This window comes from Abrus precatorius, unplaced genomic scaffold (assembly GCF_003935025.1).
Source record: "Abrus precatorius isolate BTA unplaced genomic scaffold, Abrus_2018 Scaffold11, whole genome shotgun sequence".
NCBI classification, from domain to species: Eukaryota; Viridiplantae; Streptophyta; class Magnoliopsida; order Fabales; family Fabaceae; genus Abrus; species Abrus precatorius.
The window spans coordinates 10058793-10202971 of record NW_020874303.1 but is presented as its reverse complement, the minus strand read 5'-3'; the positions used below and the strand labels follow the sequence as shown (position 1 = coordinate 10202971).

General features: G+C 29.6%; 6 protein-coding genes, 1 non-coding gene and 1 pseudogene across 7 annotated transcripts in view; 3 read left to right on the top strand and 5 right to left on the bottom strand.

Moving 5' to 3' along the window:
• Window positions 1-2252, bottom strand: part of LOC113853813 (vicianin hydrolase-like) — a 4136-nt gene extending 1884 nt beyond the window's left edge. Inside the window, exons 1-8 of the mRNA XM_027484460.1 lie at window positions 2082-2252; window positions 1874-1943; window positions 1732-1790; window positions 1556-1631; window positions 1397-1468; window positions 602-689; window positions 272-524; window positions 79-194 (exon numbers count right to left, since the gene is read on the bottom strand). Of these exons, the coding sequence (XP_027340261.1) occupies window positions 79-194; window positions 272-524; window positions 602-689; window positions 1397-1468; window positions 1556-1631; window positions 1732-1790; window positions 1874-1943; window positions 2082-2252 (905 nt within the window). The remainder of the gene's footprint in view (window positions 1-78; window positions 195-271; window positions 525-601; window positions 690-1396; window positions 1469-1555; window positions 1632-1731; window positions 1791-1873; window positions 1944-2081) is intronic.
• An 11456-nt stretch (window positions 2253-13708) lies between these two features.
• LOC113855611 lies at window positions 13709-15185 on the bottom strand. The gene is made up of 3 exons (XM_027487241.1): window positions 15006-15185; window positions 14292-14653; window positions 13709-14183 (listed from the first exon to the last, which is right to left on the bottom strand). The coding sequence occupies exons 1-3, from the start codon at window positions 15183-15185 to the stop codon at window positions 13709-13711; spliced, it is 1017 nt and encodes a 338-aa protein (XP_027343042.1).
• A 211-nt stretch (window positions 15186-15396) lies between these two features.
• On the top strand, window positions 15397-15502 carry LOC113856778. Its single transcript, XR_003503011.1, has one exon. It is a non-coding gene; the product is annotated as a small nucleolar RNA R71 (small nucleolar RNA).
• A 19675-nt stretch (window positions 15503-35177) lies between these two features.
• On the bottom strand, window positions 35178-40312 carry LOC113856541 (vicianin hydrolase-like). Its single transcript, XM_027488395.1, has 13 exons — window positions 40142-40312; window positions 39966-40035; window positions 39115-39173; window positions 38767-38842; window positions 38603-38674; window positions 38431-38518; window positions 38045-38297; window positions 37138-37253; window positions 36807-37021; window positions 36669-36700; window positions 35999-36101; window positions 35623-35731; window positions 35178-35501 (listed from the first exon to the last, which is right to left on the bottom strand). The coding sequence occupies exons 1-13, from the start codon at window positions 40310-40312 to the stop codon at window positions 35333-35335; spliced, it is 1533 nt and encodes a 510-aa protein (XP_027344196.1). The 3' UTR covers window positions 35178-35332.
• A 2390-nt stretch (window positions 40313-42702) lies between these two features.
• Window positions 42703-44236, top strand: LOC113856492 (annotated as a pseudogene).
• Window positions 44237-56015: 11779 nt separating this feature from the next.
• LOC113855610 (beta-glucosidase 13-like) lies at window positions 56016-62631 on the bottom strand. Its single transcript, XM_027487240.1, has 13 exons — window positions 62515-62631; window positions 62259-62328; window positions 59675-59733; window positions 59355-59430; window positions 59208-59285; window positions 58562-58649; window positions 58035-58290; window positions 57523-57638; window positions 57184-57398; window positions 57036-57067; window positions 56625-56727; window positions 56453-56549; window positions 56016-56199 (listed from the first exon to the last, which is right to left on the bottom strand). Exons 4-13 carry the CDS (start codon window positions 59413-59415, stop codon window positions 56016-56018), a joined length of 1230 nt encoding a protein of 409 aa, XP_027343041.1. The 5' UTR covers window positions 59416-59430; window positions 59675-59733; window positions 62259-62328; window positions 62515-62631.
• A 961-nt stretch (window positions 62632-63592) lies between these two features.
• Window positions 63593-84837, top strand: LOC113855608. The gene is made up of 7 exons (XM_027487239.1): window positions 63593-63681; window positions 82097-82134; window positions 83497-83651; window positions 83745-83875; window positions 83959-84310; window positions 84559-84613; window positions 84743-84837. The coding sequence occupies exons 1-7, from the start codon at window positions 63593-63595 to the stop codon at window positions 84835-84837; spliced, it is 915 nt and encodes a 304-aa protein (XP_027343040.1).
• A 10457-nt stretch (window positions 84838-95294) lies between these two features.
• LOC113856493 (beta-glucosidase 12-like) lies at window positions 95295-109709 on the bottom strand. The gene is made up of 13 exons (XM_027488324.1): window positions 109608-109709; window positions 109089-109158; window positions 108402-108460; window positions 108194-108269; window positions 107926-108003; window positions 107729-107816; window positions 107370-107625; window positions 107136-107251; window positions 106782-106996; window positions 106642-106673; window positions 95760-95862; window positions 95550-95646; window positions 95295-95463 (listed from the first exon to the last, which is right to left on the bottom strand). Exons 1-13 carry the CDS (start codon window positions 109686-109688, stop codon window positions 95295-95297), a joined length of 1440 nt encoding a protein of 479 aa, XP_027344125.1. The 5' UTR covers window positions 109689-109709.
• Between the last annotated feature and the right edge of the window lie 34470 nt (window positions 109710-144179).

Sequence of the window (144179 nt, the reverse complement as noted above, 5' to 3'; positions counted from 1 at the left end):
TCTCAAATATATTATACTGAGTTTTTAAAATAAAATTTATACTTTGAAAACTTAGCAAATATGATGAGAAATACTTACCATCCGAAAAAAAAGTCTAAAGCTCGACTTGCAGCCTCGCGATCAGCAACATTATTAGATTTTGGTTCGAAGAAGTGAGTCACTAAGGTGATTCCAAGTTGTCCTTTTTGATGAGCCTAACGGAAAACAATAAATTTCCTCAAATTTCGATCCAAAATACTATTCATTTGGTGATTATGTTTTTGAAGCCAACCTGGTATTTCTTCTTGTACAACGTTGCTGCTGCTCCATGAGCAAGTATTAAGTGGTGGGCAACAATGTAAGGTTCAGTGGCTGAGTCACCGGCAGTGCAATTTCCAACGTAGTTAGAACATCGACCTGGTGCAAATGTGCCACTATGGTAGCCATTGATGCTAAAGGAATAGGGTTCATTTAGAGTGACCCAATGCTTCACTCGGTCACCGAAGGTCTTGAAGCAGAACTCAGCATAGTCACCAAAATCCCCTCTATTTATCCATCAAAATATAAATCAATATTTTTTCTTAGGAAATAATTTATGTTTAATTTGGCAATTGAGTGTTACACTATTTTAGGACTAAGAAATCCTCCATATTCATCTTCAAGAGCTTGTGGGAGGTCCCAGTGAAAGAGGGTGGCAAAAGGTATCAAACCTGTCCCAAAATTAGCCAAAGTGTTAAATGTATATAAATTTATCTGATTCATATATTATTATTAAAATAAATATTTTTTTCTTTAAAAGTATAAAATAAAGTGTTTGTAAAAAAGGATATAAGAATTGATTTTAATTATATTTATAAAACAAAAAAGGCCAAAATATTATGGATATCAATGGGAGAAAATAAAGATGTAAAAAATGTCTATACATAAATATAATTTTCTATATGTTAACCTATAGTGATATTACATAATATTATATCATATGATATTTTAGTTTTTATTTTTAAAATTCTTAAATATATATAGATATCCATGATTCGTTACATACTCCATAATTTTAATAGATAGTATATGAGTAATATATTATTAGTTTGGTTCCGTTGACATATCCCAAGGAGAGGAGATCATTTTTGCTCTACCAAATCTGGCTGTCCATTCTTATCCATTAATTCACTCTTATCTTTTTGCTGTACAATCTCATTATTTTAAAAATAAATCATATATTAAGTATATTTTTAAACAATAAATACATAAAAATTATCATAAAATCAAGAAAACAAAAAAAGACTAAAAAAACTAGATCATAATATTAATACAAATATGTAAACTTAATTTTATAGTTTAATCGTAATTAGGATAACATGGTTTCATGATACACAATTACTTGTGAATATAATTTTATAAAGTCAGGAGATTTCACCATTTGATAGGATCTCATTAATGAGATTGTTGTAGAATTGAACACCTAAGGTATTGACTTCTCCCTTGCCCTCTGCAGCAAATTATTGAATATTTAGAAACGATTTGCCCCATAAGGTAACGTGCTTAAGACTTGTACATCAACATAGGATCATCTTACTAGGGAATATCCTTGACCATGAGATGGAGAATCTGAATGAATCTAGCCCAATTTCTTTCACCACCTTTATGTCACTCTGCAAAATTGTATTATTGGGAGTTTAATTTACTTATTCAATATATATTATTTATTTTCCATAAAGAACTAAGATTAAAATTGGTAAAATTTGTAACCACCTTGTAGCGATGATAAAAATCAGCTGCTACATTACCATTGCTATGATCCCAAATCTTGTCTGCTCAGTCCACAAAGTACAATGACATATTATTCTACATTCTTTTCCAATGAAAAGTGAAAGAGTGACACTCAGAGAGTTACCAGGACGTTGTTTAGTGAAAGTGTCCCATATGCTTGGTCCCCTGCCATCTACATTTGCTGCTCCTTCGGCCTGTGTAATTAACAAAACAACGGAAATAGGAGATGCATATCAATGTGCTTACTATGTGCCAAGCATAAAATTGAAAGTAAAAATTGTTCCCAAGTCCATAATTTGTATAGTATGATTGTGGAGGATGATTATTAGAACCTGGTAAGCAGAAGAGCCTATTCCAAACACAAAACCAGAAGGAAAAAGACTCCTATTGAATGGTGTAGCGTAGTGGCTTGGCTGCACGCTTCCCGATGCACTTTCAATGCCACCGGCCAAAAGGGTTAGCAGAGATAAGAGGCAAAGGAGGGAGGATCTTGAAACTCTCATCCCTGCTTCGATGTCCATAACTATGGGGAATGCTCCCTATTTAAACACCAAATTACACTATAATTTATTGTTTATCTATCCATCCTCCAAACATTTTTAAATTGAAAATCACAAATTTTTATTTAACATTAAAATTATGAAAGAAGGTTTAATTATTAAGTGCTTATTACGGTTCTTTTTTTAGATTGAAATTTATAATTTTTTAATATTTTAAAAATTAAAAGATATATATTTTTTAAAATAGATCACTTACTCTTATTATTAATTTTATGTATAATTAATATAAAAATTATCAGTGATTATAATTGTTCCACATAATGTCTTTTTAATTTATTAGATAATGTAGAAATTACTTAATTATTATGTTTTGTTAACATTGCCTTTTTTTTTGTTTTTATTTTAAATTTTTATATTTTTGTGAAATTTGACTGTTATAAATTTGATTGTTTGATTTTAATTTCTAATTTTTTAAAATTCAACACTTTTTGTTTCTGATGACGATCTAACTAGCTAAAAATTATGTGTCAAATTTTTGTTGATTCACCTTCTCAATAGTGACTAATATTGAAGAATTTAAAGACGAAAATAAAACAAAAATAAATTACACCGACTAAAATCAAAATCTTACAAAAAAAATATAAAGATAAAAATAAATTTAAACTTTCTTATACATAAAAAATGCATCTTAGTCTACAGTTAAAATCTACTATTTTTTTTATCTTATTATAATTAAAAACCCATTAATATTGTTTTTTAATTATAAGAAATAAAAATTTAATTTTAAATATATTAATTATTAACTTATTTTGATACTTTTGCTTATTTTAGTTTGATTGCATTTTGTTGTGCTCCATTTCCTCTTCCTTTTCTGAGGCCAACTCTGATTTCCCCATTAGTCTAAGACCAATTTGCTTTTTAAGAAAACAAATAGTTTTCATTCCCTTTATTTTATAAAACAAGACCCTTCCATTAGTAAAACTAATTGAGATAAAATTGACTACTTAATTATATTTTTAGTTCATATAAAAATAACATCTTTTAAAATTAGTTTTTAAAAAAGTTTTATTAAAAATTTATTTTAATTTTTAAAATATTTAAAATTAATTTTTACTTTCAATTATCTTCTGTTGAGTGATGAGCTACAGTCCAACTCATCATTATTTTTAAATTAGAAAATAAAAAAATTAACTATTAAAATTTTAAAATAATATTTTAATTTTTTTATAAATATTAATTTTTAAATGATAAAATATTTTTAAAAAATAACAAAATAACAGTAATGGGTCAATAATGATTTATTTACTCATCTGTAAATAAAAATTTCGCTCAAATTTTCACAAATAACTTAACATAATGACAATTTGAGGATTAGATTTAATAATTTTCTTTCGCTATACATTAATAAGAAATTATAACACTAATATAAATTTGAGAAAATAGGTAAACGTATTGCTTTTTGTTAATTAATGTTTATAAATAAGATTTATAAAATGAAAAAATATAATACGTATAAATAAGATTCATAAATTAAATTTTAATATCATAAATAATTAAATATTAAATTAATATTAAGTGAATAAAATTTACTATTTTAAATAAATTATGATAATTTTTTGTAAATATATATTAATTTAAATATATTATATTGATAAATTATACGTAAGAAATAATAAAAATAATATTATATATTTAGAAATCCATGCATTGCACACGACATAGAATCTAATTTTTTATTAAATTAAATTGAAAAAAATCTGAGTTGTTCGTATATAATGAATGCCCTGCACTTTGCCCATGCGATGTAGCAGTTAATACCTGCCATGAGTGGACGATGCCTTAACCACATAAAAGTGACGATAACTTCTCAGGTTGACTTCCAACTCCTTCCATTTAAGCTGCAAAACATTTTCCTTCTTTATCTGATTTTGTGGGATTTTCTATACAAAATTTAAGTATTTTTAAGAGATATTCGTCATTGTTAAAAACAATGTAATAAATTTCACAGTTGTCTTAATTATATTTTTAAATGTTTTAAAGTATCTTAAATTATTTTATAGGATTGTTTTTTTTATTTTTTTATTTTTTTATCTTTGATCATTTTAGGCTATATTAGGGTCTACTTGTTTCAGAAACATTTCATTTTTTATTTTTTGAAAATAGTTTTTATTTTTAAAATTTTGAGATTTAAAATCTATATTTGATTTTACTATTTTTGATAATAGATTTATTTATTTATTTTTATATAAAATTTAAAATTAACCATTAATATTTTATTAATAAATAATTTTCATAATAAAAATAAAATATAAATATAACTATAATTTAGACTCAATGTAATACACATGCTTTTTTTTTTAATATTAATGTATTAATTTTATATATATTCATCAATTTTAATATAAATAAGTTTAAAGAAAATTAAAAGTATATACTTTTCTCAATTTTATTATTTAACTATGACTATTCTAATAATATGTATGCTCCTATATTATAAAAATTATTTTTAAAATATAAAAATATACATTTTTTAATAGCAACTACAAGTATAATAATAATAACAAAAAAGTATAAATATGAATTTTTCAAATTTATTTATTAATTTATATATGTTGTAACTAGGTGGTCGGGATGGTACGGCAAATACATGTTTAAGAAAAACACTTTTTAAGAATAAAAATATTTTTCTGAAAAATAAATGAGTTGCTACCAAAGTTTATTTTAAGAAAATCTTGAAAAAATATATAAAATAATATAATTTTTTAAACAAAAAATGAAGTCTAGAGTCATAACGGTTACCTTAAATTAATTGTGCAAATTTATTTTAATTTTAAAAAATATTTATTTAACTCCTAAACATTAATTATTTATATTTTAGAAGAAAAAATTATTTATTGAAATGTTAACTCGGTATCTTAAAAGAAAGAAAGAAAATTATTTTAAAAATTATTTTGACTTGACGGTATGATTTGTGCTCCTACGTATCCTTAGGTACAATGAGAAACTCAAAGCCATGTAGTTTTGTCTTACAAATTTTGAAGTTGGTTTATAATAATTAAGTTTAGTAAAAGAAAGTTTATTTTGAGATTTAAAATAATTTTTCATAATATTATAATATTTAAGATACAAGATAATGCAGTTATACATGTATCCTACAATAAACAATATAGAAGACCAAGAGAGATCATACAACTACATTGCAAATCGTTAAAATAGAATAAAAATATTTACAAATAAATAAATAAAAGTCTGAATTTATTTAAATTTGACGATTCATATTAAAAGAGAATTTAAGATAAGATAAGCTATACATAAATCTTATGATTTATTGGATAATCGAAAACAATGTAAATTACACATCAATATTAAAAAAATTTATAATAAAATTACGTAATAAAATATTTTGTTATTTAATTTATCAAAATTAGAAATATGACTTAAGAAAATTAAAAATAAAATAAAATTATTTTTATTTAATGAAAGGAATAAATATATTTAATTGATTAAAAAGATTAAAACTTCGTTTAATAAATTTATATTGCATAAGACCTAAGGTAATATTGATACATATAAGTCTTAACGATTTAAAGCGTATAAAGGTAGAGACGCTATACAATAACACTTTAAATTATTACATTAATATGATGAAAATATTATAAATGATAGATTTTAATTAAATAAAACAATAAAATTGATTAGTTTTAGAAATCAGATAAAATTGTTTTAATATATTGATGGTGTATAAAACCTAAGGTAACATTGATACACTTAAGTTTTGACAATTTATAATGCATAAAGGTAGAATCGCTACACATTAGCATTATAAATCGTTGTATTAATAAAAATAACTTCAACTTAAATTTATCAATTAGTATATTATTAAAAAAAGAGAAAAATGCTTCTTACTTGGTTATTAAGATAATTACCCAATTAATTAAGCATAACATATTATAAATTTATGGCTTAATTATGTTTTTGGTTACTATAAATATAGGTCTTTTTATGATTAGTTCCTACAAATATTTTTGTTAGGAAGTGATCCTTTTAAATTTGGTAATTTAGAAATTGGTCCTTACCGTTAACCCTTTCTTTGTTAAGTGTTGAGCTGGCTAACAGCACTCCATGTGACACCACATTATGTGACACCACGTTATATGCCATGTCATTTAAATTTTTTTATTGATTAAAATAAATATTTACAAAAAGAATCCTTAAACATGTTTTATATATTTACAAAAAATGTTTCTTCTTCCTCACCAAACTTTTCTCCCTCAATACCGGCAACCCACTTCCAATCCACCCCAACCTCTACTCTCATCCCTTCCTCCAACTCCTCCCCTATCTCCACTCCAAACCTCTACCTTCCTTACCCCAACTCTAACTTCCATTCTCACTCCTTTCTCTAATTCCTCCTCAACCCCAACCTCCCCCTTTCCCCATTTCTAGCATCCCTTCTTAAATGACAAAAAGAGTAGAAATGAGGAAAAGAACATTTGAATATTTGTAAACAATGGTTATGATTGCAGCTACAAGTACGATATTTAACGGTTGTTATAATATATATATATATATATATATATATATATATATATATATATATTAATAAAATATGTTTCAGATTAAAAATGTTTAATAAGTTAAAATCATTAGTTTTATTTAACTTTAACTTGTATGAGTAATAAACTTGTGTTTGGTTTTTACTTTATGTTTGCATGTTTTTCAATGCATCTAATAGGAGAAGCACACATATGTTTTATGGAAAAGAGGTACCTTTAGATGGTTTGAGACAAAAACTAACACACTAAATTTTTGCCAAAGTCTTTAAATAAACGTTTGTTTTTGTAACTATAAGGCACTTGATTTAGTTGCCAGGGTATTTAGTAGTGTTCCACCATAATTTCACTTAAACCACGGAAGAAGTAGGAATGAGAACAAGAGAAAGGGTGTCGGAAAGGGGATGTGGGTGGGGTGGGAGAGGGGGGGAAGTGGGGGTGGAGGAGGAGTTGGAAGAAGGGGTGAGAATGGAGGTTGGAGTTGGGGTGAGGAAGGTGGAGGTTTGGAGTGGAGGTGGGGGAGGAGTTGGAGGAAGGGATGAGAGTTAAGGTTGGGGTGAATTAGAAGTGGAGTTGCCGATATTGAGGGAGAAAAGTTTGGAGAGGAAGAAGAAGTCTGTTTTGCAAATATATAAAACATGTTTAAGGATATTTTTTTAAATATTTATTTTAATCAATAAAAAATAAATTTAAATGACATGGCATATAACATGGTGTCACATGGACCACTTCCTAAATTACCAACTTTAAAAGGATCACTTTCTAACAAAAATATTTGTAAAGACTAATCACAAAAAGACCTATATTTATAGGGACAAAAACATAATTAAGCCTAAATTTATATTACACAAAACATTGATAAAATAGGTATTAACAATTATAACACGTTATAGTAGAGGGATTATATACAAATGAATATAAACAAAATTGTACTAACATTGAAAATTGATAATACAATAAAAGAAAATAACCCTAAAATAAACAAATTAAATATAAACGACATGGAAATTATTGTATGATTTTTTTTTTATATTTATACTACTTATCTCATATTATTCTTGATAAAAAGAAATAACTTTTGCAAATAAAAATACAAATAAAATATAATATAATTAAATGAAAGAAAATTAACACTATATTTCAATTAATTCAAAACCTTTTATTATTATTGAAAGAGCTAAAAATAAAAAAATAAAAAAATGAGTATAGGATTTTCACTAAAAGTAGGTAAAAAAAAATAAAATAAGCACTGTAAAAAAATAAAAAAAGAAGAAAAAGATTATTTTTTATTATTTTTTATCAAATATTTTTGAATAAGGCTAGGATAAATCATTCTTATGTTGGGTAGATTTGAATTGTATAACTCAAATATTTCATTAAAAAAAATCGTGAACCAATGCACCGAGCCTTGAGCCACATTTTATCAAATCAAATTGTCATTGTATATTACTTTCAATTGAATGAGCTTGAAGGGTTTTTTTATCCCACATCACATCATCCTTATTATATATACATATATAAGATACTAATATAATATAACTGGCACCTAAGTGTCACCTTTTAAAGGACTTTGATAGAAAAGTGAAAGGTAACTAGTCAAATTATGGACTTTGATAGAAAAGTGAAAGGTGTCAGTTAGGTTTTGGCCTTTGACAGAAAAGTGAAAGTATCACGACCCCTTTTATAAGGAACCGAGAACATTGTTTCTACATCACAAACTTATTTAAAATAAATAAAGTATAGAGAATATAAGTATGAAATTCTTTTCTCATTCAAAATAAAACAGAGTTTCTTACAACAAATATTCAATAAAATAACACAATATTACATTTAGTTCATAATATTCAAAATACCCAAAATTATACTACGTAGCACCCTCTACATGAGGTCTCAAAATATAAGGAAAAGGACTTTGATGCACTATTACTCGACCCCAACTTCAATCATTTCTTCACTGGCCCCTCAGCCTGTGAAGTGGATGCAACACCTGCTACATCTGCTTACGTACCACCGTACGATCATCGCAGTACACACGCACACAACGACATAGAAAGAAATGCAAGGGTGAGCTTACTAAACTTAAAATAAAATCATATATATAGAGCAAAATATTTCTCACAGCAATAATCCCATGCATTTCCAGCCCATCTAATGCTCAGCATGAAAACGGTTTCCAACTGGTGTCACAGCCTAAGTAATCCAGAAGGAACCGAGCCGGTTCGGGAGCGACCCATTCCGGTATCTGGATCCAGACAGCACAGCACAGTAGCTCAGCATGAACTTACCGTTACATGTCTACCCACCTAAACATGTAACTCGGCTCTATAAAGATGCAAAATATATATCTCAGCATGATGCATACCGCCAAAGTTATTTTAACAGCTCAACTAAAGCAATTTTATAATAGATCAGCCAAAATCTCAGCATTTTAAATCAATTAACAGCAGTTACAGCTTAGAAAATAGCTTTTATTCAAAATATCTAACAAAATCATATCAAAACATCTTGAAATAGCATATTAAACCGTTCAAAACGTAGTTCATAGGTTAAAGTAAACTCCCCTTACCTCAGAAAGATGATTCACACTAGATCTACCGAATATTACTTGTTTTAATGCAAGATTCACCGAAGATTCGGCTTTAGAACGAAGTTTCTCCTAAGAACACCATGAACTTCTATGAGAAAGAGAAGGAGAAGAGAAACGAATGGTAAATCTAACTTCAAACTTAAAGAAACTTACTTCAAATCCTTCAGAATAAACGTAGGATCTCAGATCTGGCGAGAAATCTAAGTTTAGGAAGGTTTAGTATGAGAGAAATGGTAGTTTTTGGCCTTAGAACCTTTGAGAACCTTGGATAGGGGTGAAGAAATGAAAATTTCGTGTGAAGCCCCCTTTTTATAGAAAATTTTTGAAATTTACTGTTCACTGCCGGAAACACTGTTCACCGCCTTACTGTTCACGCCGGAAACACTGTTCAGGGCACTATTCATGCCGGAAAATACTGTGCACGCGTACTGTACACGCACTGTACGCGTATGTGACGTCAGCCATGACGTCATGATGATGTCACTGATGACGTCAGCAGTCACTGTACATACGCGGTTTTCACTGTTCATACGCGGTTTGCACTGTTCATACACGGTTTGTACTGTTCATAGGCGGTTTTACTGTTCATCCGACACTATTCATACGGTACTGTTCAGTTTTTTTTTTTTTTAAATATATAAATAATTTCAAACTCCATCTAAATCTATTCCAATACCAAATAATCCTTCAATTAACATTGAACAAGTATAAAATATTATAGATTACTCAATAATAAGTCTCTAGCCTGACAGAAAGGTGACAGTCAGGTTCTGGACTTTGACAAAAAAGTGAAATGTACTAGTCAGATTCTGGGCTTTGACCGAAAGGTAAAGAGATTTTCACAAAAAAGATAAAGAAAACCAATCAGGTTTTGAGTCTAACAGAAAAAATAAAAAAGGTCAGTTAGCCTCTAGACACCTTAACAGTAAGAGTGAGACAGGAAAGTAAAGAGATCAACTGGTTTCTAAATTTTGATGAAAGGTAAAATACTCAGTCAAATCTTAGACATGGACTAAAAATAAAGGTTGTAAGGCAAATAATGAATTTAAATTAAACTTCAAAAGGTGACAATAGATAAAAACACATACATGCTAATGTAATGATATGATTGCACAAATTGGATGAATGTTAACACTTGGAATGAAGTTATTGCATGATGAAGTCAAATGCTATGATGAGACATTAAATCAAAACAAACCTTTTTTTTTTCGAGGATTCTACTTTTCAACCTTATTATAACATGCTTCTCAAGGTTCATGAACGAGTAGGCTTTTTGATCAGGATCAATTCTTTTATGAAGTTTGAGTTGAGTGAAGCATTAATCAAATTGGATTGCCATTTATTTTTGAATTGTCATGAGGAGTTAACCTCTTCTATCACGCTAAACTTATTAGGAAATTCATCAACTCATTGTATGAATTTTTAGAGCCTATTATTGTAATTGTATTTTTTTGTTACTCTTTTAACAATTTATATGCTTCCTTTAGTATATAATTACTGGAATGACAATAAAATCATTGATTAATGCTATTAAAGAGTTTAAGTAAACAAATTAAGAAAGTGGTGTAAAAATTGAACGAGAGGTGACAAAAGCCAGGACAAATTTTTTCAAAAAACAGGATCTCTATAATAAAGAAACGGTGATCTTACAAAGAAGGCTTATGACATGAGTAACGAAATAAATAAATAAATAAATACATCAAATAAAGGATTAGAATGACCATAAAAATAGTGAAGTATTATGCCGATTAAGTGACGTCTTCTAGATGAACAGTGCTAGTCTCTCATGTAAATCAATCATCCATTAGTAAAACTGGCAAATAAAATTGCCCCAGTATGATATTTTGAATTCATCTCACATTTGATTCAACTTGAACCTCTCAAAATTGCCCTAGTTTTAGTGTTCTAGTTCATCATATTTAATTTGAAGCGCTTTCTTGCAACTGAAATCTAATGTACCTTTTGAACCGCACTTTTAGGTTTTCAGTTCAGTAAAATTTATTTAACCTTAATTTTTGTTTGAGACGCTCTTTTGAGTTTTCAACTCACTAATCGCTCTAATTTTTGCCTAGGTCATTTTTTTGGGTTTTCAACCTAGCAAGTTGTTTTCTTTTTCTTTTTTAAATTACTTTTAAGCATAGTATTTTTTGACAGCATTAGAATTGATGGGGTTTGGATGATTTTGTCCATCCATGTTTATGAGGATTAAAGCTCCTCCTAAGAAAGCCTTTTTCACCACGTAGGGTCCTTCATAATTTGGAGACCACTTGCCACGATAATCTTTATGTGTTGGCAAAATCTTTTTGAGCACTATATCTCTCTCACTAAATTCTCTTGTATGAACCTTTTTATCAAAAGCCTTTTTCATCCTTCTTTGGTATAGTTGACCGTGACATAACCCATTCAACCGTTTTCCTTCAATGAGATTCAATTGATCAAAACGAGATTGAACTCATTCTACCTCCTCCAATTTGGTCTCCATCATTACTCTTAAAGAGGGAATTTCAACCTTAATAGGAAGTACTGCTTCCATTCCATATACCAAAGAGTTTGGAATTGCCCTAGTTAAGGTATGAATCAAAGCTTGATATCCATGTAAGGCAAATGGCAGCATTTTATGCCAATCCTTGTATGTCATCACCATTTTTTGAATGATCTTCTTAATATTTTTATTGGCTGCTTCGTCCGCTCCATTCATCTTTGGGCGATAAGGGAAGGAATTATGATGTTGAATCTTTGAATTATCACATAATTCTTTCATCATTTTATTATTCAAATTAGTGTCATTGTCTGTTATTAACTTGCTTAGGAGGCCATATCGACCTATCGAATCCTTTTTGATGAATCTCACCACCACATTTTGAGTCACACTAGCATATGAGGCAGCCTCAACCCATTTTATTAAATAGTCAATAGCAGCTAGAATGAAGCGATGACCATTAGAGAGGCCTTAGGTTCAATGGGTCCAATAACGTCAATTCCCCACATTGAGAAAGGTCAGGGCGATTATAAGACATTTAGAGTTGTTGAGGGAATATTAATATTGTCAGCATATGTTTGACATTTATGACATGTCTTCGCATAATGAAAGCAATTCGCCTCCATTGTCAACCAATAATATCTAACCCTTAGAATCTTCTTTGCCATGGCATGTCCATTGGCATGAGTCCTAAATGAACCTTCATGAATCTCTTTTATGATTTTTCGCACTTTTAAAGCATCCACACATCTGAACAAAACCATATCATTATTCCTTTTATAGAGTACATCTCTATTTATGAAGAAACTCATTGTTAATCTCCTCAGTGTTCTTTTGTCATTATCAGCAACATTTAATAGGTATTCTTGGTGTTTTAGGTAACTCTTAATGTCATGATACTAAGGTTTATCATCTGATTCTTCTTCAATTATTTGACAATAGGCAGGATGACCAAGTTGTTACATCTTTATAAGTGGCATGTCTTCTTTCTAACTTACTACAAACATTGATGACAAAGTGGATAAAGCATCAACCAATTGATTCTCTTCATGAGGAATGTACTGGAAAGTAATTTCATCAAAATACTCCACCAATTCTTTGATATAGGCTTGATAAGGGATCAATTTTGCATCTCAAGTCTCACATTCACCTTTCAGCTGGTGGACGACCAAAGCTGAGTCATCATACACCTCGAGGATTTTAATCTTTGACTCTATAACTGGTTGAATTCCCATAGCACATGCTTTATATTTAGCTACATTATTCGTACAATCAAATGGTAATCTAGCTGTGATTGTGATATATTGCTTCTCTGGAGAAATCAGTATAACACAAATTATGTATCCAAGTGCATTAGAAGCACCATCAACATCATGGTCCATTTATCTTTTGTTGAAGATTCTTTCTCATTAAACAACGCCTTTATATTTTCATCAAGAAATTCGTACTGTATTGACTGATAATTATTCATCAGTTGATAAGCTTGAAAATCTGTGAGAGCGCTACCCTGATTGCTTTTAGAGTAACATACACTATCATATTCTGACAATAGGACCTACTAACGAGCAATCCTTCCAATAAGGGCTGATTTCTCAAAGATGAATTTAATTGGATTCATTTTTGACACTAACTAAGTCATGTGACTCAACATGTATTGTCTTAACCTGCAAGTACACCTAAAATTAAGATCCAAGTATCGTCTCCACAGGGAAGGGAATCTAATTGCAGAATGCAGTATTTCACTTCCTGCAGCAAAATGTGTTTTCCAAAACTGCACTTTCATCAAATTTCTCCAAGGAATCTGGTATCACAGCATCTATTACATCAATCTTCATGCAGATCATATCATCACTTGGATGTTTGATGGCTTCAAATACATTAAAAATGACTTTCTCCTCTTGTACTGCTCATCTTTCAAAGCTCTCCCTGTGGCTAAGAATGGCCTTCCTAATATGAGAGGGATATCCGCATCTACCTCCATATCAAGTATAACAAAATATGCAGGGAATATAAACTTGTCTACCTTGACTAAAATGTCTTCCACTACTCTATAGGGATATGTATAAGATCTGTCTGCAAGTTGAAGTGTTATCCCTGTTGGGTTTACCTCTTCAATTCCCAGCTTCTTCATAATGGCTAAAGGCATTAAATTTATGCTTGCTCCCAAGTCACAAAGAGCTTTTCCTATTGTGCAGTTTCCAATAGAGCACGGTATGCTAAATGACCCTGGATCCTTCAACTTTTGAGGCAGTTTTCTCTGCAAAATGGCACTGCACTCTTCAGTGAGTGGTACCAATTTTTCCATGTCCAGCTTCCTCTTTTTAGACAATAGCTCTTTCATAAACTTTGCATATGAAGGCATTTGTTCTAATGCCTCTGCAAATGGTATATTAATTTGAAGCTTCTTGAACACATCAATGAACCTTTCAAACTGCTTTTCTTGTCTAGGATCTTGTACTCTTTTTGGAAAAGATAATCTCTTATACTGCTCTTCATTAATAGGTTTGCAGGCCTGCTTAAATCTCTGCTTCTTGCCCCTTTTTTCTTGCTTGTTTTTGCAATTTTCTTCATCTTCTCCTCTCTTTAACATAGTATATTTCCCACTTTCAAAATCTTCTTGTTTCAGCTCACTTTCTTCCTTCGAATTGGTGGCTTCATCTTTCTTTCTTGGGCTGGAAACTACTGCTCCACTTCTAGTGGTTATAGCTTGGCATTGCTCCTTTGGATTCACTATTATGCTACTAGGGAACCTTCCTTCATCTCTATTTGCAAGTTTCTCATCCAACTGCCCAATTTGTGTTTCAAGCTTCTTTATAGAACTTTCTTAATTTTTGAAATTAGTTTCTGTCACCTTCATAAACTGCAGCAGTGTCTCTTCAATTCCATTCACTTTTTCACTCAAGGGTCTTGAATTTAAATACCCTTGGTTTTTCTGAAATTATGCAGAAGAACTTCCTTGAAAATATTGTTGCTGAACTTGAGGAGCTACACTTTGGAAAGGTACAGTAGCTGTATTTCCTCTTGCAGTAGAATTTTGTGGATTCCACTTAGAAAATTGTTGTCCTTTATTGTTATTTAACTGGAAACTAGGTGGATATGGTTGTTGTGGTCTTTTCATAATTGCCCATATAGTTGACTTGATCAGGTTTTTCTATAACTGTGGGATCACAAGCTCCATTCACATGGTTGCCACCACAGAAATCACAACTCAGTTGTGAATTTTGAACCACACCAGTCTGCATGTTACTTATTTGTTGAGTCAAGGCAGCAAGCTGTTCAGAAAATTGTTGATTCTGAAGTTGATTTTGAGCAAACATGGCTTTTATGGATTTTACATCATATCCTCCTCTCCTTGAAACTTGTCTTTCATTCATATTTTGATACATCGAAGATGCCATCATTTATATGATTTGCTGAGCTTCTTCCAAAGTCTTTGAACTCAATGAACCACCAGCTGCTGTATGTATCATTGTTTTTGTTGTTGCAGTCATTCCATTGTAAAATGTTTTACGCTGCATCCATTCAGGTATGCAGTGATGGGGACACTTCCTCAATAACTCCTTGTATCTTTCCATGCCTCAGACAAAGGCTCTCCATCTTGCTGAACAAAAAATGTAATCTCCCCTCTGATTTTTGCAACTTTTGAAGGAGAAAAATACTTGATTAAGAACTTGTTCACCAAATCAGTCCATGTTGATATACTCCCTTGTGGCTAGGCTTGAAGCCAGCACTTGGCTTTACCCCTCAATGAGAATGGGAATAATCTAATTCTGATTGCATCCTCACTTCCCCCATTGATTCTGATTGAGTCAAAAAGTTGCAAGAAATTAGAGATTTGCAGTTTGGATCTTCTGAATGGTGTCCAGCAAATTGGTCTTGTTGTACCATATTTAGAAGTGCAGGTTTTATCTCAAAGTGGTTGGCCTGAATTGTAGGTCTTAGAATAGAAGAACTGAATCCCTGGATATTAGAAACTGCATAATCCCCTAGTGTTGGAATCTGACTAGGTTGAGGTGGAGGTGTAGAACTTTTGTGTTCCTCTCTTTGAATTTGCTTAAATCTTGCTTCACTTCTTAACCTCCTTAGAGTTTGGTTTATGTCTAGATCAAATACCAAAGTGGCTTTATTTTTGTTTTTCCCTCGCATATACAAATCAAAATTAACAAGTTAAACTAAAATTCAATAGTAAGATATACACTCACAAAGATTATGCAGAAAAATATCAGCAAAAGCATACAAAATTCAAGTCTAGCAACTGTAGAATTATGCAGAAATTATCTACTGTATCCTACACTTATTTTTAAAAATCAGAATAGAGTACTTGAATGTAATACTAACTACAGAGAAAAATTAAGAAAACAAAAACTCAATCTAGTAATTTTTCTGTTACTAATGATATTGAAACTCAACTTCCCCGACAACGGCGCCAAAAAAACTTGTTGTTGGAATTCTCTAAACACTAGCAAGTGCACTAGGAATTGTAGCAAGTAATGAGTAAAATTATGATCTAAGTATCGTATCCACAGGAAATTAGGAATTCAATTACCACTTCACAGAGCAATAACTATTTGAGCCATACGAATTTGGACAGTATGTAACATAGGAAAACAATGAACTAGAACAATACAAAGAATTAAACTTGCAGTAAAAATAGAATATGAAAGATGTGATGAAATGAGATAGGAATGAAAAATAGTTAGGAATTTACTTCACAAGAATGTCAATATTAATTCAATTATACTTCTGAATATTCAAGCAATTGGTTAATTGACAATCAGTTTCACATATAACTAGTTAAAGGTTAATCCCTTAACTCATTGACCCTAACAATCCACTAATCCCTTAGGTGAAGTTCAATTTCATGTTGCATTAAGACTTAGAACCGTAGGATTGCAGAATTAAGTGTACTTATCCCTAAGAACCCCTAATTTTGGTTGTTAATTCAGATTAGAGAATCAAATCCAATTCCCATTGGCAAATGTTCCTCTTTGATTAATCAAATGAATTCCCAAGATCACATAAAGTGCAGAATTAACAACTCAATTAATCCAAAAACTCAAAATTTAGAAGCAAGAATTAAATCAATACATCAATTCGAGTTCCATAAACTCCTAACTATGGAGAATTACACAGACATTGTGATAGAGAAAGAAAAAGAAGGAGAAGAAGAGAAAAAACTTAGAAAAGTCATAGCCACGAGCTCCAATCCAATCCCTCTTCTTGAAGCTTCGAGGTTCGACCTCACTCCTCTCTCTCACTCTCTCCCAACGGGAATCTAACAGAAAAAATAGAAAATGAACAAAAGACCCCGAATTCTGAGCTTACAATATGTATTTATAGAAATCCCGATTCTGTGTGTTGTCACTCTTGCTGATAAGAGTGGCCACGCATACGTTCATGTGGTTTCTGAAAACTGAAACTGAAACTATCACTTTCACTGCTAAGAGTAGCAACGCAGGAGGTTGAGATGTTGTGCGTAAATCACTTTTATGAGTAAAAGTGGTCACGCACAGCTTGTCAAGTTGAGGGCTCTCTGGAACATCCACTTTCAATGATAAAAGTGGTTACGCAGAATACTCTAAAATTTTGCCTTCTCTGGAATGCTCACTTTCGCTGACAAGAGTGACCATGCAGAGCTCGCTGAGTCTAAGGCTTCTCTGGAACACTCACTTTTGCTAGTAAAAGTGGTTACGCCCAGACTTCATTTCTTCTTTGAGCTCTGGAGTGATCACTTTCATTGACAATAGTGATCACGCCCAGCCTGCATTTCATTATTCTTGTGTTTTGAAGTCCAAAACTGCCATTCTTCCTCTTCCTTTCCATTGATATTCCATTTCCATGAACCTTGCTCAGATTATTCCTACCAAAACAAGCATAAATTTCACAAATGTTAAGTTAACTACATAATAAAAGAAAACCTTCAATCATTCTATTTTTCTAGTTTTTCTGCTGTTTCTTACATGTTTTCCTTATCAAATGGGTTAGAATTACACTAAAATATGAGTCAAAATATGGATTCATCACTAGCCAAGCTAAGGCATAACAGGTTCGGTCCAACAAAGAGTATCTAGCTTCATAATTAGTGAATTTCTTGCTCAAATAATAAATGAAGTGCTCTTTCTGACTCGATTGATCATGCTGACCTAAAACACATTCGATGGATCCTTCTAACACTATCAAATACATAATGAGCGGTCTCTCTAACACTGGCGGCACTAGTATCGGAGAATTTTGTAAATACTACTTTATCTTCTCAAAAACATCTTGACAATCCTTATTCCATTCCATTGGCTTACAATCCTCTTAATCTTCTCAGGTATAGTCATTGTTCATAGACTCATATTCATATAGATATTTCTTGAGCCTTTTCAAAATGAGATAGATAGAATAGAAATTGAATGATAAAAAAAAAAAGGAGTCATGGATATTTGATGAGTTTTCATTTTTCTTTTTATATTATTATTACTTTCAAATGAAAAGAATAGAAAAATAGGATGCAATGTTGATTGACTTGTGCAGAAGCATTTATGAAATGCAATACATTTTACACTACCTACTTGATAAAGTTTTATCTTTTCTGTGGCATTATTTTATGCCTTTAAACATTTGACGGTATTTAATGGCATCTGATGGGATTTATAGGGGGCGAGAGGATGGTAGCTTATAATGCGATTGAATTATAATTTTTTTTCTTTTCATTTTTTTATTGTTATTATTTTTATTTTTATTTTTATTTTTTATCTTGTTGTGTAACCAGATGCAATGAGACTCTGAAAGAGAAAAATTTAAACTGAGATTAGTGTTGATTTAGTTTGGAACTTTTCTTATCTTTATTTTATTTATTTTCATAGTTATTATTACTATTTTAAAAAATCAGGTTTAACCAACTAAATTTAAAAAATAGGTAAATAAATAAATAATTTATGTCAAAATAAATAATATGAAAACAAAAATTCACATAATAATTATTGTGTTATTGTTTATATTCAGCATATTTATGTATGTGTGAGTTATTTGTCTTTGGTATTATCCTTTACTTTATTGTATTAATTTTTAGAAGGATTGATGTAATTAAATTTTATATTCATGTTTTGATCTTTTATTTCATGATTAACAAATTATATTTTTAAACAAATAAAGAGTGTAACATTTGCATCAATTTATAATACTAACGTATAGCTTCTCTATCGTCATGTATTATAAATTGATAAAATTTATATGTATCAATGTTACCTTAGGTTTTATATACAATCAATACATATATAAATTAAATATAATTTCTAAAATTAATTGATTATTATTATTTTTACTATTATTAAATCTATCATCTAGAATATTTTCATTATATTATTGCAGCATTTTATAGTATTATTGTGTAGCCTCTCTACCTTTATACAATTTAGATTGATATAACCTTTGTGTACTAACGTTACCTTAGGTTCTATGTAATAAATCTATCCAAAGAAGTTTAATCCTTTTATTAAATAATAATAAATTTTATTAAAATATATTTATTCTTTTCATTAAATTCATTAATTTCATATTTTAATTTTTCACAAGTCATATTTCAAATTTTAATAAATTGAATAACCAATTATTTATTCATTTTATTGTATTATACAAATTTTTGCAACATCGATGTGTGATTTACATTGTCTTCGATTGTCCAAAAATTATAAGAGATTTATGTATAGCTTACGTCATCTTAAATTCTCTTTTAACATTAATTATAAGTTAAATATAAATTCAAACATTTTATTTACAAATAAAAATATTTTTTAAAATTAATAAATCATTTTAAACAATTTGTAGTATGGTTATGTGATCTCCTTTTACCTCCTACATTGTTTATCCTACGATGCATGTATAACTGCGTTATCTTCTATCCTAAACATTATAATTTTATGAAAATAATTTTAATTTTAAAGTAAATTTTCTTTGACTAAACTTAATCAACCAACTTTGTAATTTTTAGATAGAACTACGTGACTTTAAGTTACTTATTACACGTAGGGATATGTAGGAGCAGAGACCGTACCTATCAAGTCACAATAATTTTTTTTTTCTTTTAAGATACTGAGTTAACATTTCAATAAATAATTTTTTTTCCTTGTTCTAATATGAAAATAATTAATATTTAGGGGTTAAATAAATATTTTTCAAAATTAAAATGAATTTGTACAATTCATTTAAGGTAATTGTTTTTAAACGGACGTCGTAGAGTGCTAATACCTCCTCTACACTGAACTCATTTTTGGTTTCAAAGATTAGATTATTTTAAAAAGTTTTTCTTGAAGTTTTCTTAAAATAAAATTTGATGGCGATTTCTCTAATTTTTAGAAAAATATTTTTATTCTTGAAAGAAGTTTTTCTTAAACACGTTTTTAGCGTACCGTTGTAACTACCCAATTGTGACATTGGAAAAGATGTTTCCCTCATTATTCAATATGAAGGAGGAACTTATTTAGTGTGAAATCTGCCAATTGTCTAAACATACACGCAGCCATTATTCCCTCTAACCCTATCAACCATCGAAACCTTTCTCACTAATTCATAGTGATGTATAGGGATCATCACGAGTTTAGAACATTACTGGCTCGAGATGGTTTGTCACCTTTATTGATGATCACACACGCATCACTTAGGTGTTCCTAATGAAGGAAAAATCTGAAGTGGGAGGATATTTGAAACCTTCGACAACATGATACACACAATTCCAAAGCAGGATTCAGTTACTTAGAACTGCTCTTAATTCATATCTTTAAAAGGTTGAAATTGTTCACCAAAGTTCTTGTGTGGACACTCTCAACAGAATGGAGTGGCGGAATGAAAGAATAGACACCTTCTGGAAGTCACTAGATCAATTATGTTAGCCTCAAATGTTCCAAAATAGTTTTGGGGAGAAGCTGTCTTTTTAGCAACTTACCTCATAAATAGAATGCCTTCACGAATCCTTGACTTCAGACCCTATTCTCTACACTTCAAACCTTCTTCCCAACCAGCAAAATTTTCTCTTCTATTCCGTTCAAAGTCTTTGGATGTTCAGCTTTTGTTCATAACCTCAACCTTCACCGTAGCAAATTGGATCCAAAATCTATCAAATGCATCTTTCTCAGTTACTCTACTCACCAAAAAGGGTACATGTGTTACTCTCCTCATACTAAAAAGTTTTATCACACCATGGATGTAACCTTTCTTGAAAGTCAACCCTATTACCCAAAAGTTGGCATTCAGGGAGAGCAATCATATCCAACTCAAAATTCAGAATACCAATTTGTGATTCTTGTGCTAATCATACCTGCACAAATCCTACCAGACTAAACCTCTAACACCCAACTAGCAGATGAAACTATACCATACACTCAACTAGCAGTAGATGAAACCGTACCATACACTTAACCAGCATTTGAAAGTATACAGACTAGAATCGTGACTCAGAAACAGCTAAACCTTTACCTAAATCAGCTAAAAGGATAGCAGAAGGTGTTACAGAAATTGGAACAAAAATTAAACAAGGAGCAGGTAACTAGAAAGTTTATAAGAGAACAAGGAGCAAGGATGTAGACTCAAGCACAACTCCAATGCAAAACCATGAATCCAACTAGGCTTCAGGAAATAAAGTTCCCACAGGTAATTCTCTTCCTAATCTTGAACTTGTGGATAAGCACATCAGATACTTTTATTCCCATTGCTAAGAGTAAAAAGGTGAGAACTAAACACCTTATCGAGAGATTTGTTTCCTATGAGAAATTGTCACAAAATTATAGGCCCTTTGTAGTAGCCAGTGACAGTGTAAAAACTGCAAGAAATATTCAAGAAGCTCCATAAATCCCTGAATGGGCAGTAGTTGTAATAGAAGAAATTCAAGCACTTGTAAAAAAATGACACATAGGAAATAACCACTATTCCAGAAGGGAAAAGGGCATCGGGATGCAAGTGGATTTTCTCAATCAAATACAATGCTGATGATAGTATAAACAGGTACAAGGATTTTCTAGGGATGAAAATTGATCGAGCAAAGAATGGTATTTCAGTTTCTCAATAGAAGTACACTTTGGATTTACTTCAAGAAACAAGGATGCTTGGATGCAAAGTAGCCAACACTCCTATAAAATCGACCAAAAGGAGTGAAAAAGAGAGTGTACCAGCTGACAAAGATAGATATCAAAGTCTAGTTGGAAAGCTAATCTATCTAAGTCATACCAGGCTAGACATTGGCTTTGCTGTGAGCATGACTAGTCACTATATGACAAACCCAATAAAATCTGACATAAGAAATGTAAATAGAATCCTTCAATACCTTAAAGGTACACCAGGCCAAGGGCTCTATTTCTAAAAGAACTCAAATGGAGGTATTGAACTCTATACTAACTCAGATTGGGTAGAAGATAGAAAATCAATTTCATGATATTGCACATTTATATAGGGTAACATGGTAACTTGGAGAAGCAAGAAATAGTCTGTTATGGCTAGGAGTAGTGCTGAAGCCAGATTCAAAGCTATGGCACTAGGTATTTGTGAAGGAATATGGCTTAAGCGAATATTGGATGAAATTAAAATTCCTACCAACTACACCATGATGATATTATGTGATAACAAAATTGCCATAAGCATTGCGAAGAATCCAATTTATCATAAAAGAACAAAGCATGTAGAGATTGATAGACATTTTATTAAGGAAAAAATTGATCATGAAGTTATAAGTGTCAATCATGTTCCATCATGTCAGTAGACAACAAACATCCTAACAAAAGCCCTGCCAAGGTATATATACGAGAATATAAGATTCAATCTGAGTATGATAAACATCTACCACCTAGATTGAGGGGGAGTGTTGAAGATCGGTACAGAATCAACAAATTCTTCGCATATTCTGCCTTGTACAGCTTATTAAGGATTTTGTGTAATAACTGTTAGCCGTAATTTTTGTATTTGCCTTATTTAGAATTAGCTTGTATAGAGAGATCAATTTCCTTGATTTATAGGCTAGATTAATGTTCCTAATTTTGTCATGATTGTTCTGTATATATCTCCTAATGTATCATTCTTAAATTCAAGAAAGAGAAGAAAAACCAGTTTTCTGTAATTCACTATCCCAAATCTTCTAAATCACTTGAATCAGTGCTACTTTAACTTGTTGAGCTATTTGTGGATTCATATTCAAGCATATTACTCTGCTTAAATAAATCATAAAATTAACTATTGTCAATCATATAAAGCATTCAAGTACAAACATTAATGTCTAACCAAATACAGAAAAAAAAAAAAAAAAAAACATAATAGCTATACTATATTAGAAAATTAACAAGTCAACACAAGGTAATTAGTTGGCATAAACACCTAACAAAGTCACAAAGTAGCAAACTATTCATTAAATACTCTAATGCTTTGTTGAAAATTTGAAAGGTGATATCTTCCATAGAGTCCAACAAATCTATGCATGCCTTTGTAGAGTAAGATTAGTTACTGGACTAAAAGTTTGATTAACTTGTGCTTTATATTTTTAATCCCTTGCTTTTAATGCTTCCATTTTTGCTTTAGTTGTCTCTGCCTTTACAATCATTACTTTATTCCATTGCTTAAAGTTACTTCTAATTTATCTACTTTAGAAATTTGTCCCTCTTTACATCAACGCTCACTTGAAGACCTTATAGCGTTCTTTTTTTTTGCCAAGTTCTTGCAAATAATCTCTATCAATGTCAATAATTTTACAATCAATATGAACACCTTTTGAAAGAAAGTCTTGTATTTTCTTCTCCTCATTAGATGTTGGTGGCTCATACATAGAAGCTTGACACAATCTTTTAGTTTCTATACAAGAATTGAATATCTCACCAAGTGTATTATAGTCATGCTTAAATCTATATTTCTTAAATTCTTTGTAGAACTTTCCTTTCTTGCAAATAATAAATGAACAATTTTAATATTAAGTATATTCATACATTAAAATAATATTATAATAATATTGATTATTTTAAAATAATAAAGTTAAACTTACTATATATAAATCTTTTCATACTTTTTCAAGAACATCCACTTTATTACCTTCAAAATCTCATGTAACTCTTAGGCAAGATAACAAAGTTGAAAATTTACGATGTTGAAGGCTTACATGATTAAACTTTCCCTTCAATTGTCTACACCATAATTTACTCCAGTTTTGTTGAACAACTCATTGTCTATATCTTTATAAATTGTTATGTTGAATGTAGAGCTTAATAATTTTTTTTACTCATTCATTAATTACAGAAATGAAATCTTTTGTATTTTGGGTTGTTCAATCCATGACCTTTCCCTTCTCACTTTTTCCTCCTATCTTGTACTAATAATTTTATATCAAGCAAGCATATACAAATAAGAATTATCATTAATTGATTATGAAACAAATATGCTAAATAAATTAAAAAAATCTATAAGGAAAGTGATAATTTATAATTATGACAACATGTTCCAATTTTTGTTTGAATAGAGTCTTGCCACTATTAAAAGTAATTTCCTTCAATTTTTATCAACCAACACATTTTATATATAGACTAATTAACACAATTACTATTTCTACAAGACTAATTTGTAGATGACATCCATATTATACGTAAACAGAACATGGTTCAAGGGAGAGAATGACATGAAAACTATATAAAAATTGAAAAAAACCATATGAATAGATATGAAAAATAAAAATATCCATCAAAATTTCAATGACAGAAACTATACAAAAATTGAAAAAAAAAATAGAGACAACAAACACATACTTAACATTGTAAGAATGGTGAAAGTAAGAAACTTGGTCATTGTATTACAAAACAAAATGAAAAAAATTTATGGAAAAAAAGGAAGAAGGAAGAGGAGGAGGAACAAATGTGAAGAAGAAATAAAAGAAAGAAGAAATAGAGAATTATATACAACAAGCAGCACATGAGCCAGAAAAAGAAAGAGGACATAATAGAGAGAGAAAGGCAAAGCACGAAGTGAAATGTGAGTTAGTAAATATAAGATGGTCTAATTAAAATTAGATGATATTTACAATGATTCTACCACATTTTCATTCTTCTCGTCTTCAAGTATTTCCATTTCAAAGAAAAGGTTGGAAACAAGTTTTTTTCATTTTCAACTTTGGGCTGAAATTTGAAAATATTTTCAAAATATTTTTTAAAACCCAAGTAAAAATATTTTCTCTTTAATATTATGCTTTTGTTGAAAATGAAAACAAAAAATGAGCAAACGAAACAAAGTTTAATTTATACTTTACTTTTTTGTATCATTTTGTTTTGTAACAATTTAGTCCTCAAAGTTTCTTTTTCAAAACAAATTATTCATTTTACTTAATTGTATCTTTTAACTTTATAATTTTTTTGAAGATAACAATATTTTGGTTAAATATTTTTCCTTATTTTCTATTTTATGTGCAATTCATATCAAATCATTATTAGAAATTGCCAAATTATGATACCTATTTACCATACTCTATTGTAAAACTATTAAAATTGTAACTAGGCAACATCACCAAAGAATCTAATACTTATAGCATTATCGTAACTGAGGTCATAGTGAGATGACAACAAAACATGTTAAGAAAAACATCTTTTACCTCTAAAGTTTATTGAAGAAAAACTTTGGAAAATCCTTTTAGAACGTTATGATCTTTGAAACAAAAATTAAGTTCAAGAGTTGTTTACATGTAAAAAAAGTATTAATACCCTACAACGTCTATTAAAATAATAATTATCTTAAATTAATTATGCAAATTTATTTAATTTTGAAAAGTATTTATTTAACCCTTAAACAATAAGTGTTGCTATTTTTATATTTAAAGGAAGAAAATGTATTTATTAAAATATTAATTATTATCTTAGGAAAGAGAAAAATTGTTTTGACTTGACGGATTCAATATTTGTTCCTACGTATCGTCAAGTGTAATGGAGAACTCAAAGTCACTTAGTTTTATCATAAAAATTCTGAAATTGATTGATTAAAATTGAATTTAGTAAAAAAAAATTATTTTGAGATTAAAATTATTTTTATAAAATTATAATGTTTATGACATAAGATAACGATGAAATAAAAATGTAAAACATGAATATAAAATCAAATTGCACAAATATTGTGAAATTATACAACATAATAAGGGATAATATGCGAAAAGAAAACAACAAGTAACATAAATTAATTAGGATGCCAACAAAATAATTATTATTATTATGCAATCAACAATTGTATTGCTAAGAATGAGGATGATGACATATAATATAGTGTCTTAAAGAAAGATAGGAGATAGTTCAAGTTTGAGATTTACTTTGACTAGCATAAGGCCTTATAGGCATTTCTTCAACAACTTGGACTTTAGCATAATCACGTAATTAATTAATTTACCTCCATTGCACAAGATTTTGATTCAAACAGCCATGTATCATTTATAACATTTTCAATCATTTGCATTCTAGCTCCTACATTATTGATTTTATTACTCAATTACAAACATATAGAAAAATTAAACCCATTCATATAAAACTACTTGATAGAAGTGAAGTTTTTATATCTAGAACTATTTTCTTTTCCAAACATTTCTACTTGACAAATGTCCTTTTTATTCCCAATTTCAAATTCAATTTGGTTTCAGTGTCTAAGATAACTAAAGTTTTATCATGCAAATTAATTTTTCTGATTCTATTTTTCAAATTCAAGAAATTCACAATTTGAAGATGATTGGTGCAACTAACCTGCAAAATGCCCTATATACAATGAATCCTTCAAAATAACTCAAATTTTTTTTTTTTGAGAAATGTGTAAACAAGTTTTACAATTACAATAATGATGTGTGTCATTTGAAATTAGGTCATCTCTCTCGTGAGAAACTCAAATGTGTACAAACTATGTACCTTTTGTGAAATGTAGTAAAGATAAAGTTTCTTCTAAAGTGTGTCATTTAGCTAAACAAAGAGAACCTTTTTTTTTATTTTTTATAAAAAGGACTTTCTTTTGTTGATAGTAATAATAATTATATGATATTTTTTATTTGATACATGTAGATATCTAGGGTTCTTTATCTGTTCCCTTAATTTTTGCTTACAAATATTTTTTAACTATGGTTGATAATAATACTGGACATACTTGGATTTACTTTATGAAACAAAAGAATGAAACAACTTCTTTGATCTAAACTTTTTTTGCTCAAGTTGAAACTTAATTCAGTAAAAAATTCAAAATCATTAGAACTAATAACAACAAGCACTTTAACATGCTGACTGGTTTAAAAATAAAGGAATTTTACACCTAACTTATTGCGCTGAGGCACCTCAACAAAATGGTATTCATACTACTAGAGCTCTCATATTTCAATCTAACATATCTAAATTTTTTAGAATAATGTTGTTAATCATGTTTGTTTTTCTTATAAATATGTTACCTACTAGATTTTTAAAAGAAAAATCACCCTATCAAATTCTACACAATAAACTTCCTAGTATTACTTATTTGAAAATTGTCAGTTGTTTTAGTTTTGCCTATACCATTCATTCTAACTAAACCAAATTTAATCAAAGAGCTAAGAAATGTATATTCCTAAGATATAAAAGTAGTATAAAAGGTCATGTTCTTTATAATCTTTAAGACTAAAGAGACTTTTATCTTTACAGATGTTCTATTTATGAACAAATTTTTCCTATGATAGATAAGAACAATATTCAACAATCTAAAGATAATAACAATGTTCCTTTAATAAAACAAAATTTTCTTGTGGATGATCCTTTTTATTGATAATTAAAATGTTTTTCTAAATAATGAAATTGTTTCCCATACATTGAAGATTTAAATAATTCTTCATTTTCAAATACTAATATTGAAAATCAAGAAATAATTTATTTGGATACTAATAATAACCAAGCACAACAAGTTGATAACAATCATTACAATGCCATGAATATTCTTAGAGATAGAGAAGACCTCTATCCTATTTAAAGGATTATCATTACACATTGGCCATAATAAGCACATCAAACCATCCAACTATCAAATATCCCATTTCTTGTTATATTTTTTTATAATACTTTGTCTTCTTCGTATAAACACTACACTTTTATTATTTCTTATGTATATGAAACAAAGTCTTATAAGGAGGTTGTTCAACATAGTTGTTGGAGAAATGCTATAAGTTATATGAACTATAGGCTCTGGATAAAAATTAAACTTGAATTCTAACCTTTATTCCTCTTGGAAAAAACCTCATTAAATACAAGTAGATTTTTAAAATAATGCATCATGTAGGAGTCAATTTAGAAGCATAAGGCCGATTAGGTGCTAAGGGCTTCACACAGACTGAAGGAATCTATTTCACAGAGACCTTTAGTCTTGTGGTGAAGATGACAACTATTAGACTTCGACTTTCAATCATATCTACTTCTAATTGGAACTTACATTAATTGGATGTAAATATTGCTTTCTTACATAGCCATCTTAATGAGGAAGTATACATAGAGCATTCATCAAATCTTGAATTATGTAACACTCTCATTTTTATTCCCTTGTTTTTGGGAAAAATAGGAATTTTGGTGCAAGATTTCTCGCTCAAGCGAGACAAATATTTTCTAAACTAGGCTTTTTAGAGCATTTTTACTCAAGTGAGAGAGGATAATATTACTCCAACTGTCTTCTTTCCCATGTGAGAAAGGGCCTCGCTCAGGCGAGATGAAGCTTACCCAGCTGAGGAGTCGCAGGAAAAATAGGGAACTCTTTGGATCCATTCTTGCTTAAGTGATAATACCTCTCACCCAGGCGAGAATATTAAAAAAATTACTATTTTGTGTTCTTGCTCAAGCGAGAATCCACGGTTTGAAGGGTATTTAAAGGATTTCGTAATGAGAAATTTCATTTCTCACCAAAACCACCTCTCCCTCTTTGCTCTTTCCCTCTCTCTTCTTAGAGAAAGCCTCCAATAACTCTGGATCTCTCTCATATTTAAGCTCAAACGTTTATTTCACTCAAATCTAAGTAAGTTTTCAAAGCCTAGTCTTCGAATATTGTTCCTATTTCTCTGTTCTTTCTTCATAGTAATATACCTTGTGATGTTAGGAAGAGCTCTAGTCCTTGAGTAGTGTTTCTGATCAAGACGTGAAGTTTCTCGTTAGAGCTCACGAACAACTTAGTTGTAGAGATCCATTTTCAAGTAAAGAGAGTTATTCTTGAACCTTAGATTCTACCTAAATATGCCTATTAATCTTAAAAGAATGTGATTACCTTATTCAGCAAATTCATAAAGTTTTCTTGAACTGCATGAAAGAAATAGATTTTTGGTATAAAAAAAGTTTTTGATCTATTTAAAAACATTTGAGACAAAGTTCACCATAAAAGGTCACGAGTAAGAATGAGTTTAAGTAGTTTTACGAACAAGTTATCATCTTTTAAATAATATGTGTGTTGAGTGATGAAAAAGTTGAAGATGATAAACTTTAGGCTAAAAAAGCTTATTAAGACTGAGAGAGTATGATCTCTAGCAATATATTCTTGGATTGTACAATTTGAGCTGAGTCTGAGGATGTCTAACCCTCGACATATTGTGTTGTTTTGCATGATAATATATTGTTTTATGATTATGTATTTAGATGAAGAACTTGATTTTGTATGAGATTAACAAAAATCATTTAACTATTTGAATGAAGAAGCATGTTTCATTAAAAATATGTGAACTAAACTAAGTCTGGATATATGAAATATTATATATGTTTTACTTAATAAAATGATGAGAAAGAGATGATGGAAGAAGTGATAGTGAGTAGAATGTATGAAGTTGGTGTGAATATATGAAAGTTACTAATGAATGAAATTAGCAAAATTATGTGAGAATATTGAGAAAATGTAAGTAAAAAAGGAGTAACTAATATATGTGTCACAAAACACCAATTTATGCGATTATGATATATGTGTTGTAATACATCGACCAGTGAGATTATAACACATATTTTGTAGTTTATTAATTAGTGTAATTGTAACATATGTATTATAACAGTATGATTTGATGTACCACTGTATGGATAGTTCGGGGATATACTAGGGTATAGGGTATGGAGTTAATTATGAAAATATTGGAGAAATGAAAGTAGTAAATGCGGTTCACTAATGTATACACGATGTAAAAGTGTGATGCATTTACAGGTCTCACATTCATTTCCTAACCGAACTCCTAACTATACCTTTGCTATGAAGGCTATGCACGTACGTCTTGTATCTGTGTGTGGTTTAGCTTACCATTGACTATCCATGCTACTTAAGTCCTTCGTAACTAGGGAGAGTGCGTTGGCAACGATTCAGGGGTCCGAGAGTACCTAGAGTATTGTTAATTGATGAGATGTTCAGACTTGAAATGGATGACACGAAATTATGGATTGGTGTTGATGTTTGGTTAAGTTTGAAGTAATGTACTTAGATGACTTTTGTTTGATTACAATTGTATGAAAAATTAAAGTGATACGAGTTCAAAAATGGAAATTGATTGGACTAATTAAATAAGAAATAGAATATGTATGGTTAAATGATGAGTAATGTATATAGATAATATTGTCTGGTTAAATTTGTTGAGAATGAAATGTTGTTTTTTTATTACATGCTGCATTAGAAATATTTCTACATTATTTTGATTATTTTTTAAAAATTTCAAGATCTTTAGTGAGGCGAGGGATGCTCACCATTACAAACATTTTTCAGGTAAAGAAGAATAAAGAATATTGATCTGTTCTAGGATCATATTCGCAAGGAATGCTACGAAAAAGACTCTCTATTAGGATCAGTTATTTTGAAGAATGTAATTATATTGATTGAGTTTTTAATTAGAACTTGGAGTATTTTTATTAAACATATTGTAAATGATAATTCAAAGGTTATGTGTAATAATTACTAGTTAATTGTTTAAATTTTAATTCATGTCAAATGTTGGTTAGAAATTCATTTTATTGAAAAATAGTTTGTTTGTATCAAGAACTCAAAAAATATATAGAATGTAAAATTATAGCTTTCAGCCTAATTATAAGTTTAAGTTATGAATGCATGTTATTTTATCTATTTATGAAAATTTTGTATAGGCAAAGTTTAAATTGAATTGGCTGACTTTTATAAGTTATATTCATATATTTGTACAATTTCCTAAAATCATTTAGAATTTGTAAATTTTTCACTTAAGTCTTATTCATATATATATATATATATATATATATATATATATATATATATATAAGCTCTTGCACTTGATTTGAGCCTTTCATTTAACTTACATATAACGAGTTATAATTTATTACTTTATTAATGTAACACCTTAATTTTAATTTCAATTTAATAATAATTTCGTAAATTAAAATAACCAATTTTTTTTAAAAATACTTCGAAACAAGGGAAGGGTTACAAATTAATATCAAATGACTGCTACAAGACTAGTTCAGTTACAACAATTTCAAAATAAAAGCTAAGTTCTATAGCAATCTATCCATCCCTTCACTGAGTCCGGTGCTGATCGTCTTGATTACCTGAAAAATGAATGTAAGGGTGAGTACTCTACACTACTCAAAAATACACAATCAACGTAGAGCTTCACCTCTGGAACATTTTCAATACATTAAACAAACACAATTACAAGCAGCATAATTACATAGCTCATGTCAATTTAACACCTATGCATTCACGGCATCGACATCATTTCACATTCATAAGTACAATACATAAATCCATGCATGTGCACGCTAGCCGCACTCACTGTGGTACTGTGATCACAGATTTTCACTATGAATGGTCGTCGGTTACCCCCGCCTCACGGATACCACATAGGCAGTCACTGGTCGCTCAACAAAGGTAATGGTCAGAGGTCTAGTCAGGAAGAGGGTGTGTAGCCCATGGTGCACCCGTTCCACAGTCGGTGTCACCACCACTCCCTCTTCCCTAAGGTATTTCTACCGTCCTCATCTTTCACACCCCTAGTGTATCGCTGAATCATTCACAGTACATTACAACGGTGTTAACACGCCCATTCACACATATTCCATTCACGCATGCAGTAATCATGCTTACACACGGCACACAGCCCACATTCCATTTCACAGTACATAACACGTAGCCTACAATTATCGTTCATATTACACGGCCCTTGGGCCCACATTTTCAAAATATTCATTCAAATATACGGCACAAGTGTCCATACTCATTCTATCACACAACATTTACATACAATCCACATCCATCGATTTCAGATCAACACAAATAATGTTTACATATCACAGCACATGACCAATATTACATTTCTCAGCAATTTCCTACCCATTAACTCAGCCACAACACAATATTCAGCAAAATATCAACAATTCATGCACAAAAGAGTATGATAAAGTCTCCCCTTACCTTGGATTGAAGACCCATACGCTAAATTCACCAAGAAGCGGTCTCCCCTCACGGATTTCATCCTCCAAGCGTTCCCCACATGGATTTAACCTTCAATCAAGGTCTCGAACGGCTTTGGAGGCAATTTAATCGATGAAAAAGGGTTTAGGAACGAGAGGATTAAAGGGATTTTGAAGGGAGAGGGAGAAATAACTCTCCCCGAATCCTAACCCCCTTTAAATCCTTTTCTGGTCGCGACACTCTCGCTACAGCGAGATATTCTCGCTGCAGCGACACGCCATCACGCTGTAGCAAAAATATCAGACGAAATCGCACCCTGGTTTTTGCAAAATCTCGCTACAGCGAGACCCTCTCGCTACAGCGAGACTGCACCCAGAAATGCACTCCAAACTGTCGCTCTCTTGCTACAACGAGATGTCTCTCGCTATGGTGAAAAGGTGACAGTTTCAGGCCTTCCTCCCAGGGCCCTCTCGCTACAGCAAGAACAGCCCAGAATTACTCCCTGCACTTAGCCCATTTCAGCCATATCTAGTCATGCATACACACAATACACACATCCATATACTTAATACACATAAACATCATTATCAAGTAAATCAACACTCATATATATACATTTAGATTTATATAAATAACAATAATTAATATTACAAAATTTGGGGCGTTACAATTGACCGTTAGATGTAAGTTAAATGAAATATTTAGATCAAGTGTAAGAGTTTTTAAACTTACACTGGTGTAAGAAGATCATGTCCTTGTATACATATATATATATATATACATATATATATATATATATATATATATATTCAAGGGAAATTATTTAAATTATAATAAGGATGTTACAAATTGCAAATGAGAAGTTGGTTTGTAAACTTACGGACTTAGACAAGCTAGCAGACAATGGAAATGTTAAGTTGATTAAGACTCCCTTTTCATTAAATTTTTCTAAATTCATAGTTAATTATTCTTTATTCACAAAAATAACATCCAAAGGCTTCACAATTATTCTTACTTATGTAGATGATTTAGTGCTTGTTAGTAAGGATTTGGATGATATCAATAATGTCAAACAAATTCTTCATAAAGAGTTTGGCATTAAATAACTTGGACAACTCAATTTTTTCTTGAGTTTAGAAGTAGTCAAATATGTTAAAGATATTCTATCTTTATCAAAAGAAGTATGCTTTGAATTTACTTCAAGAAACTAGTTTATTGGCTTCAAAACCTTCTTCTACACCAATGGATCACACTCATCATCTTCATAAAGCTTCGGGACCTATGTTTGAAGGTGTTACAAAGTATAGAAGATTGCTTGGAAGACATATTTACCTAACTACTACTGGGTCAGCCATATCCTACGCTGTTGGTAAACTAAGTCAATCTCTTAATTATCCTACTATTATTCACTATCAAGTTGCTCTTAGGTGTTGAAATGCATAAAAAATGCACCAAGGGAAGGTATTTTCTTTCCTATCATGTCAAATTTGAAACTCACAGGTTACATAGATTTTGATTGGAGTACTTGTATTGACTCACGAAGCTCTACTTCTAGTTTATGCTTCTTTTTATGATAATCTTTGCTATTTTGGCAAAGTAAGAAATAATTTGTTGTATCTGAATCATTCTTGAATGCAGAGTATAGAGTCATGACTTTGGCAACATGTGAAGCTCAATATAAATAGTCTATCTTTTACAGAATTTTGACATTCTGTCATATTACGAGTTATATTATTTTATGACAACTAATCAACGAGATACACAACTAAAAATTCTGTTTTTCATGAAAAAAACTAGACACATTGAGATGAATTGTCATATTATCAGAAAAAAGTTGAATAAGAATTTTTTTGTTTCTATGTCTATCATTTTAAAGGAACAAGTTACTAATGCATTGACAAAACCTTTAGCATCAGGTCTTTTCTAAGTTCTTATTTTCAAACTTAAGGTGTACGATATATACATTTCATCTTGAGGAGGCATGGTACAAAATATATTGTTTCTTAGAATTAGTTGTTAGTTAATTATTTGCCTTTTTTAGTTAGCTTGTTATTGATTACAATTAATTTGTTGTTATTTTTGTCTTTTAGTTTTATAATTGCTTGTATTGTTCTTTCTTAAAGTAATTTTTGTAATCATTCTTTTCTGTCTTTCTGTAATAAAAGGTTACATTCATTACTTCTAAAGTTCTTTCCTCTAACTCTCTCCTTCTACACTTTGTGCCATATATTTTAACAAGTTATGTTCAGTTTTCTATAAGTAATTATTTGAGAGTTAATTTTTAAAGGAAAGAAGAAACTTTATATAAAAATTATTTTTATTTGAAAATTTTTAAACAAGAAGTGCATGATTTATAAATCCTTTTAATAGCATTCTTTTAAGTTTTTTTCTATTTAACCATTTTTATTACTTTTCACTCTCCTCTTTTATCTTTTAAACATTTCTTTTTTTTATTTTCGTCCAAACTCTCAATCAAAGTATAAGGCTTTAGACTTAATTCTCATTTGATCCGCCCTATCCTATCCTAGGTCCAAACCTAGCATAGCTCTATCATTTCCGTTCATTCAGTATTAATACATGATTCATCCATATTAGTCATTCATTTTCCAAATTAAATCCACAACTTAGAGAAACGTCCCTTACTTATAACATTCCCAATACGTTTTTTATTTGCAATTAGCCATTAAACCTTATTTAATTATTATAGGTTTCAAAATTATGACAATGACTTCAATCCTCAATATATTCACACACACACACTGATTATACTCTAAACTTTCTATTAAAAAGGCCTTTTCACTGCTACCACTTTATATACAAACTTTTTTTGCCACCATTTGAATGGTGGTATAACTTTACCAAACTTTCTCGCTTAGATATTTTGCTCATGCATACATACATCATGATTTTAAAATATCGCTGTAACATAGAGTCACATTAATTTGGGCATCATTGATATTAGAGATTATTGCGAATCACGATTCCCCAATAGGATTTATTTACTTGATGTCAATAATTATTTATTACAACTGATATCTGGCTATATTGGGGAGAAAACACGAAGCATCTCATGCATGGCATAGGTATGTTTAGATCACTTGAGAAGGAATTTTTGGAGCCAAAAAGCAGAGTACTTGGGATATCTTCTCAAATTGTTCTTGTAATCCACATATATTAGGCCAAATCGAACTGTGTAACCAGCATCCCATTCAAAGCTATCCGAAAACGACCATGCATAGTAACCCTTCACGTTAACACCCTCTCTGCAAGGAAAATGAAAACATGTGAATTACCACAACTAAACGCCATTCATTATGAAACAAATTTGTACTTGTACTTAAATTCTTTGTTAACATAAAGAAACCCCATTTTGATTCTCAGTACTTGATCGCTTGAAGGAGGAATTTAAGATGGCTATCATGGTATCTAATCCTGGTACCATCCTTGCGGGCTTCATTCACTGGAATTGAGTCATTCCTTGCTTCAGCAACACCTTAAAAAATTAAGAACCGTATAATATTATTTTCTAATTAACATAATCAATTATGGGTAATTAAGCTAATCTTAAATAAAATATATGCCTCACTTCACTTGTTACATCAATTATAATGGACAAAGAAGCAACATCTAGGCCAAACAAAATAGGTTCTTAATCAATTAAGGAATTAATTGCATGATTAGAAATGTTATGATAGGATAATTGTAATGTTTACATCCCTATTTACTATCCTGAACAAAAATTGAATTGTATGGTAGTTACCATTTTCAGTGATGTAAATTATTGGATTCCTGTATGTATCCTTTATGTATACCATAAGTTGATGAAGTCCCTTTGGATAGATAAAGAGCCAATCCAAAGCAGTCTGCACGCACAACCATAATGTTTTCATTAGTTGTAGAAATGCATGTTAATTTGCTATGGAATAGTTTACATAATTAACACTAGTTTCATTGATATAGGAAATACTTCTTGTATGCCATGAAGAAAATGGTCCATTATCAAGGGTAAAAAATGAGTTAAGTCGAGTTAACGTCCATGAAGTTTGAGTAGCATGATTCTTGAATTTAAAGTCTGATCTAGCATTTAAGGTTTGGCCTTTTCAAGAGTTCGACCTAACCTGCAACGTTATTTAAAAGCTACTTTGTAGAAGATCTTTAAATAAATAAAAAAACATAATTTTAAATAAAAATACTTGAATCTTTAAATAATAATAATGTTTATTTGAATATGTCGGTTTGGTAAGTCTAAACGACTTTATAATAGTTCAAACTCTGGTCTTTTTAACTAAATATACTCTTAGAAAAAGTCCTAACATAACGTATTTAATAAATAAATTAGGCCTAGTTTTCCACCCTTGTGTCTAATATTATACAAGCAGAAGTTAAAAATAAGAGTTGGTTTAAATAGTTTGAAAGAAAATTTACTGTACCGGGGTCCCAACAGCTAGACCGTTCCTTTCAGCTGTGATGAATAGAAAATTGTTGCTTGTCTTTGTCAGTAAAATGTTAAAGAAATAATTATAAAATGATTGTGGTTAATTTTATCTAGATTTGCTGAGTGTACTTACTGGTGAGAGAGGCTAGTATATCTGTGTAGAAGGTCCTGTTGGTTCTGACGGGTGCAGCATGTTCAGCAAAATATGTGGTGTAATAATTCACACCAAGAAAATCAACGGAACCTTTGAGACTTTCAGCTTCAGCTTTTGTGAATTTTGGGAGCCTATCACCAACCGAAGATCTCATACTCTCGGGATAGTCACCGTACGTGACAGGAAGGGCATACCTTAAAAAAACATTAAAAAATATGTTCAATTACAATGTTCATGAATTAATATATATTTTTTGATATATAAGATCAAAGTTCTAATTTTATTATTATTTACGATGAGAAATACGTACCAACCAAAGAAAAATTCCAGAGCTCGATTTGCAGCCTTGTGATCGGGGTCAGTGTTAGATTTTGGCAAAAAGAAGTGAGTCGGTATGGTAATCCCAATTTGTCCTTTTTGATGAGCCTACCAAAACCCCACAATAGTTTACCAACGTTGATGAGACATCGCATATATGAGTTTTATTACTTATTCCTAATCTCTAATATTTAATTTTGCTTTTAATAATAATTATTTGGACGTTTAATTTATTTTATTTTTTATAAATTAAAGTATCGAGATCAATTGATTTGATTTATTAATTGAAAATAATTAATTAAGTAGTGGAAATAACTCTAAAATTTGCCTTCAAGAGAACTAATATAACTAATAAAAAGTTCCGTCGTTAATAATAAATAAGATAACAAATACTAACAAGTGTCTTAGAAACAGTAGTTACAATATTAAAATAAATAATTCCTTTCTTAAAATTAACATAATTTTTAATAAAAATATTTTATTTTTAATTTTTTAGTCAGTGTTCTTAGAATATTAATCAGCAAGACTCTAACAAAATTGTCAAAATAACGTTATTGATACATGGAATATTGATAGCTTAATTTGTTAAAGTTCTAATTTTCAAAATAATGCTAGCATTAAGTCACCAACAAATTAAGGATTGGTTTTGATAATATAATACCATCAGCCAATTAATGAGACGATTCTAAAAATAAAAACAAAGGACTTAGAACTAAAACACAACAATATTTGTAAGAAAGATAAGCAAGTGTCCATTATAAGATATTAATTTTTGAAAGTGAAAACTATACCAGGGAAAATTAATTAATTTTGTTACGAAAGAACTATTCAAGTGGAATGATAATTAATAATATATGGACATGGTTATTTTTGTCGAATGTAAATATTTCGAGGTGAACCTGGTATTTGGTCTTGTACAATGTGGCCCCTGCCGCATGAGCTAGTAATAAGTTATGGCCAACGATGTAGGGTTCAGTGGATGAGTCACCGGCACTGCAATTGGCAACGTACTTGGAACATCTACCTGGTGCAAAGGTTCCACCATTGTAGCCATTGAGACTATATGACAAGGGTTCATTCAGAGTGACCCAATGCTTCACTCTATCACCAAAGGTCTTGAAGCAGAAGTTCGCATAGCCACGAAAATCCTCCCTAATTACCCAAAGGAAAGTTAATGGTTAACTGAGTGTAAAAAAGCATCTAGTATTACTAGGCATTCTATAATTCTCAATTTTAAAACCCATTTTTCGTTTGTGTAAAATTTGTTGAAACTTATGTAACTTACACTACTTTAGGACTACGAAATCCTCCATACTCATCTTCAAGAGCCTGTGGGAAGTCCCAGTGGAAAAGGGTGACAAAAGGTGTTAAGCCTGTCCCAAAAGAAGCCAAAACGAGTTAGGAAGCTGAATTTGTAGAGGAATAGTGAATAAATCAAAATATTAAGAGAGGTTTACCATTTGACAAGATCTCATCAATGAGATTGTTGTAGAATTTCACCCCTAAGGGATTGACGTCTCCTTTGCCCTCTGTAGGAAATAATTCAATGTTTTGAAATCACTTTCCATTTACACGGATTCTTTTTCTTTTTTTCTTTCAACGAGTTAGGGTTATATCTTACTGGGGAAGATTCTCGTCCAAGAAATGGAGAATCTGAAGGAGTCCAGCCCCATTTCTTTCACCACTTTTATGTCACTCTGCGACATTAATGCATTGGCAGTTTAATTTTCTAATTCAATTCTGTTCATATTAATTATTAAGGAGACCAAAATACATAAGGTTTCTTTTTTATTGATATATTTTAATTAAAATATATTAACAGAGTAATTAATCATGGATTGTCATTTTAATAAAAAATTAATTTTATAACAATTAATTTAACAATGTTTTTAATTGATTAACAATATAAAAAACTGTTATTCTGAAAAGCATATTAAGTTAAACTGCAAATTTGAAGGCAAAAGTGTACCTTGTACCGATGATAAAAATCAGCTCCAACATCACCGGTGCTATGATCCCAAATTTTTTCTGCTCATACCACAGAAAAATAAGAGGATTGAACTCTTGTTAGGACCTCAACAACGCACGCAAAAGCATAGATAACATTGATACCCATCTACACTCTAATATAATATAAATGAATGTTAAAAGCTCATTTACACTGATAAATTACCTCTAAACTGAACGAGGGGATGGATTTTTTTATTTTTTTTAGTGACTGTTTGATTGAGTTTATTTTAGAGAAATAGTAACTTTTTTTACCGGATTTTTTAAAAGAGCTTTTGTTAGATAAGTGATTCTTAAAAGAAGGCTTAAATTAAACTTTTAGTTCTTACATTCTTATTAGATTTTAATTTTAGCCTTTTATTTTTTTTTTCATATTCAATATTTTGGTCCCTAATGATGAAATGACTGCCCAACACTTTGTCGTGTGTCAAACATTTATGAAATTATGTCATTATTAAGAATAAAAAATGCTAAAGAAAAATTAAATAGTAAAATAAATGTTTTTAGAAAGACTAAAATCAAAATCATACCAAAATATAAAATTTATATATCTAAGTTTTTTCAAATTAATAATATGAGTAGTTTAACTTTAATTTAAATGAATAATCACTTTTATTTTTAAAAAAATCCATTAAAAATTGAAAGAAATAAACAATTATTTCTTAAAAATAAGGTAATTAAACTAAACATGTTATGCAAGTCTCTCACTTAACTCAGTTTAATTCAAGGGGAAAAAAATACATTCTCACTCAGCATTAGCATTTTTAGGCCTAATTTTCAAATAAAAGTAACATTATTTAGACAGTTAAGTACCAGAATGCTGTCTAGTGTAAGTGTCCCATATACTTGGTCCCCTGCCATCTACATTTGCTGCTCCTTCAGCCTGAATAATTGGCAAAACAATGGAACTTTAGTGTGATTAGTTTTTGACATTTGGTGTTCAAGAAATTACGTATACAAGGAATGCATTGTTATGTGGTGATTGGAACCTGGTACGCGGAGGAACCTATTCCAAATGCAAAACCAGAAGGAAAAAGGCTCCTATTGAATGATGCAACATAGTGGCTTGGCTCCACGCTTGACGTTGCAGTTCCAGTAACACTACCCAGAATGGTGGCAAGAGATATAAGACAGAGGAAAGAAGCACTTCTAGTTCTCATCACTGCTTTCATATCCAAACTCTAGAAAATGCATTCTATTTAAACCAAAAATGAGTGGGGTTTATTTTGTCTTTAACAGTATTTTGACGTACAATTGTCGGCTAATTTCTAAATTTTAATTTTAATTTGATGATTAGGTAGAAGTCATTTCAAAATGATTTTTACACTCAAATAATTATTCTTATGATTATAGAATAATATTTGAAATGGTTATTTAGACGATTTTTTTAAACTTATGGAATATTCACATGTATTATTATAGTTTTTTTTTATTGAAAATTATAAAGTACAATGTGATTTAATGCATTGATGGACATTATTATAGGCTTGAGTATTTTAGATGGTAATAAATAGTTTAAACCTCTAAAATATGCAATAGAACGGGTAAAAAGAGGAGAGAAATAATTTAAAAGAAAAAAAAATGAATGTTGTTAATCTTGTGATAGAAAATGAAAACATAAATATAAAAGAAAGTAAGTGTAAAAATATACTTACTTTATTTAGATATCTAATTAACAATTTCTTTCATTTCTTCAACTATTTCCTTATATTCTAAAATATAATACAAGAGTTTGTCACTGAACTGCCATCTAGTGGGTGTAATTAGTATTATTTAACGGAAAAAAATTGTTCAAACTCAATAAAACTATTATGGATGATAAAATTTTCATTCTTAATATTTAATATAAATGTATTTATCAAAACTAAAATTCAAAAATACATATTAAGACTACTATGAGTGCATTTAGTATTATTTAATGAAAATTCTTCTTTTTAATATTTAATATAAATATATTTATTAAAATTCAAACTTAAAATTATATTTTTTAAGTATTTAATGTAAATATATTTATTAAAACTTGAACTCAAAATTATATATATTAAGTTATGACAATTCTCAATTAATTAATCCACGCATTTAGTAGTATATTTAAATTTCAAAAAATTATTTTTATTTAAAATTATTTTTAAAAATATTATTTCAAAATTTATTACCTTAAGAATGTATTTTGGAGTTTATTTAGGAGCACATCTTAATTAAACATTTTTTTTCTGGAACTTAATTAAACATTTATTAATAACAAATTATGTGAAGGAATATTAAATAAATTTAACTATAAAAATTTTCAAATAAGTTGAAAATAATTTTTCTAATATGTTATACTGAAAAAATTGTTAAAATAAAATAAATTGTAAAAATCATAAATTATTTTAAAAACTTTCAAATACAATGCAATATAAAACCTAAGATGTTTCATTTATCACTTCTTAGTCAGTGTACAACAAATTTCTTTTCACTTCTATAATTTCGCTAAATAGCTTTGTGTACTGTTAGTGGGATTGTTTAATGTAAAGAAAGACATTTCATTGTTTAGAGTTGCGTCACTGATATTTTTTACTATCAATTTCTTTTAAGGTGGAAACTAAAATGTGTTCTTAAAATCAAAAGACCTGAGATTAAAATACAAGATCTTCTGTTATATATATATATATATACACACGTATGTATGTATTTGAACGCAATGAAATATTACACTATTGCTTCTTCACGTATTTAACTAATATGTTTCAAAGAAGAATTGTTTTCTTGCTGCTGATACTTACTAATATGAAATTCTTATATTAAGAAAAATATAAAATTATTTTTAAAAACTTTATTAAAGGAGTCATATAAATAAATAATTCTTGATAAAAAAAATTTAAGATGTTTAACATATTAAGAATTTAATAATTTTATTTATCATATTTTGTATATTATAATCGTTAACAAGTTCTAATTAAATAAGGTTTTTATTTTTAAAAATTTATAAATTTCTTATTTAGTCCCTCATTAACAGTGTTAATCACTTTTGTCTGTTTTTTAAATTTTTTCAAAAGTTATATTATTTTTAAATACTGTCATAATTATTTCTTTAATTGATTCTAACAAATTTTATAATATTTTTATATTTTCATATATTTTTTAATTATTAAATTATACATATAAACTTATTTTAAAATAAAATAACAGTGTATTCCAAAACTAGTTACAGTAGAAACTCTTTAAATTAATAATGTCAGGACCGGAGAAATTTATTAATTTAGAGAGTTATTAATTTATCGATAAATTAATAATTATTAATTTAAAGAGTTTTTAAGTAATTATACTGTACATACCAAACAAAAAGGCAAATTAATCTATGCCTCTTAGAATTACGTTGCAGCGAACTTTGGGACTCAACGTACAGTAAATTAGTAACTACACTATATATGCATTGGAAATCAATAATGACTTTTGAAGTACAGTAAATGTAAACAAGAGGAACAAATGTGTTCAATGTATTCTTAAGCAAGTTTGGCATATATAAATTACATGAATGTGTTAGAGTATTCAAACCATATCTCACAAGATGGCTTCTCATCTAAAAGGTGTTGCAAAATCAACTATGTCAGATCAAATACGTAAGGAGTTGTGTGAGTATAAGAGAGATAATCCTGCAAGCACACAAAAAGACTTGTAGAGATGGCTTGAGGGAAAATTCCAGTTGAAAGTTAGTCAAGAAACAATATCAAACACACTTAAGCGGTCAGATGACTATCTCTCTGCTAAAATAGAAAAGGTAAGAGCAGAGATCAAAAGACACAAACCAGCAAAATATCCTGACATGGAGAAGGTTGTTTATGAGTGGTTTCTCCAACATCAAGAACGTGTGAATATCACAGGAGAATTAATTTTGCAGAAGGCAAGAGATACAATGAAACTCGTGTACCCTCATGATTATTCAGATTTTAACTTCTCTATAGGATGGCTTGGGAAATTCAAGCACCGACATGGCATAAAGTCATTTCGTCGTTTTGGCGAGAGTGGGTCTGTTGATATACAAGACATGGAGCAGAAATTGGTATCGATTCAGGAGAAAATTGATCAGTTTCCTATGAAAGATGTTTTCAATATGGATGAAACTGGGTTGTTTTATAGGCTACAAGCTGATCATTCATTGGCAACAAAACAACTTGAAGGAAGAAAACAAGATAAAGAAAGACTGACGGTAGTTATTTGTTGCAATGAAGATGGCTCTGAAAAAATCCCTCTATGGATTATTGGGAAATATGCAAAGTCTCGTTGCTTCAAGAATGTCAACATGAATAGCTTGAATTGTCATTTGACCAAATGTTCGTTCATTTGACCAATATGTTCGTTCATTTGACCAAATGATGCATGGTAGAAGAGTTCTACTTGTGGTGGATAATTGTCCAGCACATCTAAGAAATATTGAAGGGCTAAGAAACGTTGAGTTGTTCTTCTTGCCACCCAACATGACATCAAAGATTCAACCTTGCGATGCTGGGATAATAAGAGCTTTCAAGATGCATTACCGTAGAAGGTTTTACCGCAAAATATTGGAAGGTTATGAGGTGGGACAATCTGATTTAGGGAAGATAAATGTCCTTAATGCTATCAATTTGGCAATCTCAGCTTGGACGATAGATGTTCGAAAAGAAACAATAGCGAATTGCTTCCGACACTGTAAAATTCGTTCAGATAGTGACGTTGCAAGAAATTTGGATGAATCCACTTTTGATGAAGAAACTCAAGACCTCGAGACTATGATCAATCAATGTGGCTATCGTAATAAGATGGATATCGACAATCTAATGAACTACCCAGGTGAAAATAAAGCATGTTCGGAGGTTCAGAGTTTAAAAGATATTGTGGTTACTATCATTGAGAACAATGCAGAGGATGACGACGAAGATGATACAGTGTCTTTGGAGCCTGTTACGCGAAAGGAAGCACTTATGGCGTCGAACACTCTTCACAACTTTATGATACAATACAAAAATACAACACCTGAGCTATTGGATGCAATAAGAAAAGTTAGAGATGAGCTCCAAATAGACTTGAACTTTAAAAGAAAACAGACAACTATTGAATCATATTTCAATAAAAGTGTAATATATTTTTTTCAGTTTCTATGAATTATTAATTTATGACTTTCTTGAGACCGAAAATTATAAAGGGATCTCCCGAAAAATTATTATCTTATTATTTTATCGAGTTTTTCAATTTTTTATATTGGCTCAAGTCGGGACCAGATAAATTTATTATTTTAGAAAGTTTATTAATTTATCGAATATTAATTTAAAGAGTTTTTACTGTAATTTAATTTAAAAAGAGATTACTCAAACGAGTGAAAAAGCTTCTGATTATTGATATGCCAATAATACTAATTTTGTTTTTTTAATAGAAGTGAAACGTTGAAGTCTGAGGAGCCTGCAGATTTGGATATTAACGATTAAAATATTTATATATATTTTTTATACATCAAAATTTTATTAAAAATAAATTTAGAGTAAAATTTTTTTAACGTATTATAACTTTAAAAAAAATTAATAATATATATAAAAAAATTATTAATTTAATTCACATATTTCATTAATTTTTAAAAAAATTTATTAAAAATTACTTTTAAAATACATGTCTCAATCTTTTGGCTCAAATTTTTATTTCTTGGTTGAATTGATTTTCATAAATTTTTTTTTTCTTTTTACTCATTTAACACTTCTGACAGCTTTAACACTTCTGACAGCTGGGTCTTATCTCCTTTATCACTCCATGCATGGCATGCCAAGTTATATGTCCTATCTATTAATTTAAGATTTGACAAGAAAAGAAATATTAAATTTATGAATATAATAAAATAGCTGAATATAATATTAAGATTTGACAATGATATTTTTAATTAAATAGCTGAATATAATAATGTCTATAGACATGCATTATTACTTAAATTCAAGAAAATTTGAATAACACAAGTTTTATTAATATATTTTAATTAATTAATTATTTAATTATAACAATAACAATGTACTTCATTAAAAATTACTCACCACTTTCAAAGTACTCTTGATTCATTAATACGATAGGGAGTCTAACCCCCATTTTTGTCGCTATCCCCAATTGCAACAAAGGACAAAAAGATTGGCTGATAAAAATAGTAATAAGAATAATATAAGGGTTGTCGTGTTTCTCGTGTGACTTGTGAGCCACACTAATAGTACAGCTATACTTAATTATTTTAATGAATAAATAATATTTTTTTAAGGACTGATGTGTCAACATTTTACGCTGTTGGTAGATTTGGAAAATTTTTCAAATTAATTTAATTAATAAAACATTATTCTATTAGTTTTTTTACACATTTATATTTGTATTAGTCTTTACATAAAAGACAGAAAATAAAAAATCAGATGACATTGTAATATAATGAAGGATAGAAAAGAAAAATAAATATATAAATAATATTATTCTTTTAAAAATATGTTTTAAAATAAAACAAAAAATTTATTTGCTATTTCTTTTACTGTTAATAAAAGTCCTATTTAAATGAATTTATAGAGAAGTAAAGAGAAAAAATAATATAAAAAATAAATAATTTTTTTATAAATTAAAATTAATTTATATGAAAATTATTATTTATTTATTACAAAATCTTAGCCAGGTGCTCATACCCGTGTCGCTCAACGAACTTAACAATATGTGCGGATAGGTTATCATTTAAATTTTTTTTCTTTTAGTAGTTTAAACAAAATTTCTATGTGTTTGTACCTTGAGAGAGAGAAAATAAAAAAGTAATAAATATAGTAAATGATGTTAATTCAATTGCAACATTTGTAAATTAAAGCTATTTTTTACTTTACCATAAATTAAATTAATTTATAATTTAAATATGTTTATAATTTCATATTTTAAATTTTTAAAATTTTTAATACTAACTTGATTTACTAAGAAGTTAATATATGTCAATTTTCAGTTAGTCCATATTAATAAGAAATAATAAAATTAATTAACACTTATATTATAAATGAAAGTCTATCGTTTAAAAAGTAAAATATTAAATAGTTTTTTTTTTTTTTTTTTTTATGTTTGATCACATGTATATTTTTAAAATAAAACTAACGAAATGTAAATTACACACTTTCTTATTGTAATCATTTTATTTTTTGTGCATTTTTCAAAGTTTTTTACTTAATTTTAAAGATGAAAATTGTTACTTAAGTTATTCATAATACCTAATATAAACTTTTATATTTATAAAAAAATTATTTATTATTTTATATAAACTTTTAAATTTTTTATAAATATACCTATACATATTTTAATATTTTATATTTGTAAAATCGTTTTATTTAATTTTTAAATTACATATATTTATTTTAAGAAAAAATATCTATACATTATACGGACTGTTAAGCTAATAATTTATTAAAATATAAGAATTAAAATTAAAAAATATTTAAAATTTTAAAAAATGATATTAAACTCGAGTTGATTGAGTCAAAATAAACCTAGTTTTACGACTCTAATTGATAGGATCTAGAAGGCAAAAGTTAATTTCATTGGAATCTCCTTAGTTGTGGTAAATCAGACATCATTGTAGCTGGATCATCATTCATCGTGAACAACGCTAATTATTAATTAAGTTCTCAAATCCCCAAAAAAAAAATCTTATCCTTTTAAAATTATGTGACATTAAGGCTAATCAAATATCTTTTTAAATCTTAATTGGACCCACATTTGTGCTATTATGGATTAGATTTTCATCCCAACTTTTTAGTTGATGCAACATGCATGGCTTTATATACCCCAAACCTCAACACCCAACCCCACCACCAATTTTTTGGTATCACCCAACAAATATCAATCCATTCAAGCTTTATAATCTAGATCAGAGGAATGAAAATTACAAAAATATGAATAATGAAACATCTTTTATTTATTTATTTAAAGAAATAAATAAAAAAGAGGTTAATATTTATAAATAAAAATGTAAAGCATTATTTAATTCAAAATTCAATTTTTTTTCCTCTTCCCCTATCTTTTTTCATAGAACTAGAAAGGGGCAAATGTACCTACTCCCTGGATAAATCATTAAGAAAAATATCAATCTCGTCTTTCATGGCTGATTTTAAATAATTGGTGAATTTTTATATCAAAATATAAAAGTATAATAAATGTTTAATTTTTCTAACATCTACTCAAGAATATAAAATAAAAATTTAATATGTAAAAAAATATTAAATCTTATAATATTTTTTAACATCCAATTTCCAGTGTGTATTTTTAGATATATATTAAAAAATTGATAAATATTTTTTTTATATGCTTAAAATCAATCTTAAAAAGGCGAGGTTAATAAATTTATTTTATTATTTATATAAAAAATATTATTTAAAAGTTATTATAAGGAGTACATGTTTCATGAAATTAAGTAGATAAATTAGTTTAAAACAATTAATTGAAACCTTATAGCTTAGTAATTAGAAGCTGAATTTCAAAGTTGAAAGATAATAAACTGATAAATAAAACTAATTAATGATTTCATAAATTTATACGTTAAATTATGTGAAAAATAATATAATAGCATATTTGACTAATTTACATTAACATAAAATTTGATAAGTATATGTATTTTTAAGTAATTATTAATTTTTACCTTCTGATTTATTTTAAATAATTTATTATCTTAAAATATAAGATCATACTTTTCAGACTTTTAAAAAATTATTAAACAAAATCAAGTAAATAATATAAATAAATAAATTTATGTTATAATTTTGATAATTTTATATCATTAATTAATTAATTAAAATGAATGTAATAGTGTAAAATGTGCACAAAGTAAACACCAGAATAATAAAAATTCTAATAAAAAAATGTGAAAAGATGTCAATAAAGTAAAAGAATTAAAATGCATTGTTAAAATGTAATTTACAAGAAAATTAAAAAGAAAGCTATAGATAAATTAATTTCCCGAACTGTATGTTAATGTGAACTAGGGAGTCGGTCCTTAACAAATAGGCCAGAAAAGATAGTTATTCATAATAGGGAAACACTAGTCTTTCAGTCTCTACTCTAAAATGATGACGTCCTCCTGACTGTCACTGACATGGGGAGGATACCTGCAAAAGACACTCCAATACTGAAGTCAGTAATCAGTTCTGAGTAATAAATGTTATTTTATAATGAAAAGTCAACACTTTACTTGTACTTCTTACCTTCCTTTTATAGGTATTGTTTATGGGTCAATGAGTTTGCTGAGTCAACCTTGATTATGACCCTTTACTTAAAGTAGATAATGCTTTGATTATTACCCTTAATTAGGTTAATTACTTTTTAATCCTAATAACAAGGTATTTGGCCAAACTGGGTCGAATAAGTATTCGGTTTCCTTTTTCTATATGTAGGACTGAGCAGTTCCCTATCCAGTACAATAGTTAATGTTTTAAAATGCAAAAATTACAATTAATAAGAAGGGTGATATGATATAGATTATCAATGATCAAAGTACTAGAAAAGATTTAATAATAAAAAAATAGAAAAGATATAAATAAGATCCAAAAACAAGAGTTTCTCTCCATCGAAGTTTTTCAATAGTAACTCCGAACATAATGTCTGAATTTATAGTGTTATTTATAACTTTGAACTGCAGATTAAGAGACAACAAAAAAATAAATAGTATTTTTTATAAAATACAATATAATAAAAAATTAAAATGACCATCACTTATGATATAAAGAGGATTGAAAAAAAAATTTATTTACTAGAATAAGTAAGAGCTATTATTATCATTATTGTTGTTATTATTATTATTGTTATTTTTTTCTCTTTATTTATTTTTTTGTGTTCCTCTCTTATTCTCCTTTTGTTCATATAAAAATCTAATATTTTTTAACCTTAAAAAATGCATCTTTCTTTTTATAAAACTTATAAACTTAACATTGTCTAACCCTAAAGATATTTTTTTTTAAGTGCTAAAAATCAAATATGTTATAACTCTAAAAATCTTCTATTTTTTTCCGAACTCTAAAAATCTTAATTTTTTTTAACCTTAAAAAAGTGTTCTCTTTTTTTTTTCAAACTCAAAAAAACCTAATTCAATAAATTTTTTTTTTTTTTTCAAACCCTAAAAGTTTTAACATTTTCAAACCTAAAAATCTTTTCTTTTCCTTGTAAACATAAAAAATCCTAATTTACTGTTTAACTCTAATTATTTTTTTAAACCTAAAATCTTTTCTTTTACTTGCAAACCTAAAAAATCCTAATTTTAATTTCCTTTTTTTTGCAAACTTAAAAAAATCCTAAAAACCTAATTAAGGCTAACCGTAAAAGTCTTTTAACCCTAAACCTAAAAATCTTTTGCTTTTCCTTGCAAAACTAAAAAATCCTAATTTTCTTTTAATCCTAAAAACCTAACACTTTTCTAATCCTAAAAATATTTTTTAAAAAAAATATATTTCTTTTTTGTTATTTTTTTTAATTTATTGAACGGTCCAATAATTAATAGAATGGTAGATTCACCTTCAATGTTGTTTGGATAGTAAAAATTATTGAGTAATTGTGTGTTAACTTGAATTTTATGTAATAGTGGGTTTATTTTAAAAATAAAAAATTAAAAAAAAATAATTTTTTTGAAAAACAAATGTAAAACTTATCCAAATTTGATTGTAAAAAAAAAAGGAACTAAGTGGCTTTTATTTATCCATTGCACTCGAAAGATAGTAGGAGTGAGAAACTTGACCCGTCAAGTCCAAAATATTTTTAATTATTTTAAAGTTCTAAAAACATTAAGAATATCTTTTTTTTTATTTTCTTTCATCTAATTTTGAATTTAAAAAATCATAAAAATATTTTCAATTTTTTTTCCAAAAATAAAAATCAAACTATTACCTTTTTAATTTAATTAAAAATTAAAAAATCTCAAAATAATTTTTTAAATTCATTTCTCTTATTAAACAAATAATATTTCTTGTACATAGTTTATTCCTTTACTTTAAATTTAAAATAAAAATAAAAATACCCTTTTTCTAAAATTATGTTTCTTTATAACAAAAATATAAAAAGATAATATTTTATAAATTATGTCTTCCTTTAAATTATAAAAACTTAAGAATCAAGCAATAATACTAAATAAATAAATAAAATATGAAATATTTTCTTTAAAACAGAAATAAATATTTTTAAAATTAAAATAATTTTTTTCAATTAATTAAAGGTAACCGTTTTGTTTAACAGATGTCATAAGGTGCTAATACCTTCTTTGTGCATAAACAACTTCCAAATTTAAATATGGTTCCGAAGATTATATTTTTAGAATATTTTTCTAATCTTTTTTTTATAAACTTTAGTAATAACTGTATGACATCAGTTTTTCTTAAACTGATTGCAACCCTTTTCTATATATTTTTTTATGCGGTCATTGTTTTGTCATTATCCTAGTTGTACTATAAAGAAGTATGTTTAACTAATTAACGAATATTGTACTATAAAGAAGTATGCTTAACTAATTAATGAATATCTTTTTTCATTTCATCTTCAATCCATCTATTCTTAGAGATAGGAAATATTTGGTAAGATACTATAGTAATAAATTTCTTCTAAGTACTAAGTTAAGGGATGCTCAAATTCTAAGTTGTCTATTTATAAAAGTAAATAGCAATAACAAGTGTATCCATTGTTTTAAAGATATATGATTATATTGTTTCTATGATATATAAGTCAAAATACCTATAATTCTTTCTTAAATCTTTATTTAAACTAACCATAAAGAAAAAGGTCATGATATGTAGAAAACTAAATGAACTTCTAGTAAAATACTTTTTTGTTTTATGAAAAAATTGACAAACACATAAACATGTACAAAATTCACATAACAAAATTGATTAGGATTAGAATCCCTTTTTATTTATTTCTCTTATGCAAAAAGTTGTCATATCTATTTTATGCTCAAGTTGAAGGTTGAGTTCATTGATTTAGAATGAATTTCAATGTGTTGATTGGAGACTCCCTATGAATTAACCAAAATTCCCTAATGTCTTAGGTAAATAAAATCAAAACATGCATTATAATTATCGTTGAATTACTCAATTTAGACTTAAAAGCTAATTTGTTAATTATTAAATCAAGTTATACAACAATCCTGGTTGGCTAAACTAGAAAAGCATTAAACTCATTGTAATACAATCAAATTGCACGAGAAGTAAAAAATACTATAATTTTATTGTTAATATAAGAAAGACAAACAAAAGTTCATGCTATCTTATTCTAAAAAAAATTAGCCACATATATTTATAGAAAATAGAAAAACAAAATAAATAATATAATAAAGTTCTATCGATAATTTGGAAAGACACAAAGAAATCTTTCATACCACTAGAATAAAAAAAAAGAAGAGAGAAAGACACTTCCTTAGTTTAAAATAAAAAAATTAGAAACTGAAAAAATGAATCTATATTAAAAAATTGCCCCCAAGACATCTATTTAAAGAGTTTGTAATCTTTTTACGCATTGAGACACTGTAATAGGTATTAGAATGCTTATAAGTCTTCAAACAACTTTTTAGGATAATTTCAGTGTTACAACATCTAATATTAGGTGTTGGAATGCATATGCAAGGTTGGTAGCTGTGAATACCGATTTTTTCCTTCTCCATATTGCCTCCAAAATTTTAAAAAAATAATAATAAAATTGTTTTACAAAAAATTTTTTTGAGAAAAAGAGTTTGGTTCCAGAAGTGAAAGTCTTATGCTATGCAGGCTCATACCCAGTATCAAAAACCAGTCTTAAGCATGAATATGAAAATACTTAGAACTTTTGGCATTTTGCAAAAACCCTAAACGTACCAGTATAAAATGAGAAGTAAAAAATCCAGGCGGGGGTTTTTTAAGAAGGGGGAGAAAGAAAGCCAAAAAAATTTTAGCAAGAAAAGATAAAATTTTCAAACATTTTCAGAGGAGAGGCAACAAATCTCTGTTAAGGATTTAAGGATTTTTCGGAGAAGAGCTTTTCGGAGGAAGAGCAAGGAGGCGACAACTAGTTTTCGGAGAAGGAGCAAAAAATTTTAGAAGCGTAAGATTTGAAATAGAAGAAGAAATCAGAGAAGAAGAGAAACGTCATTTCTGCCATTTTGCTATCTCGTGTTGCTGGACCAAGTTTACCTTCTCTTAGCATAAGACTCATCTATCTGTCGCTGCAAAGTTTAATTGTTCTGTGTGTGGATGCGAAAAGCGAAGTGAAGAGAGATATTTAATGTAGTTATACACTTGTTTCTTTACTTTGTTCGTTTATTTACTTAAAAAAAATTTATAACATACGTAAAAAAAAATGAAAAAAGATAAAGCAAGCGTGAGGCTCGATGTCGACATTATTTCACCTCACCTACTCATACAATAGCCCATGCGCCCATGCGCCATGCAATCTTGATATCAAATCACATCAAATGTTTTTATACGTTACTTTTTTTTTTTTTTGGATGAAACATTTGTGCTTTAAATAATAACAACAATTGTTTAGTCTTTCCTACCATCAGGTTTACTTAGAAAACATAAAAAACGGAACCAAATTTATAGAACAGCAATATAACTTCAACTAGTGTTAGTCGGAATAGAACTATTCTCCCAAAAAAATAAAAAAAATAATGAACCGGCAACAGGAAGTTGCAGCTTTTCCCTTTATTCATCTAACACCACCGCAATGCACAATGCCCCAAGTTTCAAAATCACATTTCATTTTGCTCATATTCATTCATCTTATATCAAATGTAATATTTTATTGTTTACCTCATTTGTTGTTTTTTTTTAAGTAATCTTAACTAGAATAATAATAAATAATGATTGTAATTGACTTAATATTAGTATATATATATATATATATGTATTACTTTATTTATTTATTTTACTATTTATCATTTTTGCATTTTAATCTTTTATTTGACATTATTATTATTCATTGTATTGTATAATATTTGGTGATAAATGAATAATGTTCTCAAGTTAATAAGTAAATAATAATACATGTTTGCATTAATTTATAATATTAGCGTGTAACTTCTCTACCGTCGTATGTTATAAATTGATAGTGTTTATGTGTACCTACGTTACTGAAGTTTTAAGCAATATTAATTTATCATATGCTACTAAAATTTAATTATCTTAATAATCAATCAAATATATTCCTTATAATTGCTATTTTACTAATCAATCAATTTAAATAGAATTTTTATTAACACAATAATTTATAATGCTAATATGTAGCGACTCTACCTTTACGCATTATGAATTATTAAAACTTATGTGTATCAACGTTACCTTGGGTTTTATACAACATAAATTTATCCAACTAAGTTTAAATCTTTTATTTAAATATTTTATTTTTTTAACAATTCAAATATATTTACTCCTTCCATCAAATAGGATTAATTTCATGTTTCAAAATTTCTTAAGTCATACTTCTTTTTAGATAAATTGAATAGTTAAACATTTCTTTTTTATACAAATTTTTTTAACATCGATGTATAATTTACATTGCCTTCGATTATTCAATAAATTATAAGAGATTTATGTATAGCTTACGATATCTTAAATTCTCTTTCAACATTAATTATAATCAAAATTCAAATTCAAATACTTGATTTATGAATAAAATATTTTTAATGATTTGCAATATAGTTATGTGATCTTCCTTCACTTTCTGTATTGTTTCTCCTAGGGTACATGTATAACTGCGTTATCTTGTATTCTAAATATTATGATTTTACAAAATAATTTTAATTTTAAAATAAATTTTCTTTTACTAAATATAATTTTAATCAATTAATTTCATACTTTTTAGATAGAACTACGTGACTTTAAGTTCCTATTGCACCCGGGGATACGTAGGAGCGGGAACCAGACCCGTCAAGACAAAAATAATATTCAAAATAATATTTCAATTAATAATATTTCTTCTTCTAAAATAAAAATAATTCATGTTTAGGGATTAAATAAATATTTTTTAAAATTTAAATAAATTTGCACAATTAATTTTAGGTAATCGTTTTAAACGGACGTTGTGGGGTGCTAATACCTTCCCCACACGTAAATAACTCCCGAACTCATTTTTTGTTTCAAAGATCATATTATTTTAAAAAAAATTCCAATGTTTTCTTAAAATAAACTTTGGTGGCGACTCCTTTGACATGTTTGAAAATGTTCTTCGCTGTACTGTTGCGACAGTAGCTCAAACTCTTAAGTGTTTCAATGCCTAAAACTACGTGTTGAAATGCTCATGAGTCAAAAGTTTATTGGAACTTTCTATCTGCTAGTGTTGGAAGGACTTTATGGAGTGTTGGAACAACCAGATGCTTTCAACATTATGTTGTCACTACAAGAAATGCGCCACTTATAGTAGGTTCATTAGTTGCAGTTAGCGATAATGGCCACTAAAACATTTTAAAAATAACATTTAACGTCAATTTTAGTAACCTTCACAAAAAATGCAGGATTTAGCGGTAATTTTACATAACCGCCGTAAACATGCGAGATCTAGTGCCGATTTTACATAACCGCCACAAAAAATACGGGATTTAGCGATAATTTTGCATAATCGCTGCAAAAAATTGCAAGATTTAACATCAGTTTAAGATAATAGAGTATAAGAAATATCACTCTCCCCTGTTATCTATCACCCACTCAAAGCTACCATTCATCTCTAATTTGACCTTATTGAGTTCCACCATTCTTTCTGCCACTGCCACTGCTACCACCATCACCACTGTCAAAGTGTCTTCTCTAACTGTGACAACCTCGATAATCTTTTACTATCTTTTTCACTTCCTCCAAAAATGACTCTTCTCTAACGACTCTACACTATAAATTATATAATATATATATATATTGTGATATTAAAAAATAAATGGAACGTGAACCAAATAGCAAAAGAAAGAACTACGTAGAAAATAAGAACAAAAAAAAGTGTGGAAGCAAAAAGCAAAGCATTGCAACGCCAAAAGTAGAGCACAACTGCGCCCAGTAATTTCAAATTTTAGTGGCAGTTCAAAACTACCACTAAATAACTGCCGCAAAGTTAAAAATTTAGCGGCAATTCAAAACAACCACAAATTTAGCTTTGTGTAGCCAATTTCAACATCGATTTTATAACTACCAGACAAATACTTAAATGCAGTTAAAACCGCCGTTAATCATAAAATTTAACTGCCATAAAAGTGATTTTTTTGTAGTGTGCTTTTATGGATGAGTGTTAGAACATCGATATATAGGTATTAGAATCTCAAATTGCAAATTCTAGCTATTTATCTTTGTAATTTTTTTAATCTTTTTTAACTTAAAATCTTTGTTATCTCATCATTTAATCAATAAAATATTAATAATTTATATAGTCCTTATATAATTTGAGTTATAAACTTGAAACATTAAGCTTAACTTATAGTTTTGAGTTTGAGTTCTAGTAAATACAAATGTATTAAGTACTCAAATGGAGGACTTTGTAGCCCTTAATAGTTTTACTTGGCTTGGACAAAATTGTTTCTAGTAAAAGATACACATGGTCTATACAATTTTTTTTTTCAAACTTAGATAAAGTAGATTTAAATACTCGAAGGTGTTATGCTACCTTTGAAAAGCTGAATTACTTTATGAGTTGAAAACATGCAGTAATTTATTTTCTACTAACACATACGTAGACAAATACACTGAGAGATAGATATTGATACAACACTTTAGACACTTCACATTTTCTTTTGCCCTTGCGACTTTGCAAATCTAAAAGAAAACGTGGCACACTGAAGTGTTCAGTTCATTTATAATGTTTTTTCTTTACATTTAAAACGAAGGGACACTTATTTAAATGCTAATCACAAACTGCCGTTTCCATTGATCAACATGTTCATTGGGACTCAAATTCTTGATGGAGAAACCTCTTAAACCATTTAGCTGAATCTTTTGGATATCTCTTCAATCCATCTGTAAAATTAACGTAAACAATCCCAAATCGAACACTGTAACCATCTGACCATTCGAAATTGTCCAAAAGTGACCATGCAAAGTATCCTCTCACATCAACTCCATTCCTACCAAATTCAAAGCTCACATGTTAAAACCAGTATGAGATTAGTAAACCTCTGCCTTGATTAGATGAATTATATATAGGAAAATGTTTTGAGAGGATCAACATGAAACAACAAAAAGTTTTTTTCTGATTTTAGAGTTTGTGCTTTTAAAAACGTATATAAGAAAATGTAGTTAAAATAAGTAAAATATAAAATGCCACATATATCAATTATTGTCTGATAGAATTGTAATAGAACTGACACATATACTTACAACATAGCCCTACGAACATAAGAAAGATGCTGAATATGGCACTCTATTCTCTCTTGGTCTCTGAGTGATCCTTTTCCATCGTTAAAATCGTCGTAACCTACAAATTATATAATGAACAGACCAATTTACCACATCATAGTAAATGAGGAAAAATTATATAAATTTGAAATACCATTCTCTGTTATGTATATGACCGGATTGTTGAATTTGTTCTTGATGTAGAGCAACACTTGTTCAATTCCTTGTGGATAGATGTATATCCAGTCTGAGGCAGTCTGCGAAGTATCTATGTAAGTCGTGCTTTGATAAATTAATGGATGAAATTTTCTAGTCTCTATAGTTACAAGTGTAGACACCATCGAGAAAAAAACCCATGGTAAGAAATTCAGAAATGGATCTCTAGTGTCAAAATTTCACATCACCGTATCATGTCAAAATTTTGTATTTATCTTTATCTTCATTGACAAAAATATGTGATCAAATCTTATTAAAAATTGTGAGCATAGAGAAAAATCCATTCTCAATAAATCTGTTGATTGTACTGAGTTGTAGAATTTCGTGCACATTAATTTTTTGTTCTTACCTTAGGACCAATGGGAACCCCATCTCGTTCATCTGATACATCATTTATATATGAAAATATAAGCCATTGATTAATATCAACAAGGTTAAAAGAGGTAAAAAGAAAGCACATTATTAGAAGCCAGAATTTCAATTTCATGATGGCTTACATGTGAGCTCAGCACAAAAGTCTGTTTCATAGGATTTCCTTTCATTTGGGCATTCAGCATCAGTTGCATAGGACGTAGAGTAATAATTGATGCCAATAAAATCAAAAGAATTTTTCACCATATCTGATTCCTCTTTAGAAAACTTTGGCAGTCTTTCTCCCACGGAGTCAACCATTTCGATAGGGTAAGAACCCGAGTTTAGTGGTTCCATAGTCCTTGGAAATAAAACAGTGAAATTTATACTTAAAACTAAATAAATAATGATGCTAAGAACATTATATTGCATCCATATTTTCTTTCAACCAAAAAAAGCGAGTTATTTTGGGTTTTATTAGTTACCAATCCATTTTGAAAACATTGGCTCTAGATGTTGCATCAATGTCTGCCAGGGATTGGGACAATGGTATAACCCAATCAATGGCCTGAACTAATCCAATTTGTCCCTTTTGTGTATTCTGGAAGGAATTACCCAAATTAGAATGAGCGATAGTTAAAGAGCATGAAAATTAAAATTGTATCCACTCTAGGATGAGAATAACACTATAAAATAGAAAATGTCCTATTTACCATATTATTAGTAATTTAGCGTGATGTATATTATTAATATAGACAGATAATATCTTTTTATCAATGTTTAATTTCTAAATACAAAGACTATACTAACAAGAATAAGTTTAAGTAAAAGTATTCATTTTTCTACTAATATATGTGTTTGGAATTGGATTGATGTATATTTGGTTTTCACGAAGGTTTGTTATCAGAATAATCGGAAAGATTTTCAATTTTTTTTTTTTATGTGTGTAATAAGTTGATAAAAACATGCACAATTTAACTAATTAGTAGTAATTAACCTGGTACTTTTCCCTATAAACTTTGACAGCAGCAGCATGGGCAAGAAGTTGATGGTGGGAGACAAGGTAGGGCTCAGTAGCAGAATCACCACCTGTACAATTGAATGACAACCATTTTGAACATCTTCCTGGAGCAAATTTCCCATTTGCATAACCTTGTAGAGAGAAAATGGATGGGCCATTTATTGTGATCCAATACTTTACTCTATCCCCAAATGCCTTGAAACACACCTCTGCATAGTCTGCAAAATCCTTCCTGATAATATATCAATGTCAAACGATCATTTGTTTTTGTTTTGAAAAACAGAAATATTATTCGTACAATAACTTTTTATAATTTTTTATATACTTACTTTTTTTGTATCTCTTTGTTACGTTATGCATCTTATTACATGATTTTTTTTTCTTTTTATCTCTTTATTGTGTTGAAAATAATGTATAAAATTAATACGTAAAAATAAGATTACTCTTTATGAAATGGAGGACTAATTGTTTCGATGATTAATGTCGTCGCAGGAATCACTTACACTATTTTGTGACTCAAAAAGCCACCATATGCATCTACTAAGCTCTGGGGATGATCGTAATGAACAAGAGTGACAAAAGGCTTCAAACCTGTTGAAACAACACAAGTATTTTTCTTTTCGGGAGAAACAAAGAGTCCAAACACCATAAAATCATATGAATTTTTATTCATATGTTGATTTGATTTTTAATTGATTAAAGAGAATATAGGTACTTCCCAATTTCAAAACAAGTTTCAGAGTAGTGTACAATACTGAAACAAAATCTTACATTTTAGAAGAAAAAGAAAGTATCTACATTTTAGTAACATTCTTTAAGAAAGTATGGCCAATTAAACCCATGTCAAAAATAAATTCCGTACACATTAATATTTGCCTATTCAAATTAACCACATGATTAAAATTAAGCTAGAAAATTAAGGATATCCTATAAAATAAATTAAAGAAAATTATTTTGTTTTACTTTTCTAGAAGTTTTCTCATCTAATTTCTAAAAAAATTGAAATGTAAAAGTTAATTCTTTACAAATAAGAGAAGTTTTATTTATTTTTCCTGTAAATATTTATCTAGAAATTTATCTAAACTCTCTCTATATATATATATAGTCAGACGAAGAAGAAAAAAAAAAACCAGGATATCAAATTCAAACCTTTGGATATAAGTTCATTGATAAGGTTGTTGTAATATAGGATGGCTTGAGTGTTTATTCCACTAGATAAGTTTCCACCTGATACAAAATTACAAATTATAATTCCTTACAATTTATTTGTGATTGTTGATAATGTTTTTCCCTCACCTGGCAGTAGCCTAGACCATGAGATGGAGAATCTATAAGCGTCAAACCCTATGTCCTTCATTATCTGCACATCCTCCTTAACAAAACAAAACAAAAAGGATTTTCAGTTGTAACATCCAACCGCGTTGCTTAAAATTATAACTCAAACAGAAGAGAGAAGATTAATGTGCGTTTTCTATTTTAAAGAACCACTTATAATGAAATAATTAATTTTTAAAATAAAAATTTACTCATTTTAAATGCTTAAAATTTAATCTTAAAAGCTAAGGTTAATCAAACCCTAAAAAAATATTTACGTCTGGAAGAATGGAACCATATACCTTGAAACGGTGGTATGAATCGACAGCAATTTGCCCGTTGCTCTGATCCTTTATTTTATCTGCTCATTGGGAAGAAAAACAAAATTACATGATCATGATACTTGCACCCAAAATGTTCAAGGGTACATTTATTCTAAAATTTAAGGTAATCTTTGTAATTGATAGAGTTTGATATACTCTCTTACACATGGAACTATCTTAATCATTAATTTTAAATTAATAAATAATAGAGTTAATAATTTAGTTAAAAAAAATGTTAAATCTCTCTTATCTTTAACATGCTAGAGGAATCACATGTAGGAATAAATTGAGTTGAATCTAATTATATGAATTTAGAATACTAATTGCGAATTCTTTCGTGAGTGAAAAGTTAAGATCTTCCTTTATCTAATCACGCTTTTCTAATCATAGATTCTCAATGTGGCAAACCTAGAGAGCAGTGGAATGCGTTTCTGTGACGGCAAAGAGTCGTATTTATTAATCCTAGTACTTCCCATCATGGACCTAGAGGTTAGGCCTACACTTTATTCTACATAGATCAGTATTAAAGTTCAAAACCTATAAATAATTGATCACATTATTAATGAACTTAAGCATCATCAAATGGATCACAATATTAACTTTTGTTTAATAAAATAAAAATCACAATTAATCGTAACCCATAACAAATATTATGAAAAATTCTAAGGAATCACAGACTATTAACTTAAAAGCCTATTAACTTGAAATGGGGACAAAATACCTCTCAAATTTATAAGTATTACAAGTACTTACATTTATTTAATCAAGTTTAAAAATTGTTAAATTTTATAAAAACATAATAATACGTGTGGATATTTTCATTTCCCAGTTCATTTTCCTTCTCTTGTCCCAATATAATCAGAGCTGCTGCAAGCTCTATAATTGTGTAGAGTGTATCCAAATCATTAGCTTTTTCTTTCATCGTTTCTTGCCACTGTTAATATATGTATTGCAAGAAACTTAACAATATATATGCTTCAACATAATCATGCTAGTATTTTTTTTTAACTTTTTAGTAAAATTTAAATACATTTTATTAATAGTAACTGAACTAATTAAATAAGTGCTAAATTCTACATAAATTTTATAAAATGATAAAAATATTTAAAAATTTTACAACCGAAAATTTAACTAGTTTAGTAACTCATTTAAAAATTTGTATTTTATTTATGTAATTTTATAATTTCGAATAAATTTAAATAAATAGTAAAAAGTATCTTAACTAGTTTAGTATTCCATCCACTGATATTTTATTTTAACTATATATACATAAAATAATTAAATAATAAATTTTTATATTTTATAATGATTATGATTTAATAAAATTAAATAATTTTAAAATATAATTTATTTAAAAAACTAATTTTAGTGTGTTAAATTATTTAAAAAACTAAATATCAATAACCAATATAGAGTTTACTTAAATTATATTTTAAATATCAATAACCAATAAATTTAAAATATGAGACCTTTAAAGGTAAATTCTAAATTTTTTTGAAACAATTAAGGTGATTTTATAAATGTAAAAATAGATTATACAAAAAATAATACAATATAACAACGAAAGTTTAAGTAATTACTTTAATCTCCAAAATTTTAAAAAAATTAACAAAGAAAATCTCATCCAATGAATTCGATCTTTTTTACACAAAGTAAGAATCAAACTCTTTTCCACATACATATAATTTTAATTGATTTTTTTACATGTGTTCAACTACACATGTTAAAAACTTTTTTTTTATTATTGAAAGTGAAAAAATATGGTATCTTAAAGACATTTTTTTATAACAATTTAAACTATATAAAATAGTATTTTTAATTCTTTTTAACATGTCCTAAGGTACATATTAAAAAAACTGAATTTTAAAATAATATAAAAATGAAATATTTGTTACGTACTAAGTAATTTATATTCATGAATGAAGACTATATCACCATTTTTTTAAAGGTTATTTTTTAAATTTCTTAATGAGACTCTGTTTAAAATTATTTCTGCTGTTAAATATTTTTCTGTTCTTTTTCTTTTTTTACTTTCAATCTATTGGCATATGTTGAGTTCTGCATTCGATTCTCAAGAGGAGACCAAAAAATTAACCATTGCCATTAAAAATCGTTTTAATTTGGTAAGCAATGCTGGAACCATCGTGTAATTAGTTTTTATTTGCTAAGTTTCAAATTAACAGAGGTTTTCATATTCACAATTTTGCTAATGGTTTCAGCATGTGTATCGTACTGATTAATTAAGATTGAAGTTAACTACAGATTAAATGAAATATTACTGTAAAAAAGCCTATAATAGTTTTTGCCTAGATCTAGGTGTATTGGATGTTATAATATTTGTATATTTCCTCTTTCTTTTGCCTTTTCTCCATATGATCTAGCACTTTACTTTCATTTTTTAGTTTCACTTTAGTTTCATTTTCACACAATCATAAATTATTATATTTTACATTTTATGATAAGTGAAACAATTTTTATTTTAATAATAATAATAATAGATAACCTAATTACAAAGCTAGCCATTGGGCAAAATATTCCCAAGTGGAAGAGATAGATGGCTTACTCGGGTATTTCTGAGTGTAAGCGTCCCAAATACTTGGCCCTCTGCCTCCTTCATTCACTGCACCTTCGTACTATAAATCGATTGTTGTGTATTAGAATAAGCCCAATGCTTTATTCCAAAATCCCAAGATAAAAGTAATTTATGATCTTCCATTTAACAGTTTAAATTTTGAATCAGAATAAGGCTCAATTTTTTATTATATTTATGCATATACATAGCACAACTCAAGTGCAAGAAGCTTGTAATTAATTGAAACCTGATATGCAGAGGATGATGTAGCAAAAATGAAATCCTCTGGAAAGCTGCTTCGTGTAAGAGAGGCTGTGTGATCCTCAGCAAAACCTTCTTCAATAGATGCCACAGAATTCAAAACCAAAATAATGAGCAAAGATGTAAGATAGAGAATGAAAGTGGCTGAAGTTTTAATTTCCATGGCTGGTTTCTTAAAGTCAAACTCCTTCTACTTCCTCATAATCATTCCATTTGATGTAAGAGAGACATAATGTACAAACACTAAGTCATACGGTGAAAAGCAGAGTGAGAAGAGAGAAAGTGTGCTCCAATATTTCACTCCATCTGATTTGTATACGTTATATAACAAAACGAATAAGAAAAAGTGAGAATATAATAAATATTTTTTTTTCTAATAAAATTTTATTATTATTAATTATTTATTTTTATTCCTTTAAAAAAACTCTTTAAATATCTCTTTGACACTTTTTTTCACTAAAATAATCTTTATAATAAATTTTATATTTAATTTATGTGTCAAAATTTAACGAGCTCAATGTGTTTTTCGTGAAATGATATACATTTATCATTTTTATGAGAATTCTAAATGTTTGTCTTGATACTAAATAATAAAAAATTATTTTTGATGAAAATATACAAAATATAAACGACTTGCAATTTTATCACATTTAAAGAAAAAAAAGAGAACACGAAAATATTTAAAAAATTAGGATATATAAATAAAGGATATATATATATATATATATTAAAAGATATTTTTAACAAGATAAAGTGAAATGAACTAAATAATATATTTTATAATAAAAAGTGAAGACAGTGTTAATTTATATTTCAGGAGAGAGAAGTATATTTTACTCTATTTTTATTTAATTTACAAGATAAAAAGAAATACATTGTAATGTCTCAATAAAGTTAAAACATTTTTAATATATAAAAGCTTACTCGTTCCATGTGCGCTTGAGCATGCTTAACGGTAAACGTAGTCGCATTCCTAGATCTAAACGTTGTTTTAAAGTATTATAAAATTATGAATAAATGGCACCTATTTAAAAATTAAGCCTTCTGCTGTGGTTTTACCTAACATGGTTAATGCAAACACCTCCAAGGATTGCCTTGTGGACACCACAGGAGTGCAGATCTCTTCTCCACGGAATCCGGGTCTTAAACGAAGGTAAAATGATAATATATTATTAATTAATTACTTTATTAATGTCTGAATTAAATGGAGCCAGAGAATCATATTTAATTTACTAGTAAATATGCCATGCGTTGCATGAGTTTTTTTATTTTTATTAAATTAATTTATTTTAAAATATAAAATATATAATTTAAATATAAAAATATATAAATATATAAATATGGTAAAAAATTTATTATAAATATTTTTTATATATAATGTTTTTTGTATATATTATATATTTGTTATCTTTTTTAATAATAAGTATTTATATTTTTTTTGTTTGACATTATTTTAGACAATGCAATATATAATTGACCATAATTAAATATAGGTTTTGCCAAATATAATTCAACATAATTTGATGTTGTCCTTGACAAAAAATTTTGTTCTATTTCACATTCTTAATATGGGATTGATGTTCCTAAATAGTATAATTGACATTTTTTCTTTAAGTTGTAAGCAATAGAAAGGAAATCCATTAAAAATTAAAGTATTTAAGAATTCTACGGGATACATAAGTTCTTGTTTAATTATTTGATTTGATTTATCACCTACAATTTTAAAAAAATTATTAATAAATAAGTAAGCATAATTTTAATTTATGATTTGTATGATAAAATATTAATTATAAAATTAGTTATGATAAACTCTATAAGTGTATAATTGAATTATATTAATAAATAAATAAGTAAATATCATCACAGTTTATAATATTAATACCAATACATGCATGGATAAATTTTAATAATTATTCTCTAATTAAAATAAAGAAGTAAATTAATTTTAAAATATGAAATAATTTTAAATAATTATTTGTTAATGTAATAATAATAGAATTAATAAAATTAAGATAATATTTATTAAGATAATAATATATTTAATAATGTGTTGCATCTTAAAAAAACCAATAAATAAATAAATAAAATTTTAATTTATATATATATATATATATTATACCGTCATTAAAATATTTGTTAGGTCTGTAATTATTTAAAAAAATATAAATATAACTTTAATATAAATACATTAAAATATTATACTATCATTAAAAAAATAGATATGTTCTATGTGTCTATTTTTATAATCTAATATTTGATATATCGCATAGTTTTAAAAAAAATAAAAAATTAATATTTAGTGAACCTGATTCAAATATTTATTTAAAATTAAAAAATATATAACTTTAAGAATATAACATAATAAATAATTATATTAATAAAAAATATTTGTATTGAATTAATATTTTTACATATAATAGCTGTATTTTGACTTATATCCTAAGAATTAACTTTAAGTCCACAAATAACTGAATTTTTTCATTAGAAAGCATGGTTCTCAGCGTTTATAATTGAATACTTTTAGAAAATTTTTCAGAAACATTAGAACTTGTATTCTAATCTAAAAATTTTAAATAATCATATAATGAGAATATAGAATTCTAATAAATAAATATAATTTGATATGCCAATATAAAGAATATTTTTATAATATTTTAAACACTAACCTTTATCTTTCTTAAATTATAAATCTTTCGATAGTTATAAAGATTTAAACTTCATACTCATAAAATTTTAGAAGTACATAGAGAGAAATATTTGTTAACTTTTAAAACAAATGATATATATAAAAATTAAATCTAAAATTTAAACTTAATTTAGAGTTAAAACGTTACATTTTTTTTTACATATTTATTCATTACAATATAAAATTATTAAATATACAAAACAAACAATTACCTAAAGATTTAAATATCAAATAATATTCATTTTCATTGTTATGATATTTAATAATATTTAATTTATTTCAATTATTATAATTAATTAGTTTTAATTTGAAAATTTTGAATTTATTATCATCATTATAACATTTTATAAAAAAAAATCAACAAAATCATTAAGTAAAAATATTGTTAATTTTTTAATTTAAAAAAATTAAAATTGTCATCGTAATTATTATAAAAATTTTAAATAATCATATGGTGAGAATATAGAATTCTAATAAATAAATATAATTTGATATGTTAATATAAAGAATATTTTTGTAATATTTTAAACATTAACTTCTTTCTTTCTTGAATTATAAGTCTTTCGATAGTTGTGAAGATTTAAACTTCATAATCATAAAATTTTAAAAGTACGTAAAAAAAAATATTTGTTAACTTTTGAAACAAATAATATATATAAAAATTAAATCTAAAATTTAAACTTAATTTAGAGTTAAAACGTTACATTTTCTTTACACATTCATTCATTACAATATAAAATTATTAAATATACAAAATGAATGGTTACCTAAAGATTTAAATATCAAATTACATTCATTTTTATTGTTATGATATTTAATTATATTTACTTTATTTCAATTATTATAATTAATTAGTTTTAATTTAAGAGTTTTGAATTTATCATCATTATTATAACATTTTATAAAAAGAATTGCAACAAAATCATTAAGTAAAAATGTTATTAATTTTCTAATTTAAAAAATTAAATTTTTCATCGTAATTATTATAATATAAAATATAAATAAAATATTATCTACATTAATAGGTTATACATAATTATAAGTCAATTTTTATTAAATTACTTTTAAAAAAAATTAAAATAATAAAAAATAGAGAAAAAAAGAGTAGTTAAAAAATTTTCAATTAAGATTTAAGTAAAAGCTAAAAGAGAATAATAATTTTATTTAATATAAAAATTAATCTTTATATTAATTAGAATTACAAATGTTGATATAATATAAAATTTATGAGTCACATATAAAATTTAAACAAATTTTATATTAAGAATAAAGTCAATACATAATATATATAAAAATAAAATAAAAAAAATATATATATAATAATAATAATAATAAGATAACAAAATTTTTTTTTAAAAGATAGAAATATTTGATGACATTTTACTTTTCAAATTCTACACAATATTAATAGTATTTATACAATATTGTAATAAAAATAGTTCAATATTCTAAATATTTCATTGTTACCTTTTGTTCACCATTTTTTGTTTCATCTTCCTTAAGTTGTGACCTAATAAAAAATATCAAATATAAATTATTGTATGATCTAAGAAATTTGAACAATATATTACAAATTTATAATTTATACATTAATTTTCTCTTTATTTTATCTTGCCTTAAGCAATTATTTTTTCTTCAATAGAACTTGTGTGCATGACCACTCAAATCACATCTATTCATAAAATAAATAAATTTAGAAAAATAATTGATAAAATAAATACAAATAATATAACAATTTTATTAAAGTTTTATAGCAAAATACATGTTAAAACATTATTTTCATAGCGACTTTTCAAATCTTCAAAGTTCACAAACTCAAAGATATGGTAAATAATTATGTTATCACCCTTAATAATAGTTAATAGCATAGAATTGCAATACTGAAAATTTTTTATGAAGTATATTTTTTCTTCCTTTAATATACCTTTGAACTGATAAAAAATACTCCGTACTATGAAAGCATATATATAATTGCTCTATAGAAAGAAAAAATTAATTAATTAAAAAATTTAAAAATAAATTAAGTTATTTAATTATTATACAATAAAATAAAAAATCTAAGCTCAATTATAATTTTTTAAAAATAATAAATTTTTAATCAAAAAAATACAAACACTAATACCTTTTCATCAATTAGTACCGTATCAGTACTAATTAACTCTTTTTTGCGATATATATTTAGTGTATCTCATAATCGTGATCTATTTATCTTTATTGGAACATGTTATTCTCTACAAAAGCATTAAAAATATAAAAGTAAATAATTACTTCTGATGTATTCAAGAAAATAATGATAATTTTGATACAAATTAATCAATTAAAAAAATTCAATATATGATATCATTTAAAAATAATACACCTTTATGCTTATACAAAAAATTAAATTGAAATATATAATACAATTTAGTAAAACAAAATAGAAAACATCAACCTCAAACACACATATACTTATGTGAACATATAATTCTTGACAGCTGACATGATTGCAAAATACAAAAAAAGAAATATAATAGAAAGAACAATGAGTCACTAAAACAAACTCCAACTCAAAGATCTTGTAGGAAAACACATCTTATACATCGTCTATTATACCTCCTATAGAAAATGAGCATTTGCTTGTATTAGAAGTGCCTAGAAAAAAATATCGTATTTAATTCTAACTGAAACTTTAACTGGCTCACATAAAAGCAACTATAAAAGGACATTGTTAGCTTACTCACTTTCCTATCAATTGTATGCCTTTAATATAATCTTTTTTTTATGCTTGATATGTATATGAGTCATTCAATAGATAAAAGTAAACTTTCTCTTCTATACTCGTTGACTCTTTAAAGTCTGGTTTGTGAGATACTCGAGATGAGATACTTAAAAAAAAGGGTGAGCAAGTTTTTAAAAGTTGTATAAACATGACTTATATAAGTGAAGATGAAGTCCTACTTGGAGATATATTAAAAATCAAAAAATAGAAAATCAATATAATAAAAGTTTTCTTTTCATCTGTATTATAGTTTACTTGCCTTTTTATTGAAAATTTAATTTAATAATATATAATATATATAATATAAAATAATAATTAACATTCAAATGTTGAATAGAACTTAAAACAAAGATATATTTTTATTTTTAATTAAAAGGTAACTCGAGAACTTAATCAATTTTTTTAAAAAATATTTTTGAACAATTTAATCAATATTATTTTTTCTATTTTTATTAAACATCATTCATAGTAGTTTTGTCATTGTCATTTTTAACATTATATAACTATCAATTCTAATAAACTTTTTTCGAATACAATTCAAAGATAATAAGTATGAATTAATTATAATTATAATTCTTAAATTATGCAAATGAGTATAATTAATTTCAATAATTTTTAATTTAATGTAGTTTTAAATTATCTTATGTTAAACTAATTAATAAAATAATTTAAATATGTAATTTTATCTTTTTATTACAAATTTAATATAATAATTTATAATATAAACTAATAATTTTATAAATATAATTTTTTTAATTCAAATTATATTTTAATATCTGAAATACATATTAAACTATAAATTATATAAAATTAATTAATAAAATAATTTTAATATGTAAATTTATTTTTTATTAAAAATTTAATTTAATAATATATAATATAAACTAATAATTTTGTAAGTGTAATTTTTTTAATTCAAATTACATTTTAATGTTTGAAGTACGTAATAAAATATAGGTTATATTAAACTAATCTTTAAAATGATTTAAATTAATAATATTTAAATTTAAACATAACTTAAAGTAAATATATAATGTTATTTTTAATTAAAAGGTAACTGAAAAAATTTATAGATATATTTTTCCTATTAATTATTTTTATTATGCAAAATATTATAATTTATTTTAACAATTTTAATTTTATTTTATTTTATATATAATATTTTTATTTGTAAAGTTGTCTTTTCATTATAAATTTAATTTAACAATATATAATATAAAATAATAATTTTGTAACTATATATTTTTTAGTTCAAAAGTAAATTTTAGAGTTTAAAGTACATATCAAACTATAAATTATTATAAACTAATTTAAATATATAAATTTATCTTTTGATAAAAAATTTAACTTAACAACATGTAATATAAACTATTATCTTCTGTAAATGTAATTTTTTTTAATTCAAAGTGCATTTTAGTATTTGAAGTACAAATTAAAATATAGATTGTATATATTGTATTTAATAAAATAATATTAATTAATATCACTCAAATTTGAGTATAACTTAAAGTATATATATAATTTTATTTTTAAATAAAATGTAACTTAAGAAATTAATAGATATTTTTTTATTATTTAATTATATTCATTCATTAGGTACAATTTGGTGATCTATTTCTAAATATCTTTTGAGATATTTAGAAACAATTTTGTTCTTTCATTTAAAACTTTTAGAACTTGAAAAAAAGAATTTTTCAATTTTGTCTTTTTTTTAGTTCTTTAAAAATAAGATCACAAAAAAAAAAATCAATTTTTTTGGAGAATCAGAAATATTTTACTTTTCAAATTCTACATAATATTAAAAGTATTTATACAATATTGCAATAAAAATAGTCCAATCTTCTAAATCTTTCATCGTTGTCATTTATTCACTATTTTTTGTTTCATCTTCCTTACGTTGCGACCTAAAAGAAAATATCAAATATAAATTATTGTATGATCTAAGAAATTTGAATAATACATTATAAATTTAATAACATTTTACTTTTCAAATTCTAAATAATATTAAAAGTATTTATACAATATTGTAATAAAAATAGTTCAATCTTCTAAATCTTCTATTGTTGCCTTTTGTTCACCATTTTCTGCTTCATCTTCCTTAAGTTGCGACCTAAAAGAAAATATCAAGTATAAATTACTGTATGATCTAAGAAATTTGAACAATACATTATAAATTTATAATTTATACATTAATTTTCTCTTTCTTTTGGGTAAATTTGGTGTTTCCACGGTTGAAAATATAGGTTTGATACAATCATCTGTTGTTGAATTTCAATCATTAAGAAAAGTCCATTTATCTTTATTACAACTTGTTGTTCTTCTACAAAAGCATGAAAAATAATGATAAATTTGATACAAATTAATCAGTTAAAAATAAAATTCAATACATGATATCATTTAAAAAATATACAAATTTATACTTACTCAAAAAATTAAATTAAAATATGTAACAGAATTTAGTAAAACAAAATAAAAAAATATCAAACTCGAAAATACATGTACTTATGTGGATAGGTACTTCTTGACAACTGACATGATTGCAAAATATAAAGAAAAAGGATGACAATAGAAAGAACCGTGAGCAAGTTTTCAAAACTTGTGTAAACATGACTTATATAAGTAGAGATGAAGCCTACTTGGTGATATATGAAAAGTCAGAAAATAAAAAATTAATATAATAAAAGTTATCATCTTATCTGTATTATAGTTTATTTGTCTTTTTATTAAAAATTTAATTTTATAATATATAATATAAAACAATAATTAACATTCAAATGTTAAAATTATTACTATATTTTAATATAATCTATAATTTATTATGTACTTCAATTTTGTACTAAAAAATTTAACTTACAAAATTATTAGTTTATATTGTAAATTACTAAATTAAATTTATAATGAAAGATAAATTTACATATTTAAATTATTTTATTAAAAGATAACTCGAGAACTTCATTAAATTTTTTCAAAAGTATTTTTGTACACATTAATCAATATTCTTTTTTCTATTTTCAACATTCAACGTAAAAAATTTTAAAGTTCATTTAAATTATTTATAATATATTTTAATAATTTTTTTATTAAATATCATTTGCAGTAGTTTTGTTAATATCATTTTTAACATTATATAATTATCAATTCTAATAATTTTTTTTAAATACAATTCAAAGATAATAAGTATAATATTAGAAATTTAATTTAATAATATATAATATAAACTAATAATTATGTAAGTATAATTTTTTGTATTTTAAAGTAAATTTTAGTTTTTAAAATATATATTAAACTATATATTATATTAAAATAATTAATAAAATAATTTAAATTTGTAAACTTATCTTTTCATTATAAATTTAATTTAACAATATATATTATAAATTAATAATTTTATAAATGTAGTATTTTTAATTTAAATTACATTTTCATATTGTTAATAAATATTAAAATATAAATTATATTAAGATGATTAATAAAATAATTTAAATATGTAAACTTGTATTTTTATTATAAATTTAATTTAATAAATATATAATATAAACAAATAATTTTATAAATATATTTTTTATTCAAATTACATTTTAGTATTTGAAGTACATATTGAAATATAGATTATATTAAACTAATTAATAAAACAATTTAAATATGTAAATTTTTTTTTTATTATAAATTAATTTAGTAATTTATAATATAAACTAATAATTTTGTAAGTTAAATTTTTTAATTTAAAATATATTTTAGTGTTTGAAGTACATAATAAAATATAAATTATATTAAATATAGTAATAATTTTAATTTGTAAATTATGAAAAATATTATAATTAATTTTAATAATAGTAATTTAAGCTAATTTATAGTATAAATATTTATGTTTCCGTTTGTAACATAATATAACCATCAATACTAATAAATATTTTTTAAATACAATTTAAACATAATAAGTGTGAATAAAATATAATTTTAATTTGTAAGTTATACATTTTAAATTTTAATGCACAGAGTAATAAGTAAGTGTAATCAATGTGAGTGACTTTATACATTCTAAATTTTAATGTATAGAGTAATAAGTAGATGAAGTTACATATATAAAAATAAGTAGGTACAGTCAATTTTGCATATATATATATATATATATAATATAAATATAGATAAATATAGATATAGATGCTTGTGGGTGTTAATTTCATGGTGCCGTCATAAATTTTGTGTGAAGAAAATGAATGCCATAAGTTAATTTAATTAATTAATTTATTTATTTATTTAATTTGGGGTTGAAATGTTATGCAACTATGGTGAAGTGTAAACTGTAGAGAAAGTAGGGTTTGGCATGAGTTAGGTACCTGTGTTCCTTTTCTTGTGCTTTCCAAATCGGTTCCTTTGACTGAGCCAGTTAAGCTAGGTAGCAGCTCAGAAATGAGTAATAGTAGTTTCATTGTGAAGGGTACTAAACATGGTTTATTCATTGAGGCTTTTCGTAGGCTTTAATCCACCTGAAAAGTAGAGTTAGCTGGGCGTGTCACTCACACAATTACAGTCACACACTGAGCTTTCAGCTAACGTACCTTAAAACAACCTGAAAAATCCTATTCCTTTTTATCATCATCATAAAGAACCATATTCCTTCATTCAAAAAGCCTGATGATCTCTCATACTTATTTTCGAATATTCTATTTCCCTGTCATAATATTCTTATTTTAATGCTTATATCATGCATAGTTCGTTTGGTCAAAGTTAGAGTGAATAAGTAAGTAATTGATATATATTACAATGGTGGTTGTGTAATTTTGTTGTGTAATTAAAAATTGCTAAACGTTGTTTTCAAGTATTGTAAAATAAATAATTCAGCCAATTTAAATACAAACAAATATTTAATTATTTCAATAAACTTAATTTTTTAATTATTTTATGGATAAGACCAACAAAAATATATTAAATATTTTAAAATATCATAAAAGTAAAAGTTACAATTAAAATAAATTAAATTTTTTTCATATTAAAATAAAATGCATCTCAAAATAACAAATAAATTTTTTTTCATAAAAATTATCTAATAATTCAATAAACAATTAAATATAGAAAATGTATAAAAAGGGGGCTATTTCCATAAAGAATGACTTCTTTTTTTGGCGAGCTCGTACGCTTTGGACAGAGATTCTTTTAGCACTCACAAGCACGGAGAAGAAGAGAACTCTCACACTGGCACCATTCAATAGTGAAGAAGGAGCGGGAAGAGAAAACAACATTTTTCGCGTCTCTTTAGCTAAAAAAAGGTATCAACGTCTGCAAGAATTGACTGAATATCTTTCATTTCCTCTATTTTATCAAGCTGTTAAACCGAACTTTTATTCTATGACTGCATTTTTTGGATTCAAAATTTTGTTTTGTCATTTTTATGTTTCTTTCTTGCATCTAAGATGGGTTCTATTCTCTGTCTAAATTCGAATATACAATTCAATTATGCAAGAACTGCAAGACTAGATCACGATAAGGAGAGGACAAGTGCTTATTTCTTTTATTTTAGTCATTTTAACATCATGAATAGTAGCAGTGCAAAGCATGACATGTTCTTTTAACCGATTATAGAACTAAAATATAATAATTATCACTGAATTGCATAAGAGAATATGAATTCTCCAATTAAGCAAAGAAATTTGGGTGAGTCCGGGAGAACAGGGAGAGCAAGAGTGAGAGCAAGATCAAGAGCAAGGGAAATAGTATGAGAGTCATGTAGCTGATGCAGATTTGTATTTGCCTCCATGGATGCTAATATAAAATTGAATGTTCTCACATTTTTCACATTCAAAACCTTTAAAACACTAGGTTCAAGGTCTGAGCTAGTTCAAACTCTATTTGCTATTTTTTTTTTCTTTTTGTTATGTAAGTATCAAATTTATTTCTTCTTATTTCTTTGTTTGATAAAAGATTATTCTTCTGTGTTTCATCTTTAATTTATTTCCTAATGCATCGGATATATTGTTGTCATGTTCTCCGTACCTGCACTATTTTAATATATAGGTTATGATCAAGAAATTTGATTTCAGTTTGCTTGTTCTTTACTTTTCGTGTAGAATTCATTTTCCTTATCCTTTTACTTTGTATGCATTTGATTTTATCGTAACTATTCTTTATATCGAGATAGATAATAATTTCTTGATTCTTTACTTAACTATACGAGATTTAATATTTGTTTTCTCTTTTCTGACCTGATTGTATTGTTTCTTGTTGGTGGTCATTGCTATATATAAGCTTTTGATAGAAATTTTATTATAGCACCAATTTTGTTATTAGCCTAACACTGTTTAATTTTTATTTTTCTTCAATGTTTTTTCCCATACTAACAATGCAAATCAAGTGTTTGCAGCCATTCTCAAATTTTCATTAAGAAAAGGCTTCACAACTTCTCTTATTTCAAGTGTTCACACAATGTATATAATTGCAATTTAGAATTTTTATAAGTTGATAAAGGGGTTGCAGATATTTGTATGTTCATACTATTAGTGTACTATAAAAACAATTTTCTTTTAAAAATCAGGATAAAAAATTAACTTTAAATTCTAATTGTTCGTTTAAGATTTGATGTTATACCTAAACTTTTAAGATTAAATTCCATCAAACGTGAAATATAAATTGGTATTTTATATATAACAATTATTATTCTTTAGAGATATTGAATAAACAATTTATCATTCTTAGTCATTTATCTTTGTGCTCTGAAGTTAAAATTAAAAACTTTATTTAATGTTATATTAAAGACCTACTCGTTTTCCTTTACATATCTTAATTATTACAATTTTGATTGTCGAATAATAATTAATAATTGTGATGTGTAAATTACTCTACCATTTGGATATTATAAAATTACATGCTTGAATTTTTTGCTTACTCTTTTGGAAAATGAAATTAAAGTTTTTATTAAAATGAATGTCTTCAATTATGAATACTTTAGTGTTTGAATTTTTATTTTTAAAAAAATACTATTTTTAATTCACACAATGATTTATAATAACGATGTATAGATTACTCTATTATTCACTTATTATAAATTATAAGGGTATCCATTTAGCTATACTATCTAATACCCTATGCATGTGAATTATCTTGAATTTTAAATAAAATTAACAATAATGATGTGTAGATTACTCTATCATTCAGAAATTGCACAAACATAAAACTAAATTGGTAATCCTACTACTTTTAGAAAAAATAAAATAAAAATATCCTTCTTTTCAAATCATCTTAACATTCTCGAAGAGTTTACTTTTATTTTAATCTACCTTTTAAGATTTTTTTTTCCTTTCTTGCAACCTTCAAAATTGTTATTATTTTCAATTTTAAACTTTTCAAAAAGGATTTGCTAATTAGAACTACGTAGCTCTTATTTTCTTAGAGCCTTGAGGAATACGTAAGAGTAGAGATCAAAACCTATTGTGTCCAATTATTTTAAAACTTATTTTTTTTTTATAAAAAATGACAAACAAATTAAATATCAAAATTAGGAATAAAATGAAACATTAATTTTTGCACAATTTAGAGTAACCATTTTTACAGGTGTTGTGGGATGCTATTACCTTCCTCATGCATAATTAGACTCAAATTCAAATATGGTTAGTATATCATTTTTTTTTTCAAAGTTTTCCAAGGTTCCTTAAAAATTCTAGTGATGGCTCTTTTGATCTCTTTTTCCTCTAGAGTGACAGTACTAAATCAACATCTTTAGATTTTATAGTAATATTATTAACAAGACATAAGAATATATGGACAACATTGTCATGAGCATAGCCAATAAAAGTAACAGTAATTTTAGCACTTATATTTGTTCTTTTAAAATTTGATATTCCTATCTAGATAAACACATCCACATTTTTAAGAAGTTCAAATTAATAAGACAAAATTTTCACAACTTATAGGAAGTTTATTTAAATTTTTAATGGATATTTGGATCGAATAGGATTCCAATCTTTATTAGCAACACTAATTCTCTTCAAAAAATCTTTGTTAGATCAAACCAAAAGAGGAATATTGTGCAACTTTTTGTACTCCTTAATGAGCACAAAATCAGATGTTTACAACCCTATATAAACAACAAATTCATAAAAACTCATCTTATACATCTGTCTCATCATACATAATTGAATAGAATGCTCATAATCCCAACCATAAAATTTATTTTCAACTACTAAAGTAGTTAGAAATTCCAAAGTTAATTCTTTATATATGGGTTCAAAACTGGTAAAAAAATTCTCCCAATTCCCATATCCAATTAACTCACTCACCTCCTCATGTAAATTATATTCTTGCAAAACATTCCAATCAATGAATTTACTCTTACCCATGCTATATTTTGTAGTTTATCATACCTTGTGTAATGACCAGGAGCCTAAAATGCAACATTTGGGATTGAGAAACTCTCAGAGTAGGCTCGCTTTAGGAATGAAGTCTCTTCATTACTGGCTCTTTCTCTTTCCTTGGTGCTCTAGATGATGACCTATGCTCCATTATATCCTTTGCCAACTCATCAAAAATAGCCATCATGCATTATTGAAAAGTTACAGGTGCATTTACATAATCCAAACGAAATTCGGCAATAAGCGAATGTTCCATATAGGCATGTGAAGGTAGTTTTCTCTTAATCCTGTGGTGCTATTGAGATTTAAAAATATCCAGAAAGTCCATCTAAGAAATAGTAAAACAAATGGCTTGAAAGATGCTTTAATATTTGATCAATGAATGGAGAGGAAAATGGTCATTTCTTGTTGTATCATTTAATTTCCTATAGTCAATACAAACTTTCCATCATGTGATAGTTCTAGTAGACACCAACCCAAGAGTTATCAGAGATAGAGTAAATCATTTTGGCATTAAGTAACTTGATCACTTCAGCCTTTACCACCTCCTTTATATTTGGATTTAACCTTCTTTGTGGTTGCACTATAGCCTTAAAATCAGATTCTAACAATATTTTATGAGTACAAAAAGAAGGACTAATCCCTCTTATGTCAAAGATTTTCCATGCAATTGCTTTTTAAGGTTCACATAGTACATTCAACAAATTAGAAGCAATGATAACTGACAACTTGCAATTACTTTCCAAAAAGGCATACTCTCAAATGTTCAGGTAAGACTTTCAATTCTACAATAGGTGATTCATATAGAGATAGGTTGAGTTGCTTCTCTAGTTTTCGATCCAAAGCTTCAAAATCCTTTTTTTCAATATTGATTTATTGACTTTTAAACAACACCACCGCTCTTGAGTTAGTAAACTCATTCCACCTTTTCCTCCTTCATGAACCAAGCCCCTCTCCAATGGGTTTAAAATCAAGAATTCATGTGCACAATCAGAAATGAAATCATCAATCACATTAATGAAATAATATGAATCATCTTGTCTCAAAGATTTTTTCATTACATCAGAAATTTTGAAAGAAACTTTCTCATCCCCAACTCTCAAGATTAATTTTCCATCACACATATCAATATAGCCTTAGTAATAGTTAAAAATGAACGACCTAAAATCAATGGGACTTCAGTGCTTATCTATATCAAGAATGACAAAGTCAACAGGAAAAATAAATTTATCAACTTTTACTAACACATCCTCAATAATACCCGTAAGATATTTAATTGACCTATCAGCTAATTGGATACTCATCCTAGTTAGCCTATGTTCTCCTAATCTCAATCTCTTAAAGATAAAGTATGACATCAAATTAATACTAGCTCCTAAATCAGCCAAAGCCTTATCAACTATCAATCTACCAATGAGACAAGGAAGAGTAAAACTAAGGATCTTTCAATTTTGTTGGCATCTTGTTTTGTAGAATTGCTGAACATTCTTTATTCAAAGTCACTGTAGATAACCCCTCCAACTTCTTCTTGTTAGGCAATAGATCTTTTAAAAATTTAGTATATTTGGTCATCTGTGCCAAAGTATCAACAAATGGTAAATATATAAGAAGTTGACAAAGTAAGAAAAGAAATTTACCAAATTGTTCATCATCTTTGTCCTTCTTCAATCTTGCTAGATAGGGAAGTGGAGGTATGTATTCCTTCACCTTCGATTGATTTTCTATAGTTTCTTCTTGTTGTTTATTCTCCTTTTCAACTGCATCTTTTTTTGTTTCTTATTTTTCCCTTTCTTATAATGTCTTGCCACTCCTTAATGTTACTGCTTTAACCTGGTCCTTTAGATTAGTTTCAGTATTAGCAGGCAAACTTTGTTGAGGTCTTTCTAAGAGAAGTCTAAAAATTTGACTAAGTTGTAGTTTCAGTAGATTGAAACTACGATTCTAAAGTTTGAATAAATTTGGTTATTAACTCCTCAAGATTTGACCTTTTTCAGCTAGGGGAAAAGGATGTGAAGTCTATTGAAATCCTGGAGTTGTATTACCTCTCAATGGCGGCTGACTGTTGTTCTATGGCAAATTTAAATAATTTCTCCAACTAGGATTATTCATGTCATTGTAAAAATGGTAAGGTTGTCTAGTCCCAATCATATTAGCATGTTCTTCTTGAGCAACTTGACACTCATGATAAGGATGACTGTCACGACCCCTTTTTATAAAGAATCGATAATATTTGGCACTACCATTTCTAATTCACTTATCCATTTATGGGATATTATATACATGAATCCAAGAGTATAAACATTTTTAAAAAAAATTGAACTTTAACATTCACATTAACAAAATAACGAAGCTCCTTGGATATTTTCATATAACACCAACATTTACATAAATTCATATATTTACAACAAATTGATTCAGTGAGGAATTCAAAACACAAGTGTTTGACATATAATTACATTCCTTGGCAAATTAATAACCCAACAGTCTATACCTAATGCTCAAAATCTAGACTAACAAAATGATTAACACCATGATTTGCCAAAATGCTAACTCTAGTGTCTCTAAGCCAGACCTTTCAGCTTAATAAGTAGATGCATTCTCTGTAACTTCTACTCACGTACCATCGTACGATCATTGCAACACACATACCAACACAACAAAATGCAAGGGTGAGCTTATAAAATTTATAATCATAATATAGAATATGAATATGTAAAGCATTTTAAACAACTAATATATTTTTCAGCAGTCAGCGCAATAAATTCAATGAATTGATGCACTATGCTTAGCCTATTCCCAGCCCAACTAATGCAAATGCAGCAATTCAGTTCCAACTGGTTTCACAACCTAAGTACTCCAGAGGAACTGTTTTCTGGTCTGGGAGTAACCCATCCCGGTATCTGGATCCAGACACAGCATAACTCAGCATCCTAATGAGCTTTAGAATGATTGTGATGTAGCACAGCAAGATTAACATATTACATTACAACAAATTTTTATTTTCAGCTTCAACGATACATAAAGATATATAATTTCAATACACAATACATAGTGAAACTAAGCAGTTCAAAATATTAATTAAATATTCCAGCATGTATTAGTACTTTTGGCTCAAACATTCCAACATGTTATATAGATCCCAACATTATAGCATATTATATTTCATCACGACTTTCTAAACACTCATTAGATAATAGAGAAATATACTTGACTGTACAGGCTCTAGGTCCTAGCCCAAGGTTAACTCATACAACTCATTATCCTCAGCTAAAATGATACGCTTTATATAAACATTTTGGTCTCTACTAAATAAACTAGATCAAATCAGGTAAGCTCCCCTTACCTGGAATGAGTTTTCTTCAGATCAACTCCTAGTAAGTCCCGAAGAGATAGATCAAGCATTTGGGTATAGAATATGGTTCAAACAGCTAAGATTTACTCATAATGATATGGTATAAGTTGCTTGAAAAAGAGAGAGAAGAAACAAAGTGAAGACCAAAAATTAAGCTCAGAGAACTCACCTAGATCTCGATGAGATAAAATATCTCGCTTTGATAGGGAAGGAATTCGGCTTTAAGAAAGTTTTTCTAAGGAGAAGAAGTGAGAGAATAAAGAGAAAATAAGAGAGAGAAGTTATCTGGTGAGAAAATGAAGTTTCTGGGTGCTTAGGCCCCTTAAATACCTCTCTAGCACTCATGCTCTCGCTTAAGCGAGCTAACAAAAACTTGTTCAGAAGGCAAGTGTACCCATCGAGAAGTAATAAAATATTCTTAAATTAAGTTCTCGAAATATCATCCCACAAGGATTGATTTTCAATTACTAAGAATTTTCTACTTCAATTGTTTAAGCTTCAAAGATACGAGATTAATTAAAATAAGAATTTATAAAATCAATTATAAAACTAAAAGTAAGGAATACAATGCACGTCTTGGTTAAACTTATAGGAGAGGAACCTAGGGCATATGAGTTTTCTCATTCAATCTTTTATGTTATTTTTCTGTTTAACTCTAAATCCAATTTTCTTGTGATTACCAATCATTCATACGAATACTATTAATACCAGTGGTCATGCAATATTAATATTCTTTTCTCTAAATTAACATCCCCAATGGTCATGCAAGACGTCAATTTAAGAAAGCTTAAGGAACCTATGAATTTGTTAATTTAATAATGATTAGAAGAGAAAGATTGGTTTGGTCCACCTAATCCTTTGTCTCGTTTTACCCTATAGATCTATTAATTAACTGAGGTAGGTTGCCTAATGATATAATTAATTAGGATTAAGAGAGAAGTACAATAGAATAAAATCTAATCATGAAACGAAAATTAAATTTAGATTCTAACATCAAAATTCCATAAATTCATGAATGATAGTTCTCATAGTCCTAGCTATGGACTTAGTTACTCATGCTAAAGAAAAGAACTAAAACAATCATAAACAAAGCCATAGAGAAAAGCAAACTAGAATAAGATGAGTTTTCAGTCTTCAAGTATAGTCGTTCAAAACTCCAAGTCCTGCCAAGAGTGTGCCAAAGATCTCGTGTAAGAGAGACGAGATGAGATGTATCCCAGAGCAAAAGCCAGGATAAAAATGGTCTCCCCTACGATACTTGAGGTCTACCTTTTAATAGGGTTTGAAAACCCTAAAGAATCTTCATAATTGGGCTTCCTGTAGATGAGTACGGCAGTGCAAGGCCTTAAGCACGACCGTGTATGGGCTTGAAGTACCCCCATGCTTGTTGAAAGGGTCTTGGCGTGCTAATTGCTGCGAAACTCTAATTTTCCATCAATTTGGGCCCAAAATGCACCTAAAGTCCACTTGTGGATCATCGTATTAAGCAGTTGATGGGGAAGGAGATCTCATTGGTGAAGGTGATTTAGAGGTCAAGTGATAAGGGAGATGCCACATGGGAAATAAAGAGTAGAATGAGGGAGTTGTATCTGGGATTGTTTGTGTAGATTTTGTGTGTTTGGTTGAATTTCGGGGACGAAATTCCCTAAAGAAAGGGAGAGTTATAACACCCTGAATTTTTGTAATAATATTTTAATATATTAATATAAGTGTATATGTGTATTTTCATGTGATTATATGTTTGATTTACGTATATAATGACGTGTATATATGTGTATGACGTGGATATGCATGAATGAGTGAAATGTAATGTGGATTGTGGCTGGGCTGGAGTTAATTGAATATATATGTATATATGTATGTATATACAAGTTGAATGCGGGTGCTGCAGGGTACTCTTGTTGTAGCGAGAAGGCCCTCGGCGTAAGACATGAAACTGTGCCGTTCTCGTTGTAGTGAGAGGATCCTCGCTGTAGCGAGAAGGAACTGGGAAAGAGGGGTGAAACTATTGCTTTCTTGCTGTAGCGAGAGAGCGATGGTTTGGGGAGCAGTCTTGCTGTAGCGAGAGGGTTCTGCTATAGCGAGATTTTGTAGAAACCAGAATACAATTTCCTTTGAGATTTCTGCTATAACGAGAGAGGGTACTCGCTGTAGCGAGAGTGTCACGACCAGAAAGAGATTTAAAGAGGTTTAAGGTTTGGAAAATTTCATTTCTTATATCTCCCTTTGAATTTCTTTGATCTTCTCAATCCTAAACCCTATTTCACCGATTAAATTGCCTCCAAAGCCGTTCGTGAGTTAGATTGAAGGTTGGATTCATGTTAGGAACGCTTGGAGGTGAGTTTTAATGGCTAGGGTTTTGGTTTTTGTCCCTCTTCTTTGTTTTTTGGGTTCCTTTTGAGTTCTTATGAAGTTTTCCATGTGTTTTAGGGATGAAATTCGTTGTGGAGAACGTTTCCTATCGCTAGGTTTGTGTTGGATCTTCATTTGAGGTAAAAGGGGACTCTACCCGATCTCACTTGCTTGAGAATCCATTAGTTTACTATATTTTGTAATATGATTGAGATAGGATGTGTGAACTTGTGTATTTTGATGGATAATGCGTGGGGTATGATATTGATGATGTTGAATAATATGAATGGTTGAAAGGATTATGCGAGACATAGTGTGTATAATGGAATAAATTGCTGGATGAGTATTATGTTGAAATTGGTGTATGTGTGTGAGTTAGAAATGTTGTGCGTCGAAGTAACATGAATGAATATGGGCACTTGTACCGTGTGTTGTGAACAAATGTGGGCCTATATGTTTGTAATGTGAATGACTATAGGCATTGTGCCATGTGCTATGAATGAATACTGTATATGGTTGAAATGTGTGTGAATGAGGCATGTCAAATGCCATTGTAATTGTGCTATGAATGGTTCAGCGATACACTAGAGGTGTGGAAGATGAGGACGGTAGAAATACCTTAGGAAAGAGAGTGGTGGTGACACCAACAGTGAGCGTGGGTGCATCATAGGCCACATACTCTCCTCCTGACTAGACCTCTGACCAACACTTTTGCCAAGTAACGCGTGATCGCACCCGTGGTATTCGTGAGGTAGGGGTAACCAGCGATTATCTATGGTGTGAAACTGTGATCACAGTGCCACAGTGAGCGTGGCTACGTGGAGTGAGCGCATGTGTATGAAATAATGTGGGTGCAGTGAGCACATCGGTTGTGAATTGAAATTGTTGCCTGTGATTGACTGTAATTAAGTAGGATATGCGAGAAATACATGCAGAGTATATAAGGTAAGTCTCTATGTTTGTGTGTGTTGGATAGTGTAGAGTACTCACCCTTACATTTATTTTTCAGGTGACCAAGATGATCAGCACCAGACTCAGTCAAGAGGTGGATGAAACTGCTATGTGATTTAGGAATTTATTTTGAGATTTTGATGTATTAATTGATTCCTGTAGTAGTTATTAATTCAAATTGTAATTCACCCTTATTTTGAGATACTTGGTTGAACTATATTTTGAAAACCATTTGAACGAAAATTTTTATTATTCCCATATTTACGAAATTCATTTATCTTGGAAATTAAATTTAAGGTGTTACAATTTTGGTATCAGAGCAGCAGTTTATCCAAACCAGACTGGGGTATCAGGCTAAAGCGTCCAAGCTGAATGTTGATTTGTTTTGTTTACCTGAATTATAAATGTTGATATTGATCTGACATGTTAGCATGTGGTTTGTTGCATTGTGATTTACTTAGCTTAAAATGACTGGTAGAGGTAGAGGAGTTAAAGATATCAATGACCTCATGGATTGTATGGCTTAGATTCTGGAGAGCCAGCAGAATACCAAGGATTGTCTGCCTTTACTGGGCACGATCCTCCAAAATTTGAGGGTGAATTTAACCCTGAGGGAGCCCAGAGGTGGTTGGCAAATGTAGAGAAAGTCTTTAATGCAATGGGGTGCCGTGAGGAACACAAGGTGAACTACGCTACCTACCTGTTGTGTGGGGAGGTAGAAGACTAGTGGAGGTTTGTCGGTCAGACATTGACACAAGAGGGTGGCTACATCCAGTGGGAGACCTTTAAGGCAATCTTCCTAGGGAATTATTTTCCTCGGGATCTAAAGAAGCAGAAGGCCCGTGAATTCCTTAAACAGAAGCAAGGAAACATGACAGTAGGAGAATATGCTGCAAAGTTTCAAGAGTTGATGAAATACTGGCCTCACTATTAGTATGGGGATGGAGAGGAAGACTTGTGTGCCTAGTTTGAACATGGACTGAGTCCAGCTATCCAAGTAGCAGTCAATGTGTTTCAGCTGACAGACTTGCCCACTCTGGTGAGCAAGTTAGAATTTTTGAAGCCAACTCAAGGAGCAAGACTGTGGATACTAGGGGGAGTGGTCCAGCAAAACATGATAGAAGACCCCTTAGAATCTCAAAGAGGCTATACTCAGGCTCGAGTAATTCTCAGTCCAAAGGGAGTTCATCACAAGAGAAAAGTAGTGGGAATGGCTCAGGATCAGGCTTTTTCAGAGGGCCGATTAAGTGCTTTAGGTGTGGAAGACTACACATGGTGAGAGACTGTCCACAGCTAAAGACAAGCTGCAGTAACTGTGGGAAGCTAGGGCACACTGCTAATGTGTGCTAGGCTGCTAAGAGGAGTGGTAGTTCGAGTACAGCTTAACGGCCTAAGTCAGGAGGAAGCACATGGCCGAGTATAGGACCAAAGCCAAGTATCCCTGAAAGAGTCTTTTCCATGAGCAAGATGGAGGCTTCACAATTTGAGGAGCTGATTCGTGGTAAATGCATTATTAAAGGCCAATTACTAGATGAGCTATTTGATTCGGGTGCTACACATTCTTTTGTATCCGTGGATTGTGTGAAAAGTCTGAATTTGTACATGATGAGTTGCCATGCAATGTTGTGGTGACTACCCCGATAGGTAAGCTAGTTGTGACGTCATGGGTGTATTTAGGATGCTTTATAATGATGAACGGTAGGAAATTTGAGGTGGACTTAATTTATTTGCATTTTTCTCAACTAAATGTGATTTTGGAAATGGATTGGGTAGCTGTTAACCATGTGCTACTGGACTTTAAAGAGAAGACTTTGATCTTCGAGGCGATAATGGCAGAGATACTAAGACTTATGAGCCGAGGTGCGTGAGACAACACGGTGAATGCTAAGGCCTTTATGTCAATGTTTTCAATGGAGGCTGAGAACATGGTGGGGCTAAAGTATATCTCGTTGGTGAGGGATTTCCTGGAAGTTTTCCTGGAAGATGTTTCTGAGTTGCTGCAGGGAAATAGAGTTTGTCATTGACTTTATTTTGGGAGCTAGCCTGATTTCTATGGCACCATATAGGATGGCACTAATAGAGCTGGCGGAGGTCAAGAAGCAATAGAGGATTTATTGCAGAAACGATTTGTGAGACCAAGTGTGTCACCATGGGGACCGTCAGTGCTCTTGGTAAAGAAGAAAGATGGAAGCATGAGGATGTGTGTGGATTATTGGCAGCTAAACAAGGTGATGATCAAGAACAAGTATCCGCTCCCAAGGATTGACAATTTGATGGACCAGTTGAGAAAAGCTGCACTATGAGTATTTGGTCATGCTGTTTGGGGTGACCAACGCGCCTGCGGTGTTCATAGACTATATGAACCGAATCTTCCATGAGATTCTGGATAAGTTTGTAGTGGTATTCATTGATGACATCCTAATTTATTCAAAGACTTGGGAGGAGCATGCTGAACACTTGAGAATTGTTCTGCAAATTGTATGCAAAATTCTCAAAGTGTGAGTTCTGCCTGTCGGGATTCAGTTTTTAGGGCGTGTCAAAGGAAGGAATTATGGTAGACCCTGCAAAGGTTGAGGTAGTGGCTGGATGGCCAAGACCGACAAATGTGACTGAGGTCCACATTTTTCTAGGACTAGTAGGTTATTACAAGAAGTTCATTGAAGGATTTTTTAAGACAACTTTACCCTTAACGAAGCTGACCCGCAAGGGCAGGGAATTTAAGTGAACCAAAGGGTGTGAAGCTAGTTTCCTAGAATTGAAAATAAAGTTGACGTCAGCGCCCGTGTTAGTTATGCTGGACCCGAAGCGGAAGTTTGATGTGTATTGTGATGCGTCCGAGTAGGGACTTGGGTGTGTTTTGATGCAAGACGGGCGAGTAGTTGCCTATGTCTCAAGGCAATTACGTCCTCACAAAGTAAACTATCTGACTCATGACTTGGAGTTAGCCGTGGTGGTTTTTGCTCTTAAGGTATGGAGGCACTACCTATATGGGGCGATGTTTAAGGTGTTCAGTGACCATAAGAGTTTGAAGTACCTGTTTGATCAGAGGGAGCTGAACATGCAACAGAGAAGATGGATGAAATTCTTCAAGGACTATGACTTCACATTGTCTTACCACCTTGGTAAGGCAAATGTGGTGGCTGACACTTTGGGCCAGAAGTCATTGCACGTGGCGGCAATCATGGTAAAAGAAATGGAGTTGATTGAGGAATTTCGGGACATGAATTTGGCAAGGCCAAAGAGTTTGTACCTCGGAGCGACAACAATTCATAATGACTGACTTCTTGGTGTATGTCCGAGATGCGCAATAGGGAGATACTTTTCTGCAAGATATGATGAGGCAAAAGAATAAGGGAAAGGACTTGGAGTTTCACTGCGATGAGAACGGGGTGATTAAGTTCCAGAACCGAGTGTGTATTCCCTAAGTGGATGAGTTAAAGCATATGATACTTGAGGAAGCGCATAAGAGCAGGATGAGTTTTCACCCTGATGTGACCAAAATGTATCAGGATCTACGAAAGAGTTTTTGGTAGAATGGGATGAGAAAAGACGTGGCTGAATATGTGGCTAAATGCCTAACTTGCCAGAAGGATAAGGTAGTGCACTAGAGTCCACCTGAGTTGCTGCAACCGTTGGAGATCTCTGAGTGAAAGTAGGACAACATTTCCATGGACTTTGTTTCTGGTTTGCCGAGAACCAGGAATAATCATGATGCCATTTGGGTGATTGTGGATTGATTGACTAAGACTGCACATTTTCTCTCGATTAACATGAAGTATAAATTGAAGAGACTTTCAGACTTGTATGTGAGGGAGATAGACTGGCTGCATGGAGTGTCGATTAGTGTGGTATCCGACAGAGGCCCGAGGTTTACCTCAAGGTTCTGAGAGAGTTTGCAAAGGACGTTGGGCATTAAGTTAAAGCTTAGTTTGACATATCATCCACAGACGGACGGTCAGACCGAGCGACCTATCCAAATGAGAATTTAGTCTAAATTTAATTTTTCAAAATTTATAATTAAAATAAAAATAAATTATAAAAAATTAAAATCATATTTTAAAATAATTATTATTTTATAAAATATTACAAAAAGTATAAATCACAAATATTAAGATAACAAAAAATAAAATAAATTTTTATATCTTGATGATTCATAATACATCACCCTCTTGAGAATGAGAATATATAAACCATGTTGTTTAAGAAATACTAAAAATAAAATAGGATAAAATAAATTATTTTAGTATGTTTCTCATTTGACTCCACAAACTTTTAGGTTGTATTTGGATGAGATAATTTAAATTTTTTAAAATTTAAATATATTATTTATATTTTTATTATTTTAAAATATTTTATTTAGATAGAGTAATTTAATTTTTTATATTTTAAAATTACTTACATACTTAAAAAAAATTTTTTATTATTATATTTTTTTGCTATTAAAATTATTATTATATTTAACAAAAGTAATTAAAAATATAAAATTTAAATTATAAAATTAACTATAATTAAATAAAAATATGAATGAAAAACACAATAAATTAAAAAAGTAATTCTAAATTCCTAGGTTACAATTTTGTTAGAATTTAAATTTTTTGTTAAAATTTAAATTTTTTTTTATTTTAGTCTATTAAAAATTTCTACTAAAATTCTTAGAATTTTAAATTCTTTAAATTTTTATCCAAACAACAAATTTTAACTTATAAAAATGTGGATTTTTTTAAAAAAAAAACTTGAATTACTCACTTAAAATATCTAATCCAAACACACTCAAAATTGTATTTGGATAGAGTATTTTAGAATTTTTGAGAATCCAACGTTAATAATAATTAAAATGCTTGTGGATTTTTATTAGGAAATTTTAAACAATAATTACAAAAAAATATGCATAATAGAAAATATTTTTAATTTTCTCAAATGACATGTCATTTAAAATTATTGACACATAACATAAAATTTCATTAACTAAAATTTTAAAATATTTTTTTTACTAATTGAAAAAATATTTTTTTACTAATCAAATATATATGCCATGTAGAATTCCTCTTGAAACACAACATTAGAGTGATCATTAACCAGCTTGATTACACTCTTTGTTAAACGTCAATAATGTAAATTTTAGATATCCTTATCGATCTGGTTTCTCTTAAATTGACTTTTTCATCTTTTTTAAGATAAAGTACTGGTTTCATTTGCATTAACATTATTGTCAAAATGACTCGAAGTAACTGATCAATAATATAATCTGAGGCGTGTAAAAGACTGTTGTTCTTACGGATTATTTTGGTGTAGTCAAAAATCCTCCAAGATATAACAGACTCTTCTTGTTTGAATGTACAAGACTCTCAAATACTAGCAAGCTTTTCTTTACTCATAACTCAGAGAAATAAATATAATAAAAAGTTTGTGCATATTTCGTGCGATTTTCTCAAAAGATTTAAGATACTTTAATCACTATAATTGCTCACATAAACGTTACATATAACTGAGATATAAATAATAATAATAATTAAATTAGAATAATAAAATAAAATTAATAATTAATAAATTATTTTGAAATATAGTCATATTATTTCCAACAATCTCCTGCTTATTTCAAAAGAATATAATATAATAAAATAAAATATTTTAAAACTTAATTCCAGTTTTCTCCAAAGCTATAAACTCTGATTCCATGGTCGATTTTGCAATTTTTTTTTTTTGCTGAACTCCAAGTCACTGCACCACCACCAAAGGTGAAGACAAAACCACTAGTGGATTTAATCTCATCTGAATTTGAAATCCAGTTAGCATCAATGTATCCTTCTAATATAGTTGGAAATCTACTATAAGTAAGACTATAATTCATGATATCTCTCAAATATTTTAATAACCTAGCCAAAGTGACCCAATGATCATTACTAGGATTATAAGTATATCTACTCAATCTGCATACAACATATGCAATATTAGGTCTAGTGAAATTCATCAAATGCATCAGACTTCCAATGATTTGTGCATATTGAGATTGAGCAATTAGATCACCTCTATTTTCCTTCAACTGGGTGTTAGCATCATAAGGGCTACTCACTGGTTTGAATTCAAAATATTTAAATTTATTAGAATTTTCTTAACGTAATGTTCTTCTAATAATATTATACTATCACACTTCCTTATGATTTTAACTGCTAGAATTACACTAGCTTCACCCATGTCTTTCATGTCAAATTTAGATGCAAGAAAGCATTTTGTTTGATGCACTATGTCATTGCTAATACCAAAAATAAGCATGTCATCCATATATAAACAAATAATCACACATTCTCTATTTTCTAATTTTGTGTATACACGTTTACCTACTTCAACAGTAGAAAAACCATTACTAACTAAAGTTTGGTTGAACTTGTCATGTCATTGCTTAGGAGCTTGTTTTAGACCATATAAAGATTTGAGGAGCTTACAAACTTTATTTTCTTGTCTAGAAATTACACACCCCTCAGGTTAGACCATATAAATTTCTTCCTCTAACTCACTATTTAAAAAGGTTGTTTTAACATCCATTTGATGAATAACTAAATTATATGTAGATGCTAAAGCAATCAAAGTTCAAATAGAGGAAATCCTTGTTACAAGAGAAAAAGTATCAAAATAATAAACATTTTGTTTTTGAGTAAAACCTTTGGCTACTAATCCAGATTTATATTTTTCAATTGATCCATCGGGGTTATATTTCCTTTTAAAAATCCATTTGCACCTAATTGGTTTCACTCCGAGAGGTAAATCTACCAAAGTCCAAGTATTACAATTTGTAATAGAATCAAGTTCAAATTGGACAATGTGAGTATCCAATTTTATCCGGGTCTCATCTAAAAATAAATAAATAAATACAAAAATAAAATAAAATAAAAATTAGAAAAGATTTTAAATTTTAGGTCTATAGGAGGTTAGGATTTTAAATTTTAAATATTAAATATATTTGGGTTAGTGGAGAAAAAAAGTGATTAGTTGGTAGATTTTAAGAGAAACAGATGAGATGTTTAAGGAAAATGTGAGAGGTGGCCATCAAAAAATAGGAAGGTGAAACCTTTTTTTAAAAATAAAAGATAATAAATAAATAAAATAAATAGGATCTAGGGTTATGAGGTGTGGCTATAAATAGGAAGCTTAGGTCTTTAGAGGGGAAACTTTTACACTTTATATTTTACAGGACACTTTGAGAGCATAGGGAGAAAAAAAGAGAGAATTCTAGAGAGATAGTTCAGGAAACGAAGAGAAAGAGGATAGAGCTAAAAAGAAATCAACCGAGAGCATACCAAGGCACACTTGAGGTTTACAGAGAGAATAAACCAAAAGAGTTGAAGGATAAAGTCAACGAAATTCTTATTCTCCAGATCAAGTAAGATTTCATTTTGTTGTTTAGTTCTTCATCTATTATTTTGCTTTCATTCTTGCTTGTGCATTTTTTGTTTATATTAAATGTCTCGAGTTTTGTTTCTAAAAAAAATATATTTTTATCTATTGTTTTGGTCTCATTTCTTCTTTCTGTTCATATTAAAAGTCTCATATTTTATTTCTAAGCAAAAAATCTCTTTGTTTTAGTATGCGTACTTTGCTTTCATTTCTACCTTTCCCTTGTTTCGTTTGTTCACACTAAATGTATCAACCCTTTTTTTAAAATAAAAATTGTCTCCTTTTTTGCAAACCCCAATCTCCCCGAACCCTAAAAAAATCTAAAAAAAAAGTTGTTTTCTTTGCCTTTTGCAAACCCTAAAATATTTTTCTCTTAAAATATCCTTTTTGCAAACCCTAAAACATTTTCTAACCTTAAAATATCTTTTTTTGTAAATCCTAAAATATTTTCTACCCAACAATGTCTTTTTGCACACCCCAAAATATTTCTTTTTTAACCTTAAAGTATCTTTTTTGCAAACCCTAAAAATATTTTTTAAAATCTCAAGTATTCTTTTCTTACAAAACCCAAAAAGTAATTTTTTTAACTCTAACAATTTCACAAATTACGAAAGTCTAAATTTTCCAAACCCTTAAAACATTTTTTTTTTGTAAATCTTAAAAATTTCAATTTCTTTGCAAATCCCAAAAAATGATCCCTAAAAACAATAATTATTTTCTTGTTATTTTTGCTTGCTCTTGTGTTTGTTTTTATTGTTCTATATATTTCTCGTTTATTTCTTATTGTTAAAAAAAAAATTAATATTAATAAGATATTTTGGTTATCTAAAAATTGGTCTTTTAAATCCACGCAACGACCAAGTAATTTTGATAAAGTGGTGGATCCACCTTCAACATTGCTTAGATCGTAGGGATTTATTGAGTAGTCGTGTGCTAACTTGAACCTTGTGTAGGAGTGAATTTACCTAAAAATAAAGTTTTCCAAAAACGAAAAAGAAATTCTTTTAAAACTTATCAAAAACTCATTTTTCAAAAAAAAAAAAGAACTATCTGGTAGCTTTGATTCCTCCGTTGCATACGAAAGATATGTAAGAGCGGGAACTTAACCTGTCAAGTCCAAAAGATTTTATTTTTTCAGGTTTAAATTATTTTAACAAAAATTTTAAACTGAGTAATTCAAAATAATTCTAAAAAGAATGAAATTTTTATTTTTATTTAAAAAAAAATCAAGAAAAAATGTTTTAAGATTATTTTTATTAATGCCAAAAATGTAAAAAAAAGAAGAAAAAAGACAAGAAATGAATTTTTACTTAAGAATAAAAAAAAATCAAGTTGGATTTCATTCAAATTTTATTAATATGATGATAAAAAAAATAATATTTTGTAAATATTTCACTTTCCCAATTTGAATTAGATTTTTAGCTCTTTATTTAAAAATAGAAAAATAAAAAAAAATAATTCTTAGTTTAAGAAAAATAAAAAAATCATGTCATATTTTATTTAAATTTATTTAATACGAAAATAAAAAATAGTATTTTTATATATAATTCACTCCTTTAATTAAAAAAATTGTAATTGTATTTCCTAATATATATATATATATATAAAATTAAAACCTAAAAAAAAATTGTAAGAATAAGTAACAAGACAAAAAAAAAATGGAAAATCAGAAAGTAATAATAAAAAACATCAATGATTTTCTTTCAGAGTGAAATAAATATTTTTAAAGTTAAAATGATTATTGCACAATTAATTAGAAGGTCACCGTTTTAATCAACGGACGTTATAGAATGTTAATATCTTCCCTACGCGTAAACGACTCCTGAGCTCAAATCTGGTTTCAAAGATTATTTCTATTAAAAATTTTTCTTTAATACACTTTGGTGACGACTCCGTGTCATTGCTGCCCCGTTGTGCCATTGGTTGCGACAAACATCTTTTTCCAAAACAATGCTTTTGTTGAGGAGAAGGCTTGTGAAATAAAAAAAAGTTCATCATCAATAAGATACATGTAAAAATCATTTCTAAAAGATTTTTCTTTTCTTTGTCTTTTACTTCTTGTCAAATACTCATGAAAAACATCAAACAACTATGTGTTGGTGTTTCACCAAAATTTTCTAATTTCAATGGAAAAATATGTTCAAAAAATTCAGCATTTTTTGCTTCAATTATTGTCTTACGATCAAGCACATCGCTTTTTAAAACTAAAAATCTATACGCAACACTATGATCAACATAACCAATAAATATACAATTTGACGTCTTAGAACCTATTTTCCTCTTTTTAGGATCAGGTAGCATAACTTTAGCTAAACAACCCCAAATTTTTAAAAATTTCAAACTAGGCTTATGTCCCTTCCATAACTCATATAATGTTTTACCTGTCCTTTTATATGGAATTCTATTTTGTAAAAAACATACTGTTAACAAGGCTTCACCCCAAAGGTTATTAGGTGCATTAGAACTAATTAAAAGAGCATTCATCATTTTCTTTAATGTTCTATTTTTCCTTTTAGCTATTCCATTAGATTGAGGTGAGTAAGGAGGTGTAACTTCATGAATAATTCCTTCTTGTTCACAATAATCATTGAATAATGTGTACTCACCACCTCTATCTGATCTAACTCTTTTAATCTATTTATTTAATTGATTTTCTACTTCTTCTCTATATAGAAGAAACATGTTAAAAGCCTCATCTTTATTTCTAAGCAAATATACTCTGGTATATCTACAAAAATCATTAATAAAAGTCACATAATATTTTTTTCTCACCTCTAGTCATAATTTGCTTTAAATCTCCTAAATCAGAATGAATTAATTCTAGCATTTTGGTGTTTCTTTCTATAGGTAAGCATGACTTTTTTAGTTATTTTTTATTTCACATATTTCACATTTGTTTAAGCATCCATTACTAAAACCAGAAATCAAACCTTGATATTGCATTTCTTTTATATAAGAAGCATTAACATGTCCTAATCTAGCATGCCAAATATCCATAGAGTCAATCAAATAAGCAGAAAATGAAATATTTTCATTAATAACATGAGCAACATTGAGTACAAAGAGTCCCTATTTACAATAACCTTTTCCCACAAACACATTATTTTTTATCATCACAATTTTATCAGATTCAAAAGACACCTTGACTCAAACTTTTCCCAGTAAACTAATAGAAATTAAGTTCGCCCTAATACTAGGCACATGGAGCACTTCGTTGAGAGTCAGGGTCTTGCCAGATGTGAGCTTCAGAAAAACTTTTCCTTTTCCAAGAACTTCAATAGTCTTTGAGTTACCAAGATACACTTATTCTTCTACATCTCCCACTGAACTGTAAGAAGTAAACATATTTTTGTTTGCACAAATATGCTTGGTAGCCTCAGAGTCTACCACCCAATCACTCACATTAGCCATTAGCAAGGCTTGAGAAATGACTACAACTATAACATCATCTCTTTCAACCAAATTTGCATTTAATTTTGGAGGATTGTCACTTCTCTTCTTGTGTCTACATTGAGCAGTACGATGACCTGTTTTGCCACAACAAAACAATTTCCTCCACTAATTTTAAAAGTGGGATTATTCAATTTTGGGACATAAGGTTTACTATAATGAGACCTTTGATTAGGTTTGTTGTCATACTTTTTCTTATTAGCTTGTATCATGTTTACCCTTGATGCTAATGCCTTTGCCCTTGCAACCTTGAATTTCTTCCTATTTGTGTCCTCAATGATAATGTGGGTGATAAGTTCAGCTAGAGACAGCAGTTTATTCTTATGCTTTGGTTGCTGCTTATAATCCTTCCAAGATTCTGGTAACTTTTCAATTAGTAGTCCAGCGACAAAATTCTCAGACAGTGTGATCTTCTCTGCTTTCATATCTTTCAATAGCTTATGGTATTCATTGATCTGAGTCTTGATATCTTCTTCATCGTTCATCTCCCACTTATAATAGTGCCCGATGATGAACTTCTCTCTTCCAGCATCCTCAACAGTATATTTGAGAGTTAAAGACCTCCAAATTTTGTTAGTTTCCTTATAGGAACAATAGACATCAAACAATTCATTAGACAATATACTGAGAATAGTATGTCTACAAACCTTGTTAGCAGAAGTCCAGTCTTCCAACAATTTTGGCGTAGCATTTGAATCTAATTTCGGTTGCGTGAGAGCATGAGCTACACCGTGCAGGTCAAGAACAGAATAAACACGCTCCTGCCATCATTTAAAGTTTTTCCCTTGGAACATTTCTATCTTTGACACATCTGAGAAAGGTTTTGCATAGTTGACTATAGGAACAATTGGATTAGGTGGATCCATATTGATACCATTTTCATGGTTATTTACAGCGTTGTTGATGGGGTTTTCATTATTTATTGATTCAGCTATAATCCTTAAGATTGTTGTCGAAATGATCCGAAGTAACTGATCAATAATATAGTCTGAGGTGTGTAGAACACTGTCCTTAAGGATTATTTCGGTGTAGTAAAAAATCCTTCAACTCATAACCCAAAAAAATAAATATAATAAAAAGTCTGTGCATATTTCGTGCGGTTTTCTCAAAAGATTTAAAATACTTTAGTCATTATTATTGCTCACGTAAACGTTACATATAATTAACGATATAAATAATAATAATAATAAAATTAAAATAATAAAATAAAATAAATAAATTTTTTTGAAATATAATTATATTATTTCCAACATTACATCGTATTGCTAGAGTTGTTGAATATTTAGGTTCAAACTATTATATATAAATAAATAGGTTGCATGGTTGAAAAATAAACATTATTCTTGCTCAATATTGAAAAAAAAAGAACATCAAAGTGTCCTTGCTTACATGACTTAAATTAAAATTAAAATATATAACAAAGATCAAGAGTAGAGTACTTGACTCATTTATTTTACATGAATTCTATTAAATAACATAGATCAGTTCACTGATGGAAAAAAGTTTTGAACCATAAAGCTGATCTTCTATGATATCTCTTAAGTCCATTCTTAAAATCGACATATACTATTCCAAAGCGAGCAGTGTACCCATAAGTCCACTCAAAATTGTCCAAAAATGACCATGCAAAGTATCCCTTCACCTTCACACCATTCCTACCAAATTTCGAGCATAAGTTGAGTGCATAAAAGACGTCTAAATATAGCATCTATATTATTATCATTTGGTAAGAGAAACACACCTTATGGCCCTTTGAATATATAAAAGATGTTGACCAATATAGTATATCCTCAATTTGTCATCAAGTGACTTGGTACCATCATTAACCTCATCAAAACCTTCAAATATTTGAATAACAAAATTTGTGAAAATAGAAATTCTAGAGACTGTAACACCGTATACTCAACCGTAGGGAAAAATAATATGGGAGATGTGTTATAAATAAACATACCATTTTCTGTTATGTAAATGGTTGGATTGTTGAACTTTTCCTTGGTATATTCTAAAATATCTTGAATTCCTTGAGGATAGATGTAGATCCAGTTTGAGCTAGCCTGCAAAATTGTTCACTTCTCAAGTCTTTACTAAAATAAAATTTTTAATGGAACTATAATAAGAAATGACTTTTCATCTCTGCTTGGTTACAATTGTTTTAAATCAGAATCAATCATTTGAGTAAGGAAACCAACTCATTTCCTACCAAATTTTAAAAATAAGATCTAGATTGGGCGAACATTTAGATAAATTAATAGATCAAACACACTTTAATAAGATAATATCATATTAGCATATCATATAAATTCTAACATAAAGATTATTGAAATTAATTTTAAAAAATTATAATATAGTTACGAGATACTTATAAGTTTAACCAAACTTTTTAATTAAGTGCATATATGAAAGATATTCTCTAAGGATATATTTAGGAAGAGAATGTTGGAGGAGAACGGAAGAAAAAGATGATATGTTTTTTAAATTTTAAATTAAAAAATTAATATAATTTATAATGATAAATATATTATTAATATATTAAATTTATGTCAATATATTAATTTATATATTTTATTTTAAAAAATTATTAATTTTAAATATATTTATTTAAAATACAAAATTTATATTTTCTTTCCCTCTCCTCCAAAATCTCTCAATTTTAAACAATCTCTAATAAATATCATAAATAATCTTTCAAACACTCGTTAAACTAAGATTATCTTAATGATATAGTAAGTAAAACATGTATATTTTACCTTCTAAAAAATATTTTTACTTGCTAATAATTTTCTTGATTTTTTAATTTGTAATTTCTTAATAAATGATATTAGTGATAGATACCAACTGATGAGAGAATAAAGACTGAATCGTATTCAATTGAACTGATACGAAATTAAAAGTTACATAGGAAATTCAGTAAAACGTATTGAGTACAGAGGCTTCCTCCTAAGATGTTTGAGAGCCAGTCTCTCCCTTTCTGAAACAACTCAAAAACTGTCTACCCTCCTTCCTACCTTTTCTCCTATTTTTATTCTGCTCGTAACTGCTTAGAGGTACTTATGCTTGCCCCCACTAATTAAAATAACATTTGCTAAAATAATTCAATCCTATTAAAAAACGTAAGTCTTGAATCTCTTCTTATAATGTTTACTTATAAATGACCTAACAATACTCCCTTCCAAAAGAGTCACCTTGTCCTCAAGGTGAAAAGAAGGAAATTGCTGCATGATGGTTTCCACTGGTTCCCAAGTGGCTTCAAACTCTGGTAGGTTAGTCCACTAAATAAGCACTTTGGCAGTCCCGTGAGTAATGTTACGCACTGCTTTTACAGCAGCTGGTGTTACTTGCAATTCCAACTCTTCCGACAACATAGGTGGTAGAGGTTGAGGATTTGCTGAGGGAGAGAAGGCCTTCTTAAGTAAAGAAACATGGAACACGGGGTCGATTTTACTCTCTGGTGGAAGGGCTAACCAAAAAGCAACAACTTCAATATGTTTGGTAATCTGATAAGTACCATAAAAACATTGACTCAGCTTTTCATTCCTCTTCTGAGTTAATGATCGTAGCCTATACGGTTGTAACTTGAGATACACCCAATCGCCAATAGCTAAGGATATTGGGCGCCTAGATTGGTCAACATACTTCTTCATTTGATTATAGGCTTTGACCAAATTTCGTTTGAGATCATGTAACATTTGGTTCCTGTCATAAGTCATGACGTTCATCTCTTCCACAATTGATGGAATAGTGGCTCCTTTTAGAAGATGGGGTGGGTTGCAACCATACAATGCTTTGAAAGGAGTAAATTTCAAAGAGTTGTTGTAGTTGGTGTTGAACCATAACTTAGCCCAACTCAACCACTTAGGCCACTACTTAAGTTTAGTTTTGGTGAGGCACCTCAGATAAGTCTCTAAGCACCGATTGACCATCTCGATTTGGCCATTTGTCTGGGGATGGTATGCAGAGCTAAACTTGAGTTTAGTATCGGCCAACTTGAATAATTATGACCAGAAGTGGCTTAGGAATATTTTGTCACGATCCGATACAATAGAAGAGGGGAACCCATGCAATTTAACTACCTCTATGTTAAAAATTTTGGCAACCTCTTTGACAGTAAAAGGATGGCTAAGTGCAATGAAATAAGTGTATTTAGTCAATCCATCAACCTCTACTAAGATGACATTTTTTCCTTGAGCCTTAGGAAGCCCTTCAATGAAGTCTATGGATATATCAGCCAACACTTGAGTTGGTATAGGCAGTGGTTGAAGAACTCCTGTTGGTGATAGAGCTTGATATTTATTCATTTGGCATGTCTCACACGTAGCTACGTGATGGTGGATGTCTTTCCTCATGCCTTCCCAATACACAACTTCAGAGATTCTTTTATAGGTTCTAAAGAAACTCGAATGTCTCCACTCAGTAGAGTTGTGAAATTCCTGTAACAACAAAGGAATTCGAGAAGAGCCTTTTGGAAGCACTAACCGACCTTTATAAAATAGCTTCTGATTCTGAAATTTATAGCTCGGATGGGAATTAGAATCTTGTATCAGATAATGAATTATCCCTTAGAGCTTTGGATCTTGATGAATTTTAGATGCCCAATCTTCTATTTGCTCAAAGTGGACTGAGGACAAAGCTGAAAATGTCAATTTTCTAGAGAGAGCATCAGGCACCCCATTCTCATTTACTAGTCTACAACGTATCTCAAAATCCAAATCCATGAGTTTAGAAGTCCAACTGAAATATTCCTCACTCATTAGTCGTTCGGTAAATTTAAGGCTCTTCTGATCAATCAGAATTATGAAGTGTCTTCCTAACAAGTAGTGCCTCCATTTTTGTACAGCCATCACAATTGCCATTAATTCTCTCTCATATACTAACTTTGATTGTGCCCTATTAGATAGAGTCTGGCTGAGGAAAGCCACAGGCCTCCCCTCCTGCATTAGAACTGCCCCTAGCCTTGTGTTTGATGCATCAGTTTCTATAGTAAATGTTTTGGAGAAATCTAGGACAGTTAGTATAGGTAATTCGGCCACCTGATTTGTTAATTTTTCCAGGGTAGCTTGTGTGTTAGGAAATAATATATTAGATTGTATATTACCTTATATAGATGATACGATTGATTCAGTCTTGGTTTAATTGAGTCGTTTATTCCTTAATTGTAGGATCTAGACATATTGTAATCTCTATTTATTGTACTCTGTTCATAGTGAAATAAAATTGCACAAACACAGTTTTACCAATCCTTATATGGTATCAGCCTATCTTCGGTGCTGAAATTCTTTTATCCTTTCTCTTCCTTGTCTTGCTTCATGGCCACTCCTGCTCCATCATCTGAAGGTGCTTTATCCTTCAACACTATGATCCATATGCTAAACATTCGCCTCACATCCACAAACTTCATCCTATGGCGTCGTCAACTTCTTCCTCTCCTACAAGGACAGACGCTTTATGATCACATTGATGGAAGCACTCCTGCTCCTTCCCCTCAGCTACCAACCATTGATGCCTATACGCCCCCCACTGATAATCCAGCCTTCATCTCCTGGAAACAACAAGATCAGCGACTTGTTAGTCTTCTTCAAGCCTTTCTCACGGAGGAAACCTTGGTTGAGGTTCTCCACTGTGATACTGCTCAACAGATCTGGTCTACTCTTGAGTCCCTTTATGGTGGAGACTTTAAACAAAGAGAAATCAGTATTCGTGACCAATTATTACATCTCAAAAGAGGTTCATCCTCTGTTCGAGAATTTTCAAAATCTTTTCAAGCACTTTGTGATCAACTTAGCCTCATGGGCAGACCGGTCGATGATCTTGATAAATTACATTGGTTTCTCTGAGGATTAGGTCCCACTTTTACTAGCTTTGGTGCATCGCAGCTAGCAATGCGCCCACTGCCTACTTTTAGAGATTTGGTTGCTGCTGCGGAAGGATTTGAGTTATATATATCTGCTGTGGAAGATACTCCTCCTCAGGCTGCTTTTCTTTCCAATCATCGTCCCCACCAAAACTCTCATTCACGCTATTTAAATGCTCCACGTGCTTCCTCTCATAGTCGACGAGGGCATGGACAGAATTCTGTAGGCCGTGGGGTCGTGGTCGAAACAATCGAACCATTATTTGCCAAATCTATCGAGGAGAGGGGCATGGACATTGCACGCTATGAAAGCGCTCCTCCTCACTCTGCAAATCTTGCATAGTCCTTTGCTATAGCATGTAATGTCTCCTCCTCTGAAAAATCAGATTGGTATCTAGACACTGGTGTCTCAGCACATATGACACCAAGTTCCTCGCTGCTGGACTCTATGGAGCCATACTCGGGTAATCACACCATTTATGTTGGAAATGGTAATACTCTGCCCATATCCCATATTGGTTCTTGCCGTTTGGCCTCAAATTCAAGTCTCCTAGATATTTTGGTTGTGCCTGGACTATAAAAGAATCATATATCTGTTAGCAAACCTACTCATGATTATCCTGTTGATGCTATTTTTTCTGACAAATCCTTTATGCTTCAGAAAAGGGGCACAAGGGAAATTCTAGCAAGAGGGAGGCGTGAACAAAATCTCTATGTTTTGGAGCATGGCCAAGCTACTTTTCTTTTTGTTTTGAATTCAAATAAATTACGAGGATCCTTTGATTTATGGCATTCTCATTTAGGACATGTCAACTATGATATTATTTGTTAATTAAATAGGGCTAGTCATTTGACAGTATCTTCCATTCTACCAAATCCTTCTGTTTGTGATTCTTGTGAACTAGCCAAAAGTAAAAGATTACCATTTAACATAAATGAAAAACGTGTCTTACAGCCATTAGATTTGGTTCATTGTGACTTATGGGGACCAACACCTGTGTGTTCTAATTCTAGTTTTCGATACTATGTCATATTTGTGGATGACCACTCGAGCTTTACTTGGCTATATCCGTTGCGCTTAAAATCAGAATTTTTTGATATCTTTGTTCGATTTAAAACCTTTGCAGAAAATCAACTCAACACCTCAATTAAGGCTTTTCAAAGTGATGGTGGTACTGAATTTACAAACAAAAGACTCCAAGAATTGTTCCAAAAGAGTGGTATTCTTCACACCATGTCATGTCCCTATACACCAGCTCAAAATGGCCGGGCGAAACGTAAGCATCGCCACATCACAGAGACGGGTCTTGCCATGCTCTTTCAATCACATTTACCCATCACTTACTGGTTTGATGCCTTTTGTTGTGCTATGTACACCATTAATCGGCTCCCCACCACATTGCTTCAAGGCATTTCCTCATTTGAAGTTCTTTATACTACCAAGCCGAATTACGTCATCCCTTTGGTTGTAGAGTCTACCCATGTTTGCGAGACTATGTCTCTAATAAATTGTCTCCTCGCAGCACTCCCTATATCTTTCTTGGATATAGTAGCTCACGTAAAGGTTTTTGATGCCTCTATGTTCCAACCTCCCGTCTATATATTACCCGTCATGCCAAATTTGATGAGCTTTACTTCCCACTCTAAAAAACAGGGACTGTTTCTTCAATTTCTGCCTTGGGTTATTCACTCTTTGATGAACCCTCTCAAGCCACTACCAATTCATCCACTGCTGAGTCTCAACAAGAACAACAACTGCCTCTAAACCCTGTGCCTCGACCATGTGGATTATGTCCCTCGGAAGAAGCATCACCAATAGCATCTCAAGCACCTCCACTGGTTGCATCTCTACTGGTTGTGCCTACCCCTCCAAGCCATCCCATGGTTACTCGTTCTAAGGCAGGTATCTTTTGACCTCGCTACTTTGCAGACATTTCAACTTATGGGTCTTCCCCGCTATTGTATGCATTACTTTCTACTAATGAGCTAAAAGGTTTTAAATCTGCTGCCAAAGATCCAGGTTGGTTAGCTGCCATGAATGAGGAGTTAATAACATTACATTCCAACAAAACATGGGATCTTGTTCTGCGCCCACCAAATCACAACATTGTTGGAACCAAATGGGTATTTCAAACGAAATATTTGTCTGATGGCTCCATCGATCGTCTCAAAGCTCGCTTAGTGGCACAAGGCTATACACAGACTTCGGGCTTAGATTATAGTCACACCTTCAGTCCTGTCGTAGAAGCAGCTACTGTACGCGTTATTCTCACCCTCCCGGTGATGAAAAATTGGCCTCTACATCAACTAGATGTCAACAATACCTTCCTAAATGGATACCTATCAAATCAACCTCCTGGCTTCATAGATCCTCGATTCCCTAACCATGTTTTTCGCTTGCGCAAAGCTCTTTATGGCCTTAAACAGGCTCCTCTAGCATGGTTCCAGAGATTCAGTGCCTTCATTCTCAAACTTGGTTTTCATGGCAGCAAGACAGATCCATCACTCTTTGTCTTTCATCAACAATCTGTCACCTTATATCTCCTTGTATATGTGGATGATATTATATTAACTGGAAGTAATCAATTGGCCATCAATAACATTCTAACCAAAATCAATACAAAATTTGCTGTCAAAGATCTAGAAAGACTGAGTTACTTTCTGGGCCTCGAGGTACATTACACTCCCACTGGTATTTTTCTTAGTCAAACTAAATATGCACACGATATTTTGAGCAAGGCGAAAATGTTAGATGCCAAACCAGTGGCCACACCTCTTGCCCCTGATATTCATTTAACAAGCAATGGTGATCCGTTTCATAATCCAACTCTTTATCGATCTTTGGTGGACGCTCTTCAGTACCTCACAATCACTCGCCCAGATCTTTCTTTTGCTGTCAACAGTGTCAGCTAGTTCCTCCAAGCTCCAACTATTGATCACTTCCAAGCTATGAAGCGAATATTGCGGTATGTTCAGGGAACATTGTCCTTTGGTTTAACCTTTACCCGTGGGTTTGCTCTCACTGTTCTTGGATACTCCAATGCTGATTGGGCTCGCTGCATTGAGACTCGCCGCTCGACCTATGGATACTCTATCTACTTAGGAGGAAATCTTGTGTCTTGGAGTGCCAAAAAGCAACCCACCGTTGCACGATCAAGCTGTGAATCTGAGTATCGGGCTATGGCAAATACAACAGCTGAACTCATGTGGTTCATCTATCTGCTGCGTGATCTGCACATTTCTATGTCAACCCCAACTCTACTTTGTGATAACAAAAGTGCCATATTTTTGTCTCAAAATCCATTTGCTCATAAGCGCGCCAAGCACATTGACATTGACTACCATTTTGTTTGAGAATTAGTGTTATCAAAGAAGGTTATCACTCAGTTCATTCCTTCTCATCTTCAAATTGCAGATGTCTTCACTAAAAGCTTAGCTCGTCCTCTGTTTTAGTTCTTTCGTTCCAAGCTACGTTTTGGCCCAAATCCCACTCTTAGCTTGAGGGGGGATGTTAGGAAATAATATATCAGATTGTATATTACCTTATATAAATGATACGATTGATTCAGTCTTGGTTTGATTGAGTCATTTATTCCTTAATTGTAGGATCTAGACATATTGTAATCTCTATTTATTGTACTCTGTTCATAGTGAAATAAAATTGCACAAACACAGTTTTACCAATCCTTATATTGTGCTTCATCATTCTACTAAAACTTATCCTTCTTCAACAGTTGGGGTCAAAGGTTTAGCTATCTTACCATAGTCTCTAGCAAACCTTCTATAGTATCCTGTCAATCCCAAAAATCCCCTCAAAGCTTTAATATCCATTGGTATTGACCAATCCAACATCGCATCAATTTTTCATGGGTCTGCTGCCACCCCTCTGCTGAAATGATATGTCCTAAGTATTCCAATTGAGTTTGGTTGAAAGTATATTTTTTCTAGCAAACAATTGGTTCTCCTTCAACACTGTCAAAACGGCCCACAATGCCTCTGATGTCCTCCTCACTACGGCTTTAGCACCTTGTTCATAAGAGATTAAAATGTGAAAGGGGCATTGGTGAGTCCGAAAGGCATGACAACAAACTCATAATGCCCTTCATGAGTCCAAAAAGCCGTTTTATGGATGTCTTCTTCACGCATTCTGATCTGGTAGTAACCAGATCGTAAATCCAACTTAGAAAAAATCACCACTCCTCTCAATTCATCCAGCAATTCATCAATGATAGGAATAAGGAACTTATCTAGTATAGTAATCTTGTTAAGAGTCTGATAATCTACACAAAAATGCCATCCACCATCTTTTTTCTTCACCAAGATTATAGAACTAGAATAAGAACAGACACTAGGTCTAATTATACTAGAGTTAAGCATATCATCTACTAACCTTTCAATTTCATTCTTCTGGTAGTATGGGTACTTGTATGGTCTGATGTTGCTAGATATTAGACCCATCCTTCAACCTAATTGCATGGTCTTGCCTTCTAGGGGGTGGTAGTGCCTGCGGCTCTTGAAATACTTATTTGTAATCTTCCAAAACTGATTCTGTCCAAACGGGATAGGTTCCTGGTTCTCTGCTTTCAGCTTGCATCTGACGGTACTTCACTAGGAATCCTTGGCCTTGATCTCGTAAAGCCTTCAAGATAGACCTTAAGGAAGCTACGCCTCTAGTTAAATCGGGGTCTCCCTTTAGTACGTGATATTTGTCCGCAACTGGAATTCTAAGAGCTAATTCACGAAAATTTACTCTTATTTCTCCCAGCTTAGCCAGCCATTCCATTCCCACCACCACATCCACTCCTCCAAGATCAAAGACATAGAAATCTTGTTGAATTTTTAGACCTGCATCTCCAACTTCAATTTAGGACATACCCCTTCACAATCTAGCTTTCTCTTGTCACCCACCTCCACTGTATAAATAGAGGTTGCTTACATATCCAGTTCTTGTGTTTCACCAATATGGCTAAACTGAAATTATGAGAGGCTCCATAATTAATAAGTACTATGACCTATTCTTTCCTAATCTTACCCCACAACTTAATTGTTTTCTTTGACGTAAAGCCAGCAATGTTACACATAGATAATTGGAGGTCTTTTAGTTCTCCCTCTTCCTCAACCACCGTAGTTTCTCCCTCTGCATCCCCTTCTTCTTCCCCTTTGGCTAACACTAAAATTTGTAACTATTTGTTTGCACACACATGGCTTGGACCAAACTTTTCATCACACCTAAAACACAATCCCTTCCTAGACCTCTCTTATAGCTCTGCATCAGTTAACTCTCTAAAGCTTCTTCCTCTGAAGGTATTAGAAAATTTCACCACACTTCCCTTTCCTGTAGCATTTCTAGTTCCAAACGCTTGGACTGTTGCTTCGCTCCTTGTTCCCATGTCACCATGCGGTTACTGCTATACGTCCTCATTGGCCTGCTCATCGTACCTGCTGGATTTCCTCTTTTGGTGGACAGCTGGTTCTCCTCATTCACTCTCTATGCACAATCCATTAATTCAGCCAAGCTTTCTGTTGGATGAAGCTTTAATTCTACTTTAATTACTTTCATGAGGCCATATAAAAATATGCCCTTTAAGTACGTTGGTTTTGCACTCTTTAACAGACCAACATAGAGTTTGAACTTCTCTTTGTATTCTTCCACTGAACCTGTTTGTTTGAGACTCAACAACAATTCAAAAGGATTTTCAACCATGGTTGTTTAGAAATGCCTAATAATTGCTACCCTAAAATCCTCCCAGGTTGACTAGTGAGTGCGCCCAGAACTCCCACCATTGATATCAAGTGAACACTTTTCCTTTCATTGCCATCATAACCGCTTGTAATTTTTCTTCTCCAGACATCCTTTTTAAATCAAAATATCTCTCCACTCTGGTTGTCTAGCCATACGCATTCTCTCCATCAAAAGCAGGTATCTCTAACTTCCTCCACCTATCCACCTTGTATCGTCCACCATTGTGGCTTCCCTATGTTCCGCCTTGAGGAATTGTTTGGCTTCCATTACTATTCTCTTCCTCCTGTCTTGCATGAATTTCTTGCATTGAGGCCTGCACTTCATTTAACTATTCTGCACTCTTCTCCATTGTTTCATGCATTGCCAATAAGCCTTTGACCCCCTCTCTAATGCCTCCATTCTCGCCTCCATGCTGCGCATCAACACGATGAATGATCTCCAGTAACTTGTTGCTTTGATACCAGTTGATGGATACTAACTAATGTGAGAATAAAGACTGAATAATATTCAATTGAACTGATACGGAATTAAAAGTTACATAGGAAATTGAGCAAAACATATTGAGTACAAAGGCTTCCTCTCAAGATATTTGAGAGCCTGGTCTCTCCCTTCCCAAAACCACCCTAAAACTGCCTGCCCTCCTTCCTACCTTTTCTCCTATTTTTATTATGCTCGTAACTACTTAGAGGCAATTACACTTGCCCCCACTAATTAAAATAACAACTGCTAAAATAATTAATAATTGCTAAGATAATTCAATCCTATTAAAAAAACCTACGTCTTGGCTCTCTTTTTATAATGTTTACTTATAAGGGGTCTAACAAAACAACTACAAATGTTTTCTTAAAAGAGCCTCACGTCCTAATATCATGTTATGACTACCTTTTGGAAAAAGGAGAAATTATTTATTTCTCATGTGTATTGTCCCATCATCATATCCACAATTATATATTTTCTTTTCTACTAAGTAGAAAACATCCACTTTATTATTTAATATTAAAAATACATTAACATGGATTATGATAATTTAATAAGTAATTTAGCATCCCAAAAGTTTAGTTAAAAGATAATTTTTTAAAAACAACATATATAATTTTAATTAATTCTTTACATTAATATCAAAATCCCTTGTTTGGATGTTCACTTTTAGCCTAGATTTTTGTCAACTGCTTAATACTAGTAAAAACTTTTAACAGTCACGCACTTAAGCATCAAAATTGATTAAAACTTATCTATTCGCACCTTTGGACCGATAGGAGACCCATTTCTTTCAGCTGATGCAACAAAAAAGAATCGTAAGCAAATGTATATGGAAAATTTTAAAATAAAAGGGGGAGGGGTGGACAAAAAAGCAGAAATAAGCCTTATTTAGAATGGCTTACTAGTCAATCTTGCGCAAGGGTCTGTTAAGATACTTAAATTTCCTTGTTGGCATGGAATATTGGCTGCAAAATTTGCAGTGTAATAGTTCAACCCTATGAAATCAAAGGAACCTTTAACCATTAAGTATTCCCTTTCAGAAAACTTTGGCAAACGTTCCCCAACTTTATTAACCATCACAGCAGGATATGTACCAGAGTATAGTGGTTCCATGAACCTTAAAAAAAGCATAAAATGATGAGTATTAGAAGTAAAAGTGTCAACAAGCTTCATTAAAAAAATATATATGTGAAATATTATAAAATAAATAAAAGTGGAAACAAAGATGAGCACTTTAAAGTGGTAAGGATAGTTACCATTCATACATAAAAGCAAGGGCCCGAGATGCAGCATCTTTGTCGACTTTTGATTGGGATAGTGGCACAAACCAAGGAGCATTTAGTGCTATCCCAATTTGACCCTTTTGAGAAATCTATTAGAAAATAATAATTTATAGTCAATTGATTTTGTATTCATAACATGATTTCTATTCAATTCTAAACAATTTAATATATATAATGATGGATTCAAAATAATAATTATGTCGTAACCTGGTACTTCTCTCTATAGACTTCTACTGCTGTAGCATGAGCAAGAATTTGGTGGTGTGAAACTAAGTATGGCTCAGTACTAGAATCACCAACATCACAATTTGGGGACACCCCTTTAGAACATCTTGCTGGTGGGAAGCCACCAAGTGCATAACCCTGAAGGCTATAAAGTAGTGGTTCATTTACAGTTATCCAGTGCTTAACTCTATCTCCAAATTCTTTGAAACACAACTCTGCATAATATGCAAAATCTTGCCTGTGCAAAATTAAAATGTTAACATTTCTAGCTATTGAGAGTGATTGGGAAGAAGAGGGGTGTCCTTGCGTTGAAGAGAACAATGAGATATTACTGTTCTTACACAATTTTGGGACTTAGAAAACCATTGTATTCATCTTCAAGAGCTTGAGGGAGATCCCAGTGAAATAGGGTTATGTAAGGTTGTAGTCCTGTATTATATGGTACAAACCGTACAATGTAGTGTACATGTTAATTAAGTTTATTTTATTTGAGTTATCATAAATGTGAAAGTTAGAGAAATAGTTGACTTTTGTTGACCTTTTGATAGTATTTCATTTATGAGATTGTTGTAATATGTGATTCCCTCTTGGTTAACTCCTCCCTTGAAATTTCCACCTAAAAATAAACATAGGTTTTTAACATATTTACTTATTTACATAATGGACAAACCAATTTATATCTGTAACTCAATGTAAATTGATTACAATTAACTTCCACTAGTTAGGAGTATCGCCCAAACTAATGATACATATTAGCAATTTACTAAATATCAAAAAATAAAACAGGAAATTATAGAATTTCTTACTAGGTAGTATTCGGGACCAAGAAATGGAAAATCTGTAGGCTTGAAATCCAATATCCTTCATCATGTCTATGTCTTCCTGAATTATTTTTTTTTAAGGGTTCAAACAATATCATTATCATTTATCTAGTTGAAATCAAAGCTCAACAAATAAGGAAAGTCATTATCTCAAAACAAGAGCTTTAAATCCAAATTAAGATAATGACAGCACTTTGTAACGATGGTATGAATCAGTAGCAACATCCCCATTACTGTGATCTGCTATTCGATCTGAAGAACAAAGAAAATATCTCAAAGTTATCATTTAAAAGGCGATGTTGAATCAATCATGGGAAGGGAAATTTCAGGGATAAGTTTTCTATAAAGTTTTTAATAAACATTTCTTTTGGGAGAAATAAATTGAGGTGACAAAAGACTTTCTTCATATCAAAGCTAGACAAAAGATTGCAAATCAAGTAAATTACATTATTTAATCCAAATTAATCAGTTATCATGACATGAATCAATCCCCATATGAAATATATATCACACTTCTAAAATCTAAATTCTTCAAACATGGATTTTAAAGAGACAACAAATTGCCTTTGATCTTATAGTCGATAGTTCTTTGCTTACTCCAACGATGTGAGTTTATTAACTGATATTATTAATAGAAATACCCTTTGCATATTCTTATCGTATACTCCAACAACAGATTAAAGGCTACATAATTAAGAAGACTTTTAGTTTAAAATTGTTTAAGACATTTTAGACAAAGAAGTGATTTAAGCTTAAGTCTATTCACTTAAAAATAATTTAAAAAAATTAAATGCTATTTTACTAAAATGATAATAATTTAAAAGAAAAAGAAAACAAATTAAAGGAGGAAGTAAACAAGAGAGAGGGCCAAAGTACTAACCTGGATAACTATGAGTGAAGGTGTCCCATATGCTCGGCCCCCTGCCACCCTCGAAAGCAGCACCTTCATACTTCATACTCATCAATGCCACGTATAGGGATCAAAACAAATAAGATTCATACATTTATTCAAAGAGTAAATATACAATTTGATCCGTAAAAGCAGCATCTTAATTATTTAGTTTTGGTCTCTGACAATTCTATTTTGATTCTACAAATAAATCCTTAAATGTATTAAGATGCTCACATTAATTTTGGTCCTTCACTTGCAAAACTATAAGTAAAATTATATTTGGAGACAAAATTGTCCACATCCACATTTTTAGGGACTAATAATTCTAAAAAGAAAACCCAAAATGTGTGCAAATGGACACAATTGAAGACTATTGTACAAGCAAAATTTTTAGAGATAAAAAGTAAACAGAACATCACAACTAATTTGTATATTTTCTCTCACGTTAGTAACATAGTATCGTGAGAGTTGAAGGAGTATATTGTTAGCCATAACACATAATAAAACCTGATAAGCTGAAGATGCTGTTCCAAACACAAAATCTGCTGGGAAAGTGCTGCGGTTAAGAGAATCTACCGACAGAAACATGGCAATGGAAATAGTAAGCAGAAGAAGGCCCTTAAACCACATTGTTCGAATTTGAATTGATCCTTTGACTCCCTCACCCATAAACAAGTAACGAGCCGTTTATATTTTTCTATTGAAGAAGACAGAGACTTAGTCTTCAATAACCGAAGGTGTAAAGGAAAAGGATTCTGTTTTTTTTCTTGGTCTTGCATGCTTTGTCGTATTCCATGCATGAATGCGGTAATGGCTAAGAACGACAATTAGATCCCAAATGTGAATTATTAGATCAATTTTGATACATTTCCGTCATAAAATAATTATATTGTCAAATAACACTTTAATTATAATTTGTAAAGTAATTATTTTAATAGTATAATAATTTATAATTAAAATGATTTTACATTGTTAGAAGAACCAATTAAATTCTTGAAGTATTTTAACTCTACGGCGTCTTCTAGGTAAGTGATAACATGCTTAAATACAACCACAAAACTTTGCATGGTGCAAGGCTGCAGCTGCATATTGTATTTGTTGTAGAATTTTTCTGCGTGTACAAAAGTTTTTATCTACATTTTAAAACTTATGTGTTTTTTATTTATTCTATTTTTTTATTGTGAATATATCTTTCTAAATTATTTAATAAATGCAAATTTTGCCAATTCAACCGATAATTGTTATTATACTATCATAATATAAATGTATGATATAAGAATAGTTCTTTATTTATATTTAAATAATATATTGTATATTAAAATAAAGTGAAATGATAAAATATTAATTAATGTTTAAATTGTGTAAAATTTTATAAAATTAATTTACTTTAGGAGAAATTTAAATTTATTAGTTGAATTAATAAAACTGTTTTTTATAAAATTATTAAAATATTATTTATTAAATTTGAAAACTAATTTTATTTATTTAATTAAATAGAGTATTTGACATGATAGTCATTTAAGGTAATACTTATATAATTTATATTTATTATTTTTATTGTAAAGGAATTTCTTACTTTGATCTTTAATTTTTTAATGTTACCATTATTAATTATCATTTAATGATTTAAAGATGAAAATGATATACCAATAACATAAAGTTGTATAAATATATTTTTCTCTGTTAATTGTTTAGCAATAAATAGAATATTATTATTGTTATTATTATTATTATTATTATTATTATTATCTATCACTGCAATAATAATTTGTGGATAAATTCAGAGTAATGACAAATATTTATTGTTATGTAAAAAAATTACAATAATAATAATTGAACTTTCCGAATTCAAAAATTTAAAACATTACCTCATTTTAACCAATTTTAGGTTCTATTGTTTCTTTTGGAAATTTTTAATTCTATTTTAACCTTAATGAATAACGAATCATGTCTTCTTTTATTTTGATTCTCATTCCCTACTTTCAAGCATATCATATATACCTAAGTTGAGTAAAACTTGTGAATATCGTATTCTTTTATGGAACTTTTCCATTGTTGCATTTGCCAGCCTTGTAACCTGTTTCTTAATTTTTCTTGAATGGAAGAAAAATGCAGACAACTAGCAGATACAAATATGACCGGCCCCTTCGTCCATTATTCTTCGACATGAAGCCGGCCATAAACTTAGCTGAACCATGTCATACGAACAATTTATTCAACCAAGAATCTTGTAGAAATGATGCTTCACTATATTACACCTAGAGTCACGCTTCATATGTTAACAAAACTATAGTTAAGATAATATTATAACTATTTTATGCAGCTTACCAAATTAATAAATAAGACTTAGGGATTCTCGAGGGAATTTTAGTTTTAGAAAAATTTCAAATAACTCTTATTCATAAGAGCACACGCCACATAAAATTTAGGCACTACCAAGTATTTTGCGAATTAGGAGGATAAATTAATTGGGATGCTTCATATGCTAGAAAAGAACTTATATTGTTGTTCCACTTGGTCACTTTAGGCTACTAATTTATTTTATAAGAATCTACCTTGACCGAAAAAGCACTTAAATGGGCTTTAATTGTTTCTAGTTCGATATTTAAAAATTGAGCATGAGTTATAGGTGCATACTTTTATAACTTGAATATTATTGAATAAATTTTTCGGAAGTTAGATAAAAGAAAGATTAATATAATAAGAGTAAAAAATAATTAAACAAGTTTAAATTTGGCTTGCACAAAATATCTTAAAAAAATAATAATATAAATTATGATAGTAACATTAATTATGATGGTAGTAATGATAGTGATGGTGACAATGATGATAAAATTATGCATTCTGAAGATTAAATTTCATTTTGAAACATGATAAAATTATGTGTTCTGAAATGGAAGGATCTTATATTTTTGAATTAGATGAAAATATCTAAGATATATATAAAAATGTTACTGTGTGTCTTGAGTTAAATTTTTTTTAGAATTACTATGAACATTGGTGTTTCCTTGGATGTCAACCTTAATAGTCAAGCTATTAAGGAAAAATGTGAGGCTAAAATATATGGAACAAAATTTAAACAACTAATTACATGGTAAAAATAAAGAAGTAAAGGTCTTAAATCTAAATAATAATTTTTTCTTGATCAAATTTTCTTATATGGTTCATTCAAATGTAAACCCCTGTGTAGATTATTATCTGTTGATTCAAATGTAAAGAACCTTATTTAAACCAAGGGATCAAACTTTGAAAAAAGTTTCAACCTTAATAAAATTCCAGATTTTCCTATAAAACTTTATGATGAAAAATTTTATGGTAAATTGAATTAGTTTTAGAACCTCTGCTTAAAATTAATTCTAATACTACTATAATGGAAAGAGTTATATAGGATAGGATTTCATACTTGCCTATAAAACTGTATAGTAAAATTTTTTATGGCAAATTAGATCAGTGTTAAGAACTATGCCTAATTGATTCTAATATTATTGCCCAACTTATAAGCAAGTTGGCAAGAACTTGTGTTGAAATAGATCTTAGGAAAAATATTAATCCCCTCATTTAAAGTTTTGGTATAAGATTATTATATAGATTATAAGGAACTACACCTCATTTGTTTCTTATGTGGTAAGTATAGTCATTGGGTAAAATAGTATTCATATTTAAGTAGGAAAGAGAAGAGTGAACACAATAAAGAAATAGAAATAGAGACAAGAAGTAAAAAATGAGAGATCAAATGAGCTATATTTTAGTAAGGATGATAATGTGCAACAGAATAATGATAAAGCTAATTATAAATTAATAGATATCAAAATATATTTAGTCTGTGAATGCTAGTCAAAAGACTCCAAAACTAAGCAAATGATATCTCAATCCAAGGTTAGTATGGATATAGCCATTGTTAAGCAAAGAAAAATAGATATTAGAAAAGGAAAGAAAAGAAAATGAAGTTATGTCTATTAGGAACATCTTCCAAAAAGAAATTGTTAAAACTTATAAAGAGGGGGATCGCATTAAGGATTTCATGGAATAAGTATTAGGAAGAATTAGGATTATACACCTTTTGAAGAAAAATTCCCTAGTAATAAACCTTTAAACTATGAGTAAAAAATGAAAATATGAGTAATCGTGAAAATTGCAAATAGATTGACAAAGACATTATTAAGGTAAAAATTAACTCCTTAACTTCAAATTAGTGAACTTTGTGTTTTAGAATTATAAATGGACTAGTAGTAAAACTCTTTTTTAAACTGATAAATAATCTTAGACAATTGTATAAAATATCTATTTAGGTTTGGTTTCGATGTCATTTCAAGGAGGAGAGCGAAGGGAAGGGAAATGGAAGATTTGTTTATAATTAAACCTTGTTTGAGAGTTCAAAAATAGGAAAAAAGATTAGGGCGTTTTTATAAACCCAACATTTCTAAAACTATTATAGCTTAATTTTTTGAGTTTCCAATTTGGGATTTATATATATATATATATATATATATGAAATGACTAATTTACCCTTGTGAAATTGTGAATCTCTTATCTTTTCTTAATCTTGCTCCTTTTCATGATTAGGTTATCTCCCTTTCTTGCTTTCTCTCGTCTCGTTTCTTGATTGAGATTTGCAAGATTTTTACTTTTTTTTCTTTGTTTTGTGTTCTCGATTATTCATTTTTCAGGTTGTAAATTTATTTCTTATGTTTTTTTGTGGTGGAAAACTCTTGAAACGATGGTTCTCCCAAAATTTGCTACCTTTCTCTGTGTGGAACACGATTTTAACCTCCAAGTATTGAAAATAACATAATTCAGTTTTTTAGTCATAAGATGAAAGGAATGTTAGATTAACTTTATAGATTATTATATAATGGATTATTGTGAATTTGTGATATATAATTGTCTACCTCAAGAATATATATCTAATGCCTTCTAAATCATATATTTTGTTCTTTCTTCTTTTAAAATATTTCACATGTGTGTGTGTGAATGATTGTTGGATTACATGTGTATATAACTATGATTTTTATTAACAGAAAAAAAATAAGAGAATATAATAATATCCTGATATAATTGATAGGTCATGAAAAGGATATTTTATGTTTTTTATGTACAAATTTTTATTTTTATATCATATTATTGAATAGGATTAGCTTTGTTTATTAATATTTTAAATGAACTATCTTGCTATCTAATTTATCTAACCATTTGTAGAATCATCGCCAATTTGTATTACTCTACCCTTATTCCATTAACTTCCTTACAAGTAAAACCATAGAAACATAATTCATAGGCAGTTAGGAAACACCTGCAACATCTTGTTCTTTAATTAAATACAATAAAAATGTATTATCAATATTATAAAAAAATATATTAATTTTCATGGTCATTTGACTTAAGACTTACTTATGTTTTTCCTAGATGGGATGGCATTGCATTTCATTCAAGAATATTAAACTATGCACTACATAGAACCAATGTCTTAAAATTCCTTAAGGAAATTAAAATATATTTTTCTTCTTCTCCCAATATATACATATATTTTAGTAATAATATTTTTTTTCCTAAGTAAATATTAGTCTTGATGCTAGATTCATGTTGAGAAAGGGAATAATCACACCATTTAGTTCAACTCGTTATCATTTGAAAGAATTCTATCATAGAAATTTACCTCATACACCTCAAGAATTATTCAACCATTGACATTCATTATTGTGAAATATTGTCGAAAGAGCTTTTGGAATTTCTGAGAAAAGATTTCTTATCATTAGAAGTTGCACAAAACCAAGTTATAAAATCAAGACACAAAATATGATCATCCTATCATGTTGTATTCTGCATAATTATTTGTTAATAGTAGTAGATCTTGATGAAGAGTTGATTAATGAGGTGGATGCAGAAATTGGCAATCAGAATCTCAGGAGATGATGAAGATGAAGAGCATACTCAAAATATTATATTATAGTTGTTGACTTATGTATTTATTTAATATATTTTGTGACTTGATGAATTTTGTGATCCTAATTAGTATATACATTTTTTATATAATGCATGTTTTTTTTTTATTTTTTATCTGAATTTGAATTAAAATATTCTATTTAGAAATTATGTATACGTCTAAAAGAAAGATATGGACACCAGAAATGAATGATGCTCTTTTTTTATGCCTTTCTACATCAACAAAATACGAGAAATATGATGGGTGTAAGTTTTATAATTGTTTCAGCATGAAATTTAAAAGAAAGAGATTGTAAACTTAAAAAGTATAAATAGAAGAAAGAACAAAATAAACAAGTTAATAAGGAATGTTATTGCTAGAAAGCATGTATTGGCCTAGTTCCTTTGTACAAGAATTATCCTATTTATAGTTATAATCTGTGAATACAGACAAACTTCATGTTTATTATGTAAATACAAGATAAAAGAACTTTTAATTAGGCAAGCGCGATATTTTTTAGGTTTTACTAAAACATGTTTGATGATACGATTTTCGTTTGCATAAAGATTTGTTGCCAATCTCATCAAAATATTCAGAATTTTTATGTAGTCTAGGATCCAAGCCTAGGTTGTCTCCAATGACTTTGGTTGGTAACATACATTAAACATATTGTAAACATTTATTATGAAAGCAATTAAAAAAAAGGGGGATTTTATGTGATTCCAATTTTAATATAAAGGCAAGTGATGAAATTAATGAGTTCAATCAATGAAATGTAGCAATTCTTAGATCATTCATGTGATTCTATCCCTATTTCTCTCAAGATTCAATACTTTTCCTCTTCCTCTGAATTAGATTAACTCAACAAGCGAGAATTAACCTTAAAACCCCATACGAATTTAAGCAAATTTAATGGACTCTAACTCTTTTTTCCAAGATTATGCAACCTTAGAAATTAACTTAGGATTAAGCAAACTAAGTTAAGAATTTCATTAAAATGAATTAGGGTTAATTAAGCAATGTCCCCCTCATTCAACCATTAATTCAATTCAAAGAGTTGGGAAATATAAATTCATGAAGGAAAGGGAATTATATTGACATTCATAACCAGGACTTCAAGAATCTATGAACTCACTAAGGATTACAAGAAAGTTTAGCCCTCCATGAGGATGGGTCTTACAAATTTAAGATGAAAAAAAAAAGGGAAATCAATGACATCAATGTAAAAATTAAAGAAAAGTGAAGAAGAAATGTGAATCAAACCCTAGGATTGGTCCTTGGCTGTCACCCAAGGATGACCTAAGCTTTGGAAGTGTTCCCCAAAATGGCAAAAGAAGCTAAAAGTGTCTAAAAGTTTCATACCCTAATTTCTAAAGTTCAATTTATAGTGCAGAAATTTTTGCCCATAGTAGCTACTATGGTTTTATAGTGATAATGCGTAGTACTCACATAGTAGCTACTATGGTTTCATAGTGGTTACATGCAGGTCACCATGCTGTTGACCTTCTTTGGAATGTCTACTATGGGTTCATAGTAGCTACGCGCAAAACTGGGTGACTTTTGCCTTTTCTGGAGTGTTCACTTTGGAATCAAAGTGATCACTTTGGTCTGCCCTGGAGTCTCTACTATGGGACCAAAGTAGCTACGCGCATCACCTCTTCAAACTGGGGTCTCTGTAGTGTTTACTATGGAATTAGAGTGATCACTTTGGTCTGCCCTTCTAGATCTAGCTTACTGTAGTGTCCACAATGGAATCCAAAGTAGTCACTTTCAACTCAAACTTTCTCAAATGCTAAAAATCCATGGAATAAGTCTAGAAATTCCTACACAATTGTTCAAATGATCAAAATTATAAATTATATCTATGTAAATCAATGTAAATTAACCAAAAAATAAGAAACCTATGATATTTGACCAAAATGGTGTTTCTATGTTATTTACAGTTCCTAAATCTATTTTTTCTATTAAAGAACACTAAAAAGATAAGTAAAAATCCAATAAAATGTGGATTCATCAATGTTATTTTGCAAATGAGGTGAACATTCTCCTCAGGTGGCTAACATACATTTTGTCAAAATATTGTTGGAGTTGATGCTCAGATTCTTGTAGAAGGTTGTGCGCTCTTATCCCTCAAAAAGTCTTAAGTCGTGCACTTTTTGACAAATGCCTTTTATCATGTCTTACTTCTCTTTCTCTGTGGATCTACGTTATTGTCCACAATTATCGCCTATATCATATGTTTACTCAAGGTCTAATGTAACACCCCTTGCCTTGTTGCTATATTTTGTATATGCACTTAACTTTGCTTATTCTATAAAATCCTACCTTGTTGTTATTCAAATAATTTGTGAAATGCAAAAAAGTTGTTTGATTGCTTTTTTTTTTTTAGCTTTTAACTTAATTTCATATTGTGATGTTCATTTGGAGAACTTTTCCCTATTCAATGTAATCTTAAGTAGCTGTATGGTAGTATTCCTAGCATGAACCTCAAATTGTCTTAGCCACCTAATTTGAGAAAAGAAAAATTAGCCAAAAAAAGCAATTGTCTATTTCATGTAAAGTAACTTTTTGGATAGCTTTGGAGCTACATTGCAAGACCTTATCATTTTTTACCTCCCTCACCAAAATCCACGTGCAAGACTTACCACAAAGCCAAGCTTTCTTTGCTGAATTTAGAGTGCAATTAATAGGTAGTGGCTTAGGACAACATGGGACATTACCTTGTCTTTTCAGTCGTCATTTCCTTACACAAAGATCATGTTACCTCCTTTTTTGCTCAATTAAAATGCATGCAAACTAATTACCCAGAATCCTATTTCTTTTATAGCCAATTTTCACGTGATGATTGGCTTGGAATATTCTAAAATCCTATCATGCAAGCCGGCACAATGATTTGTCAAAAATCCATCAAATCCTTTGGAAATTGTGCTACGTTACCTTGTCTTGTCTAACCTTCACAAGGTCATTTCATTTTACTTTCATCCAATGAGAATTCATGCATGACTGCACCAACTATCTTGAATTCTTGTGCCACTCTTCTTAGTTTTTGGGAACAAGGGAACTTAATTCTACCCCTTGGCAATTGTAAGCATTCTATTGCACTTGGAAGCAAAAACACTTCCTTCATTTCTAAGAAAGAGACCGAGAGCATCACTTTCATCCAAGAGTTTTCTTTCTCTTTTACCTAGTACTTCCTCTATCTAACACATTTTTTCATTTGTTTCCCTCTAAAACTGTGAAGCTAGCCCATTTGAAAGAATAATCAAGAACCTCCTTTGATTTCCTCTCACAGTCTAACAGCTTGGATTTGGAGTATAGCACCTTGTGCACCTCTCAATCTCTTCAATTTTATGTCAAAATTCAAGGCAAGGGGGAGTTCTCATCTTTTCTTCTTTGAAACTTTCATTTTGATCATGTAGGTGTAGATTTAGAGCTCATCCCTTGTAAGTTCAAGATTTCTTAATTCAATGATGCATGACACTATGATTTCGTCTATAGCATGTATCGGTTACCTCATTGAAGGTATTCCAAAACAAACCCTGTATTACTTGGTATTGAGTTTAAAGTAATTGCATGTCCTTTTCCTCTTTGCATGTCTTAGTTTTTCATGAGTTTCAAGTGTATAGCCTTAGATTCACCATATGCTCCTATATTTTATAGCTTGAGTATTTTGGATTTTCATCGGAAAAGTTGATGGGTTCGGTTCTATATTCTAATAGTGTGAAAGTCCATCAATTTTTCCTTGTTTGTCTCAATTCCTCACTTGAATGAAGTAAGAAATTGTGATTTAGCTATGCATGTCTTAATCTTGATAAATAAAAGTAGGTAAGCCTTGAATGGGTCCATTTTCTTGATTTTGTTGTCATCAAACTGTAAGTGGCTATATATGATTCTACATGGTTCTGTTTTTCTTTAAGGTTTAAATTGTGTGTGAGTCAAAGAACTAAAGTCCGTGTTGTTTGGTGTTTGATGAACTGTAATTTACTATGAAAAGATTGGTTGCTTTGGACATGGCATTTAGAAAATGAATGAAAGCCTAAATTAAATTAACATTTTGCTGTTTATGGTGAGTAACTTTGTACAATCATAAGCAAACTGTAAGTCTCGGTTTCCTAGTTGAAAGAGTGAATAACTTGCTAATTTGTGACTTGTACTTTGTTTTGTGACTCCAAGAGTTACACGTGTTTTGAGTGGAATTGATAGGTTTAGTACCCAAGTGTCATAAGAGTGAGAGTCTAAAATAATTGTTTCATGTACTAATCAAGTGAGGGTGATTATAATTGTGTTGGAGGTAAAATTTAGGTAAAGTGTCCTTACTTTAAGGAGAGAAACTGAAAGGTAAGTGTCAAGAGTTTTAGAAATAGAAAATACCAAAATGGTAATGAGGTGCAGTAAGACATTAGGAGGAAAGATTAGACCATGTTATAATAAACTAGGATAACTTAATAAAAATGAAATTAGATACTAAGTTCAAACTTAATCAAGAAAGCTAGGGGATAAATAATATACCATGACATAATGAAATTTGACTTAGTAAATTATAAATGAGTTATAAAATAAAGGGATAAAGGCAAACTAGCCGAGGGCAATATGATTAATGGAGTTAAGAAATGGGTTAATCAACTAGAAAGAAAGAACATATAACCATTAGATGTGTGTTGCACTTAAAGAAAAGAAAGTTGCAAAGAAAAGTGTGAAGGTGCTTTGGTTGCTAATGTGAATGATGACAAAAGGTTATGAACTATTCTATGAATTTTATGGAAGTACTCTATGTGGAAATCTATTGAAAGAATCTATGTTGTGCTGAATGACTCTATATTTGTGCTAAACAAACTCGAATATTGTATGTGCAAAGGAACTAACTAAAGAAATAACACTATGACATACATTATGAACTACATGACTTGTCAAGGCACGAACAATTGGCACAACTAAAAGATGTTAGTAGTTCAAGTTTAGACTAAATGAACCTACTAAGGTGGCAAAAAGGGAGAACGACCTAGGAGGCATAGTCTAGTTCACTAGTGTCACGTTGTGAGGCCATGCAAACCTTTGCTAAACTTGACAAGGACTACAATCACCAAGATCATGTAGGTCATTTCCTGAACTACTGCCATTGACAACTATCTACTACTAAAAGATCTATTACTACTGTACTTTTGAATTATTGAGTAGGAAATGGAGTCATCTGATCACCTTTCGACTTACTATTTGCTACTATGCTTTATGCAAGTACTAGGTTAACGGGTCCCCAGCCATAGAGTAAAGGGATCCCCATGCATTGCATTCACTAGTAAGAAATAGATTAATCTACATAATCAAACTATATCATGCATCATTTGCATTATTTGTATGGATTATGCTGTTGGATGATTGATAATTGTAGTTATTAGTATATGGGTATGACTGGTATTAAATGAAAGTGCTTTGTTGCTTGATATTTAGTTTAGAAAATGATGGTAATCTCCTACAGATGCAGCTATTTGAAATTATTTGTATTGTGTGGAAAACTCACCCTTTGGTTATCTTTGTTTCTTGCTTGTGTTGTTATATGTGTGTAGATGAGCCGCGACAAGATCAAGATTTAGATCCTGCTATCAGAGGAAGACCTTTAGGTCTATGATGCTGCTGTCTGTCGCAACCGGGCGATCGCAACGGTACGACGGATGACAAACTTGTTCCAAAATATCAGAGGAGTCGCCACCAAAGTTTATTTTTAAGAAAAAACCATGGAAAAACTTAAATATAATACGATCTTTGAAACCAAAAAAATGAGTTCTGGAGTCATTTACGTGTAGGGAAGGTATTAGCACCCTACAACGTCCGTTTAAAAAACGGTTACCTAAAATTAATTGTACAAAATTATTCTAATTTTGAAAAATATTTATTTAACCCCTAAACATTAATTATTTTATTTTAGAAGAAGAAATATTATTTATTGAAATATTATTCGGGTTATTTTAAAAAATATTTTGACTTGACGGGTACGGTTCCCACTCCTACGTATCCCCGGATGCAATGGGGAACTCAAAGTCACGTAGTTCTATCTAAAAATTATGAAATTAGTTGATTATAATTAAGTTTAGTAAAAGAAAAATTTATTTTAGAATTAAAATCATTTTTCGTAAAAATTATAATGTTTAGGATACAAGATAATGCAGTTATACATGTACCCTACGAGAAAACAATACAGAAAGTGAAGGAAGATCACACAACTATACTGCAAATCATTAAGAAATATTTTATTCGTAAATGGAGTATTTGAATTTTAATTTTGATTATGATTAATATTGAAAGAAATTTAAGATAGCGTAAGCTATACATAAACTTCTTATAATTTATTAGACTATCGAAGGCAATGTAAATTACACATCGATATTATAAAAATTTATAAAATGAATAAATTATAGTAATTTAATTTATCAAAATTTGAAACATGACTTAAGAAAATAAAAAAAATAATTTTATTTGAATTGATTAAAGAAGATACTCATTTAATAAAAAACATTAAAAATTTTATTTGATAGATTTATATTATATAAAACCTAAGGTAACGTTGGTACACATAGATTTTGACAATTTATAACGCATAAAGGTAGAGTCGCTACACATTAGCATTATAAATTATTTCTTAATAAAATAATTTAGATTTAAATTAGTTGATTGATTTGTAAATTAGTATTTAGAAGAGAAATACATCTTGCATTATTATTAAAGTGATTAACTAATTAATTAATGACAATATGTGATAAGTTAATATTGCATAAAGTCTTGGTAACGTAGGTACACATAGACTTTATCAATTTATAATACATGACGATAGAGAAGCTATACGTTAGTATTATAAATTGATACAATTATATTATTATTTATTAATTAATTATAAAAAAAATAAGTAATTTAGTATTCACAATATAGAATAAAATAATCACAGATATAAAATTAAATCGCATTAATATGATACAAATATACAATAAATAAAATAAAAGATAACAATCCTAAAAAATAAGATATAAATAATGAAATATAAAAAAGAAAATAATTTAAAAAAAAATCAACTCAGATATGATATGTAAAGTAAACGGTATCAAGAGATTTTAAATAAATAAAATAATTTAAACAAAGTTAACATAAAAATAATAAAAAAAATAATAATAACTCATTCATTAAATAAATTAATAATTATCATAATAACAAATAATAATGATGATGAATAAATAAATAAAACTAAAATAATAAATTATATGTTGAACTAAATAATGATAAAAATAAAATAAATAAAAAAATTCGGACAACAAAAATAAAAAAAAAAATAAAAAAAGGATAAAATGGTCTCAAATTTTAATTTTTCAGATTTGAGAGGGAAGGACTTTAGGGTTAGGGGTGTCCTTTTCTCCAAGAAAAACAAAAAAAAGTTATGAAAAGGTGGAGGTGAGGTTAATGGAGGCCATGGTTTTGAGTGGTAAAGGTTATTGAGAGCAAAAAGAAGAGGAATGAGACAAGGTAGGGAAAGAGTTTTTTTTTTTTTGATGAGTTTTGTGTTTGTGGATGATGATAGATGGAGGAATGGGTGGAGAGGTGGTGAGACATGGATATTTGAAATGGTGGTTTAAAATATTTTTTTATCATTTGAGATTGATTTGATATAGGAAATGTTTATTCAAAATATAAATATGTATGAAGAAGAAGAATGTGTAGAATGTATGATGAAGCTTACTTGATGTTCTTGAAAATTTTTGCTTGCCTCTTGTTCTTCCTCCTTTCCACTAACCTTTCTTTCTCTCTATTTTTTCTTTTTCTCTCTCCGTTTTAGAATGCCTCCTCTCAAAAAAGTTTTAGCCTCCTCTGATGTCTCCCTCTGCTCCATGGTCCTTTTTTCCTTTTATTGTTAGGGTTTTCACCAAAAGGCCCAAAATTCTGAATTTTTCCTTTTTTATGTATAAAGTAACATTGGTTCAAGAATTTAATTATTTGTCATATTCTATTTTCCTTTTAAAAATTAATTCTAAAATTTTCCTATTTTCTTAAGACAAATTTTTGTTTTTTGTTTTTTTTTTGTTTTTTTTTTAAAACCTTTTGATTCCATTCTTCTTTTGTAATATTAAAATTCAGATTTTTTATTATTTTTTCATTTTTAATTAAAAAAAAATTTAAATCAAAATTTTAGTGTTCACACTGTCCAACAAACTATTTACCATGGGCTAGCTCGTGTGTCCCACGATGACGAAAATGGTTAACACTGGGATTCCCAGTATGCCATAGACATTCTTGTAAAAATCATATTTTATGTTCCCCTGGTGATTCACATTTACCTTACCCTGCCTTACCCGCTGAGCATGTCATTACTCCTATGGAAGTTGAACCCCATAGTCCTACACCTAACCCTATACCACCACTTGTTCAAAACCCTCATATGTATTCTATTACACCTTCTATGCTCGAATGGAAGGATGTTTATGTGGTAGAACCCTTCATTCATCCTCGTCCCTTGTTAAGAAACTCTAAACATGTTTCTTAACCTGTACCTTATGGTGATAAGGCTTGCCCTTCTCAGAGATACCCTATGCAACCTCCACCCTTTCCTCCTTCTAGATAATTTGGTACGTTTTCCTAGGATCTCTTTGGGTGCTTGTTAGTGTTTTTGTTTTTATTTATGCATGTCTTCTCTCAGAAGGTTTGAGCCTGCCTTTAGCTCCTCTTTACCTTAGTGGCCTTTATGCTCATCTTGATTAGGTTCAAGAACAAATGTGTTTCTATGAATGTTTTTCAATTAATGTATTTGTTAATTTTATCGTTCTACAAACATTTCTTTTTGAATATTTTTTCCTTTCTGCCCAAATTCTCAATACCTCTATAGTGGATAATGTTCACTTACAACATTGTCTTGTTCCTGGTGTTAGCCAAGGGGTTGTCCTCGCCACTCTTGTTGTTTATTATTGTTTATGAATCCTCTTTCATTTTTCGCTCCTATTCTCGTGATCCTGTTAGAGTTTGTGTTGGCAGGCACTATTCGGTGTTTAGGAGGTGCTTTTTTGCCTTATGCTTATCGCCCTGATCGCGTTTGTAAGCAATTTGGATGCGACCAGCTCGTTATTCCTATTGACTTTCCTTCATGTGTCGTTAGTGGTGCAATGCAAGTTGTTGTTTTCCTTTTTTGAAGACTATGTGATTTACAATTTCTGAGTCACTATCAAAACAACTAAGTTTTCTAAAGATTTTGTAGTATACAGTCAAACCTAGGTCGATTCACAAAGACACATTCTCAGTCAAATTCAATTTTAGGTTTTCTTTTAAAAAATACAAATAAGGTTTTTGGGTTTTAAAAATTGGAATTAATCAAATTAAATTACGAACAAAATTAAAGTGAGTGAAAAAAATGAATTAAGAAACATCAATCCACAGAATACCAATTGTGTGTAACTCCGACTAGCACAGTATAAAGATTTAAATCCAAGTTTCAACAATCACTCAATTCAATTATTAATTCAATCGAACAACCTAATTGAATAGAATTATGAATTAAATCAAATAATCATTTAACCTAATTAGCATTAATTATCAAATTAGAGCATCAATCGAGTCCTAATTTGAAATCTAACAACAGAAAAGTCAATCACGATCGCAATAAATAATTCTAAGATTAGAGAGAAAAAGAGAACAAAGTCGGAGCAATTAGCGCAAAACTCAAGTCAAAATTACAATGTTTGGATTCCATGGATTGAATGAGAGGTTTAGCCTTTTTATCAAAATGCTTAACCCACGCAAGAATGAGAAAAGAACGAGGGAGTTTGAGAGAAAGTAAAAACAAAGATTCTTATTTTGGCCAAGTCTCAAAAGCTCAAAGTATCTAATTACCTCCTCTAATTCAAAACCTTATTAGTCTATTTATAGGTTCTGATTAGAGTAAATTAAATGGCCAAAATGTGGGTCTCAATAATATCTAAAAGCTCAAATACAATTATTAAATAATAATGGTCCAAATGCAATCCTGCAACAATATTAAGCAAATCTGCCTCAACTTCAAAAATCATAAAAAAAATAAAAAAAACTCCAAATCTAGCAATTCATATATGCATTTTGAAGCGCTGAATGTGTAGAATCCAATGCAACTAGAATCAGTCAAAAATATATCTGTAGAAAAAGTTATGGCCAAAAGAGTAGTCAGAGATCAAAATAATCAAAAATATGAAATTAAAGCATTTATTTGTAATAGGCCCAATTTATTCAAATAAGTAGAAAATGGTAAAAATTATAAAAATAAAGCATATGAAAAGTGTTTATTAATCAAAATAAAACATTAAATGTAAACATAAAATATGTTACATCACTAAGCCTTTTACTCTTCTTTATTTGTTTCTTATTTGTGTTGAGGTGGTGTCACCAAGATTGGCTTCAGCATTTTGCTGTTGTGAAACAATCCATCAATGATTTTGAGTCCTTACCAAGTTTCAATGTTTCACCTTCTATTTAAATCATCTACAATGATTCTTATTTTGTGACCTCTTTGCACAATGCCAGTTTAAAACAAGGTATATATCAAATTTCTATTATTTCTTTGTACATTTTTTATTGCTTCATATTCCCTTTACAAGCGTCAAAGGAGCTTACGTGGTTCATCAACGCGTTTCAACAAGGTTTATTTGCTTACGCGTAGCTGCGTTTAGGCTTGAGTTGGTGGTTCCTCATCACATTCTAAGGCTCCTTTAACCACTCCTCTGTGCCGTTCATCCAAGCATTAGAAGGCCTGCCCTGCTTCTAACGCAACACATTCTCCTTCATCTCCAATTATCACTGAAGATGCAAAGGAAGCCACTCCTCTTGAGACTATACTTCTGAGACATCTACTTTGGAGGGTGATGATGCCTTTTCCTTTTGTACTCATTCTCCAACACCATGTGTAGAAGGCTCCCTTTCTTGGTATTGTATTTTATTCTGTTTGGACTTGGTTGACTTATTCTTTCGTGTGTTTTATATATTTTCTTTCATTCTCTTATATATATATATATATATATAGGTATTAGCCAGGAGATTGTTGATTTGGTCCTCTAAAGAAGGCTCTAGATTGAGGCTACTAATCTTTTTCTTTAGCCTGCAATACTTACTAATATGGCCAGGTTTACCACAATTGTAACAGGTTATGCCTGTTCTGGGTTTTTTGGGAATATTGGTGGGGATGACATTATCCCCTTGTTTCTTAGGACTGGGTTTTCTATTGTACCTGCGCTTATAGGGCTTTTTGTAAGGTTCTACAGCCTCTTTTTTAGGGGCATGTTTCTTCTTTTTGGGAGAGCAGGATGGAAGACCAAACTGTTCGCAGAATGAACCTAATTCTTTCTTGCTCAAAGCTTTTTCTTTAGCAAGTTGTTTTTGGAGTTTATCTTTCTGGCAGGCTTTAATACCGCTATGGATAATGATAGCAGTAAGCTGACCATAATCATAATTATCATAATTGATTTCTCCAGTGGGAGAACGACTTCGGAGTTTACTTCTAATAAGATCTCCGAATGCTTTAGGAAGACCATCAAGATATTTTTCTTTCCAATAGGCTTGGTTGCAATCTTCCCTAGTAAGGACCCTAGACATAAAGGTATCTTTATACCACTTGAAATGTTCTAAGGAATCACATTTGAGTTTTGAAAGTAACTCACCAGATCTCTCCCTCCAAAGAGAAGGATCACCTAGGAAATGTTGGGATATTGTGTATAATAACGTATACACAGCATCAGGGAGATGCTCATTGTCACTGACAATGGTTTTCCCTTTATCATTAATTTTAACTGCAGAGAGAATGTTATCTCTGTCAGCTTCAGTGAGATAATTATCCCACCAACCTTTGAGTTGGCCAGTAAAACCGGCAACGAGAATATAGACAATGGTGTCTTCAGGCATATTTTGGTTAGTAAAATAGCCCATAGCGACAACCGACATATTTTGAAGTTTGGCAATGATATTATATTCAGATAATCCATCGATATTCCAAATATAAATATCATTAGAATTAAAACTTTGAATAAAATCTTGTTTTTCTTCTAAAATAAGATCAGGAGCAGTAGCTCTATTATAATAAAGCTTGGAAGAATTTTTCCAATTATTGATTGGATTAATGGCTAAGACAGAGTCTGTTTCAGAACAATGTTCTGAATCAGCCTTAGAGATGGCATTGATAGTTTTGGCAAGAGACCTAGTCCTGGGTTTAGCACTAGATTCTTCAGAGGACTGAGGAGTGTCAGGAATGGTAGTGAGGAGGCTAGTAATTTTACTAAGCAACTCGTTTTGGTTTTCCTCATTTATTTTGGTTTTCTCTTTTTGCCTGAGTTCTAAGATTTTCTGCTTAGCTTTGGCGCTGATCTTAAAAGGTTTAAATAGAGGTTTTTCTAATTGTGGTTGGGAGGATGAAGAAGCAGTTTCATCAATTTTCGGTTTGACAGGATTAACAGAGATTTTCTCACCTAAAACCTGAAGGTATTTATTGGTATAATTGGCCTGTTCCATGAGGCCTTGGATGTCATGAGGAGTGATAGACTCATCAGGATTTTTAGACTTAAAAGGAGTAGCAGTAACAGGGTTACCGCCTTTGTCTTTCAAATTAGGCAATTGGTATTGAGATGTGGGTGGTAAATCACTTTGGACTATTTGTCCGTCTTTGATTTGCCAGGTTATAACTCTAGCAGAGGAGGTACTAATAACATCTTCTTGCTAGGGATAATTAATATTATTTCGAATGGTATAAGCATGATACCAATCAAAGAATGGAATATTTTGTTTGACTTTTTCGAGAAATTGATAGAATTTCTCTTGGATAGCAGACCTGTCTTTTCCCCTATAATTTTGAAAGAACCACTCTCTTTGAGGTTTCCATTCCTCAAAGTAGAAATCTTTCCTAAGGGTTTCCTTATCTATAATGAATTTATGAAATAACATCATAAGACTCATTAAGGGAAGAGTAAGTTAGAGATTGGATACTCTGATTTTCGTCTTCTTTTTCAGAAGTCTGATAAACATTTCTAGGAATCCTAGAAGAAGTGTCTAAACCTTGAAGATTTAGAGAAGGGTCATGATTAACAGACCTAGGAATATCAGGTCTAACATAAGATCTAGAAGAAAAAGATCTTCTAGCAGAGACAAAGTCAGATCGATTACTATAAGCATCGATCCTTGAGGAGAAAGAGTTTCTCCTATCAAAGGTTATTTCAACCTTTCCAGAATTGTCCTGTGAGATGTCCTGTATTTGAGGAGCAGGACGAGGAACACTGGGTGAGGCTTTATCCATCACCCATTTTTCTGGGAGAGTAACCTCATCCCATTTGATAACTCTAGGTAGAGAAACATTAGCCTTTGTCATATCAGTGATAAACAAAGTAGTTTCTCCCTTTTGAGGCTTGAGAAGGACTCTAGAAGCACAAGAATTCATATATATATATATATATATATATATATATATATAATTATTGATGGTGCTTTTGAGTATGCTTTGTGTATGTGTTTCTCTCTTCTCTCTCTTTATTAACATATTCCTTCTTTACCACACTGCCTATACGAGTGTGTCATATTCTACATTTTTCTGTAATATTTCTCTTTGGTCACTTTACTACATTGCTTTCTTCAAATGATGTTAAAATGATATATGATTTTGCTATAACTAATGAAGGATTTCTTCTTTCTAAAAATGACTTCCCTATAGAGTTTAGAGATCAAGCTTACCAATGGTTTTGAATTTTTTTAAGTTTATTTTATCTCATTCTTAACTGAATTTGTTTGGTCTTCTGTGTTGGAAAAATTGAAAGTTTTAGACTGTTTTGGTTTCAAAGGTATTTGGTTTGATATCCTCAAGTCTACTTTTGTTGATTGCCTATTTTCTTCTACTTTTAAAGAGATTTAAAAGGTCTAAATTTTTTTGGAGTCTTGTTCTAGTCAGCACAACGTTATTAGCCAGAAGATTGCCCACATTTCTTCTCATGTTGACAAACTGAAGGCTAATCTAGAAGCTTTAGATATGGAGCGTTCTTGTCTCTTAGCTATGAAGGATTGTAGGAATAGATTCTTGCTAAATATGATGTCTCATTTTCCTTTGATAATTTTGTTTCTTTAGCATTTATTATAATAGCCCTCTAAAATTCGTAACATGGGTGTATTTTGAGAAGAAGTAACCCTATAATTACGTGCTTTTTAACATGATAAGCGTGAATTTTGTAGCGATATGACTCACTGCTCTTTATATTTGAGCATGTAAGTGTTTAAGGTGCCTTTGTGATTTAGTTGCTCTTGATATGGCAAGTGTTACAATTGATTGCTTATGTTGAGCGTGTAAGTGTTTGTATCATGTGTATATGTTGCTATTGTTTATAATTTTATTCCACCTCATTTATTATTTTGACATGCATTTCATCTTTTGTAACTTTCTCTCTATTATTATTATTCTTGTGAGATGGAATATCATAATGACATAATTCATTTTTATATATTATTTAGTTTTATTATACATTATTGAATCACCTAATGTATTCTCCTTATAATCATATTATATAACTTATTCCTACATTTATATTGCTCATATTGCATATGTAATCCTATCATTCATCATTTTAATGTATTGGCACGCTGGTGATTATTTTATACAATTGATCACATTTAACTAAACAATTTATGAAAATGATTAAAATTGGGATATTTATTATTGTCATCATTACATACACACACACACACACACACACACACACATATATATATATATATTTAAAACCTGTAATAATATCATTTTAAGTAATTTACAGGGTGAGATTTTCTTTTTTACACAGTTACTTGATGTTTGTTATGAATTTTATCCTTGTACACGTATTGTAAACACAATGTATACTCATATGTGTTTTGTGAGCACTTACTTGTAATAATGTGGAATATTGATTAAAAATAGGTGTCACACATCATACAAAGCTAAATAGGACTTCCTACAGTGTCATTCGTTCTTATTTATCTTTCATGCATAGTACTTTTTAACCCTCCTAAAGTTTAAAGATCCCAGTGTTTCTTGTGTTTCAAGATTCATTAGTGTGCAAAACCCATTTGGATGTGCTTCCTGAACAATGAAAGGTCCTTCCCATTCTGGTGCCTACTTGATTCTATGTTGATTTCTATTCATGGGTAAGTGTATCCATTGAAAAGTAATAAAGGGTTCCAAAATAAGTTCTTGAAATATCATTTCACAAGGATTGTTTTCAATTACTAAGAATTTCTTAATTAATTGTTTGAACTTAAAGGATATGAAAGTAAATAAGATAAGGATTTAAATATAAAACTTAATTAAAAAAATTATAATACCGCAGTCTCTAACAATAAACTTAATCAAGAAGAACTTAAGATGTATGGTTTCACCTTTACACTTTTCTATGTTCATTTTTAGATTAATTCAAATTTTGATTTCCTTATGATTACCAACCACTCATACTATATCTATTAATATCTAATGACCATGCAATGTTAATAGCCTTTTCTCTAAATTATCACTCCCAATGAACATACAAGATAAAAGGAAGAGAAAGCATAAAGAGCCTATGAACTGTTAATTTAATAATGATTGAAATAAAAGAACTAAGTTTGGTTAACTTAATCATTTGTCTTGTTTTACCTTATAGATTTATTAACTATATGTGGTACAATTACTTACAATATAATTAATTTTGGTATATTCAAGAGTTATCAATTCCAACATATAAATATAACATAATAGGGATAAACACCAATCAAGAACAAATATACGAAATTATCATAAATCATAAAAATTGCATAGAGTTGTGCAAAAAATCCACTATAGCCCTAGCTATGAATTTAACTAGACATCATATTAGTTTATGCATAAAGGAGTCTCTCATGGAAAAAAGATAAGAAGAGCTTTTGATTCGACGCGCTCCTAAAGCTCTTATAATTGTCATTGACTAGCCAACACCAAGATTGAAATGTAAAAAGAGATGTGAGGTATGAGAGATAACAAAACGATGTGTTGAAAAAGTGTCTCTAAATCGTTGCCCTTGGTTTACTTTCATAGAGTTTGAAAACCCTACAATTGCTCCAGAGTTATACTTCTTATACGTAAGCACAGTCGTGCAAGACCAGAAGCATAATCGTGCATGTTCTCAAAGCACCCTAATACTAGCTGCAAGGGTATGGGTGTGCTAGCTACTATGAAGCCCAATTTTTCATCTAATTTGGGCAAAAAATACATTCAAAACCTAGTTGTGGCCTTCTCACATTAAACTGCACAATCATCATAGAAATTAGTGTAAAAATCTAATAAAATAATGGTCACTCATACATATATAGGCTATAAAAACATACCAAAATACAGACTTATCAACTTCTCATTACCATATCAATATCTTTAAGTACTAATTCTCCTACTACATACATTATTGGTCTCACAAAGTCTAACGTCCAACACGCGAAAGTATATGAGGAATTGAGAATATGCAATTCAGTTTCAAGAGCATGTATGACATTTTCATGTCGTTGGCACTCCTAACATTTTTTTATGAATTTCATTGCATCCTTTTTCATTGTTAGCTAAAAGTATCCTATCATGAGCAATTGATACCATAATGCCTTCTCTCCTTGGTGTCTTCCACATGCTGTGTGTCTCACCTATCTCATTATCCTTTTCATTGCTTCTAATACATTGGAGACTTTTACCTGTGAATAATTTTTTGAATAGTTCTCCATTGTACATCAAATACCTTCCTGCTTTTTTTTATCATTTTGTGAGCTTCATTTTTTTCTAATAGCAATATTCTTGCCTCCAATATTTTTTTATGGGATACCTCTAATCTCTTTCTACCATGTTTGCTTCTATGTTTTCCTTCTTTTTGTGGCATTGTTTGCGATTATTCTGTAGGGTGTCACAATGACGTTTTAGGGATAGCCTGAATATTCCCCACCTTTTAGTTCTTCTATATAAGCTTGGTCCCTCTTGTCCACACATGCTAACATGTATTTGTTTTGCGAACTTCATACCTTCCTTCAGAGCTACACATTGTGCCAATAGGTTATCATGCGTTTTCCTATATAAGACTCCTCTAATTTAGACAAAAATCTTTAAGATCTTGTTGACAATATGCTTCTGCAATTTCTCTATATGGTTGCTCGCCAATCATTTTCAACAATCAGTTCTTCTTCAAATCGCAATTTGTCAACCTTTTTTTTCTCACTATCCCTCCATCGTCCTTCTTTATTCCTCTTATTGTTGCCAAAGTGTCTACCAACTTGTTATTTATCCTTGGAATGTGATAAAGCTCAACTTTGTCAAAGCTTCTTAACAAGAGAAGAGCTCGCTCTCTGTATTCTGCTAGAGTCACCTCTTTGACCCCATATTCTCCTTTAAGTCGTTTAATGACTAGGCTAGAATCTCTCCTTGTTTTCAGCTTTTGAATCTTCATTTCTTTGGCTACCTTTAAACCCAGAATTAATTAATGCCTTGTACATTGCTTCATTGTTTGTACCAGGAAAGTCTAACCGATATGGAAAAGAAAATTCCTTTCCTTTTTCCTTCATAAATATGATTTCTGCATTGCCTTGTGATTTTGCAGGTGTTCCATCAAAAGCTAGCATCCATTCCAATTCCCTTGGTTCTATTGTCGCCACTTCCCCTCTTATTTCCTCTTGCACCTCTTCTTTCATGTGTAATAGGCACATGGTGAGAAGGTCAACTAATGCTTGACTCTTAACTCTCATAGGAGTAAGTTGTGAAATGTCATATTCACTCAATATGAAGGACCAATTGCTTATTCTTTCTATTAGCTACAACAAATGCTTTATTCCTGCCAACTTAGTAATCACTTCTAAGGGATGCACTTGACAATAATTCTTGTACTTTTGGGCATCATACATCATTACAAGACTATTTTTATTGTGTTGAGTATTGAGTCCCAACATCTTTCAATAGTTGATTTAAATAAGCAAATAGGCTTTCTATACCTCCACTTTCATGAGCTGTAAGATCATTTAAAGTTTGATGAGTCATAAAGAGGTACAATCTAAGCAGTAATCCCTTTTTTAGAGGCCTCATGGTATCGGTGGAAGTCAGCACTTGTTTAATCCTTCAAAGGTGTCATTGTGCTTATCACCTCATCTGAATGTGTTTTTTTTCTCTCAATAATTCTTTAAATGGGTGGATCAATTCTACTAGCCTGAGGATAAAGCGTCTTATGTAATCAAATTTTCCAATAAATCCTTGCATTTCTTTGACATTCTTTGCGAGTTTCATTTGTTAGACGGCCTTGACCTTTTCTTAATCTATTGTGATTCCATTTAAGTGCACCATGAACCCTAGAAATTTTTTCGTGGATACAACAAACTAACACTTCATGGGTTCATTTTCAACTAAAACTTTCTACATCTCTAAAATACTTTTTAGAGGTGGTGGACATGCTCTTCCTTTTCTTTGGATTTGACAACTAAATTACTTACATAACCCTCCACAAGTTATGCATTATGTCATGAAAAATGACAATCATGGCTTGCTGTAAATTGCTTGTGAATACTAATTTTTTTTTCTCTCAAATGTGTGTGTATATATATATATATATATATATAAGGGCAAGATTTTTTTTACACCAGTGTAAGTCTAAAAACTCTTACACCCAATATAAGCCTTTCATTTAACTAAAATCTAATGGGTTATAATTTATTACTTTACTGACCCTTAGATTTAAGTTAAATGAAAGTCTCAGATTGGGTGTAAAAATTTTTAGACTTATACTGGTGTAAGAAGATCTCTCTCTCTCTATATATATATATATATATATGTTAAAAAAGATAAATAATGGAGTTGTTTTAACATAAAATAATATTAAAAAAACTTGAAAAATTAATTTGGCTCCAAAAAGGGAAATCCTACACTGTGCAAGCTTATACCCAGCACCCAGAGCAAACTTTATACAGGAGAAAGCGAAAAGCTTAAAATTTGGCCTTTTATAAAACCCTAAAAATGACCAATATAAATAATAAAGAAAAGATCAAAAAAAAATAGAGTAAAAAAAATTAGATGGGGCAACAACAAATTCTCAGAGAATTTAGAGAAAAAAAAAAAAGCAAAAGTTTTTAGAGAAGAGGCAACAAATTTTCAAAACAAAAGCAAGATTTCAAAGGGAAAGATTTGAAAAAAAAGAGGTAAAGAAAAAAGCAACTAAAGATTACAAATCAGAGATAAAAAGAAAAAAATCACACCATGAACAACCATCTTAGTCGTCACCCTTCTTTGCCGTTTAGATTCAGAACTAGTAGAACTAAAGTCAAAAGTATATATTTTTTTTACTCACAAAATTTGTGTTCCAGAGCTTTTCATACCTTCACCAAATTCTAAATGTGATGAAAGAAAGAAAAGATAGTGAAATGACAGAAAGAAAACTTGCAAACCTATCTTTATTAATTTGTCTAGTCTTTTTTTTCTTTATTTATGATTATTATATTATTATCCTGATTTGAGATTTGAAACAAAAGGTACTCTACGTACCAGCTAGCAAAAAATAAAAGCATGGAGCATGTTATTGCTCTGTTTATTTTTATCTATTTATTTATTTTTATTTGTATTTATTCTTTTTTCATTTTACTTTATTGTTGTTTATCCAATTTTTTTATTTTTTATTTCTTTTGCTCAATATACATTCTCTATATTTATTGATTTTTCCAAGTAATAATAACTAGAATAATAATTAAAAACTATTAAAATCAATAAAACATCATACAACATTTTTATTTATCACATTATAGTTTATTTTTTCTTTTTTTTCTTTTTTGTTGTGTTAATTTATCTCATTCCAATCTCAATAATAAATTTTTTCAATATTTTTTCATGTCATTTCATTATTTATGTGTTAATTTTACGTTGATTATTTGTTTTTTAGAATTATTATTTTTTATTTTATTTATTGTAGAATTTTGATATAATTTAATTTTATGTTTATGATTTATCTTCTTCTATTTCATGAATAGTAAATTATAAATAAATAATAATTTTATCAATTTATAATAGTAACTTATAACTTCGTTATCGCCTTGTATTATAAATTAATAAAACATATGTGTACTTGCATTACTTTAGTATACACTATCAATACAAAAAAAAAATTGACTTCTAAAATTAATTAATTATATGTATGTTATTAAAATTTATCATCTCAAAAATTTTAATTATATTAATGCAACGATTTATAACATTATTGTCTTTTGTGTAGCGTCTCTGCCTTTGTATGCTTTAAATCATTAAAGCTCTTGTGTACCAACGTTACCTTAAGCCTTATACAATATAAATTTATTAAAGGAAGTGTTAATCTTTTTATTCGATAAGTATATTCTTTAATTAAATCAAATATATTTATTTTTTTCATTAAATGAAATTAGTTTTATATGTTAAATTTTCTTAAGTTATATTATAAATTTTGATAAATTAAATAACTAAATTTTTGTTTACTTAATTTTATTTCTTCATTTATTATACAAATTTTTGTAATATTGCTTTTGTAATTTACATTGCCTTCGATTGTCCAATAAATCATAAGAGATTTATGTATAACTTATGTCATCTTAAATTCTCTTTCAATATGAATCTTCAAATTTAAGTATAAATTTAAACTTTTTTTATTTACTTATTTATAAATATTTTAACAATTTGTAATGTAGTTGTGTGATCTCTCTTCACCTTCTATATTGCTTATCATATGATATGTGTATAATTACGTTATCTTGTATCCTAAATGTTATAATTTTATAAAAAAGAAATTAATCTTATAATGAACTTTCTTGTACTAAATTTAATTTAATCAATCAATTTCATGATCTTTTATATAGAACTACGTGATTTTGAGGTTTTCATTACACCGAAGGATACTTAGGAGCAGGAATCGGACTCGTCAAGTCAAAACAATTTTCAAAATAACTTTTTTTAAGATACCAATTAATATTTCATTAATAATTTTTTTAAAATAAAAATAATAATTATTATTATTTAGGGGTTAAATAAATATTTTTTAAAATTAAAATAAATTTGCACAATTAATTTAAAATAGGCGTTATTTAAATAGATGTTATAGAATGCTAATACATTTCCTACACATAAACGACTCCCGAACTTATTTTTTGTTTCAAAGATTATTCTTCAAAGTTTTTTCAAGGTTTTCTTTAATAAACTTTTGTGGCGACTCTTCTTATCTTTAAAACACATTTTTTATTCGTAAAAGATGTTTTCCTTAAAAATATTTTTCCCATATTGTTGCAACATTACTCTTACATTTTTTAACCCTAAAGGCATAACTAGATAGTAGAAGTTTCTCACAGGTGTTCGAAAGGCAGTTTTCTCCTCATCTCTAGCGTCATCTTAATTTGATTATACCTACTAAAGTCATCAATGGAAGAGCATATTTCGTGACCTGTTGTAGCATCTAACATGGTATCTATATGTGTTAGTCGAAAATCATTTTTTGGGCACACAACACCAAATTTGTTCATTCTCCCTTTTACTGCGATAATGTTAGATAATCAGGTGGGGTATTGTAACAACTTGATGAACCTAGCATCCAATTGTCGTTGAACTTCTTCTTTAATCTACTGCTCTATCCTTTAAGAAAAACTTTCTTGATGGTTGTTTCACTAGAGTCGCCTCTAGATGTACTGTCAAGTTATGGGTAATAAGTGATGGATCTAGACCAAGCATTTCTCCATAATCTCATGCAAATACATCCTTGTATTCTTGTAATAAGATGACTAGCTCTTTTCTTTCTTATCTTTGAGGAAAGAGCTTATGAGGAAAGGCTTGGCTTTTCTCCTTTTTTCGATCATATTTATGTCCTCCATTCTTTTTTTGTGCTTTCTTTAGGACCCTTGCTCATCAACGAGCATATCTTCTAAAATTTTCTCTAAGCATTCATGTTTTCTAATGTCATCAGGGCTAATGGAGTTATTACCTTCCATTAGTGTCCTACTTTCCTAATATATCCTCTATCTTACTATTCCACTAGGGAGGCACCCCTTACTAGCCCCTTTTCATTGACTTCATAGAGCGTTCATGTTTGTCCTTAGGATGCTTGATTCGCTTCGCTTCTTGTTCTCCCTTTCCTAATTGCTAACTTCTTTTTCTTGATGCCTTGCCTATCAGAACGCCTTCCTTTTTCTTGATTGGGTTTACTCTATATTGGGCAATTCATTGAATAATTAACATCTACCAAGTGAACCTCAATCACATCAAATGACACTTTTGTTGCCATGATTTCGATCTCTTTTCCTCTGAAATTCAACTTAACACATTAATGTAAAGTGGATGGTATGCAACGGTGCATGTGAATCTAGGGTCGCCCTAACAAGATGTGATAGTTAAGCATCTCCTCAATATTATGTTTGCCATTTTCATAGGCCTCACTTCAAGTTGTACAACTATACTTCCTTTTACGACCACTATTCCCCTATTAAAGGCAGTGAGTGAGACATTTATTTGTGCTCGCTTGTTAACTTGAGAGCCTTGAAAATACTTATGGGCATTATGTTTATTTTAGAACCATTGTCCACCATTGCTTTTATGTATAGTAGGCAATTATAGACGAACCCAACTCCTTGTATAATTTATCTGAAAGTAAGTACAGTTACATGACATGAGATTTTATGATTCTAGTCAAAGTTGTATTTATTGTAGATAGATCTTTTCCTTTTTTTTTCTTAATTATAGCAACCAACATCTTAGTCATTTCATCTATTGTACCATTATCCAGCACTATTTGCCCAAAAAGTATTTGGAAGCTCTTTATCTTTGCTAATCCTTTTGCAAAACATCAACTTGTTCTTCATGCTCTATTGTATATTCTTGACCTTCAGCAATGATTGCATTTATTCCATGACTAGGGAGAGGGGACTTATTGAAACTTCCTCCTTCGTTCTACTCCAGTAGTAGTATCTTCCCCTCCTTTAGTTGCTCTTGGAAGACTCTTCTAATAATTAAGCAATCTATTGTCTCAATAGTGTTTGTTCTATAGAAAACACAAAATGTTGGATTGTCATAGTTTTCTTCTAACTGTGGAGGCCGCTCATTCCGCTATTTGATTATTTCATCTTTCAATTATTCTTTGATAAACTCATATGTTTGTTGTCTAATTATAGGTACTATTGGCAATTCCTTCCCCGCAACATTTCTACTATCACTCCACTGGCTTCTTCTATAAGGTCCACTTCTTTTGTCCTTTTCTTATGTCGCTTCATTGCTTTTGACACATCTGCAACCTTTTTTAATAACTCCGCAGAGGTTTCTATTCTCCCCATTGATAGAAAAATTTATGATCCATCTTTAAATTTTTTATACAACCATACACCAAATCTACTTAGGAAAGCATTTCTTTGCTCTTTAGGGCACAATCTCGATATCTCTTGATAAAGCTTACTATTCCTTCTCTATTTTTTTTTGTTTTATATGTCCTAAATACATGATATGTAGGGTGCCCTCTCCCAAAAATTTGTTGCAGAATTTTACCATCATTTCTTCTCAATTTTAATGAAACAAGGGCATAACTTGGCGTATCATATGAATGCTCGTTCAGTGAGTGATTTTTTGAAAACTCTTTTAATCGAAGCACCTTATCACTTCTATATACTTCTGAATTATCTAGGGAGGTCATTACATATTCTCTTGCGCTACCTGATCCATGCTGGGTAAGGCATGAGGGCTATTTTTTAAACCAATTGTAGTTCCATGTCTTCAAGCATATTGTATTTGTTTTTGTGGCCCTACAGGAGTTGTCGCAACTCTTCTTGTGTCACTATTGTGTCATCTGCATTGAGTTGTTCTTTGCTACAAATGTTGCATTAAATCACCTAAGGAGGAAGATAGGGAGATTGATTGTTTGTCTTCATATAAGTCATCAATTATGTCAAGTTTTGATGTTGACAAGTATTGAATCAAGAATGAATGTTCAGATTAATACTAATGGTATGTGGGGGTTGAGAGAGGTGCTTTAAGTTAGCCTAGGAGGTCGACTTCTTCATTATTGTTCGACCATTCTGGATAAGCACCTTGTTCTTGTTGCATGTTAATAGGCTTAAAGTCTATAAAGTCTTCCAAGCTGAAAGATAGTCCCCTTATGTGATGTTTTGTTTTGTCATTTTTTCTTCACAAGCTCTATACTTCCCCAGTAGAGTTATCAATTGTTTCAAAATAAAATTTAAAGATAGGAATTTGTAAAGTTAAGGAGTATTGTGAGAAGAAAGAACGATACAAATAAGTGAATAAAGAATGTTATTGCTTAAAAACATGTATTGTCTTAGTTCCTTTGTACATAAATGATCCTATTTATAGTCACAATCCATGAATACAGACAAACTTCACATTTATTATGTAAAAATAAGATAGAAGCAATTTTAGTCAGGTAAGTACAATGCTTTTTAAGTTTTACTAAATCATATTATTTTGCAAATGAAGCAAACATTCCTCAGCAGGTGACTAAACATCCATTTTGCTTCATATTGTTGGAGTTGATGCTCTGATTCTTACAGAAGGTTGCATGCCCTTATCCTTCTTAAAGTCTTTAGTCATGCACTTTTTGACTAGCACCTTTTATCATGCCTTATTTCTCTCTCTTTGTGGATTTGCGCAACTGTTCACAACGTCTCAGTCTGTATTGCCTCTATTACATGTTTACCTCAGGTATATGCATTTTACCCTTTTTATTTGGACTCTTCTCTGCCTTCATCCTAAAGTGAGACTTTGATAATTGTCAATTGATTGGACTGGGTCTCAATCTTGATCTAAATAAATTATTTAGGCTGCCATCTCAAACAATAGCAAAGACTTATGACTCGATAATTAAAGAATTACAAGAAAATTTTAATAGACCTTAAGGTGAAAGGTCGCTAGAAGTTGTTTAAAGAAGTTTTACTAAATGTCATGACATCTTTCAAAAATTTAAGTGGATTTGAATGAGATTCAAACACAAAGAGATAGCTTGCCAAATCCAAAGTTTGACAAAAGCTAATTTAGGTATGTTATAAAATTTAAACTTCTTAATTTTATATAATTTTTATAATATTTAGTTCTAACTTTGTTTAAAAACTTATTTGATAGGCTAAGCCTAAGGTTGAAGAGTGGATGAAAAAGTCTATTCCAAACTATGATAAGATGGTAATTATATGTGGAGATACAAGGTAATTAGAGAGCATGCTGAGACTGCACAAGATATTAGAAATAAGATATCACTCTCTAAGGAATCAAAGTCATTAGAAACTAATGAAATTATATTAGAGAGTAACAAAGACGTACAAAATAAGCAAGAAGTTAGTTTTCCTACAGTGCAAGTTGCTCAAAAAGATATCAGGGTTAAGAGGTCTAGAAAGTCCAAGGATGAAATTAAAGCTGAAAGAATAAAAGAGGTACTTTTGAAAATTTATCATACTTTCAAAGATAATAATACAACTCTAAGAGAGAGTACACTAGCTTATGAGAAAGCTCTGCAAAAGCTTCTAATTTCTAAAAATAAGATTTAGAATCTTTTAGAATAATTGAAGAATTGACAAAAGATTTAGGTAAAGTGAGTTGGAACTAATAAAAGTTCTTAGAAATTGGCAAAGGATTTTGGTGGAGTTACTAGTTGTTGTTATGATATTGCCTTAAGGAAAGTTTGAAAAAGTAAAAAAAAAAATACTTTAAAAGTTGATTAGAATGTGAAGGTGGACTAGTCTTGATAGTCGTTAAGTTGCTATTGTTCCTCTGTGAAGGAGAAGTTTGCTTGTTCAATTCTATGAGAAAGGTTAAGATTCTTGGACATGGTTTGATTTCATAATTGCACAACAAATATTCCTTATCCATTGACTTAGGAAAACTTTTTTTTCACTTTGACTTTTAGGATGCAATCCTTTCTATCCATATGAATTCATAGCTAAGGTATAAACCTAATTGGATTAATTTTCAAATTGCATTTATTGTCTAGGTGCTTTGGATAAAATTCCTTGAGTTGTCAGCTCCAATCTTGGTTAGATTTTAATCTTGATTGAATTGGATTGGACAATCCTAACTGCACTTCCATATATGCTTTTCATACTTCCTTGATTCGTACTACACTTGTACCTTGAAGAATGTCAGAAATCGTGTTTTATTAGTTGTATTATTTCCTTATTTAACAAATTACAATTATAGGGTATGAAAGAAATATTCCTGAATCATAGGGGTTTGATTATATAAATTTTGTCATTATATTTCCTAAATTAGCTTTCCAATCTTGTATATATGACTAGTGTATTCTTATCATAATTTAATGAAAAAATTAATTCACTCTACCTTATTTCTTGAGATGGTATCGAACCTCTCAAATTTTAGGAGTCGCCTTTGACTACACAAACCAAAACCCTAAATAACAGCCTTCATTGTTGTTGTGATTTACTTTGTTCCAACAACAACTAAACATATTCTACTTATATAACGTTCATTGTACTACTGCAACTATAGGGGAACTGGTTGACACAACAACTGAAAAAGTGGGTACTCAATCCCAAATTCAAATCAAAAGTCACAAAACATTTACTCTAAGGATAATAAATATCAAACTCATGGAGAAATGCAGGGCCTCCATACTACCTACCAATTGAATAGGAAGAATTACTTGAAATAGTCACAACTTGTTTGTACTATTTTGAAAGAAAAAAGGAAAGCTAGTCACTTGACTGATGATTCCCCTAATAAGGAAGATCCTAAATTTACAAAATAGGATGAAGAGGACTCTATGATCATAGCATGGCTATGGAACTCAATGATCATAGAAATTAATAATACTTACATGTTTTTTAATTCTACAAAAGAGATTTAGAATGCTACAGAATGGACTTACTCTAAAGCTAAAGATGCTGCTCAAATATATGATATGAAAGTGAAGACATGGATACAAAACAGGAAAACAAGACTATTCCAGAGTATGCCAATCAACTCAAAACATTGTGGATGAAGTTAGACCATTACAGGGTCATAAAAGCCAAATGTTCAGCAGATTCAACAATATGATGAAGACTATCGGCATCTTATCAAAATATGAGTTAAATTAAATGTAGTACTAGAAAAAGTAACCTAGGTTGTCCTCCTATGAATCATTAGGTGAGAGACTAAACATCAAACATATGGTGTGTATTAAGTTCAGAAAATAAGGGGTTTTGGTTGTGGTTTTAAAGTCCTTAATCATGCAAAAATAGAAATTTAAAATTAAGAAAATCAATCAACAAAACAGATTAACCCTTGGTTCATCTACTATAGATTCCATCATTAGTTATTCAAGACTTAGATATTGGTTTCCTCACAGATTTGAATTAATTGGAACAAGAATCAATTAACTCTTAAATTCTCATGCAAGATTAAACAAATTACATTAACTCTAATCTCTGGTTCTTGGAATTAAGCAAACCTAAAACCTAATCCAGAACTAAGCAAATTAAACTATGATACCCTTGTTAAGAAAGGAACTTGGATTGAATTGAGCAAACAATCCCCATTCAATTTCTACCCTAGTTTTCAAGAGATTAAGGAAAATAAAATCCATACAAAGGAAATTTTGTATCAGTAATTAAACCCCAAACTTCAAGAATCCATTAGGAACTACATCAAGGATTAACCATCAAAACTTAGCCTTCCATAAAGGTTGGATTCAACATTACAAGCATTTAATGTATAGAAAAATAGAGTAAAAGAGGGAGAAGAAATAGGAACTCTAAAAAGTAAGCTTTGGGTAGCCGCCCAGAACTCTTACCCTAATCCTATAAAAGTTTAGAAATTAAAAAGTACAAAAATGGCAAAAGGGTCCCTTTATTCTAATTAGGGATCTATTTATAATAAAAGTAATGCTTTCCTGACATTGTCACTATGAACACTAAAAATGACAATAGCAAGGTTCCTACTGTAATGCTTCCTGATTGGAGTTATTACTATGAGTGATGGGAGTAATCACGCACAGTGCACATAATCACTATAAACGCTGAGAATGATCTATAGCTTTGCTTCTTGGAATTGGTTCTGGAACACTCACTATGAATGCTAGTAGTGTTCACTTTTAGTTGGCCTTTGAGGAATACTTTTTAGAACAGTTACTTTGGGTGCTGGAAGTGATCACTTTCACCCAGTTTCATTTTAAAATATCAATTCTCATGGATTATTGCTCATAATCTCTTGCATAATTATTGTAATTAGTATATTTACAAAAGAGAATTATAAAACTATGTAACGCCCTAATCAAGACAAGGAGTGAGGAAAAAGAGAAGATAGCACAAGAAAGGGAGGACAAACTGTAACGCCCTAAATTTTTGTAATATTGATTATTTTCATACATATATGTGTAAATATGAATGAATGTTGGAAATTGCACTTGAGCACCTGATGAGTATTGAATGGTGATATATATATATATATGTGTGTGTGTGTGTGTGTGTGTGTGTGTGTGTGTGCATGTATGATAAATATGGATGTTATTTGTGCATCGAGATTGACTATACTGAACTGTTTGAAATAGGCTGAGTATAAGGTACATTATAGCGAAAGGTCTCTCGCTGCAGCAACAGTTTAGCGTGCAATTCTAGATGTATAAAAATAGGCCTGTGTATTTGAATACAATGTGTTATGAATGGATATGAGCCTGTGTACCGTGTACAAACATGAATATTGTGTACAATTGGAATGCGTGTGACTGAGGCATATTAAATGCAATTGTAATTATGCTATAAATAGTTCAGCGATACACTAGAAGTGTGAAAGATGGGGACAATAGAAATACTTTAGGGAAAAGAGAGTGGTGGTGACACCAACAGTGAGCGTGAGTGCACCACAGGCTACATACTCTCCTCCTAATTAGACCTCTGACCAACACTTTTGTTGAGCGACTCATGACCACCCACGTTGTATCCATGAGGCAGGGATAATCGGTGACCATCCATGGTATGAAACTGTGATCACAGTGCCACAGTAAGCCTAGCTAGTGTGCAGTGAGCGCACGTGATTGTTGTTTATTAATTATGTGAAGGTGCAGTGAGTACACCAGTATGTAAATTGAAATGAAATGTTAATTGCGATTGTGAATGCTTGATTTAAATTGTGTCAGAAAACATGTGAAATGTGCGATGTGAGACTTTATGCTTGCTTGTGTGTGTTAGATAGTGAAGAGTACTCACCCTAA

Bases quoted from the DNA above. Each gene is read 5' to 3' on its own strand.
- LOC113855611 (XM_027487241.1), bottom strand. From the start codon at position 15,185: ATGTTTGCTCAAAATCAACTTCAGAATCAACAATTTTCTGAACAGCTT. The intron at 14,654-15,005 runs GTCAACTATATG...CAAATTGGGCAG, and splicing joins TTATAGAAAAACCTGATCAA to TTGGATGAGAAACTTGCAAA. The intron at 14,184-14,291 runs GTTCATTGATGT...GTCTAAAAAGAG, and splicing joins CAAGAAAAGCAGTTTGAAAG to GAAGCTGGACATGGAAAAAT.
- LOC113856541 (XM_027488395.1), bottom strand. From the start codon at position 40,312: ATGAGAACTAGAAGTGCTTCTTTCCTCTGTCTTATATCTCTTGCCACC. The intron at 38,519-38,602 runs GTAAACCTCTCT...CTTTTGGGACAG, and splicing joins TGATGAGATCTTGTCAAATG to GCTTAACACCTTTTGTCACC. The intron at 36,701-36,806 runs GTAAGTACACTC...TATTCATCACAG, and splicing joins TATACTAGCCTCTCTCACCA to CTGAAAGGAACGGTCTAGCT.
- LOC113855610 (XM_027487240.1), bottom strand. From the start codon at position 59,415: ATGAAGGACATAGGGTTTGACGCTTATAGATTCTCCATCTCATGGTCT. The intron at 56,728-57,035 runs GTAAGAACAAAA...GATACTTCGCAG, and splicing joins GGGTTCCCATTGGTCCTAAG to ACTGCCTCAGACTGGATATA. The intron at 56,200-56,452 runs GTAAGTATATGT...TGAATTTGGTAG, and splicing joins TATGTTCGTAGGGCTATGTT to GAATGGAGTTGATGTGAGAG.
- LOC113855608 (XM_027487239.1), top strand. From the start codon at position 63,593: ATGGTTAATGCAAACACCTCCAAGGATTGCCTTGTGGACACCACAGGA. The intron at 83,652-83,744 runs GTGAACTACGCT...GGCTACATCCAG, and splicing joins GGTGCCGTGAGGAACACAAG to TGGGAGACCTTTAAGGCAAT. The intron at 84,614-84,742 runs GTAAGCTAGTTG...TGGATTGGGTAG, and splicing joins TGTGGTGACTACCCCGATAG to CTGTTAACCATGTGCTACTG.
- LOC113856493 (XM_027488324.1), bottom strand. From the start codon at position 109,688: ATGTTTCTGTCGGTAGATTCTCTTAACCGCAGCACTTTCCCAGCAGAT. The intron at 107,817-107,925 runs GTCAACAAAAGT...CATATAATACAG, and splicing joins AAATGAAATACTATCAAAAG to GACTACAACCTTACATAACC. The intron at 107,252-107,369 runs GTTACGACATAA...ATTTTCTAATAG, and splicing joins TCTATAGAGAGAAGTACCAG to ATTTCTCAAAAGGGTCAAAT.